The sequence below is a fragment of the Strongylocentrotus purpuratus genome, unplaced genomic scaffold (assembly GCF_000002235.5).
Source record: "Strongylocentrotus purpuratus isolate Spur 01 unplaced genomic scaffold, Spur_5.0 spur5_scaffold_16, whole genome shotgun sequence".
In the NCBI taxonomy this organism is placed as follows: Eukaryota; Metazoa; Echinodermata; class Echinoidea; order Camarodonta; family Strongylocentrotidae; genus Strongylocentrotus; species Strongylocentrotus purpuratus.
The window spans coordinates 26,559,022-26,660,811 of NW_022145601.1; the positions used below are offsets into that span (position 1 = coordinate 26,559,022).

At 36.4% G+C, this 101,790-nt stretch overlaps 3 protein-coding genes across 5 annotated transcripts; 1 reads left to right on the forward strand and 2 right to left on the reverse strand.

Annotated features, from left to right (window-relative positions):
- Nucleotides 1-1,344: 1,344 nt before the first annotated feature.
- On the reverse strand, nucleotides 1,345-26,981 carry LOC757212 (ATP-binding cassette sub-family F member 3). The gene is made up of 19 exons (XM_030987169.1): nucleotides 26,851-26,981; nucleotides 22,008-22,149; nucleotides 20,888-20,964; nucleotides 19,294-19,346; nucleotides 18,356-18,453; nucleotides 17,258-17,377; nucleotides 16,132-16,236; nucleotides 15,104-15,262; nucleotides 14,621-14,710; nucleotides 11,939-11,998; nucleotides 9,563-9,698; nucleotides 9,059-9,259; nucleotides 8,107-8,183; nucleotides 7,645-7,689; nucleotides 6,290-6,422; nucleotides 5,408-5,588; nucleotides 4,263-4,395; nucleotides 2,162-2,249; nucleotides 1,345-1,629 (listed from the first exon to the last, which is right to left on the reverse strand). Exons 1-19 carry the CDS (start codon nucleotides 26,921-26,923, stop codon nucleotides 1,474-1,476), a joined length of 2,127 nt encoding a protein of 708 aa, XP_030843029.1. The 5' UTR covers nucleotides 26,924-26,981; the 3' UTR covers nucleotides 1,345-1,473.
- Nucleotides 26,982-29,252: 2,271 nt separating this feature from the next.
- Nucleotides 29,253-48,414, forward strand: LOC100892797 (lysophospholipid acyltransferase 5). 3 transcript variants are annotated; one of them, XM_030987170.1, is made up of 13 exons: nucleotides 29,254-29,402; nucleotides 33,425-33,532; nucleotides 35,112-35,218; nucleotides 35,976-36,107; nucleotides 37,942-38,049; nucleotides 38,825-39,007; nucleotides 40,563-40,649; nucleotides 41,820-41,986; nucleotides 42,454-42,601; nucleotides 43,282-43,440; nucleotides 44,672-44,784; nucleotides 45,226-45,300; nucleotides 46,312-48,414. In XM_030987170.1, the coding sequence occupies exons 1-13, from the start codon at nucleotides 29,294-29,296 to the stop codon at nucleotides 46,334-46,336; spliced, it is 1,521 nt and encodes a 506-aa protein (XP_030843030.1). In that variant the 5' UTR covers nucleotides 29,254-29,293; the 3' UTR covers nucleotides 46,337-48,414. The 3 variants fall into 3 exon arrangements, with proteins under 3 accessions (XP_030843032.1, XP_030843030.1, XP_030843031.1); XM_030987172.1 differs by lacking the exon at nucleotides 38,825-39,007 and having other exon boundaries at nucleotides 29,253-29,402; XM_030987171.1 differs by lacking the exon at nucleotides 45,226-45,300 and having other exon boundaries at nucleotides 29,255-29,402.
- An 8,934-nt stretch (nucleotides 48,415-57,348) lies between these two features.
- LOC578630 (5'-3' exoribonuclease 1) lies at nucleotides 57,349-98,088 on the reverse strand. Its single transcript, XM_030987173.1, has 38 exons — nucleotides 97,850-98,088; nucleotides 94,507-94,638; nucleotides 94,075-94,175; nucleotides 93,312-93,519; nucleotides 92,677-92,787; nucleotides 91,064-91,231; nucleotides 90,398-90,563; nucleotides 89,932-89,999; nucleotides 89,188-89,316; nucleotides 88,705-88,783; nucleotides 87,703-87,781; nucleotides 86,969-87,058; nucleotides 85,405-85,561; nucleotides 84,176-84,295; nucleotides 82,831-83,000; nucleotides 81,923-82,049; nucleotides 80,219-80,311; nucleotides 78,917-79,020; nucleotides 77,744-77,848; nucleotides 77,144-77,218; nucleotides 76,176-76,263; nucleotides 75,707-75,820; nucleotides 75,016-75,102; nucleotides 74,341-74,456; nucleotides 73,146-73,307; nucleotides 71,973-72,180; nucleotides 71,400-71,462; nucleotides 70,821-70,953; nucleotides 69,964-70,154; nucleotides 68,860-69,033; nucleotides 67,179-67,856; nucleotides 66,063-66,228; nucleotides 65,153-65,364; nucleotides 63,228-63,656; nucleotides 62,739-62,852; nucleotides 61,413-61,701; nucleotides 60,720-60,793; nucleotides 57,349-60,010 (listed from the first exon to the last, which is right to left on the reverse strand). Exons 1-38 carry the CDS (start codon nucleotides 97,922-97,924, stop codon nucleotides 59,615-59,617), a joined length of 6,051 nt encoding a protein of 2,016 aa, XP_030843033.1. The 5' UTR covers nucleotides 97,925-98,088; the 3' UTR covers nucleotides 57,349-59,614.
- Between the last annotated feature and the right edge of the window lie 3,702 nt (nucleotides 98,089-101,790).

Here is a 101,790-nt window from a genome sequence, read left to right on the forward strand (position 1 = left end):
GATGTTCCCTGGTGCTCACTCAACCTGTTCTCTATCTTGTATTTGGCTCCTAGTCTCTATCTATATCATTTATACATTGCAAATGCTTTGTTTTGTATCGTATCGTTTTGTTTGTTTTCACTGTATACTTGAATTCTTTTTTATTGAGTGAAATAAATAAATTAGTTACAATATACTAGATGAGACTTGAGAGTAGAACTAATCAATGCACCAGTATAATTCAAAATGGTATAAGAATGTCTCTAGCAGCATAGCATAAGTTTGAGGTGACATTTAAGTAATACATATATAAGTGGTCAATTCTCCCTTTTAAAAGATAGTTACAAACATTTGCTGTCCATGACATATGCTAAATGAACCAGATATTGTATACGAATGTCAAATACAGTTGTTCAGGTAATTTGGGGTGCTTTCTGCTCTGAAATCTTTGCAAATTTAGCCAGATGTCAAGATTTGCAAAACTTTCATGCTGTTGTATGATTGCATTGCAACACTTTCAGATTTTGAACAGATTCTGGTTTCACATTAATTAGACTAGGGGTTTGCCTAAATGAGTAAGCATTTTTCTAGAGATGTGAAAAATTGCAAAAACTGAGAAATTGGAGCATTATTAAAAAAAAATCATGTCTACTAAATCCTGTGCGATTGCTTATTTCAGAATATAACACTCCCAGTGTACAGGAATTTGAGGAGGCTTCAAGGGAACCATAACCTTCATACTAGGTTACTTTTATTGTAAAGTTTAAGAGATTTGAACCAAATTAATGAAAATTTGAACAAAAATCAGGCAAGGAATAAGGAAGTGAAAGCTTTTAAAAATAACTTGTCACCAGAGGACAATATTTAATTTGATGACATTATTTATGAACAACTCTCCATGCCTTCTGACCATGACATTTCACAATTCTTTCATATTCTTCAGATTTATTTGTGTTCATGATTTGACTTCATAAAATGTCAAGCAGAATATAATTCTGCATACTATATCTTGTTTGCAGGGGAGTTCAGTATCTCAATCACAAGAAAGAAGGAAAAATATGAAATTTAAAATACGGATATGAAACCACTGCTCTACCTATGAGGCATTGCATCTTATCGGTCGGTGATCCATTTGTGGATTTGGCAGCCACAAAGATAAAATGATTGAATATTCCTAGCATTCACAACTTTGTTATTATTTGCCCAACTTCTATCAAACTTTCACCAACCCTTTTCCCTCTTTGACTGCTGTCACACAATTCAAGTTGTTTTAAAGCCCCACTGTCCTACTTGTAGCTACTTGACCTCTCAATATATAAAACTTCCCCAATCAGTGCTTGTTGGTCCCCCATGATCTTCTTTTTCTTATGTTAGTTGAGAGCTGAATTGATGAGATAGCCACCTGTCAGTGACCTGGCTGGGTGGTCTAATCCCTTCTGGCCTAGTAGTATTGACGGTCTTTAAAAGGTGAGACTGTCTGTTATGAAGGTGTTCCTATTTCTTCTGCTGCTCAAACTCCTTCTCTACCATCCTCTTGTACTCATCCAGCCCTCCTTCCATGGCCTTGACCGTCCCTCCTCCGCATACCCATAATTCCTTGCACACCATTCGAATCAAACTCTCGTCGTGAGAAACCAGAATCACTCCACCCTGTCAGCATGGCAAATAAAAGATTATTTAGTTCTACAATAATATACCACATGCACAAATGAAAACAACATACGTTTAGAGAAATTTTATCCATTCGTGTAGCAATGCATAATACTATAATAAAGTAAATACAAATTTACTCTCTTGTGTGACACTTGTGTTTAATGGATTTTGGATCGTAAAAGGATCTAAACAACGATGTGCATCTTCGAACTGACAACAAATTTGAAAAAATAGTGAACATTTCAATTTTCCATCACATACAATTTGGTAGCAAACAAAGAATAATAGTAGAGTCTTGTACAGTGCTCAGGTCTGGCACATTGGCACGCCTGGTGCTCCTTTAGCTTGAGCATAATTGCATTCTAATGTAATTCAATATCAGATAGATGTACATGATGTTTGTCTGCATAGCAGAGATAAAATATACTACTGTCTCCATTCATGTTGTTATTGAACAATTCTTGACCTTGTTTTGGATAAGCACATAAAATACACTTGGAGTAAGAAAACAGACGGATGTCTACAATACCTTGTAGCTGGCCAAAGCTTTGCCTAGGGCTTCGACTGTCTCTATATCCAGATGATTGGTAGGTTCGTCAAGAATGAAGAAGTTAGGACTGAAATTGAAATTAAAAGAACTAATTTAAAAAGCAGTACAACAATGGATTCATCATTTCACTACCTCGGTCAGTCATTAGTTTTCTGAAGTGGTAAACCCTTGTATACCTTGTATATGTCTGGTAAAGTGACAATACTGTAGTTTGTTGATATACACGGCTTGGACATTTAAACGTCTGGATTTCTAATTTTCTAAAGTATACCTACAAGATCATACAAGACAAATGCTACAGCATTTCCAATATGCCTCCCCCCTTAATTCAGTAAAGACCATGGCTTGAATTATTCTTGAAGTATCACGATGATAACAAAAATTATAATTACAAGTCAACTGATCTTTATGACCTTTGACCTGACGATCCCAAAATCTGATCGCTGTCTCCCTATGTCGTTGCATATTAACTAGAAATATCGCAATCTGTATTGCCACGCAATGCAAATGTATTCCCCAGCAGTGGCAGCGATTTTATGTCATCCTTATGTTCGAAGGAGGGACAAAGATCCCCTCTCCTCTCCCTGAAACAAAAGGATGACGTAGAGATTGCCACTAGTGGCTCAGACTTTTGTCAAGAGTAGGAGCAGCATCACCACAACAATATGTGTGTAGATTAGAGTATAATGCATCTCTGCAGAAAATTTGAAAGAAATCTGTGAAGAAATGTGGCAGTTAGAGCGCACAAAAGACAGCCACCAAAATACAACCTTTGACCCTATAACAGATGGAACACAGGTGGCAGCATCACAAAAGACTAAAGATGTGTAGATTGTACTAAGACACACCTCCATACAACATTTGAAAGAAATCTGTCAAGAAATGTGGCAGTTAGAGCACATAAAAGACATATATGACCTTTGACCATATTAAAGATGGAACAATGAGGGCAGGCAGCATTGCCCAAAAGTGTAGATTGTACCAAGATACATTTCTAATTCTCTATACAAAATTTAAAAGAAATTTGTCATGAAATATGACCTGCAGAGCGCATACTAGACACCCACCAAAATATGACCTTTCAACCATATAGAAGATGGAACACGTCATACCTGCCAACCTGAGACAAGAGAAATTAGGAGTAAATTTTTCTGGGTGGACTACGAGGTCGCGAACCACCGAAGGATTGGGGTAGTAGCCCGTAGATTGGGGGGGGGGGGGGAACTAACGATCACGTTCGAGCTGCGCTGTGTATATCTTCTATGAGCGCGAGCGCGGATGTTGTGTTATGCTTTAGTCTTATACATACATACATACATATTGGTATTTATTGAGCACCTTTACATGAACATGCTCAAGGCGCTTTACATTTCGAAATACAAACATAATAGTTATATACTCTCCAAGTGCATTACACTCTAAAAAAAAAAAAAAAAAAAAAAAAAAAAAAATGAAAAAAAAAAATGAAAAAAAAAAAATGAAAAAAAATAAAAAAATCGGAGTTTTGAGGCATGCATTCGGAATTCGGAGTTGGTATGAAAAATGCGGAGGAACTCCGCCTAAATCGGGGTGGTTGGCAGGTATGACACGTGTGCGTATAGTCTCATATACATCTTTCTGTGTACAGTGCTTGTAACTTTACGAAGACTGGTCCAAATTTCTTATCATTTTGATGATTCCAGAACTTTGCAGTACACGCCAATACTTATATGCTAGATGACCAACCTTTTCTGATCGATTCCACAACGTTTCTTTCACAATGCAATCACATGACCATAACTGGTCTTTATCTTTAAGTTCACAGCTTAAATAGCTTAGAATATTTATTGATATTGTGATAACAAGCTTTAAAAACCGTTTGATGTAATCCATACTGACACATCGACCTTTGACCTTTTTAAAATTTTGCTAAATTGATTCTCAGAATACCGATTTAAGAAAGATTTTAAGGGTATTTCATCTTACTGGAGTGAGATAAAAAATGAATCTCAGAATACTGCCCCTTGCCTTAAAAAGGCAAATAGAGAGAGACAGAGAGAGAGAGAGAGAGAGAGAAAGAGAGAGAGAGAGCTCAACTTACTTTCCAGCACACATGAGAGCAAAGACTACTCTACTCTTCTGACCTCCAGAGAGACTGGTCAATGGTCTAGTAGCCAGGTCACCCGTCACTCCAAAGGATCCTAACTGCTGCCTGTACTGCTCGGCTGTCTTTCCTATACACAAGAGCAAGGCAGAGAGAGAGAGAGAGAGAGAGAGAGAGAGGAAGGGAGAACAGAAGGAGACGAGAAGGAGTGAGATAAAGAGTGTATAAAAGAGAGAAAGATATAAAGATAGAGGAAGAGAGAGAGAGAGAGAGAGAGAGAATGAGAGGAAGGGAGCGCAAGTAAGAGATGGAACAGAAGGAGACGGGGAAGGAGTGAGATAAAGAGTGTATAAAAGAGAGAAAGATATAAAGATAGAGGAAGAGAGAGAGAGAGAGAGAGAGAGAGAATGAGAGGAAGGGAGCGCAAGTAAGAGATGGAACAGAAGGAGACGGGAAGGAGTGAGATAAAGAGTGTATAAAAGAGAGAAAGATATAAAGATAGAGGAAGAGAGAGAGAGAGAGAGAGAGAGAGAGAGAGAGAATGAGAGGAAGGGAGCACAAGTAAGAGACAGCACGGAATGAGACGGGGAAGGAGTGAGATAAAGAGTGTATACAAGATAGAGAAAGATATAAAGATGGAGGAAGAGAGAGAGAGAGAGAGATACAGAGAGGGAGGGGGATGGATATACAGGAGAAGAGTGCAAAAAGGAATGAGGGGGAAGGGAGAGAGAGAGAGAGAGAGCCAAAAAAGTGATTAATCATTGCATTGTTGTGTGAGGATATTTTTTTTTAATATTTATAATTCACATTAAAGCAGGACAAATTCAAACAAGAAAAGAGAAGCATGCTAGAAGAGACAAGATGCACAAGAACTTTCACTGACAAGATAATGGTTTGATTTAAAATCCCACTACCCCCTGATACTGTGTGATTTTACAAATGGCGAATGGACCTGTGTATGCATATTTATAAGCCCCATTTGACGTCTGTGAATTCTACGTCAAAAGGTGTATTGCCATTATTCATCTCTCAGGCATCATAAACAACAGGTTAAGACCCTTACTAGCAAAATGCGAGGGAAAATAAATGAAGAAACTAGTAAAAAAATATGTAAACAGGAAGGCAAGAAGGCTGATAAATACCTGGGAACTTGGATGCCATGACTTCTATAGCATTCTTGTCAAAGTTCATATTGTCTATATGATGCTGACTGAAGTAGCCTAACCTTAGGTTTCTATGGCAGTGCCTGAGACCTGATACAGGGTTCAAATCACCTAACAAGATCTTCAGAAGAGTCGTCTTTCCAGAACCATTCTCACCAACCTGGAGAAGGGTACAGACAGAAAGAAAGGACAAACTTAATAAAGATTTATGCATCAAATTTGATTACTTTATAAAATGGTCTATTTGGATTTGGTTCTGTCACTTGTCACTCAAAGCGAATAACCTTTGGGGATGCTGATTAATATCTAAAGCAATCTTGTGCATTATCATTCAAATTATGGGGCATTATGTTGGGAATAATCCAGCACCTTTGATTAGATAGGATCCATTAATAAGCCATATCATAAACACCATAACATTTCCTTTGGTACATAATAATTGCTGCTAATACACACACTTCTATGTTGCATACAAGTCATATCTGTTTGTGACACGTCATCCTAAGAATGGCTGACCTTTAAGGGCTTGGCACTGACATATTGCTAATTTATCCCAAGCAAATTCTTTTGGAAGGGATGAAGACATGGGGGTGTTTCACAAAGACTAAGATTGACTTTAAGTTGGACTTAACTATGGCAGGCCTTTCATGCCACTAGTTCCTCTAACCATTCCTGGCATTGGTTTCACAAAACTTCAGAATTTACCTTTTTCAAAATTTCATTGTGGAAGGAAAATATATTATCTAAAGATCATAATTGGGAGACCAATGGTGAGAGCAACCAGTGGCATAAATGGCCTGCCATAGTTAAGTCCAACTAAAAGTCGATCTTAGTCTTTGTGAAACACTCCCGTGGACTTACGATACATATCCTAGACTCCATGCAAGCCGACAAGTCTACAGCATCAAAGATATGTGCGTCAGGACCATAGCTGAAGTTGACTTCATCTAACTGTAGGATGGGCGGGGAAAGCTTCGAGATTTCGGATGGAAACCTAGCAACAAGCAACAAATGAAATACTGATGTTAGCTTGAGCTCTGATAACATTCAAAAGAATGTCACATAATTACATGTAATAAATACTTGTAATAATATAATAATAATATTAGATATTTATATAGTGCACATATCCACCCTGCAAAGTGCTCAAGGCCCTCCAATATTACCCTGGCTCTGCTAGCCTATCGATTTCGGTGCTCACAGCATTCAAGGAATTCCTTCCTACCGGTGCCCATTTAACACCTGGGTGGAGAGTGGCAAATGTAGATTAATGTCTTGCCAAAGGACATTAGTGCTGCGGCAGGACTTGAACCACTGACCCTGTTATCCACAGTCCGACGACTTATCCACTAGACAACAACACCTCTATAGTGAGTGTTCGAAGGTAAGGAGACCACAGACTCACCTCAAAAAATAATTTGTGAACAGAAGAAAGCCAGTTTCTATTGTTATTCTACCATTACAAGAAGTCACTTTTGTTTTGTATAAGGAATACTAGTAAACCATACTCTCCATGCATGGCACTGTTCTACATGTTTACCATTAATATGCTGATTTCATTTTCTTCACACAAAGCTCCTGTCAACATTCTATGGATATTAAATTATCCACTGTATTTCCGACCAACACACAATCAACTTAAATTTCACCCACAGATATACTCTGTAAATCTTATTATCCCCACACCCATTGCATACTGATTGTAGAACGCTAAGCATTACCTCGCCTGTATCTTGTGATACGTGTAAAAACGCAACACGCATATGAAAATTATTGTATTTCAGCCTTTAAGCAGCTCAAGATGAGAATTTTATGATCTGCCAGTTTACACTAAGCAATGTTGCATTGACTTTATCCCAGAAATTTAAAGAACACTGTCTCAAGAATGCTGTTAATACTATCTCAAACTTTACCCTTATCTAAGTGAGGAAATCAATACTAGTTGGAAAAAAAAATGATGCCTCCACGTCTGACGCAATATCCTTAAGTGCACTGTTTCTCATCTGACATGACTGTTGATCTGCCGTGACCCCAAATCCTCTTGTGATTGTTCATTCCTCATATCTAAGGTACATCATCAAAGCTATACAAATTTATGTACAGTGATTCTAAAGGAAAGTTCATTGACCTTTTGACATTCGACCTTGACATGTAACTGCGATTTAAATTTGGTGATCCTACCTCAAAGCTACAATACTTAGAAATTTTCCACTTACCTTAGTATAACTTCACTCTCTTTTTCGACTGGAATGAGTTTAGGCCTGAAGGGAAAAAAGGAGAATGATTAAATATGTTAATGTGCAATTGATTCACAAACAATTAAAGATGGTGTATAATAAAAAAAAGTAAATATATATTCATATTTTTACGAAAACATAGCTATTGATAATTTTGATACCTTACTCTTCCAGGATATGATAAATGAGTACAGGTCTACAAGGCCTTGTCATACACTATGAGCTCACAACACATCCACAATTTAACGCCACTGTCCAAAGCTATATGTACACAAAAGCTTTGATAAGTGACATGTCTTAAACAAATAATACAATGTCATCATTAATGCAATAAACTCCAAAGATGTGGAGTTCCTGCCACAAATATAATGATGAATACTAATTTCAAGATTTCTCTAATTAAATCATGCATCCAAACAGAGGAGAGACTTATGTACTTACAGTTTTTCTAGTTGTTTGATTTTGCTCTGTACAAGGGCAGCTCTGTTGGCATTGTACCTGAATCTATTTATAAAAGTCTGAAAGAAAAAGAAAATAGATAATTAATGAACATGCACAAACAAAATGTACTGTTTATCCTGTATCGGGTAATGGCTGTCCAAGAAACTCATTAAACAAATATCAAGAGCTGTGGGTCAAAGCTCTCAATATTTAGAAGTATTGAACAGTGTTCAATACGGTAACATTTTCATTCTTTTCATGACAAAATTAATGATCAGGATGAGTGAAAATAAGGAGATAAAAGTGTTCAAATCTTCTCAGTGCATACATGGACATGTATGTTGGATATAGCAACTCAATTTGCCCTACCGCAAGTACAATATTTGACAGTGGATGACGACCTTCCTCCCACACTGCGAAGGTCAGCACATGCACAGATACGATAAGACAAGGTTTCTTCCAACTCAAATAGAGAATGTACAGCAGTGTAACTAATTCTATATCTTATTAAAATATTGTTCAGGTTTCATGAACTCCCTCAATGATTTGATGAGATCTACACATACGTAGGCACCATCATTATATGTTACTTATAGTTTATTGGTAATATAATAAACTATAATGTCTATCAGACTTTCCAGTTCACGACCAATTGTATTTATATGGAAAAAGGAAGTGCCTTTGACAAATATACCAATTGATGGCGCTGACCTCTATGGCCAAAAAGTGTCGTTGCAGTAGCGAGAATTACAAGTTTGATGTGATTCCAAACCAAGCCCCCATTTCACAAAACTTGTCATCAGTGACAAATGACAGTTTTTGTTATAAGCTACTGAAATCCTTGCTTCTGATTGGTTACCAGCAGATTTGTCAGTGATTCTTTTGTCATTTGTCATTGAAAAAGGCTTTGTGAAAGGGGTCCCAGATGATACATTTGATGTAAAGCTCTCACCTGTACATGCTCTCTGAACTGGACCTGAGCTTCATACTCCCTCTGTTGGTTCTTGTGTTTCTCTGTCTTAGTCTTGAAGAATTGTTCATAGTTTCCTCTGTAGGCATCTAACCTCCTTGAGTGCTGATGAATCATGTCTGTGGCGACCTCGTTCAAGAACTTCTTGTCGTGAGAGACTATGAGCAGTGTTGTAGGCCAATCCTACATAGGGCCAAAGAAGATCAAAATTACTTCATAGATTGTTATTTACAGTTAAACCTGTCTTAGCAACCACATGTCTGTAACAACCACTGTCTATAATGACCACTTAACCCCCCCCCCCCCCCCCCCCCCGTGAATATTATCATGATCCTTGAGAAAATCAATTTTTGAATAAAGAGCATTAACTTGGCATCTGTAGTTTTTATACCAACTTCATAAAACATTACTGGGGTAAATATTGGTTCCTTCTTCTTTTTTCATACAGCATACCACAATATTGAATTCCATTGAATTACTACTTACTTGAAGGTAGTCTTCAAGCCAAAGAATGGCTTTGATATCCAACATGTTAGTAGGTTCATCAAGTAATAAAAGATCTGGCTTTGAGAAGAGTGCTCTGGCCAATGCTATCCTCATTCTCCAACCACCAGAAAATTCTCTGAAAAAAAAAAGAACAATGATGATTAAATCTGAATAGTTACATGTATAAGAAGTGAGGTAGATGAGTCAGGAATCGTCTGTGTAGTCCTTCAAAGGCCTGGGTATTCTTTCTTGGAGAGATATATTGGTTTGTCAAAATTATAACCACAAAAGAATTATACAACAGAAAGAAAACCCCAGTCCTTACAAGGACTACACACATGGTGTAGCCGTTTAATGTTAATAATGATAATAATATTTAATTTTTATATAGCGCTTAATACAAATGTCTCTAAGCGCTTTACAAATATACTATTACCTGACTTATTCTGAATGGTTGGTTATCTAGTAGATAGAAACAATAAAGTCTTAGAATCATCAAAGTTTTAATGATTGGACTTCATCTTCCTGAAAATCACAAGTAATTCAAAAGTTGTGGACGCAGATGTAGTACGTGGGACTACACAAGCATAAATTTGGTTCAAGTTTGTATCCAGTCATATAGCACTTTAAGAGCAATCCTTATCTTGGGACATTGCTAATATACTATTCTTCTGGTTAAGAATGAAAACAAATTGCTCGCAAAGTATTTTGCACATTAACCAAAACTCAACTGAAATGATGATTTTTAAATTTCCTAAGATAATAATAATAACATAATAATAACTATATTTATAAAGCGCAACATATCCATCTCTAGAGATGCTCAAGGCGCATACAAATAATTTAAATTAATATTCAACATACTTAAGATTAAAGAAATATTAAATGTTAACTTGCATTAGATCACACAAGTTCATGGTGCCAAGGTACATGTACAGTGTACATACAATGTGGCACAGTGTTATTGTTTGTTTTGCATGCATTGTATAAAAAGAACATTGAAATTTAACAAAATGCATTGAGCATCAGGTGAGTTTTAAGCCCAGTTTTGAAAGTACACTGTAGAGAGAGTGTTGGCCGTCTGAATAGAGAGAGGTAACTTATTCCACAAAGAAGGAGCTGCTGATGCAAATTCTCTATCCCCCCAATTTCTTTTGGTACGTATTTCTTTAAGTCTAATATTATGTGATGAACGTAAACCAGAACGACCTGCGGAGTGGGGCGATAGAAGGGATGAAATATATTCTGGAGCTAGATCATTTAGTGCATGATAGGTTAAGAGTAGAATTTTATAGATCACACGCTGTTGAACAGGGAGCCAGTGCAGAGATTTCAAGATAGGACTGATATGTGAAGATGTCCTTGTTTGAAACTGGACGCAGGTAACAGTCTGAATGCTTACAAAAAAAAAGCAAAGTATTTTTCACCTTAACCTTCTATCTAAATTGATATCACAATCTGGCTGTCCTGCTTATCAACTAGTAAGGACATTCCTATATGAAAACTAATTTAATTTGTTAATAAAGTTACAATTCACCCTCCTGAAGATGTGAGTCAAAGTTGATGTTGGATTTCTGGTATATCCATTCAATCCCGACAATCATCTTTCAAATGATGAGGTTAAAAAAGGCAGTTTTAAGCATTTGCAAATAATGTTACAATATGCAGAAATATAAGCTGACAAGAAACCCCAAAGTTTGAGGCCATTTAAGTTAAATCATGACTGACCGAGGTAAAAGAAATGATCTACTTCGTTGTTTGATTCTTTAGATCATGCATTATAATAAAACAAGAGGAATCAGTCTTCTTCTAATATGCCTCCGCCTATATATATATATATATATATATATCGTCGGTGGGGTGACAAAACCTTGTATCTCAATTTTTTGAGATTTTGATTTTTTTGCATAATTGTGTACCTAATGGCCTACGACACCACCTGATAAATCCATGGAACGCCTCCTGTCTCGTTTTTTTTCACAAATTCCACACAAAGGACGGTGTCACAGCACTAAGTCTGTTGAGACAGGAAATGTTTTTACGCTCTCCTGAAAATCCATGATTTTTGAGGTTTTGTCACCCCACCGACGATATGTTCATTGATCAATGATCCTGTGGTCTTTAACATTCCAGCACCAGCTTTGGTGGCTGAGTCATGGAAATACATTTACAGTCAAACCTGTCTATAGCGACCACCCAAAAGGTGGCCTTTGTAGACAGGTGGTATTTGTAGACAGGTTCCTTAAGTGTATGATTCCATGAAAAACCATTTTAAAGGGAAACAACAAATGTGGCCTTTGTAGACAGGTGGTCCTTGTAGACAGGTGGTCACTAAAGCAGGTTTGACTGTATAAGTAAATAAAAGAAATGTCTTACTTGGTTGTTTGAATCTGCATGCTGGGTGAGAAGCCTAAACCATTCAGGATCATGGCTGCCCTGTCAAAATCAAACAAAATTTAAGCATTAAACAGAGTGATATACGATCAGCTTTACAACTGTATTTGCTTTGTACACATTTATATCTGGAAGGAAGAAATTCCTTGAATGCTTGAGTGCCTTATGGTAGCTTGGCTTAAAGAGAAAGTTGAGTTCCCGGGAAGAGGTGAAAATAGTTTGTGAACTTTATCATTCTTATTATGCAAGTGTGGAAGAACATCAGATAAGATAATGTTCCCTGAAAAGCATGGCTCTTCAAATGCCTTCATATTCTAAATATGTCATGTAACATCGTAAAACTTGGGGGATAGGTTTTTCACTTCAAGTGTTCGTGTAGTCCCATATACATCTTTCTGTGTACAGTGTTTGTAACATTACCAAAACTTGGCCAAATTTCTTATCATTTTGATGATTCCAGAACCTGGCAATACACACAAATTCTTATATGCTAGATTATCAACCTTTTCTGGTCGATTCTACACCATTTCTTTCACAGTACAATCGCATGACCAGAACTCAACTTCATCTTTAAGCTGGGGTTATAATATGATTGAGGCTACCCTGGGTAAACAAGACATACTGTTATCATTATTATATTATTATATACAGCACTGTTCTGCTGTTCAGCTTACACAAAAAAAATGATACATTTTAAGGTCAAATTTGAAATGACATAACATCAAATACATGAACATGCTCTTTGGCATCTTGACACACAAAATATTGACTCTGAAAAAACCTGGGACGTTCAAAAGGGTATTAGGGTATTAAAGTATTTTATTGCATGGTACATTGTCAACTGCAAGATGATGTGATACATCAAACTCTTTGACACTAATAATTATGATAAACTTGGTAATCATATAGAAGTATGAGGTTGACTAGAATTGCACTGAAATCATTGAAACTATGACCATAAAGCATGAGATATGTCCATTTTTACACATCAGAGCTGCCAACATTTGATTTGGGTAATCAGGGAGATTTCTGAGAGAGCAGCATCGAACGACTTCATTGTTGGCGGGAACCAAGAATGGCCTTTTAGTGCCCCTGGTGGGGGGGGGGGGGGGGGGGGCAGGGGGCAGGCCCCCAAAAGCTCTTGGTTTTAAGCCTCTTTGAAACCCTTTTAGAACACATTTTTTCAATGATTTCTCAAAATGGAAGGCTTTGATATGGCACATTTTATTTGCATACAATTGATAACATATGAACTTCACATCATATTTCAGACTATGAACTCCTGTTACCTCTATTGTGAAATGGGGGATGTACTTGTGGAAGGCAAGGACTGGGGTGTGCTTGAGGGTTTTCCTTGAAGTGACTGGTAGGTTGCTTGCTTGAGTTTGCTAAGGAGGTCCTTGCTATACTCCCTTTGGTAGCATGGGACATCTGTGTTGGCAATTTTCTCTGTTAGGAGTGCTTGAAGTGTTTTCAAATTCATTGATCCCCTGAAATCAGTTTTGTTCTTCCTAACAATGCTAAAAACTCTTTCACATGAAGCATTGGAATGTGGTATCACAAGCAAAGATTTCATCACTTTGCTCAGAAGTGTGTATTTCTTTGTTTTCTGTGTTTGTCAGATGTGATGTGGCGAAATACATCATTTCTTCCCCCACTCTTGATGGAGATATCTGCGCCGCAAACTGTACAAAATGCGTAGTATTCGCCTTTCGTAGATTTCCCAACACAAGGCCATTCCAAGTGGTAGTCATCTTTATATTTCTGATAATATTTCGACTTCGACATTGTCCTGGATGATATTTTAATACTCAAACAGAGAGCAAAATACAGCCTTGTTTTGGACAAAGTTGACTTACGCCTTCGGAAGATGCAAGTTATATCGATGCGTTCCCAACGGCAAAGGAGATCAGAAAAAAAAAGTCGGCTTCAAAATCCACTCTGCAGTAACACTGCCATGTTGGTATCAAATGATAATCCACTTAAAAATCACATCGCAAAAGTCCCCAAATCAATCCAAAAACTGATGTTGAAATGTGCAGTTTTTTGGGCCGATCGCAGCAGACAAAGTCTGCTTGTTGTATCAGTGCAACTTCTGGCTGCTCTGACGCGACCGATCGGAAACCGGCACCAACGTACCGGGACGCTACGGGGGCCGGCGAGGAAGCCGCCCGGCAGAGCAAGCAGGCGAATTGCTATCACACAAACACCACTCACATTATCACATGTTCCCAATGGTTTGTTAGATTAGCCCGCCAGTCGTTCGGCGTAACTCTCATTTATTACGCTGTTAAATAAAGTACGATATCACGGTAAATTTATATTCGACGACTGGATAACAGGAAAATTCATATTACAGAATTGCCGTGTGTTTGTATACGTACGTACGAACTCAACATGCTAGTCTTGTGAAACAGTCGTTTATGAAAATAATACAACTTAAAATCTGGAAATCCGGGAGATTTTTGCATGGGGTCGGGAAAACGGGATATTGGGTCAAAATCCGGGAGTCTCCCGCAGGATCCGGGAGACTTGGCAGCTCTGACACATGTACATAAATTTACAGTATATTTGTACATATCTTAATATATCATAGTGACATCATGAAAAGTTTGTCAACAAACAAAATTTAGCATTATACAGAGAAAGCTAAATAATACTCACTTTGAAGGGGCTTTATCAGCTTCTATTTCCGCTAGTTTGGCATATACATCAGAGAGTTTGGCACCAAGAGTGGGGTCTCCCGGTCCAGAGCTTAAAAAAAGGTGTTAATAAAAAGCAGTCATTTCAAAATTTCTAATATATGTAATTCTTTCAAATGTCTTGCTTATATGTTAGAAGGAAATCGCAAGCATTACAGCAATGTCTCCAAGACTATCCTCCCCTCCCCCTCCTCATCTTCTTCCTCCTCCTCTCCCTCCTTCTCCCCTTTCCCCCTCCTCCTCCCCCTCCTCTCTCTCTCTCTCTCTCTCTCTCTCTCTCTCTCTCTCTCTTCTCCCTCCCTCCCTCCCTCCCTCCCTCCCTCCCTCCCTCCCTCCCTCCCTCCCTCCCTCCTCCTCCTCCTCCTCCTCCTCCTCCTCCTCCATATTTTCATCCATCATTATCATCATCATCTCCATCACTATGATCATTATAATTTCATTTTACCTGTCTTGGATTTTCACATGTAGTTCCTTTTCCTCTTTCAGTAACCTTGTCCTGAGTTCATCGCACTCTAAGACACTATCTAAAGCCAACGTGTCATCTCCTATGACCTCTTGCTCGACGTGGAGGATGGAGATGTGGGATTGAAACTGAAGCTCTCGGCTGTCGAAATTGGAGGATAAAAACAGGATCGAGATCGGGAAGGCCCATTCAAAATATCACCGTGTTTAGCCTTGATAGGTAATCTTTGAGTTCTTGACTTCAGGATAAAATGAAACTTACAATAACTACTCAACAGTCAACAACACAAATATCCGACAAATAATTTTGAGAGAAAATGTATAATCGCTGAGTAGTGAGCAAATAATTATAGAAAATCAAGCTAGAAATTAATCACCATGTAAATATCACCTGCTCTTATGGACAGTACAATGAATGTGAATTCTGGCAAGCTATCGTTAGTTTGTATATCTTTCTGGCCCAAACACCCCTCCTACTGTATGATAAACCATTCACATAATTTCTCTCAAAATGCAATATCAGTTCTAGAACTCTGCATAAACAAAAACTGTAGCCATGCATGCATACATCTTTTCAAGAACCTTGTCATGTTTCTTTATTGAAAGATATATTTCTGGAAACCTTCTTTTTTGTAGGTATTCATCTGAATCATTCTAATTTCTTACAAACACTGATTCATTGCCCCATGTAAGCATATCCATGTTTGTACTTTTCTGCAAGGCTAAATTTGGCAGTATCTCTGTAGGTCAGAACAATATAGTAAGACAAAAATCATAGGATTCCCATTCTACTTTAATCAAAGAATGAGATCTGTAAATTCTCTATGTACAATAGTTTTAAATCCAAGCTTTCAACATCAAAACTATCTTTAAAAATATTTAAATAAATAATTGAAAGGTTTTGGGATACTGTTGAACAAAAAGAAACAAACAAGCTCTCTCTTCCAGCAATGTGTGCTCTATAAAAAATACATTTCTATTATAGCAATATATATTGTTAAGTCTTCTCACCTGGCAATCATTTTCAGAAGGGTACTTTTACCAGCTCCATTTCGTCCTACTAGTCCATATCGTCTCCCAAAAGCTAAAGTGAAACTAGCTTCTTTGAGAAGTACTCTGTTCAAAATCAAATTTCATATATATAATAAAATATCTTCACATTTCATAATGTTCGCTTCCATTCCAACTTTCTTCATGATATCATTGGATGAGCATAATAACTGAATGAATCATCAACTTGCAAGAAGATTAATGATTTTAGAATGGAACATCATTTTAGATAAAGTGAATGAAAAAGAAATTATCAGATAGATTAGGATTTTATCCTTGACATTTGAGGCTCGAGAACAATGGGCACATGCACAAAATCACCCCACATAATCACATACTTTTATTTTAAAATGAAAAGATCCCGCTCCTAACATTTTAGAATAATCACTTCCAAAGTGATGACGTGGTTTCATGAGGAGCTTTTGTTTCCACTCCTTAAAAAAACAAACCTGTGTGTATCATGAAATGCATTGCTGACAATTTTGAATTTTCTCTCAGTTGTTCATTTTTTTAATTTTCATGTGCTGATGCACATATAAGCAGTTTTATATTCCACATACTAAGAATCTTGCCCCACGATTGATCAAAAGTAAATCTTTGAGTGTTAGTATGCGAACTTTGGTCACGCGCGAACTATGGTCACAACACCATAACGCATACGGTGTACGTTAATTGATGACTTGTTGCTCTAAAACGACGGAAGAAGTGAAATGTTTCCGATGTGGAATATAAAGCAAATATTCACCTTTTGGTTTCAGGCGATGGCAAACGATCACTTCCTCGGTGATCTGAATGTATACGCTATCTTTCCTCAGCTTCACTTTGGAAAGATAGCTACATCCAGATCGCCTCGGAAGTGATAGTTTGTCCCATCACCTTCACCAACGGTAATTATTTGCATATTATCAAAAGACTCATTTGCCATGATGGCAAGGGGAAACTATTTGTTTTCTCCCCAAAACATATCTGCAATGTATCTTAACACACAAACATGTATTAAAAGAGAGCGAGTAGCAAAATGTTCTGATTGCGTACAAAATCATCCTTCTTAACTTCTGACTTATTATATTATATAGTGAGAACTTACTTTTCACCAAAAGCTACATCAAAGTTCTCTATCCTAACGTCTGAACCCTTAGCTGATCCAGCTGCTTCTGCTTTGACATCTTTCCTGCTAACGGCTTGACTGGCTGAGGCACTCACCACACTGATTACATAATCAAATCAAAGCAAATGTACAATAATTATGACTGCAATGATCATTGATAACAACAACTTCTGCTTTGAAATCTTTCCTGCTATAAACGGCTTGACTAGCTGAGGCACTCACCACACTGATTATATAATAAAATCAAATCAAATGTAACATACTACAATGACAATGATCATCATCATATATCAACAATTCAACATTGATAATGATAACATACATAAAGTTGCTTCTAATGATATTAATAACATTTTTTTTACAAAGAATATTAGCAAGGAGACATGTTTACAGAAGACCTTTCCAATTTAATATACATTTACATATTGAAAATTAACTAACAAATGCATGAGGCTCGAATATGCAAGTGATAACAATCATATGGAACTCCTTTGAAATCAATCTAACTACGATTGTTAGTTTTTATGTACCACAGTATTAAAAGAATTCTTATTTAATCCTGATGCAAATTAAGACCTTTACATTGATCTTTTTTCTCTGTTAGAAATAAATAGGAAATGTCATGGACGTTTTTTTCTTCTGACATTCCAAGCCAAATTGATCAACAGTTCAAATAATTTTATATGTTAAATAGTACCTTAAATGATGATTTTTTAAAAATATTTCCTAAGATGTCTTTTTTTGATACTAGATGTCAAATTGAGCACTGAGGCTTGTATTCTTAAATGGCAGAAAAATGTTATTGTGGTTTAACTTGAATCTTAGTAAACAAGACCATGAGACACGCTCTTTATTCTGTAAAATTACTGTAATTCTGTAACAAACTGAAGAAATGAAATAAATCTAGCCATGATAAATATGAGAACTGGAGTTCAAAACGAAAAGATTTTGTGTCAGGATGGAGAGATTGACACCTGGTGCTCCATAAATGAGTGATCTAACTCTACCCATTTAGTGAGGGTTTAAACCTGGACAAAGTTAGTATGTTTTCTTATGAATAACAGTTTCCATGCTTACCCATTTCGTTTAGCTGCTTGCTCAGGCTGTAACAATTTCCTCTCTTGCTTGGCTTTCAGCTTAGCTTCAGCTTTCTCCAATTTCTTCTTGTTCACTTGCTGTAAGACGGTTTTTAAGTAGACAAAGATCAATTAGAGTTAACAACTAAATTATTCATACCCTCACTAAGTTTTGCAATTTCATAAGTATGTGAAAAATTGATATGTCCCAAATTATGTTTCTTGATTATGTGACATACAGTCATACCTGCCAACATTTGAAAATGAGAATTAAGAAGTTTTAGCATGGTATGTCTTTGAAAATAAGAAGTCTGTACCCTTAACAGGCGTTCGCACATAACTGGCAATACGCGGTAAATCTGTGCAAAAAAAGCAAAAACAAATTCGCTGCTCAATCATGCAGCCCTTCAACATACGCAATATGTGAACTCTCACATCGCGGCATATGATAAAACAAGCTTAATTTGGCTCAAGCAAAACCAAAACACACACACACAACAACAACAACAAAAATCGAAATTTTTGGAAAAAAAACAGGATTTTGGGGTCCTAAAAATCCAGATAAACAGAATATTTTGGATAATTCGGAAGGGTTGGCAGGTATGTACAGTGTATGAAAGCTTACGGCAAATATTCAACTACAGCCCTACTTCAACCAGTCCACCTTTCATTCTCGAATTACGAACAACACAAAAAAACACCAAATTTAGAAGGGGTATGAATAATTTAGTTGTTAACTTTATCTCTTCTTTTGGGGCTTTGGTCATCTAATGAAACATGTAACAGATTGTTTTGGTTGACTTTTATCACACAACATGTACAATGTTAATGGAACATTTCCAAGAAATGTTGTGCTATCTTAAAAGAACCACCTGGTATGTGTAATGTGATTAATGTTACACTAAATGTCAATTTCATAGGAACAACTATTCTACTTACTGAAACATTTTTATTAGTAGCCATCCATATTGACCTGTCATCATTAGTGGAGTCTGTGAACAAATGAAAGGTTAGATTTGAAGAAATCCAAGAGATTGCAGGTAATGATTGCTTGCCTTAGTCTGTAGTCAATTGATAAAAAAACAGCCATTTTGAAAATTCTGTGGGCATTTTTGGAAAGAGAATGCATGAACTATTAAAGAATGTGAAAATTATTCTAAAGTGGGTCTTAAAGATACTATGTCCCTTTTGCAGCCAACCTCAAATTCTGTAGAACTTTGCAGGAATTATGAATATGTCATGTATGTCCTATCTGTGTAATTTAAACATTAGCACTGTCCTACATGTAATATTCAAATTATGCAAGGAAACCATTTACTTGCTAGACTTCACTGTCAGACACTATTGAGTGACTGACTGGCTTTTCCATCTTTGGTAATAACAGTATAACATGAGCTTTAAAGGGTACATGAGCATTTGTCTACATCAATAACTCACTTCTTGTAATGGCCAAAATTAAACTAATTGAATCTTTGCGCAGCATAAAACACACAACCATTCGGTACAATGGTCTTATAATCAGACTATTACTTACTGGCTCTATAGCTCCTAATTCGATTCGACAACTAATAGTTGTTATTTTCCCACTTACAGACATTTTGAAGCCCCCCCCCCTTTTTTAGGGAAGTTCTAAATTAGTATTATCTTTCAAATGCCGTTGGAATTTAACCTTTTCATTTTTTGGCCTGCAAATGGGACATAGTACCTTTAAGTTACATTTCAGGCATTTAAATAATGGCGATTTTGGTCTATTTAATGATTTAGGAATAACTATTTAAAAAAAAAAATAGATTGAAATGCACTAGGGATATGAGTTTGCAGAACTTTGTAATATATTATACTATAAATCAATAATAGTCATTGATACGCATTTTAATCAGAGTCATACATTTCTCATACTCATCATAAAGGCTGTATTAAATATAATTTGTAAGCGTATATTAGCTATAATAACATAGATTTTTTGCATTATTTCTTCATTAAAATCATCTCCAATATTATTTTTATATAAAGATAAGGAACAAATACTTCAATTGTTGTTTAGAGTATTATATCAACTAAGAAAACTGATAACGTTTGAGGGAAATTTCATTATTTCAATTTTAAATCTTTTGTCACCTCTATCCATATCAGTAATAATAATGATACCAATCATGCTTTTAATTCATGCCATTTATGATTTAATTTATTATGTCTAGAGATTCTCACTTCACTTCATTTTTGAATTGGTTCCCTATTTGTTCAAATCATTTCTTCACATAGAGTAGGTCGCCATATATTCAACATTAACACCTTTGAACCTTTATTTGCGACCACATGTGCAGTCTACAAAAAAAAAAAATCTTCTAAAACTAGCTTAAAACTAATTCAATTTATTGAGTTATTTTAATATAAAGATAATTACAATACTCTGGGTTTACATAGCTCTGAATCAACGATGTCTCTAAGTAGACTTGATTTCTTCAAGTCTCCTTAAGATTAAGATGAGGCACTTTACAGACTTATAATTTTAATATATTTCAAATTCACCAACCATCTTGTTTTCCTTGTTCGCTCAGCTGAACTGGGGCATCCAATAAGATATCATTCTTTTGGCTCTTTCCTCCACTCCTAGAAAACAGATATAATGAAACGATTTTAAAGATAAGGTTGAGTTCTGGTTATGCGATTGCATTGTGAAAGAAAAGGTGTGGAATGGATCAGAAAAAGTGATCATGTAGCATGTAAGTATTGATGTGTACTGCGAGAGTCATCAAAATGAGAAGAAATTTGGCCCAGTCTTGGTAAAGTTACAAGCACTGTACACAGAAAGATGTATATGGTACTACACAAGCATGAAGCATAAAAATCGGGCCTCATTGTTAAGCTGTTACTTGTCATATTTAGAAAATAAAGGCATTTTAACAGCCATGCTTTTCAGGGAACATTTTTTCTCTGATGTTCTTTCACTCTTGCATAATAACAATGATAACCCTCACAAATTATTTTTCTCCTCTTCCTAGAACTCAAACTTTTCTTTAAGGTTGTTGTGAGATCTGGGAAACCAGCAATATTTACATTTTTTGTATACCGGTAACCAAATACCACCTGGTTTTTAACTACAGTTAAAGCTAATGTTGAGCTCTGGTATGGGAATCGTATTTTGATTAAAAAACTGCTTTGATTTATTCTGGATTGTTTATCCTGCAGTAGATTGGTTGGTGGAACCAGTGAAATAAACGCACAAAAAACTTACTGGGCATCATCTTCAAGAAAAACCAAAACTCCCATTTGCACATAGTGACCTGTGTTAAGCGCATGGTGTCCGGCCTACAGTACTTATCTGGATTTCTTTTTCTCCCTATACTCATTACTCAGCCAGTATACATTTTCTACCAAAATTGTTTGCCAAATGACATTTATTTGTACACATTCAGTGTAGCTCGTTGGATTCTATGAAAATTCATTTTCTATATTTACCAGAACTCAAGTTTTTCTTTAGAAGGAATTGAAAGAACCAAGATTTTTCATCATCACTACCGTAATTCAGTTCTTCTGGAATTGCAACACAGTATTGCGGTTAAAGAAAATATCAATGCTTTCCATTTGAAAGAGAAAATCCAACACATATAGCCTTACAAAATATCTTCCCACAAAAAGAATTCATAACTCACAACTTGAGAGTTTTGTAGAGTTTCTTGCAAATGTGCCTAATGCCATCTTCATCCCTGTCAAAATCCACTTCATGAAGCACGCCCCCTATGGCCTCGTAGACATCATCCACGTCATCAAAGTCTTCTCCTCCATCCAGCACTCCTGGAAAGCAATGGAACATGTTACAGGTTAGATGCTGCTTAGAAGTATCGGCTTGCATGTATTAGGCCTGAGTCGAAACGGGTCCCCGCCCGGGCCCCGACCGTCGAGCTGAAACCCGGTTTTTGGTTTTCGGGTTTCGGGTTTCGGGTTTTTCAAAATTGAATTTCACACTGATATTTTGAAATATAGAACTAAAAATATGCAATTCACAAACTTATATTTCAATATAATCAAATAAATATGCTTTAGAAATAAATGGATATTGTTTCAGTTGACGGTAGGTGTTTTTATCGCTCTAAAATTGAGGCTGCAAGAAAGGAATCACGCTTCGAGGTACCGATCGAGTGCGTTCAGAAACGGAAGTGGAAATAGATCTATGACCCACTGAAGACAGAGCAAGAAAGTGCCACACACAAGACTGATCAGACGATTGCAATTAAATCGTAATACTAAAGGTATTAATTTAATTGTCAAAATATATCCACAACATAATGGTTTACCCTTGATAGTTTGATGAAGGAAAATAAATTAAAGCTCTTGAATTAACATCGAAGTGCCTTTCGTTCGTTCTAAAAATGCGTGTATAAAATTAACGGCAAGCAGAAGTTACGAGTCAAGCTTGATATGCATGTTTACATCCCTACACCGTCATCCGACCTGATCGGAACAACAAGCATTTAACTAATTAAAAAACATCACGTAAGACTTTAAGGGACTCCAATTCAACAAAATTACCGTAAAATAATTATTTTCTTTGACAAATAATACTATAGATATTCATAATATCTTACAGAAATAATGATATTTCATGAGCTACGTACTCGATATCGAGTTCAGCTAGCCATCATTTTGAAATGAGACGTAGTTGTCATGCAGAGAATGCGGCTGCTCGCAGGGAGGAAAAAAAATCACGTAATAGGCACGTGAATATCACGTGATCTCAGTCCCGCGCTTTTTCCTCTCTCTGCTGAATTACCGCCCTCTACAGTTTACTGCATGACAACTACGTCTCATTTCATATTGGTGGCTAGCTGAACTCGATATCGAGTACGTAGCTCATGAAATATCATTATTTCTGTAAGATAATATGAATATCTATAGTATTATTTGTCAAAGCAAATAATTATTTTACGGTAATTTTGTTGAATTGGAGTCCCTTAAAGTCTTACGTGATGTTTTTAATTGGTTTAATGCTTAATGTTCCGATCAGCTCGGATGGCGGTGTAGGAATATATGTAAACAAAACTTGACTCGTAACTTCAGCTTGCCGTTTATACACGCATTTTTAGAACGAACGGAAGGCACTTCGATGCTATATTTCAAGGGCTTTAAATTATTTTCCTTTATCAAATTATCAAGGGTCGTAAACCATTATTTTGTGGACATATTTTGACAATTAAATTAATGCCTATTAGTATTACGATTTAATTGTAATAGTCTGATCAACATTTTAGTCTTGTGTGTGGGGCTTACTCAGTCTTCAGTGGGTCATATTTCCACTTCCGTTTCTGAACGCACTACTAGGTACCACGCACGAAGCGTAATTCCTTTTTTGCAGCCCCAATTTTGAGCGATAAAAACACCTACCGTCAACTGAAACGATATCCATTTATTTTTTAAAGCATCTTAATTTAATTCAATGGATTATTTTATTGTTTTGAAAGTAGTAACTGTCTTTTCCGTCGCATTATTAGAACAGCAATTTAGTCTAACTCCCGCCGTTGCATGCACACGATTTTTAGTGTCGGTGCAGTGGTGAAAATTTCGGGTACCCGGTCCCCGCCCGAAATTTTCAAGTCAAACCCGGGTTCGGCAAAACCCGTGATGACTCAGGCCTAGCATGTATACAATGGCCTGAATTCACAAAGGAGGTTCAACTTAACACGTGGTTTAAAAATTAGCGCAAAATAAGCGTACCTTGCCTTGCAGGCGTTAACAATGGACCTCTGACTGTGTTGTGCTTATTTTGCGCTACTTTTAGACCTTGGGGTTTATGTATATGAAGATTTAAAGTAGGCCTGTTTTGAAAGCCCATTTTTGGTAGTCGTCTACACGGTGATTTTTTGGGACGATTAATCGATAGTCAGTAATACAGGTGTAGGCTGATGGGCGGCGCTGGGTGAGCCCGCCCAGCACGGGGGATTTCTGCCCATCACTCCTGATGAAAAACACTGCTTTAAACGTAACTATTTGTGAAGAAAAGAACTACTTACATTCATATTTTCGTCTTTAATCGTGTTTTATTTGCAATTGTACAAGATTGCTTTTTTTAATTCGAAGATGAATTATTATTTTTAAAGATTTGCCGAGTGTTGTTTGTCTAAATATGTTACGATTCACAAAAACTATAATGAATTTACTGTACGTATCGATGTATACCGGTACGTATTATATGTATAAATGGGTAAATTCAATATGGCCGCCCAGGCTCGTTCGATTACTGTTCTTATAAATGTATATTTTTAATAAGGTAAATAAAAAAGATCGTAATTTTCCAGAAGAAATAAATTAAAATACTATAATATATATTTATTTCATCATTTATATTGTAAAATTTGTCCGATATTATCGATATTAAGGTATTCATTTTTTGATTGATTGAGTTTGAGCCGAACTTGTTTTGACCAGCGCCTAGTACCCACGTGTATTCGTGTTTATAGCTCGTGATCGCGATGTTGCAGAGGTCAGCATTTGGGATTTAAATGGCGTCGGTGAAGTTGTGCCCACCGCTAAAAAATCTCTAGTTATAACACTTGACTATTATTATCATTAATTACTACCCCTCCCCCTTCCATTAAACCCTCGCGCGACCGCAAGGTAAATATAGAAAACGCCCTAACATTTCTTATAGTGATCTTCTGCATTTTCGCAGACATTTTTTTTCATCAGCGCTCTGCAGGTTTCGAGTTCCCGAACCGCGCGCTGGCGATGCGAAAAACAGATTCTGTGTAATAAAATAACCCCAGTCAGACGAATTAACAGCCAACCATCCAAGCCCACTCCCCGATGACTCAAGCTGACACGGTCACCTATTTTTCCCTGACGTCCGCACCCCGGTGACTTAAGCTCACGCACGCCAGCTATTCTCCACTCCTGACGACGGATAGTCAACCTGTTCGAAACATCGAGCCACTCATCCTCTCCAAGCGCTATAGTTCTCCTGAGAACTATATGCTAAGAAAGATAACAAACAGTCCTTTTCAGGACTACACTCCTCCAAGAAAGATTACCGAGTCAGAGTCCTTTTCAGGACTCCTCAAACCTCTCTCTCTCTCTCTCTCACACACGGTGCACCCGCAAACCTACTGTATAAAATAACCCCAGTTCACCGTTTACTCTTATGGGTTGTCCGTCTTCCAAGAATTTATCGCTCATAACGTGACAGTCTCCATACAAAGTCAATGTAAAATGCATCAAGAAAATCATTGTAAATCCATTTTTCGCATCGCCAAATGCGTGGATCGGAAATATGAAACCTCTGCGAAAATGCGGACGTTGCCAGTTCACCATTAGACAGAAAGCTTCAGTCTGTGATATAGACGGTTGTTCCGCTGAGATTGCATCTGGCTCCTCTGAGCGCCTCTATACATAGACTGAAGTACGTCCTATGGGGACTGAGTGGAACAAATGGGATCGGTTCGGCTGGACCGCGATGAATGAGATATGCAACGAGTTTTTCACTCTTTACGAGCAAAAAGAGGTACAAAACTTGGCCAATCTATCCCCCCGGTGGAATACCGTCTGTGTATGGGGAATGTCAACAAATGTCAGTTTTTATTATAGAAATGACCCATATCAGACGGTAGTTCACCATCTACTTTTAAGGGTTGTGTGTCTTCCCTAGGCCTAGGATTTATCGCTCCTCACGAGAAAGTCTCTGTACAAAGTCAATTCGAAATGCATCAAGAAAATCATCACAGAATTTGTTTTTCGCATCGCCAACGCACGGATCGGTAATAAGCAGGGCTGTCAACTTTGGGGAAGTGCTTCGAGGGAGGTCGTATGCAAATTTTTGTTTTGCTCAACGGCAGTGGCGTACGCAGGATTTTTTCAAGGGGGTTGTTTTTTTTGTTGGTGGGAGGTTTTTTCATAAACCAGGAGATTTTACATCGAAGCAGGAGAGCCGAAGGGAAGGCATGCTGGCGGGAGTCTCCCGCTACGAGCTATTGGGACGGCGGGAGAATGAGCGTGGTGGCGTGAGACTCCCTCCAAATGCGGGAGGGTTGACAGCCCTGAATAAGAAACATCTGCACAAATGCAGACGATCCTCATTTCTGCGGAGGTGTCTGGTCGGCTGTCCGCGATTACGTAGACGATCCTCGTTTATGCAGACGATCCTTATTCATGGACCAGCGCCCATATTGTTTATCATGTGCTTTATTGCTTCCTCGTAGCTAAAACAAAACAGTGTTACTAGATCTATGTGTGATCAGTGAACACGCATTACAATCTGTATTCACATTCAACACACACACATGCACACGTCACACCACAATGTTACAGCAGTAATGCCATTGCCATGCAATGGGCCATGGCAAATGCAATGAATGAATGAATTGGTGGAGAATGGACCACTAACTTACATGTGACGAAATAAAGCACTTATATCACTTATCAGAATGAGCAGAGCGAATGGTGATTTCCTATTTCACGATAATGCCAACAGAATGTTAAACTAAAGCGAAACGGGTATATATTTACCAGATACATAATCCAGAAGTTCCAGATCAATGGCAGGAAACTCTGACTCGACGATCTTTCTGTAGGCTGCCATGTTGGAGTTTGCCGGTCGATGCAGGTAGTCTTATTCAAGTACTGTACAGGGGCCAATTTCTCGAAATCGTCATTAGCGGAGGGCCAAAGTCAGAAATTAGGGTTTTGGTTAGTCTGCAGGCACAGACCCTAATTTGACACTTTATCAAAAAATCATTGTGCCTTGAGAGAAGTCTAGCCCAGCTACCTACTGGTTGTGTCCTGTGTCAGGAGCAGCTACAGTACATGGCCTATGGTAGTCTTATAGTGCAGACTCTCTTTTACGACTGACCAGGGTTTGTGCTTGCAGACTAGGTTTTGGTTGCCATTACTTCACGAAATAAGGACAAATTGTTTAGTTTATGTGAAGATTTTGTCATAATAAGCCAGTTCACGGTTGCAGTCTGAGCATGAGCAGATAAAGGTCATTGCAGAACAAATTTTGAAATACACGGAGACGAAATACTGGATACGTGTTCATGAAAGTTATGTAACATTATTCATTCATGCACATTCAGTGCCATCCATGATACACAGGTGGAAGTATTCTTTGAAAAGGGGAAACAAAGGCTATCTATATAGCACCTCCATCGCTGTAGGAGTGATTATTTCAAAATGTAAAAAGTGGGACCTCTTCATGTTTTTAAGATCTGTGGATATTCGGGGTCATTGCAGTAATGTGCTAACCGTGAACTGGTCTATTATACACAATATTTCAAAGTTTATAAAAAATTATTTGTAGCGGTCACCCCTAAATCAGAGGGGGCATCAGAAAAAAGTGGCCGGCCTTTTGACGATAAATATTATTTTGTAAAAACCCTGAATTTGATGTCATATTTCATTAAATATCTATATTTTGATACCAATTTCAATGGATTTGAATAAAAATACACTATTTTCCATCAAAATTGAAGGTGTATTTTTCGTAACTTTCCGGAATATAAGCCCAATATGCAAGGCTCAAATTATTTTTTTGCGACTCTCGTTTCGTATTATATGACTAGCGACCCTCATTTCTTATTATGAATAATGACCCTTATGAATAGTGACCCTCATTTTGCATTATAAATAGCGACCCTCATTTCTTATTATGAATAGCGACCCTCATTTCGTATTATGAATAGCAACCCTCACCTATTATGAATAGCGACCCTCATTTCTTTTTTATGAATAACGACCCTTATTTCGTATTATGAATAGCGACCCTCTTAAAGGGAGTGGGTAGTCAGTTTCCATGTGCAGAAGGTCGTAATTCGCTGACACCAGACTTGGTGGAAATACCATTAATGGGAGTACAAATCTGCACACAGCAAACCCGTTGGCCCGTCAAGAATTACCCCTAGTCTCTCGGAGCATGCTCGGAGATTTCTCGGGCGAAGGAAAAGCAAAGCATTACATAAGGTCTAATGGTCATAAAACTCAAGGCTAACCCTGGTGATTGACAACACCTGTTATTGGGTAAACACCCGAATGGTGTCGAATTCCCCATGAGAGCTGACTTCTATGGAACTTTAATACCTACCCTCTTCTTTGATTATGAATAGCGATCCTTATGAATAATGACCCTTATGAATAATGACCCTTTTCTCCAATTATGAAAAGCGGACCTTATGAATAGCGGTCCTTATGAATAGCGGACCTTATGAATAGTGAACCTTATGAATAGCGGTCCTTATGAATAGCGGTCCTTATGAATAGCGACATTGACCCGGTTCCCTAAAGTGCCCCCTTATATCCTCACATGTCCTTTTCCCTTCTGATAATTTTTAATGGTAGGAATTCATGGTAGGATAGCATCTATATTCTTTAGAACAGCTCTCAAAATACTCACAATTTCCATGTTTCATGTCATGACTGTGTTTATAAAAGAATAATGAATACATAAAATGACAATTTCATCTAAGATCCTGAAAATGAGGGATTTTAGATCTAGAAATCATAAGGGGAAAAAAGTGTGGCGAGTTGTCCGAACCCCCCCCCCTTCATTTTTAATGTATATGTTTTGTAGGAAAACCTCCCCCCTTATTGGGTGACGTAAAAAAGGTGACCTTACCCCCCCCCCCCCCCCCCCCCCCCAACGAAACGTAATGTTGATCGGTCAAATTTTCAAGTTTCGGGACACAAAAAAAATATATATGTTGTCTTACCTCCCTCAGTATCTATATAGGTCAATATAGAAATTAGAAATGCAAATGCAGAAAGTTCAAAGACAAAGGATAAGGAGTGTTAAGTGCAATATTGGTATATAGTCATAGACTTCCCCTTTAAATCCGAAGGCAAAAGAGAAATTTATTTATTCATTCATTAAAAAAAAATGTATGCATAGGCTGACGAAAGACTAGTTCAACAGTGTTCTATTAATACGGTCATCTTGTTGAAGTTGTTGTTCACAATGGCGGCCACCGGAGCTGAAACTTGCGAAGGCGGATACATGCAGATTATAGCTCGGAAAGTTGGGACTGACGAGGCTGCTCTGCGTTTTCTCATTTCAATGTTTGCAGGTAATGCTATGTAAATGCTCTAGATCTAATTGATTAATTTTGAAAACTACGTAACTCACAACACAAGTCAAGTCAGTGAAGACTGCACTGAGCTGAGTCTGAAGTAAAGTGAAGTCAGCAGTCAACGGCCGCGGCCAGCCACAGCAGCGCTAGTCGCAAGGCCAAGATCAGCCAAATGAATCGTCCACGCGATCCTTCTAAGTTATAGGCCTAATGGTTAATTTAGATATCTTGGAACAGACTTTCATGTTAAAATTACAATAAAGTGAAACAACAAATGATTTCTTGGATCAAGCAAAATATTATAGATCTATGACTGTTTTCGCAGACGGTTTTTTTTCATCGGCGCTCTGCAGGTTTCGGATTCCTGATTTCCGCGCTGGCGTTGCGAAAAACAGATTCTGCGTAATAAAATACCCCCAGTTCACTGTATAATTTTATCGGTTGTCCGTCTTCCCAAGGATTTATCGCTCATATTTAACGTGAAAGTCTCTGTACAGAGTCAATGTGAAATACTGGCAATCTCTATTTTGGAAAGAAGTTTTTGAGGGCATGTCATTGTTACAGAATGTTAGTTATTAAAAGCATGAGAAGTTTAATTTGAAGCTTAATAAAATTTGTTTTAGTTTTTCAAGTAATGAAGGGCAGATATAGATCTATAATAAATATTATAAAACATATCAAACAAATTTCGATGAACCTTTAATACCTTTCCATATTAAAACACTTATTCATGAAAAAAAGGATGTAGATCTACATGTCGTGATGTACCGTAGATACATTTATAACATTATTTTTGGAGAAAAAAATTGTTTGTCTCTAATATTTTTAAGTTCAAAGTGTGAACGATATTTGAATTACAATTTACCATCTGTATATTGATACTAAAATATAGCGTTATGATATTTCGTTCAACACCATTCTGAAATACTTTCAGTATAAGATTTTAAATAGAATTTAGTTTTTAAATAAACAACAAGACTCTATTTAGGATGAAAGTTGTAGACAATGAAAAATGTTCATTTTGTAAAAAAGGAAGAGAAGTATATAGTACATTTCTATTATGAATGTGAGATTAGTAGAAAGATCTGGAATGAAACCTCAAACTGGATTTTAATGAAAGAACTCAAGTTAGAATTTTGTTGACTTAACAAAATATAATTTTGGCTTTGAAGATTAGAGAAACGATGCTCTAAATTGCATTTTTATATTAATTAAACAACAGATGTTTATTTGTAAATTAAATAGTATTGTTCTGCTCTTTGATATGTTGAAAAAGAATGTTGTACAATATTATAAAGATGAGAAATGTATTGCATGTCTATCTGGAATGGAAAGACATTTTGCTGTAAAGTCGACCAAAAAATTCAGCCAATTTTTTTTTTTTTTTGTTGATTTTTTTGACGAAAATTTTCAAGTTTTGGGCTATCAAATGCTCAAAAAATATTCATAGCTGGGATTATTTTGTCATTTGGAGTTGTTGTAGACCATGTTTGATGATATTTAGTGCCTTTTCATGACTTTGAAATTAATAATATTGGTCTAAGAGAAGAGGCAAAACATGTGGGCCACCATCATGGATTATAATGTAAGCATGCATTATAATCAAAGATGGCAGCCTTCATGTTTTGCCTCTGCTCTTAGACCAATATTATTAATTTCAAAGTCATGAAAAGGCACTAAATATCAACAAACATGGTCTGCAACAACTCCACATGACAAAAGAATCCCAGCTATGAATATTTTTAAAGCATTTGATAGCCAAAAACTTGAAAATTTTCAGCATTTAAAAAAAAAAAAAAATTCTGCTGATTCTGCATCATTTTTTGACTGCGCAGTCGAAGATCCATCTAGTTAAAATTTCATGCCATGTAGCCAGTGGCGTACCTGGGGTACTCCGTCAGGGGGGGCAAGCAACCGAAACAAACAAAAAAGGCGATGCTAATTTTCACTTTTGGCGAGCGAGCGAGCAAAAAAAAATCTTTAAGTAACGTTTGGTATATAAACTGGTATTGTCGCAAGTTGGGGTGGGAACATTCACTTGTTAGCGACGTTAATTTCATTTTTTTGCAAACGAGTGTAGCGAGCAAGAAAAAAATCCCTTCTTTTTTATAATTGCCACTTAAACTTGGTTCAATTGTTCCATGCAGGGCGTGGGAACAATATTGTGTTTAGGGTGATATCATACCCATTTTAGCTAGCGAGCGAAAATACATCTTTCTCTCAATGAATTGCTATATAAAATTTGTTTCATTGTTGCAGGTAGGGGGCGGGCACAATCGTGTTTAAGGCAATGCAATCCCATTTTGGCGGGCAGGCAACCCCCTACATTTCTCTTTTTAATGATATTGTAGCAGGTTAGTGGTGGGCACATAATTCCACGAGCTAGCGAAAAAAAATCACTTCTCTTTTATAGGGAAAATATGGTACATAAAACTTGGGTTCATTGTTCCATGTCAGGGACGTGATTAGTGAAAGCGGTGTTATTTCTATTTTGGCGAGCGAGCGTAGCGAGCGAGCAAAAAAAAAACACTTCTCTTTTATAGGGAAAATATGGTATATAAACTTGGGTTCATTGTTCCATGTCAGGGACGTGATTATTAAAAGCGGTGTTATTTCTATTTTGGCGAGCGAGCGTAGCGAGCGAGCAAAAAAAAAACACTTCTCTTTTATAGGGAAAATATGGTATATAAACTTGGGTTCATTGTTCCATGTCAGGGACGTGATTATTAAAAGCGGTGTTATTTCTATTTTGGCGAGCGAGCGTAGCGAGCGAGCAAAATTTTTGTAATGATAATTGGTTCATAAATTTCAGATTTTTTTGTTGCAGGGCAGGGCTTACACAATCATGTCTAAGGTGATGTTAATTCCGTTTTGGCGAGCACGAGCACACCAAAACTTCTTTGAATAACGTTTGGTACATAATTATTAACTGGTTGTTGCAGGTTGGGGCGGGCACGTTAGCGGTGTCAATTCTATTTTGGCGAGCGAGCATAGCGAGCAAGCAAAAAAAATAAATTCTCTTTTAATAGAAATTAATAAATAAACTTGTTTTTATTGGTGCAGGTCAGGATGGACGCAATCGCGTTTAACGCGATTCAATTCCTTTTTGGCGAGAGGGCGAAAAAACTCTTCCATTTTTAATGATATTGTTGCAGGTCAAGGGTGGGCACAATTGTTTCCAAAGCAATGTTTATTCATTTTATTCGCGAGCGAGTGTAGCGAGCGAGAAAAATGAATTAGTCTCTTTTAGTAACATTTGGTACATATATTGTGTGTTATTGTTGCCATGGTTGCAGTTCGGGGCAGGCACAATTGTATTCTAGGCAATACTGATCCTTTTCTTTTTTCAGGCGGACGAGCAAGTGAAAACATTTTATACAAAATAGGCTAGCAAGCAGTTCGCACCTGCGAAGAGTTTCGAATTTGTTATATCACTTATATTTTCCTTTTTTCATTTGTTTTAATTTTTCAGGGCCGTATGCGGAATATTTTTCTGGTGGGGGAGGGGGAAAGATGCGTTAAAAGTTTTCGAAGAATCTCAAAAGCAAAAGGAGTGAAGGGAGTTTGAGCGACCGAACTGGTCATGAGGGTACTTTTGCATTTTCAAAAGTAGAATTGAAGGATTTGGTATAGGCCTACACTACATTTTCAGGAAAAAAACTGTACGTTTTCAAAATATCTGGAGTCAACTGCCCCCCCCCCCCTGGTGCGTACGGCCATGGTCTTTTTTTTAAAAATTTCCCCATTTTTATTCCTTTCCTTTTCTTTTCCCTTTTTCTTCCTTTTCTCTTCTTCTTCCTTTTTTCTTTCCTTTTTTTCCTTTTTTTCTCTTTCTTTCCTTTTTTCTTTTTCTTTCCTTTCCTTTCTTTTCTTTTCTTTCCCCTTTTTCCCCTGGAGCCCGTCAGGTACGCCACTGCATGTAGCAGCTTTGTAGCTTAATGGTACAATAGGTGTTGAATTAATTAGCGTATATCACTTATGGCTTATAAATTATGTTTTTAATTGTTCTCTTTTTTTAGGATATCCCCTTGCAATCTTCTTGAGAGATAATCTCCATGACACTTCAGCTACCACAAAGCATCTCTTCATCTCTGCTGTAGGACTTGCAATCAGCTACTTCAATTATGGTAACTCAGCGGTAACATTTGTGAAACGAACCTTAGATTTTATATAGCAAAGCAACGCTTTACCTTACACTTTTTGATGTCATGTAAATATATGCACACAGTGGTGATGGACTGTATTGTGGAACTTTAATTTTCATTGTTTTTAATTTGCCTTATTTTCATGCCTTTGCCACTGCAGGTGGTACCTGAGGCATTATATTCTTGCCCGCCCGTTCCGCTTTTTGTTACTATGATAACTTAGAACCATTGAACAAGTTTTAAGCATACTTGGATAGAGGATGTATGGACAAGCAAGGATGAATTGATTAGATTCTGGGTGTAATAGGTCAAATGTGAAAGATTGTAGGGTCATAAAAGTGAACAAAATCAAATCAAATATAAGATTTCTGTAATAATTTAACAAAAATTGAAACAATGTTGACCAAACTGGGCTCAAGTATGTGAAGCTTTTTAAAAGATTAAATGAAAATTGAAAAACCTTTTAGTTTTGTGAGGTCAGATATTAAAGGTCATAGGATCACTGATCATTATAGACAGAGGCATATTAGAGACACAGTCTTATTTATTTTATTTATTTATTTATTTTGAAATACATACCGGTACTATAGAGTGTATAGGTTACTAAAGACATATATGAGATACATGGCCTAATTCATCTTATTTTTTTAATATTTTTTTTTCAATTGAAAAAAAACTAAATGAAAAGCATTTAGTTTTGTGAGGTCAGATTTTAATGGTCACAGAATCACTGATCATTGAATGTACATATAGGCGGAGCCATAGTAAAGGTACTTTGTCCCATTTACAGGCCAAACAAATGAAAAGGTTAAATTCCAACATCATTTGAAAGATAATTCCAATTTAGAACTTCCCTCAAAATGAAAGGGCTTGAAAATGTCTTTAAGCTGGAAAATAATGACCATTGGTTGTTGAATCAACTTTAGTGATTGCAATCAATCATTTTAGTAATAGTCTGATTTTCAGACCCTTTTACCAAATAATCATACATTTTGTGCTGCACAAAGATTCAATCTGTTTAATTTTTGGCTATTACAAGTACATGTTATTACCCAAGAATCAAAGAAAAAAGTCAGTCACTCAATAGTGTCTGACAGTGAAGTTAAGAAAGTAAATGGGTTTCCTTGCATAATTTGAAAAATAGGACACTGCTAACTTTTAAATTTCACAGATACATGTAGGACATACATGACATATTCATAATTCCTGCAAAGTTGTACAGAATTTGATGTTGGCTGTCTTATTTGTGTCTCTAATATGGCAGTTGTTGAAGTTCATCAGATTAAGGGGATGCTCCTTGGGCCTGCCAGAAGAGGAACAAAGACCAGTATATCACAGCAAAGTACACAGCTAAAGCAGTGGGGGGGGGGGGGGGGGGGGGGATAACTGTGACTAGTACATGTCAGGTATCGTGGTAAGTTGATGTAATGTCTTTAGGGGGAAATTTGAAAGATGATGACATAGGCAGGGCTGTATAAATGTGAATCTTAAAATGTCTATGATCATTTATATTGACATTATTTGATTGTGCACTATCTTTCCAATTATATCCTATGCATAGGAATGGATACAAAGTATCTCCTGTTCTGCTCTCTAGTCAACTACATCGTTCTCACCCTGGCCGGTGGTACTGGGGCATCAGTTATCTTTTCCTTTGTTTTTAATGTGGTATGTAAATTATTACTTTATCATTTGTTGTGAGTTTAATATGTAGACAACATGTATACTGTACTTATTAAATTTATTTCATGCCTTTTGTAAGAAATATAACTTTGAAGAAGAAAAAAGTAGAAATGCATATAAGGCCTAATAGAATTAGTAATGATAGCATCAAATTGTTTTTCTTAATTATTATTTGAGGTAATGATGATAATGAACCATATGAATGTAGGTCAAGATATGTATAATTCTCAATAAAATGGGAGGCCTACCAGTTGAAATTTGATATGGTTTATGCAAAACCAGTCTACATGTAAGTGTACTGAGTGAAACATCATTAATCTGTCAAATCAACAACATCACCATGTAGTAATTAGACATGCACTAAAAAAATAGTCAGGCTTTGCAACTGCATAAAATTAAATTTTGAGATATTCAAAACTTTTGCAAATGTTTTCTCAATGCAGGGATATATGTTGGTGTCCTATGCTATCTATGCATCTCATGACTATGATATTAATAACAATAATAATATTCCATGTTTATTTAGCACTCAATTCATCGATCAGACTAATATAGTCTTTACAGATATATTATTACCCCTGTCATCGGATTCAGGCTTACCCGCACACAATGTAGGCACATTTTACACTCCCTGGGGAGCATTCCAGCCAGTCGCCATTTTACAAGCGCACACTTGCTCGTTCAACCACATGAGCGTTCGCATCCTACATTCAAACCTTTTCCAAATGTTTTCTCAATACAGGGCTATCTGTTGGTGTCCTATGCTATCTATGCATCTAATGACTATGATATGAACTGGACTACACCCCAATGTATCCTAACTCTACGTATGATATCAGTGGCTTATGATCTCTATGATGGCCATACACCTGTGGTAAGTAGTGGCAACATCATGGTTGTGCCTTTGTCAGTGGGAAGGGATGGAGGTCACACAAATTTGTTCATCCTAAAGTTAGTGAAGGCACATGGAATAAAAACTTTTTCTGTGAAATGGCAAGATTTTTTGTGTTCTGAAATTGTTTGCTTAATTGTTATGCCTCCGCCACCGAAGGTGGTGCCGGAGGCATCATGTTTTCGGGTTGTCCGTCCGTACGTCCGTCCGTACGTCCGTCCGTACGTCCGTCCGTACGTCCGTCCCGTTTGACCGTTATCACAATATCTCAAGAACCATTTAAGATTTAAACTTAAGACTCGGGAATAGTATTTATCACCATAGGAAGACGATCTGATTAGATTTTGGAGTACGTAGGTCAAAGGTCACAGGTCACAGAGGTCAACTTATGAAATTCCTTGTATTGAGGTTGTTAGCGCGATATCTCAAGAACCATTTGAGATTTAAACTTCAAACTTAAGGATAGTATGTATCACCATAGGAAGACGATCTGATTAGATTTTGGAGCACGTATGTCAAAGGTCAAGGGTCACAGAGGTCAACTTATGAAATTCCATACATTGAGATTGTTATCATGATATCTCAAGAACCACTGGAGATTTAAACTTCAAACTTAGTGATAGTGTGTATCACTATAGGAAAACAATCTGATTACATTTTGGAGCACGTAGGTCAAAGGTCAAGGGTCGTAGAGGTCAACTTATGAAATTCCATACATTGAGATTGTTATCATGATATCTCAAGAACCACTGGAGATGTAAAAACTTCAAACTTAAGGATAGTATGTATCACCATAGGAAGACGATCTGATTAGATTTTGGAACACGTAGGTCAAAGGTCAAGGGTCACAGAGGTCAACTTATGAAATTCCATACATTGAGATTGTTATCATAATATCTCAAGAACCACTGGAGATTTAAACTTCAAACTTAATGATAGTGTGTATCACCATAGGAAGACAATCTGATTAGATTTTGGAGCACGTAGGTCAAAGGTCAAGGGTCACAGAGGTCAACTTATGAAATTCCATACATTGAGATCGTTATCGCGATATCTCAAGAACCACTGGAGAATTTTCACTTCAAACTTAATGATAGTATGTATCACCATATCATAATATCTCAAGAACCACTGGTGATTTAAACTTCAAACTTAATGATAGTGTGTATCACCATAGGAAGACAATCTGATTAGATTTTGGAGCTCATAGGTCAAAGGTCAAGGGTCACAGAGGTCAACTTATGAAATTCCATACATTGAGATTGTTATCATGATATCTCAAGAACCACTCCAAACTTGTTTAAATTGCTCTATGGCGGAGGCATCATTTTCGACTGCGCGCAGTCAAAATTCCATCTAGTTTTTAATGTTTCATATCATTGTACTCTGTTTCTTGTAATGCTGGTGGGAAGCATATTCCACATTGTGGACGAATAAATCAATATCTATATATCAATATCTAGTAATGGGAAGCCTTTAAGCTTCTAAAGCAGAGCATAATCTCTTTATCAAATTAAATTGATGAATTGAAAATTTGAGACTATGTTTTAAGGGTTAAACAAATTGATAATAGCTACAGACAGAAATATTTAACAGAAGGAAGATTTATCATTGGTACATTAGATAATTGTATGAATATTCAAAATTTTCTTGCAGTATTGGAGTGAGTGATGCACTATCAAATAATAGTTATCTGTAATTTGTTAATTATTCAATTAAAAAAAGAAGTTAGTAACAGTTTGAAATGTTGGTAATAGGATTACCCAAACTATTCTTTGGCTTTTAAAGTTTTTATGACTATTTCTTGTATGAACAGGAGAAGTTAAGTCCAGAGCAGAAGTCACTGTGCTTCAAGGAACCACCAGGTCCATTAGAGATGGTCAGCTATTCTTTCTTTTTTGGCTACCTGTTAACTGGACCACAGGTCAGTGTTGAAATCTTCATGCATGACAGTACCATATCCTTGCCGTTATACCCAACCTGTCTTTCCCATCCTGCCCTCTTTCCTTCTTCCCTCTTTCCTTCTTCCCTCCTTCCTTCTTCCCTCCTTCGTGCCCTCTTCCACGTCGTCCTTCCCATTTGCATCTCTTTATATCTGCCCCTCCCATCCATCACTGCCATTTATCTGTCTTGTTCCTGCTTTGTTTCCAACTCACTTTCTCCGTGTTTCATAGTTCTTATGAACTTTATTCATGTTTTCTGATATTGTATTAGGATGGTGGTTGTTACAGGCTTAAATCCAGTATTGTGTTTACAATTTAAAAAATGATGCATTTAGGTTTTAAGGAGAAATAAACATGAATGAGTTTCAAATAAATATTTCATAATTTGTAATCAATATAGGGGTACAGTGCTCATGGTACTCTGTTTTGTAACATGTACAGTAGCACCATGGTGGTGTTTCACAAAGATCCTAAGTTGAACTTATCTCTAAGTTGGACTTAACAATTATGGAAAGCCGTTAGCATCTATGAAAATATTTGTACTAGTTATTTTAAAAGGCATAAAATGATGATTCAAATCATTCATGTTTTCTATTATCAAAGAGGTTTCATGTTCCTGATGTGGAATTAATAAAAAGTCTAACATACTTTAATTTTCGCTCTTGAATATATAGTTGGAAAGGCTACAAATGGCTCTCCATAGTTTTCAAGTCCAACTTAGAGCTCAGTTCTCACCCATGTTTTCTTTTGTTTCAGTGTCCTTTACGTCAGTACCGTGACTACATGGATGGCAACCTGCTCGATAATGAATCTGGCAAGCCATCGGACACTCTCCAGCCTGCTATGAAGATCCTAGGAATAGGCATGATCTACTTCCTCGTAGAAATCCTCATTGTACCATCATTCACTGCCAGCTATCTACTCACCGAAGAATTTGCTGTATGTTTCATGTTTGTTTTTTAAATAGTTTTGGTACCTTAAAGGTAAAGACCAGTATTTGAAACGCCCCTATTTCAAAAAATGAAAGGGAAGCTCTCATTACCAATCATGTGAAAGAATATGTTTTGACTAATACATGATGATAAAAAATTTGCCGGGAAACCGCCTACTAATTCATATATTTGGTAAATTTGTTTCTCTCATGGTCTGTGAGAGATATAGGGTAGTCCCATATTCATCTTTCTGTGTATAGTGCTTGTAACTTTACGAAGAATGGGCCAAATTTCTTATCATTTTGATGATTCCAGAACCTTGCAGATGCTAGATGCTAGCTGATCAACCTTTTCTGATCGATTCCACAACGTTTCTTTCACAATGCAATCGCATGACCATAACTGGTCTTTACCTTTAAAGTGACTTGGTAACATTGCCTCAGATTCTGAAACAAAATCCTGGATCTAGATCATGCTGCAATCATTATTATAAACCTTTAGTTCAGTCAGGAATCCCATGACTTTTACGAACCGATCGCCTGTCTGATTATCAAGATATTTATGATTGGAAATAGAAATTTCATTTTTCGTTTTCCTAATAGCTGTTATAACACTACAGTCTATTGGGGAAAATGAGTCTGGTAAAACCGGTCACTCAAGGCACTTGAGGCACTTCATGATTATGTTGAAGCGCAATCTTTTTTAGGACTTCAACATTACACCATATCACAGACACTGGTAACACGTAGGGCCATGAATCTCAGATTTAACATTGTTAAACTATGCCTTTGGTATCAAAGTCCATGTTAAAGGCACAGCTCTCTACGTCTGGCCTCTACATGTACCAGGGTATCGTGGATTCTAGGTAGTTTGGGCAGGTGTGTCTCAAATATCATTTGGATTTAAGAGCTTGCCTGCTCTGATTTGAGGGATTCTAGAAGGGAATAGTTTTTATTGGCGTGTACCATTCATTTATGAATATTTACGCTTAATATTTATGACGCTTCCATTTATGGTAGTCTGGCATCCAGTCAACAAAATAGTGTTGAAAGTTTATGTCAGCTACAGTTTTCTAATGGTTAAAGTCCTTGAATATTCTGCATAACAATTTTGATTGATATCATAATAATATTAATAATAATACTCAGTTGCGCTTATTAGAATCACTAAGCGCTTCCAAACTTGGAGACTATTACCCCGGTGCTCTAGCATTTCAAAGAATTAATTCCTGCCAGGTACCTATTTACATCACCTGGGTTGAGTGTGGCAAATGTAGATCAATGTCTTGCCAAAGGACATTAGTGCCGTGGCGGGTCTCGAACCGCAGACCTTGTGATCGACAGTCCGATGACTTAACCACTCAACCACTCAACCACGGCACCTCTACCATGGCCTGAATCCTTTCAATTCTATTTCTTTGTGATAATTGAAGAAAGAAAGAAAGAGAGAAAAAAAGAAGGCAAGAGAATGTGATTTTTAATGTCTTTGTGTAATTTTGCTATTGTGAATGAATCTGAAAAGTTCAAACTTTTATTTGAAATTCTTCCTTTTATTACCTTCAGCAATCTTCATTCCTCTACAAGCTCTTCTACATTAGTCTTTTTGGAAGATTCACCATCAACAAATATGTCACATTCTGGTTGATTTCGGTAAGATTTGTTTTGATTTAAAGCGTATCTGCCATAGTTTACAGGAGGGATTAGACTGCCCTGCAAGGTCACTGGACAGGTGGTTATCTCATCAACTCAGCTCTCAGTTAACATAAGAAAAAGAGGATCATGGGGGACCAATGGTCACCGATTAGGCATGGTTTGTTATAAAGAGGGCGCAAGTAGCTACAAGTAGCGTAGTGGGCCTTTAACTCAATATTCAGCTTTTGACTAATTGAAAATATTGTACTCTGTTCAATTTTTCTCTTTATCTTGCTTGTCATGGCTCTTTGTATTGATTTTGTGTCATAGCCCCGTCCCCAAAGTTGTATCTTATAAAATGTACAAAGGCTCTATTGGGCATTGGTAAGAATTTTCTAGACATGGTAACTTGGTACAGTGTGACACCTAAAGCCAATAGCTGAGAGTGTTTTACACTGTTCCAACGTTTATTACTAAAGGTTTAAGACTACTTATACCTGCACTCAAAAAGTGCGGAAATTGTTTTATGAAGTGGTGGCATTTCCTTCGCTGCAAGCATATGTGTCATTGAGAATTAGGATTGAATATTAACAGACAAATGACCAACTTTTGATTTGGAATTACTTATGACTTGTCAGTATAAAAAGTTACATGTTATAAAAACAAAAAATGAAATAAATAAATCAAGCTTAGCCAGGACAATCTGAGTCAAACATTTGACTGGTATTTTTTTCACCATTTAAAGGTATAGACCAGTTTTGGAAACGCCCCTCTCTCAAAGTATAAAATGGAAGCTCTTATTACCAATCATGTGAAAGAATATGTTTTGACTAATACGTGATGATACAAATTTTGCCGAGACACCGCCTACTAATTGACATATTTGGTGAATCATATCGATTCTTGCCAGGATAGATATCGCGTAGTCCCATATACATCTTTCTGTGTACAGCGCTTTTAACTAGACCAAGACTGGGCCAAATTTCTTATCATTTTGATGATTCCAGAACCTTGCAGTACACACTAATACTTATATGCTAGATGATCAATCTTTTCTGATGGATTCCACAATGTTTCTTTCACAATGCAATCGCATAACCAGAACTGGTCTATACCTTTAATAACTTTGAGCAAATACCTAATACCGTAACATGAAATCACAGACTACAGGCCAATGTATATTTTCAGGAAGGAGTATGTATCCTGAGTGGCATTGCGTATACAGGCAAGGACAAGGCAGGAAAGGCTAAGTTCACATCATGCTCTGGGATTAAACCTCTAGCCTTTGAGACGGCTCTCAGTGTGAGGGACATGGTAGCTACATTCAACATCTCCACAAATACATGGCTGGCAAGGTAGGATATCAACCAATGCACACTTCAATAAGGCTCGTTCAGATAGGAAAGGGGGTAAATCAAGCTTCTTTTTTTTTGGGGGGGGGGGGGGTAAGGTTTTCAAATCTTCCCCATCATAAATTCTCATCCAATTAAAGGAATGGAAAACATGCAAGTCACAGTTTCGATGTCACAGTTTTGATGGAATTCAATCCTATCATCATCGTCCCTGCTCAAAATTTATTTTAGTTTGTACAGAAATCATGCTAATGGTCAGTATGGGTCAAGTGGCTAAAATGGCCACATGGCCAAAAGGGTGTAAATTAACTCAGTAAAAATGGTTTTCTCTGAAGTCCAGCATTTCTTTAATATCAAAACCCTCCCATCAATTGATTCTAAATGAAATTGTGATCTGAATTTGGATTCCACCAAATCAAAGTTGTATCTTGCTATTATTAATACCCCTATCTCTGTACTCTGCTCTTTAGATATGTCTACAAGAGGTTAAAGTTCCTAGGAAATCGATACGTCTCCCAGATAGTGTCACTCATGTTTCTAGCTGCATGGCATGGTCTGCACATTGGTTACTACAATAACTTCATTCTGGAGTTTTTCATTGTCATGTTTGATGTCCAGGTGGGTACATAGTCAAAAACAAATAACAGATCGTTATTAAATTACAAATACATGTAGTTGTCGGATCAGTGCTTTACCTCTTTTCAGAAAATCAGTTTTTGCTTTCGCCACATACATTTACTGTTAGAAGGTGTACTTTATTATATAGAAGTGTCTTGGTCGAGTGGATATGTCAGCGGACTGTTGATCGCAAGGTCAGTGGTACTAATAGACATTAATATACATTTGCTACACTCGACCCAGGTGAGGTAAATGGGTACCTGGTAGGATTATTCCTTGAAATGCACTTTGTGCTGATGATGGCTGCCGGAGCTAAAGCTAGGGTAATAATTTCCAAAATCTTGTTGGAAGTGCATAGGGACGTTATATAAAATGCGATATGCGCCATACAAGAACTGAATATTATTATTATTATATTTCAGTTGAAATGTATCATAGACAAATTTTCATTATGTGGTAGTCTACTTTAATAGTAGGTAGTCTACATGTGTAATTTTATGCATAGCTACACTGCAGTCTGCTGCAGCTGCCTGATGGCACAACCACCATACAAACGACTAACAGCTGTGTCCTCTGTGTAATATAACATCACGCAGAATATTCTGAATTAGTTGTTACATATACCGTGTTATATTGAATGCCAGAGCATGCAATGTTTGTATGATGTTTGATCTTCACAGGCTACAGAGCTTTTCACCAAGGTGCCCGTCCTCAACAAGCTTTCTCAGCATCGTCTTCTTGCTCTGGTCAAACTGCTGGTATTGAAATTCTTGATGCTTCTCTTCATGGGATATCCACTGGTCAGCTTTGTCCTACTCAGATGGTCCAAAATCCATGCGGTAAGGCTTCTACTTTTCGTCTTGTTTATCCCCCTATCGTGCTCTTAATTATTTTAATCTAATCTTGTTATACTTTGTACACCAAATTCTTTTAATAGAACTAATGCTTTATTTAAAAATTATAAAGTTGAAATCACCGATATCATAGGAAATCTTAGGTTAATCGAAGCTCAAATCATTTCTCTGAGAAGCACAACTTATATTTGCAAATACAAAATGACATATTTATGTGTTTGTCAGGATTGCTACCTCTATTTCCTATCTTTCTTATCTCATTACTGTGCCATAATTTCTTTCGAAATCAACCTGTCATTGTTTGAATTCAAGATAACATTTAAATTGACCTTACATCGCAATGTATTGTGATTGTTATAAGCTACTGAAATCATTATGTTTGATGGGCTGTGAACAGATTTGTCATAGATCTGTGGCAGTTGTTATTGACTATGAATTTTATGAAACATGACCCCAGACTAAAGTTACATGTTGAATATTTTCGATGATATTCATTTTAGTTACTTTCTTGATCTTTAAGCCTCTTATGTAGGAAAGAATTGTATCTTTCATATGATAAGGGCTCTACTCCAGCCTCCCCTTCTGACCATGCAGTTCTCCTTTCAGTATGTAGCTACACAATGCTTACTTAAGTTTTACCCAGCCCATGATGATGTACAGAAAAAAATGTAATTATATTACCACCTAGGGTATGTGAAATGTCCCAGGTTTATTCTATAATGAATGAAAATCATTGTTCCGGTCCCTGATGACATTATAGAGTGCGAGTCAAAAAAAAGTTTACACATAGAAAATTGCCAATTGTTTTAAAAATCATCTATGATCAGTAAATTAGTATACATCTTATGAAAGAGTGTTTTATCCCAAATCGTTTGATATCATTTGTGTGTGGTATATGTTCACCTTTGGATGAACAGGAGACATTGTTTAAGAGAGTGCAAAAATCGATTTGCCCCAGTAATGCTGAAGTGATGTTTGAATAAAACAATTGGGATTTTGGTATTAAATTCGGTCTTTGCAGATTGCAGCGAACACATACCACGCAAAAATGATACCAAACGATTGGGGATATAACGCTCTTTTAAAACATGTATGATAATCTTTTGATCATAGCTGACTTTTAAAATAAATGACAATTTTCTCAGTGTAATTTTTTTTGGACTCACACGGTAGTGTACTTTTGTTAATAATCCAACATGCCGTTTATCATTGTCAGGTGTACAAGGAAGTTTACTACATTGGGCATATCTTCTTTCTCCTGCTATGGCCTATTCTATCGTTTGGTGTCATCATGCCTAGGTTCAAAGCACATAGGAGGAAATCAAAGGAGTAAGTCATTTCCCTCTCCGCTCATAATTCAATCAATTTTCTTAACCGATGATGAGGTGTTTTGGTCCAGTGGATAAGTCTCCGGACTACATGTATGAACCACAAGGTAAGGGGTTCAAATCCCTGTTGCAGCATTTATGTCCTTCGGCAAGACATCTATCTTCATTTGCTACACTCCACTATGCCTGAATCATTAAAGGTTGTGTAGAACCCGGGGTTGACTTAAAAATATTGAGCTGGGATCGGGGCCCCAAACATTGAGTGTACGCAGGACAGGAATGGAGATTAATGTGCTGAACTAACAATGCAATAAAAAGATAGTTACTGCTTCCAAATCAATTTAAAGAGAATTCTTCTCTGGGATACAACATTTTTGAAAGAAAATGAAATTATTTAGAATTACAGCTACAAGTTGTTCTTGTGTTTGTTTATATTGTTAAGGAATGCAAGGGGAAAGTCAGGCTTTGTGATACCGTGCACGTGCAGAAACCCAAGTCAAGTCAACACAATGCGAGGGTACCGTACCTACCACATACAGGACCAAATTGTTGTTCAGACTATCGGACTCTTTTTTTTTGTTGGGGGGAGGGGTTAAGTTTTTTTTTTTTATTTGTTTTTTGAATTTTATCTTGTCTATGATTTTCATTGTTGATTACACAGTGATTCATAAATTGTTATACCTTACCATTTCTGTTAAGTCACATGGATTGGAAAAGAAGACCTTCGGGTTACACTTATTTACCGGTATTTTCTCTTTTTTCCCCCCTTTTCCCGGCATCCATGTGACTCTTTTCCAAGTGTACTCCTGTTTTGAATTCAATGATTTTCTTTCTTTTGCCAAATAAAAAATAATAATAATAATTCTTAAAAAATTACAATCTATGTCTACTACGCATTAATTGTCAAAATAACCACAAAATAACCACAAAATAATGGCTTAACCATGATATTATGAGGAAGGAAATAAATTTAAGCACTTCGGCTATTTTTAAATTTGCATAGCAGCATAGCTTCTAAAGCCCCCCTATGATAACAGCCGATCGCAGCGAAAATTTGCATGCATGTCAAGTGAAGTGTATAGATTGCTATGGTAAGTAATTTTTTTTTGAAAATATCACTTATTTGCATATTCATGTTAATTTATGTATAATTTCTATTTTTTTTTACCTATAAATCATATGTTCTTCATATTTAAACATTAGTTTTCACTACATATATTCTTTAGACCATTTGGGATAATAATACCAAAAAGAAAATTGGGAGAGCCAAGTTATTCTTTATGTTATCTATTGTTTTGATAATTTCTTATGTATTTCTTTGTTTTTTTAACTTATGGAGTTCATTGTTTTTGTTGTTTTATTTCATAAATAACTATAATTCAACTATTTTGAACTTTGCCAAAACAAAGTATTGTTGAATTATCAGTATAGAATTTTGTGTTTGAATACATTCAGTTGAGTTGAGTTAATAATTACATTTGTTGTTTTGTTAATTTCTATCTCCAATTTTCTACTCTTCTACTTTCAGGCAAGAAGACGCAAAAACAAAATGATGATTGATCCCCAGGGATCCTCAAGATGTACTTCCAACTTCCATTTTGATCCTTTTCAGCCAAGGCCAGAATAATTATAAACTTCAAGAATTACAACAAGGGAGCTCATTTTATGTTTTATGATTTGCAACATATCAAGTTGTGATATACATGTATATATAGGTCTTTGAAGGATAATAGAATAGACCAAGATTATTCATTATGATATATATATATAGCAACAACAGTATTCTAAAAGACACTGCGTAGTTCAAAACTCTGTTTTACTTTCATGTTGAAGCTTTTATTTCCAGAACTTGGCAGTCTTTGATTAAATACAGGCCTTTTGTTGGAACACCTTCAAATGATTACGAAAAAGTGTTGATACTCCAGAAAATGTGAGTAATTTAGCATTGGTGTAGTTGTACACTTGTCATATGTTTAGGTGTCCCAATAGTGAAAATACTTCCTTTACCCCTACACATAGATAACAGTCATTGTCAATGTAGCTGAGTACATATTGATCTTGCTGTGGGAATGCCATGATTATTCATGATGCAAATTTTCAGAATATGGTGGTAATATCTTCCCTCCAAAATGTGGTTAATTATATGCATCTTTTTCTTACATGTATATATTTCATATGCTCTTGAAATGGATATAGAAACTTGGCATGAAGTGATCTATTATCATAAAATGGTTTCAAAAATGAATGTAGACAATTTAAAAGATATTATAATATGGGTTCTGGAATGTACGCAATGCATTTGCTCAAATGACAACACATGACCATGCATCAGTCTTTCCTAGGACGCCTACCATGTAAAGAAGAGTTCACATTCAAAAGTGATAACTCACGGCTAGAAGTGATAATGCATGGTTAAGATGCTGTATGCGTATATTTTGTGCATTCAAAGTAGAATGCATGCAGTTTCAAATGCTCATTAAGAGAATGCTCATTGGTTACATTATAGCAAAGACATTGAATGAGTTCATGTTCGTATGTTGTGACCCAATTTACAAAACGTGTTTTGTAGCTAGTGCATTAGTGAAATGCACTTAGTTGAATCACTTAAGACAGAAAATGAACTCCGCAATCCTTGTAAATTTTTCCTATTGTGACCATGTGTGTTGAGTACAATTTGTACGCTCTTAAGAATCAATTATTTGGTTTGTTTATATTGTCGTTAAAAAAAGAAACATGCAGTATGTCTTTGTTTTGTTTTCCTTTCTTCCCATAATTGTTTTTTTTTAAATATTTTTATTTCATGGCATTACAATTGTTAAGAGTAGCTTTAAGACATTGTTAATGGTCTGTGTTGACTGGTTTATTCTTAAAACTGTTACAGAAATGCCATTTTATGGATATGCATTCATATGTGTACATTTATATGATATGACGATTGCCTCACAGTATACTGATGTTCAATGGACTGTTTTGAAAATGCAATATGAAGTAATGTGTGTGTTATATGTTGTATTTTAAATAGGTTATGAAAGGTGTAAAAATATTTCTCTAAGTTCATGTTGCCTTTACTTTATCTGTTGTTCTGAAGCGTGTTGACAACTTGATCTCATGTCACTTCTAGATACATGTATAGAGTGGTGAAGTGTGACGTCATTGGCTGAGATATGACCATCTGAATAAATAGTTATTTTGCTCTGGTTCATAACATTAGGATGATGTCACAGCTTCGGTACTCTATTACTCTGAAAGATGTCAGCATGTTATACTCAACGTATCTCTTCTCTCATATCTTGGTCATGGAATGATGTAAGATTTGGCATAAAAGTACAAATATAGGTACACCAAGAATTATCATTTCAGCATCCTGCTTAAATAAGGAGAATATAGCTTATTTCATCTCATGTCCGATTCATTTTAGAAAAATGTGAAACCCATGTTTCAAACTTTATGAATAGGCTATCAAGGAAAGGCATGAATGAAGCTAAAGATGGACACAACATTTTCTGTTAAATGATGGGGTTCAGGAGGTTGAGATTCCCCCAAAATGTTGATTTTCATTGACCATTTTCTCCCTATTCTCTATGTAAGTTTGCTAGCAAAAATGAAAACAAATATATGAATACATACAGTATCTCGCAAATGTTTCCAAGAGACGTACTGATTTACCATTTTCATGTATCAAAAAATTGTTCTTGTCTTCAACATTATAAAGCTGAAAATATAAGCGTGTGTTGCGGTTAATATTAACTGCTCTCAGGTTACATACATGTACGTCTTCTTTTTGTATTTAAAACAAATATTCATGCCAAAAAATACATGCCACTAGTATGATCTTTCTGTGCCTTTATTAGGGTTACCCAACATTATGATGGTAGGGGCTATATATCACTTCAATGTTTCCATGTGAAAAATGCCAGCAGTGGTTTCCAAAATTGAATGTATGATTTCAATGTTTTCCTGGAAGAAAGTCTACACATCAAATCCTTCACCTTTGCTGTGCTTTTAATGGATTGTGAGAATGTTCAATTTGTGTGAAGTGAAGGTTTTTCAAATGCACAAAGGATATTTGTTATTTTCAAAAGGATTTTTTTTGTTTAACTTTGAATTATTTTCCACTGTCATTACTTTGATAGTATAAACTTGAATGATGTAGTGTGAAAAAATCAATTTTGGAAGAATTTACAATAGCATTTAATTTGAACATTCAAATATGTAAAATGTTAATGACCAAGGATCTGAATATTAATAGTAAAACAGAATTTCATGCTTCCTTAGAAGAGAAAAAGCTAAATCTGACCTGAATCTTAAGGATGTCAGACTAGTAGTGTGACTGTCTGCAATTAAAGAGAAGGTTGAGTTCTGGGAAGAGGTGAAAAATAATTTGTGAGCATTACTCAGTCTAAATATACAAGTGTGGAAGAACATCAGTTAAGACATGTTCCCTGAAAAGCATGGCTCTTCAAATGCCTTCATATTCTAAATATGCATGTAACATCGTAAAAATCGGGGGGGGGGGGGGGGCCTGCTTTTTACGCCACGTGTTCGTGTAGTCCCATATACATCTTTCTGTGCAAGTGTTTGTAACTTTACCAAGACTTGGCCAAATTTCTTATCATTTTGATGATTCCAGAACCTTGCAATACACATTATATGCTAGATGATCAACCTTTTCTGGTCGGTTCCACACCATTTCTTTTACAATGCAATCGCATGACCAGAACTCAACTTCATCTTTAAGAGCCGATTCATTTTTATTCTGACTAGAAGGGTTAAATGCCTGCAAATTCTGGTTCTTAGTATAATTAAAATTATTTAGATCTTAAATTAGGACGCTGAAGTTTGTTCCCATATCTAATATAATTGCTGTTTATTCGAAAATGGGATCGCAGAAAAATGGTCAAACTCAGGTTCTGTAATTTGTATATATGTTGAAAAGAATTTCTTTTATATGAGATACATATACCCTTGTGATGAAATGCTGTTATTTTGTGTGTTTTTATGCACCATTGTAGTGATTTTGATGAACTAACACGAATGAGTGTGTACTTAAACTGTATTTCTGGATTTATTAACAAGATGCAATATGTAGAGCACTATGTATTAAGTTGTGCCCTTTGTTTCAACGCTTACTGCCTAGAAATCTGCATAGATGACAGTACTGTACATTGAATCTACACATTCACTTTTAATTCAACCGTTCCCTTTAAAAAAATGCTTTACAGTGCTCTGCCGCCAACTGCCTTTATACTTAATTTGGTATTCTTAGACGGCTCTTACCAAGATTTTCATGGAGATTCATCTGAGAAGCCTGATGACTGAATATTTCTGAAAGATGTCTCTTATTAAAAAGGTAGTGCTTGAGGTGAATAAAATTTCTTGTTTTAATGAACTGTACTGTATTTACCATTGACATGTGTAAAGAATTCTTGCAAAGTGCTATAAATAAGAGATTTTTTTTCCTTTAACACTGATGTTGAAATGTAGATAGCGATCTTTATCAGTATCACTCATAATCTGTCCAGAGGAAAGTATGCAACCCTCTTATCTTTGTCAAGTGATTCAACCTAAAACTGTTTCATTGCCATCTATCCATATCCTACTCATTCTGTATGAATGGCTTTAGCAAGAAATAATTTATAATGTACAAAACATCTTGGTCCAACGTTGTTGTTAACGTTGCAGTTATTCGAATTAGAATGCCGAAGAGTCCAGAATTTGTTTCCAAATTTTAAAACAAATGTCCTTGTATCTTAATCAAGCTATTTTATTATCAGAATTTTCAGATTTACAAGTTATTCGGCAATAGTCCACCAAAAGTACTATATAAACCAATTGAATTACATGTATAACTGTAATTTTAGAGTTCCATAAGGTTATTCCTAACCGTTGGCTTCGAGCATGTTGACAAAAGGCTATGAGATGAATTTTGACAATGACGATACATGTACTTCACATTGTCGCTTCCAGTGAATTGCTTGTTCTGCTGAGATGATTTTGAAATGGTGTTAATTCTGCAGTTTATGCGGAATGAATATGTGATAACTTTGTTTATATCTTGATTCACAGTTTGATGTTGAGAATAGTTTCAATTTTAAGCGTTTGAGGATTTTGTATGGATAGATTTTTTTGCGCCGATTAGAAAAGTGATACCAATGAATCCTTTTCAATTTTCGACTGAGATGAATAAAGAAGTAATAAATATAATGATGTTTAAGTTTAATTTCTTGTTCTTGGAGGTAGGTGTGTGTGTGTGTGTGAGTGCATGGGTGGTTGGGTACAGAGGACACACATAAGAACTGTTACCTTCACTTTGACGACCACTTGCATAACGAGGACGTCCTTGGTTCAGGAACCTGGTAAATTGTTCAAAATATCAGGCCTGTTATTTAGGGGTTCGTTAAATTGGGGGCTAAAAATATGATTTAAAAAAAAAAAAATCCCTAAAGAAAATTTTCAATTATACATTTACCCTAATATACTTTTTGCAAATATGTTTTTTTTTACAACCCCTGTATGAAATATATCTATTCCTTTATCAGTAACTAAGAAAACGAAAGTTTATGACATTTTTTGTGAAATAGAGCCCCCTCATCTACAAATGGTCTGGTTCAATTTACCCAACACTTCCGTTTTCGTTATGTGCAAGGTCGTGTAACGCAACCATCTGACCAGAGGCGATGGCCTCAATGATTTGAAGTACAATAGTACAAGCAGTAGTCGTAGTAGTAGAGTTTTCAGAGGGCAGCGTTTTTTCCCCATTTTTGTGCAGCTAATATTTCATTCGACACAATCCCTCCGGGAGGCAGGCAACAGGGTCTTCAATCTTCAAAATAACTGTTTAGGGTAGTGTTTCAACCACACTTTCATTGCCGTGGTCTACCATTGACTGACGTCTACTCTCCGCTGGTCGCTGACTGCGTTGATTGGTGTTCATCCACTGAATTGAACAATAGCTGCTTTTTAGACCGGTACTCACTATGAACATGACGGACAAAGATAGAGGACAAAATATACAGTTCCTCATTCTACCCTCAACAATTGCTGTGGTGGACAAAGGAACATCTCTTCACTGCTATTATGTAAAAATGTGTAGAACAGGTGTCACATTTCTTTGTCCGTCAGGTTCATAGTGACTAGATTTATACAAACATTCACCGCTCATCAAACATTACTCAACAAAATGCATGTTTAAATCATTTTTATTTTAGTGAGGGTTTATTAGAAACTAATTCAGTTCATTTCAGGTTCAATTGGATACATCTTTTTTTGCCTAGCCATAAATTAGAAAATATAATTACCCCATAGGAAAGTGAAAAGTATGCCGCAGACCTGCGGCAGACCTGCCGCAGATCTGCCGCAGACCTGCCGCAGACTAAAAGTCTGCGGCAAAGAGTATGCCGAAGTATGCGGCAGAAAGAAATTTTGCTGCAGACTTGCCGCATACCAGTATGCCACAGGAACAGTCTGCGGCAGATCTGCGGCAGAATGAAATTTTGCTGCAGACTTGCCGCATACTAGTATGCCACAGGAACAGTCTGCGGCAGATCTGCGGCAGGATGAAACTTTGCTCCAGACTTGCCGCATACTAGTATGCCACAGGAACAGTCTGCGGCAGATCTGCGGCAGGATGAAATTTTGCTGCAGACTTGCCGCATACTAGTATGCCACAGGAACAGTCTGCGGCAGATCTGCGGCAGGATGAAATTTTGCTGCAGACTTGCCGCATACTAGTATGCCACAGGAACAGTCTGCGGCAGATCTGCGGCAGGATGAAACTTTGCTCCAGACTTGCCGCATACTAGTATGCCACAGGAACAGTCTGCGGCAGATCTGCGGCAGGATGAAATTTTGCTGCAGACTTGCCGCATACTAGTATGCCACAGGAACAGTCTGCGGCAGATCTGCGGCAGGATAAACTTTGCTCCAGACTTGCCGCATACTAGTATGCCACAGGAACAGTCTGCGGCAGATCTGCGGCAGGGCGAAACTTTGCTCCAGACTTGCAGCATACCAGTACGCCACAGGAACAGTCTGCGGCAGGTCTGCCCCAGGAAATCCCATTAAAGTCTAATAGGGCCAATTGAAACCAATCATCTCATGCATATTCATTATTACTTTACACGTGTGACAGAAAAATACATTTATCATGATTTGTTAAGCAAATTAAGACAATGCACATCATTTTTGTGATTTCTATTTTCCTTTTGTCATTATTAACCAATAGATTATTTTGTCTGATCATGTTACAATTACATTCACGTTTAAGCAATAGATATATTGATTACTAACCAAGAAACTATGATTACTAACCAAGAAACAATATACATATTTAGTATATATATGTGTAAGAGCCTCTCTTTAAATGTTACTCTTGAATACACTTCAAATGATCAATGTGATGAAGTTAATACAATTGAGAATAGAATATACCTAATTGGTAATATCGATATATGTTGGTATTACCTAATTGGTAATATCGATATTGCCAATATCGATTATGAAGTATCAATCAGTTTATCACTGGTTCTTCTACATGCATACTTTATTGCCACGTACTGGATATGAAAGAGTATGCGGCAGGTCTGCAGCAGGTCTATATGAGATATGAATATTTATGACGAAGAGTCTGTGGCAGGTCTGCAGCAAGTCTGCGGCAGGTCTGCCGCAGACTCTTCATCATACTGAAAGAGTATGCGGCAAGTCTGCGGCAGACCTGCCGCAGACTCTTCATCATACTGAAAGAGTATGCGGCAAGTCTGCGGCAGACCTGCCGCAGACTCTTCATCATACTGAAAGAGTATGCGGCAGGTCTGCAGCAAGTCTGCGGCAGACCTGCGGCAGACCTGCCGCAGACTCTTCATCATACTGAAAGAGTATGCGGCAAGTCTGCGGCAGACCTGCCGCAGACTCTTCATCATACTGAAAGAGTATGCGGCAAGTCTGCGGCAAGTCTGCGGCAGACCTGCCGCAGACTCTTCATCATACTGAAAGAGTATGCGGCAAGTCTGCGGCAAGTCTGCGGCAAAACTAATTTGCATGTGAAAAAGATGACTGTCTGCGGCAGGTCTGCTGCAGATCTGCGGCAAGTCTGCCGCAGGAGTATGCGGCAGGCTCATTTCTTTCCTATGGGACTTCATAAGGACAATCTATTGATGAACAATATATGCCTACTATACTAACCTAAAAGTACTTTATAATACGGGTTCAAGAACGTAGCCAATGGCAACCTGTATTCAAGTCGCATGTTTATGCCTTCATTTTTCCATAGCGCCTTGCTTTGCAAGCTGTGTGCAGCACTATGCAAGCTCTGTGCAGCCCTCTTGATGCGTTCAAATTTCAGACGCAATGCTCAGTAAATAATTTAATATGGCACGTATCGTCTATATTAATTGTATGAAATCTAAATGTTCACCATTATATCCTTTTATGTTTTTAAATTATTTGAACATTAAAACCACACAAAGTTATTTTGTCATTACCAGAGCATTATGTTAAAGTAGGGCACACAAAACCAATGTCCAAGTCTTTGACTATTTAAAACTGTATTCACTTTTTACACATTGTTATAGACATATTAAAACAATATTACAAAGTCATCAGCCATCCAGTTACTTTTAAGAAACCACAAGATATTGACAATAAAATTAAATGGTTGTCTGTGCACTATTTTGCTTACCATGAAGATACATCGATTGTCCTATTCGCCTAAATCCCTTCATACAAGTAATGCAAAGTAATATAGTGGCACATTAAAAAAAAAAAACAGACAAAAAGTGAAAAACAAAAATCAATGACATATAAACCCATCACAAGCATGCAGTATAACAGATTTTCAAAATGTGTACAGTAAGAAGCAGTGACAATAGTGAAGGTCAAAAGAACAAGATCGATTTCATGTAACTCTCCAACAATTCTCTCACAATGTATACATCTTTCTGTGCAAGTGTTTGTAACTTTACCAAGACTTGGCCAAATTTCTTATCATTTTGATGATTCCAGAACCTTGCAATACACATTATATGCTAGATGATCAACCTTTTCTGGTCGGTTCCACACCATTTCTTTTACAATGCAATCGCATGACCAGAACTCAACTTCATCTTTAAGAGCCGATTCATTTTTATTCTGACTAGAAGGGTTAAATGCCTGCAAATTCTGGTTCTTAGTATAATTAAAATTATTTAGATCTTAAATTAGGACGCTGAAGTTTGTTCCCATATCTAATATAATTGCTGTTTATTCGAAAATGGGATCGCAGAAAAATGGTCAAACTCAGGTTCTGTAATTTGTATATATGTTGAAAAGAATTTCTTTTATATGAGATACATATACCCTTGTGATGAAATGCTGTTATTTTGTGTGTTTTTATGCACCATTGTAGTGATTTTGATGAACTAACACGAATGAGTGTGTACTTAAACTGTATTTCTGGATTTATTAACAAGATGCAATATGTAGAGCACTATGTATTAAGTTGTGCCCTTTGTTTCAACGCTTACTGCCTAGAAATCTGCATAGATGACAGTACTGTACATTGAATCTACACATTCACTTTTAATTCAACCGTTCCCTTTAAAAAAATGCTTTACAGTGCTCTGCCGCCAACTGCCTTTATACTTAATTTGGTATTCTTAGACGGCTCTTACCAAGATTTTCATGGAGATTCATCTGAGAAGCCTGATGACTGAATATTTCTGAAAGATGTCTCTTATTAAAAAGGTAGTGCTTGAGGTGAATAAAATTTCTTGTTTTAATGAACTGTACTGTATTTACCATTGACATGTGTAAAGAATTCTTGCAAAGTGCTATAAATAAGAGATTTTTTTTCCTTTAACACTGATGTTGAAATGTAGATAGCGATCTTTATCAGTATCACTCATAATCTGTCCAGAGGAAAGTATGCAACCCTCTTATCTTTGTCAAGTGATTCAACCTAAAACTGTTTCATTGCCATCTATCCATATCCTACTCATTCTGTATGAATGGCTTTAGCAAGAAATAATTTATAATGTACAAAACATCTTGGTCCAACGTTGTTGTTAACGTTGCAGTTATTCGAATTAGAATGCCGAAGAGTCCAGAATTTGTTTCCAAATTTTAAAACAAATGTCCTTGTATCTTAATCAAGCTATTTTATTATCAGAATTTTCAGATTTACAAGTTATTCGGCAATAGTCCACCAAAAGTACTATATAAACCAATTGAATTACATGTATAACTGTAATTTTAGAGTTCCATAAGGTTATTCCTAACCGTTGGCTTCGAGCATGTTGACAAAAGGCTATGAGATGAATTTTGACAATGACGATACATGTACTTCACATTGTCGCTTCCAGTGAATTGCTTGTTCTGCTGAGATGATTTTGAAATGGTGTTAATTCTGCAGTTTATGCGGAATGAATATGTGATAACTTTGTTTATATCTTGATTCACAGTTTGATGTTGAGAATAGTTTCAATTTTAAGCGTTTGAGGATTTTGTATGGATAGATTTTTTTGCGCCGATTAGAAAAGTGATACCAATGAATCCTTTTCAATTTTCGACTGAGATGAATAAAGAAGTAATAAATATAATGATGTTTAAGTTTAATTTCTTGTTCTTGGAGGTAGGTGTGTGTGTGTGTGTGAGTGCATGGGTGGTTGGGTACAGAGGACACACATAAGAACTGTTACCTTCACTTTGACGACCACTCGCATAACGAGGACGTCCTTGGTTCAGGAACCTGGTAAATTGTTCAAAATATCAGGCCTGTTATTTAGGGGTTCGTTAAATTGGGGGCTAAAAATATGATTTAAAAAAAAAAAAATCCCTAAAGAAAATTTTCAATTATACATTTACCCTAATATACTTTTTGCAAATATGTTTTTTTTTACAACCCCTGTATGAAATATATCTATTCCTTTATCAGTAACTAAGAAAACGAAAGTTTATGACATTTTTTGTGAAATAGAGCCCCCTCATCTACAAATGGTCTGGTTCAATTTACCCAACACTTCCGTTTTCGTTATGTGCAAGGTCGTGTAACGCAACCATCTGACCAGAGGCGATGGCCTCAATGATTTGAAGTACAATAGTACAAGCAGTAGTCGTAGTAGTAGAGTTTTCAGAGGGCAGCGTTTTTTCCCCATTTTTGTGCAGCTAATATTTCATTCGACACAATCCCTCCGGGAGGCAGGCAACAGGGTCTTCAATCTTCAAAATAACTGTTTAGGGTAGTGTTTCAACCACACTTTCATTGCCGTGGTCTACCATTGACTGACGTCTACTCTCCGCTGGTCGCTGACTGCGTTGATTGGTGTTCATCCACTGAATTGAACAATAGCTGCTTTTTAGACCGGTACTCACTATGAACATGACGGACAAAGATAGAGGACAAAATATACAGTTCCTCATTCTACCCTCAACAATTGCTGTGGTGGACAAAGGAACATCTCTTCACTGCTATTATGTAAAAATGTGTAGAACAGGTGTCACATTTCTTTGTCCGTCAGGTTCATAGTGACTAGATTTATACAAACATTCACCGCTCATCAAACATTACTCAACAAAATGCATGTTTAAATCATTTTTATTTTAGTGAGGGTTTATTAGAAACTAATTCAGTTCATTTCAGGTTCAATTGGATACATCTTTTTTTGCCTAGCCATAAATTAGAAAATATAATTACTTCATAAGGACAATCTATTGATGAACAATATATGCCTACTATACTAACCTAAAAGTACTTTATAATACGGGTTCAAGAACGTAGCCAATGGCAACCTGTATTCAAGTCGCATGTTTATGCCTTCATTTTTCCATAGCGCCTTGCTTTGCAAGCTGTGTGCAGCACTATGCAAGCTCTGTGCAGCCCTCTTGATGCGTTCAAATTTCAGACGCAATGCTCAGTAAATAATTTAATATGGCACGTATCGTCTATATTAATTGTATGAAATCTAAATGTTCACCATTATATCCTTTTATGTTTTTAAATTATTTGAACATTAAAACCACACAAAGTTATTTTGTCATTACCAGAGCATTATGTTAAAGTAGGGCACACAAAACCAATGTCCAAGTCTTTGACTATTTAAAACTGTATTCACTTTTTACACATTGTTATAGACATATTAAAACAATATTACAAAGTCATCAGCCATCCAGTTACTTTTAAGAAACCACAAGATATTGACAATAAAATTAAATGGTTGTCTGTGCACTATTTTGCTTACCATGAAGATACATCGATTGTCCTATTCGCCTAAATCCCTTCATACAAGTAATGCAAAGTAATATAGTGGCACATTAAAAAAAAAAAACAGACAAAAAGTGAAAAACAAAAATCAATGACATATAAACCCATCACAAGCATGCAGTATAACAGATTTTCAAAATGTGTACAGTAAGAAGCAGTGACAATAGTGAAGGTCAAAAGAACAAGATCGATTTCATGTAACTCTCCAACAATTCTCTCACAATGAAACAATAATTGATGGGAGCCTACTTTAAGAATTATTTAAAAACTGTGTGAATAAAACATAATCAAAAATCTAAATTTTTCATGTGAATTGTATACAAATGTCCATAAATCCTTATAATAGGCCTACATAATTGAAATGGCTGTAAAATATTCTGTAAAAGCTTTAACCAATGACATAAATAAAATGAAAATTATACTATTAAAGAAAAAAAAAAAAATTATTAATTAGTAATCAATTAATTTAATTATCTTTTGTTTTTCGGGGGGGGGGGGGGGGCATCAGAAATTTACCTTAACTATGATACAAAAAGAGCTAAAAATTGTGAAATTCTGTTTAAAAAAAAAAATATGTACACGAGGCCAGGTTTAGGTACATGTATACAAAATGAAACAAGAAAAATACCCCCCCCCCCCGCCCTCAATTTAATATATAGTGTGGAAGAACCATTTCTATGCAGTCAAAACTGAGTACTTGGCGTGCACTGAACTGAACTTGATTTCAGGGTGACCGCTCATTATGTATGCACACACCAATCGTATATGAATACATGTATGTACTGAATGTATAGATACCTACATGTATTAGCAGATGCTGGGGATTGACTGCATGCCGATGGTGCAGAAATTGCATTCATTATGATGCCCATAAATCAGAGCCAAATTTTGAAATTGTGTAAATAATATTTGCCCAAGGGGAAAATTTGTACCAGATGACACCAACCAGCTGGAAAGCTTTAAAATGAAATTAGTTTCATATTGATTGAGAAAACATTTGCATTAATTACATGTAAGTAATGGCATAGGAATAAAAAGTCTTTCTTCTACAAAAAATTATATTTTCAAACAAAATGTAATTGTTGTAATATTGATCTTCTTATTTTAATCCTTATTTGTAGAGCTGGCAACCTTGTGCGACCAAAAAAAGGAACCATGATGGCATAAAAAAAGAATTCATTAAAACGAAACTTGCAACCACGCGCAACACAATTTCAAAGCAGAAATGTCCATTCCTCATGCTGTTTTTTCCATACAAGCAGGTATTTTTTCCCGGTTATTTTGGTATTATCGGCATTTCATTCTTTTTGAGAATATTGTTCTCTTCAAGTATGTTTTCAAGTACTGGTATGTTTTAAACGTAGTTTTCGATTGAATTTGTGATCAAATAAACATTTTAGGGCATTTGTTTAACGTGCGGTATATTTAATTTAAAAAAAAATTATTTTTAAATTTAAAAAAAAAAAGTATTTTATGAAGAAAAAACATACTACCGTAACTTGGAGGAAAAAACAAGAGTAATTCCAGCAAAAACGGAATGGTTGGCAGCTCTGTGTTTGACATTGATATGTGATATCCAGAGCTACAGGTAATACAATTATTTTCCCGCTGAGAAGCTTATTGCTAACTTAGCCTTGCTCTTCTTTGATCCTCTTGATGGTGTCACACCCTTAGAAGCTGGGCTCTGTTGAGTATTATCAGTCCCACCTACTGCAGTATGTGTGGTGTAATCGGGCTGAGGGTAACCTTTATCAAGCTGTGAGGAACCTTGTCCTCCTGGTTGAGTAACATCCGATAGTCTGCTGCGCTCTGATGCAGTGTCCGCCTCATATCGAAGCTCATTATGAAGCGGTAGATGATGGGAGTGACTCGGTTCTGTTCTTGGTTGATCAAAGACTGGGTCGAAAGCTGGACCTTGTGGATTGCCGGATACTCCCTGGGTTCCATCAGAGCTACTAAGTCGAGGAAGGGATGTCGCAAGATGCTTGGTTACCTAATAATCATACACAATGAATAACCATGGTTTAACAAAGAAGGTATAACACACAAATATACGGTATGGAAAAGATCTTGATGGCCTTTTTCATGCATATTAATAAGGTGAATTTGCATTATGAATGAATTGAAAATTAAATCAATTTGTTTGAAAATAACTCCAAAACTAAAATATACACCATATCAAAATTGCTTTCTTTTGATTTAATATAAATCCATGTCATGTTCAAACAATATGGATCTTTCTGGGATTGTTAGGTAGTGGAAGAAATGTGTCGTCTAAATGAAAATCATCAAAAGTTGTAATCATTATAGTTATAGGCTCTCCATTTTCCCTGAATCAATGATGTCTCTGTGATGTAGTGGCGGACGACTTTCCCATTTATTCAAACACACAAGATGACTTTAAAGCTGCAACAAGGTTGTTTGAAATCTTAACAATGTTTCTGAAGCTACTGTGGTTAAAAAGAGCGGCTTAGCAAACAAGACAGATAAGGTGGATAACCCCAAACCTCTGGCCAAGACATACAGAGGTATAAAAACAACCTTTGCTGACACTTAGGCATAAATATTCTAAAATAGAATGAAACGCCGATAATACCAAACAACAACAACAACAACATTGATGTGGTCATTTTATATCAAAACACAGCCTAGCCCAATTTCTACTGCCCATTGACACAAACAAATATATATGAAAAGTTTACCTGAAGAGGAACGAAGATGCCTGGAACAGGAGGCTCTTGATGTTGAGGGTGTAACATCATTGGTGGGGGCATCCCTGCGGAACGTAACGGAGGCATAAAAAAGTCATTCTGATGATTTCCCTTTTTCATGGAACCATTTTCACTATTAGATGTTTTAAATGTGAGAAGTTCTATAGCTAAATTCCTATCCAAAATATCAGAAAATGGGTATCAATCTAAAATAAAATCCTAGGTAGAAAATTTTTTCAGGGTAGAGCTGAAAAACTGAATCCCTACGTTAGTGAAAATCATTTTTTTTAAGTTTCAGACTCAGCAAAAATTAAAGGGATTTAGGGGGGCTTTGCTAAATTTAGAAAATGAGTTTGGAGTTGACCAAATGATGTAAAATCCTATTGCTAAGAGTATAATTAATAACATTTGAAAGTAAGATAATGGAACTCATTGACAGTAAACAACTAAATTATCCATACCTCTTGTAAATTTTGACTTTTTTTCTTTCTGTATTTCTTCTTCAAAATAACCCAAGATTGATAGCTTAAACAAAGGCCTTTGTTGAATACACTTCCTTTTATAGTTGTTCAACCTAAATAGCCTTCTCTCCCCCTTTCTACATTCAATTCTTATCAGTTGAAATTGCTTTCCCTGAAGAGAATATACCACTGTTTACAGAATCCAACCAAATAGTTAGCTCACCTTGTTGGTAGCCTTGTGGTATTCCCTGTGGCATTCTTTGAGGCATACCTTGTGACATTCCTTGGGGCATTCCTTGAGATATTCCTTGTGTCATTCCTTGAGGCATTCTTTGAGGCATACCTTGTGACATTCCTTGGGGCATTCCTTGAGATATTCCTTGTGGCATTCCTTGAGGAATTCTTTGAGGCATTCCTTGTGGTCTGTAGTTGGACTGCATGTTTGGAGGGTGCATCATACCAGGGGTTCCCTGTATTGGAGCTCCCATGAACTGATGAACAGGAGCTATACGCTAAATAAACAAATGACAGCATGCATTTTTATATAGATAGTTTGCTCTACTCATATGTGTTTATTAAAGTAGACATTCATTCCAAATTACAAGTATGGCCAATCATTGATAACTATCAAAATTAGGAAGCTTGAAGTTGACAATAGTATAAGTTTTAGGTCAAATGGTGTATCAGTCAAACTAAAAATGAACACAAATAGAATCGTCTCTCAGGATCAGGGATATACGAGCACTTCACTAGAACACTCAACAATGTTTTGATAACTAAACATCAGTGACCAATCCTGAGAAAGCAGAAGAAATCCTAAAACTAATGAACTTATTTCCAGTACAATATTTCTCAATTATAATTTGTTTTAAAAGGGAAGTGATGCTGATGCTGATAATTCTGGGTATTGTCAATATATCAAAAATACATGTCTGTTATGTTCAGGCCCGTTTTCAAATGCACTCTGGGATAGTTTGGAGACAATGTCGCTTCTGGGGGGTGTTTCACAAAGATCCTAAGTTGAACTTATCTCTAAGTTGGACTTAAAAAGTATGGACAGCCATTGGAGCCTTAAAATGAAATATATTCAAAAGCAAAAATTGGAGGATTTCAGACTTTTCATCAATTCCACATCAAGAACATGAAATCTCCCATGATAATAGAAAATATGAATGATTTGAATCAACATTTTATGCCTTCTAAAAAAAAAATTACAAAATATTTTCAAGTATGCTAATGGCTTCCCATAAATTTTAAGTCCAACTTAGAGATAAGTTCAACTTAGGATCTTTGTGAAACACCCCCCTGGTCTATTTCGTGTGGGTGTGCAGTGCATGCCAGCTTTGATCGTGTGTGTGTGCAGTGCATGCCAGCTTTGATCGTGTGTGTGTGTGTACTTTATTTTCAGACCATAGTGAGTGACTTATGGTTTTCGAGAATGGATCATTACGAAAAAGGTATATGTGCAATTAGTCCCTGGACTACTACTTTGTAGTTCTAATAAACCACATTAAATTAAATTGAATCAAGTTGAGTGTGTTCAACTTACCAGCTTGTGGAGGGCTACCCCAGCAGCTCTATCTATAGCCATGGATTCAGTCCGGCAAGGTGGACCTTCGTAACTGATACCTACCCCAAGAGTACATACAGCTTTAACCATGCCCTAAAAAACAATAGGAGAAGCAAACACACTTCATTACAACATAGGTATCTAAATTGTGTTTCAAAATCTATGAAACAAATTCAGAAGTTTACATATCAAAATATAAGATGTATGCAGGACTGCATACCAACAGGAACACACTTGTATTTCGATGTCATGGGCCCTTTAAGACAGCTAGATTATTATAATGTACAAAGTACTAACAGAACATTTTCTACCACGTAATTGGCATTATATATTTCTTTCTTTTTTAGGGGGGGGGGGATTTTTATTTATTATTCACTTACAACTTTGCTAGCTTGGTGACTCCCTAAGGGATTCAGCACTTTAAAGTTACATGTAAAATGCTATTAGTTGTAATAAGTGGATCCTTGCCTGTTGAAGTGGTTGAAAGGTGAATTTTGGTGGAGCGAGATTCTTTGCCAAGCACCAGCCTTTGAGCATCTCTGCTGCAGGTGGAATGTTCATCATTGGCGGTCCCTGGTAGTAGTCCTGACCTTGTGGTGGCATAAACGGGTGCCCCTGGGCCATCATGGGTGGAACGGAGCCCCCATGGGGGGTACCTCTCTGGTACTCAGCTGGGCCACCAAGGGTACCTCTCTGGTACTCGGGTGGAGAGTACTGTGGGCCATGTTGGTGAGACTGTTGGTAGCTGACTGGAGAACCCTGTAGAATCTGTGGTGTCATGAAGGGCCTTTGGGGTGATACCGCTGTGCGATGAGTGAGGGTTGGACCAACACTGCCAGGAATTGGAATGCCTACTTGACCAACACTACCAGGAATTGGAATGCCTACTTGACCAACCTGCACAATAACCATCAGAAACATGTTTCTTCAAAGGATTTTCAAACTAATTTTTCAAATCGACTCTAAGGATGATTGTGACTTCTTGTACAGCAGCAGTATCATTTCACTTCACTTCAGCTCAGTTTGGTTCAATTCATTTCAGGCAAGTTTTGATTTAGTGCAGTTTATTTTTTCCACTTGAAGAAAACACAGGTTATTTCACTGAAAAGTGTTTTTACCTACCAAATAAATGAATACTAGTTTACTATTAGACAATGAAATACATTGCAAGTAAAACAGCTACATGTAGGAAAGGAAACTACATGTATATTTGGAATGATTTGTCTCATTGGTAGAGTGTATTGCTATGTAAAACAAACAAAAAACTGTATATTTAACAAGAAATAAACGGGAGGAAGCAGAGAAAGAGAAAAGGTATAGAAGGTAGAGCTGGATAAATAACATACCTTAAAATGGTTAGAGTGAGTGAATTGGAAAGCAGAAGAAAAAACAGTATGACAGAGAGAGAGATAACCAGCAAGATAGCATGCAGCAAAAAGTGAGTATATCATTTTTACTGGGAGACATGGAAAAATCCAATGAGCGGGGTAATAGCATATCTGTAAAGTGCTTATAATACATTGTATTAAACGCTATATAAGTGGAATATTATATATACTGTATATATTATATAAGACGTTATATACCTCATTTTAAGATTGTTTACTAATCCTGTCTTCTGATTGGTTGAAAATGCAGTCATGTTCTTAACCATGCCCGCTAATTGAAATTCATAGTCATTTTTCCCGGCTCTACCGGTTTATATCCATTTTTCATAGCACTTTTTCCATGGCTGTGAAACGTGACGTCATTTTGCTGCGATCCCCATTTTGGTTTACGTGTTACCGTATAAGTTTCTTATGTGCGATGACCGATGCGCAATACCGTTAACGGTGTTTGAGTGCAATTCAATTTTGGTCGCTGCATTCAGGCGACGAATCTACCAATCCACGCAGACAGACGACCGATCGCCATTTTGTGTACTAGTCTCGATCGCAAAATACTGGGGTTTTTTGTTTCCAATTTTTTGCGAATTTGTGAATTTATAAAGTTACTGTTCTACTGGAGCACAGCTTGTTGGTGATATCATCCTGTACAAAAGTTACTGTTCGTGTAAACGTGTTTGGTATTCCTGTTCTACTGGAGCACAGCTTGTTGGATTTCATACTGTACACAAGTTATTGTTGGTGTTAATATTCATGACTTCAAAGAGATGGAAACCTAAATGGGTGAGTCAACATTTTCCTTTTTTTCGGTATATAAAATATATATTGACTGCTTTTAATATTCGAGGCATAGTTGTTTCTATAGGGTCTCGGGAAACTCACAACCTGCTATGACCCCGCGGCGCAAGCGCCTTGGGGTCATAGCAGGTTGTGAGTTTCCCTTGACCCTATAGAAACCACTATGCCTCTCAAAGCAGTCAATATATCCTTAATATGAATGAGTCGTACCTGTCCAGATTTGGAGGGGGATAATGCCATGAAGGGTTGTTTGGGTGCGGATGAAGGCTGAAACGGCTGCTTTCCCATGAGATGGGGACTCAACAGAGGGCCAACTTGAGGATGAGGAGCCACCTGTCCCATGGGTTTAGAGTGCACTACAGGCCTTCCCTGGGGCAGACTAATAGGGCTGCGAGGGGGCGCGCCAGTGTTCTTGGCAGATTCTGCAAAATGAAAATAAAATCAATAATAATAATAATGGCTTCTTATATAGCGCACATGTCCGCCACGTCATGATGCTCCTGGCACTGCCCGATTATCACCTGGGTTGAGTGTGGCAAATGTAGATCAATGTCTTGCCAAAGGAAATTAGTGCCACAGCGGGACTAGAATCGCGAACCTTTTGATCAAAAGTCCGGTATCGTATCCACTTGACCATGACACCTCTACCTAAAACAAATAGAAGTGGCATTCGAGGCAGTTATTTAATATGTTCTCCTTAGAAGAGCGATACTGATCCATACTGCATAGAAATATATTTGCAAAGTTGTTGGGATCAAACATAAACAACAAATTGAATTAAGATACCCATAACTATATCTGATGTTAAACACAATCATCATGCAATATTGTACTCATGAGCTTACATCAATTTATTTGACAATTCGTAATAGTTTGATTGTTGCAACTCAAATTGTTATCTATGTACAATTGTATTTATGTATAAGATTCTTCAGTCTCATTTTTACCATATTATGTATCTGTTTGTATTTGAATTTTTATTTTCATTTCAAAACCAACTTTGGTTGCAATAAAGGAGTAATAACGTTCAGGAACAGGGTTTGTTTCTGTATGTCCTGAAAAAAGAAAGAAAAAGTGAAACTATTTTTTCTTGATATACAATTAAAAATGTTGATCTTACCAAAGAGTTCTGCCACAGAAACTTGCTTAGCATATCCTATTCTTGATGACGCACTTGATGACGCACTAGACTCCTGACCAGCATTCTGATTGGGTTGCTCTGCTGGCTCAGTTGGAGTGTCCACTGAACTGATATTGAGGAGGCGACATAACTCTTCTGTTTGAGACTAAGAATCAAATACAAAGATTTAAAGCAATTAAATAATAATCCTTTGCTCAACAGCATTAACACTACTTTCTCAAAGGACAATGAAGGACTGAAAGACAGAAATGGCTGTAGGCAAGCATCAGGATAAAAATGATATGACATAACGATTTTAGTTTAGGGGCCCTCGCCAAAGATTTACGTTGCCATGTGAATTTAATGTTTTTTTTTGTTTGGAACTGTTCTGGAAATTAGATCAACTTGGGCAATTGTTCAACTTAAAAGATTGACTAATACAAAGAAAAATGGTAGTGGTAGTGGTGGTGGTAGTGGTAGTATTGGTGGTGATAGTAGTAGTAGAAGAAGAAGTAAATGTAGCAGTCATGGTAGGAATACTAAAATCAGAAGTAGTAGATATACATTTTCATGAAATATCACAAGCAGCAGTATAAGTAAAAGAGCTAGCAATAGTATCAGTACGAGAAGAAGTAATGGTAATAGATGTGGGATAAGTAGGAATAATAGTGCTAGAAGCAGTATTAGTAGTAACAGCTCAGGCCTAATTAACAGTATCAGTTGTAGGAGGAGCAGCAGTAGTAGTAGAAGTAGTAGCATCAGCAGTAGTAAATGTAGCAGTGGTAGTCATAGCAGCTACAGCTGTTGTGTTGCTGCTTCTTCTACTACTACTACAGTCAAACCTGCTTTAGTGACTACCTGGCTACAAAGACCACATTTTTTGTTTCTCTTGAAAATGGTTTCTCATTAAAAGATGTACTAAAGGAACCTGTCTACAGAGACCACCTGTCTACAAAGACCACTTTTTGTGTTTCCCTTGGGCAGTTGCTATAGATAGGTTTGACTGTACTACTTCTTGTATTCTGTTCTTGTATATAGTTCATATCACATTATGAAACTACTTCCCTATATGCTACCAAAGGCATTTGGACATTACTCCAGCTACCGTTACCTTACCTTTCTATATTGGGTGTCGGGTGTCATCCTCTCCATCTCCTCCTCTCCTCTTCTCTCTCCGTCATCATCATCATCTTGAGATCCCATGCTTGTCACATACTCCTCAGAATCATCCTGACCCTCCTCATCTTCCTCAGTGGTACTGGTGGTCTTCCTTGTCCTTTTATCATCCTCCTCCTTGTTCCTTGCAGGGCTGTCTTGGACCTGCATCAGCTTCTGCCAGATGGTTGACAGCTCGTCCACATCCTCCCGCTCTCTGCCCTTGGTAAGACGCGGTAACTGAGCAGACGGTGAGCCGGTGTGCTTCGACTGCGGACTTTCCTCTTCCTTCTGTTTTACCTCTGGCTTCACAAATTGACTTTCTGTCCAAGCAGTTTGATTGCTATCCTCGCTCCATCCTCTCACATCCTGCTTTGCCACATCCTGATCTTGATTCCGTCTCAAGATTGTCACTTTTTTTTCTCCGACTGGAGAGTCCATGTGGCCCTTGTGATGTCTGTCAGCCTTTACATCGGTCTTACCTCCTGGGATCTTTCCCAAGCCTTGCATACCAGTCTTAGAGTGTTGGACAGAGGTTGTTTGCCTCACTGGGGGAACAGCTGCCTTCCCCTGAGAGGCTTTAGCATAGGAGATTGGAGATCCTCCTGCACCTTCTTTCACCTTGTTTCTGGAATAAACCTATATATCATGTGTATCAATGATAAAATATAAATAACAACTGGGAATCTATGTACGCTTCTATAATAGAAACATGATAGAACGTAAATAATGACTGGGAATCTATGTAAGCTTCTTTAAAACAAACATACAAAATACTACCAAGACATATTACATCATCCTATAGTAAGATTTTTGAATTTCAAAAGATTATTTTAGGATACAATGAAAGAATTGCCCTAAAATTTCTCCCAGAAAAGTTATACCCTTAGACTTCACAATGCGCAAAATTGCACCTGGTAATGACTTTCTCAATTACATTAAGACACTACTACTGTAAAGTGAATAGACATGAAATACACATCCATGCACACCAAAACCAAAGTGCATCCATCATGACACCGAGTAAAAGATCACAGAAATAATTTGCCTTGGAAAGGCAAACAGGAGTTATTCATGCTCCTTCAGATTTGAATGAAAGAGTTGTTCTTCCTCAAATGTAATTACAATAATAGACTGGACAACTTAATTGTGGTTTCTTTGATTTTTAGTCGGGTCAATATAGGGTTTGATACCCCAAAATTGCAACAAAAGTTTTTCAACGGTTTCTGATAGTGTTTGACATCAGGAACAACATACTAGAAATCTAGGAAAATTGGACCCCGGTTATTTTCGAAATGGTGTCCACGATTGCCATTGATACCTTAAAATAACAATAAATCATGATATATCCATCTTAGAGATGTGATTGATGGGATTTAAATGATATTTGAAAGGACTACCATAACATAAACTAAAAAAGCTGCATAAATTTGCAGCAATATGGTTCTTCCCAACCCCTTTGAAAAGGCAATTCGCCTTTTTGACAAAATTGCTGATGTGCATTCCATGGAAAAGAAACAACTCAGCCATCATACAGGTTAACAGGGGGAAAACAAGGTTCTTGAACATGACTATAACTCCCATAGTTTGACTTTAAATCGCAGGACCACCAACAGCTTATAATGAAAATGCTTGAAATGACCTGATTAGGGAAGGCCTCTTGTTGGGGTTTGTTCTGTCCTGTTCTTTTCCCTGGGCTAGAGGACTGTGATGCCCTGGCACCTACTGCCTCTGCTGAGCCTAGTGCTGCCATACGATTCCGATAGTACTCCTGACTCTGCGTGTGTCCTGCAGTGTTGTCGTTCACCTTTTTAACCTACAGACGAGCGAAGGAACAAACAGCTCAAGGTTAGAAAAAAAATTCAGATTAAAACATCACCAAAAAAAAAGAAAGCTAGAAAGTATAAAATCAACCTAAATTCTTTTTTACCTGGGGCATTCTATAGGCTAACGGTTAAGGAGTATGTAGAAAATAAAGGATAGAAAAAAAACTATGCGTACAGGACCATCTTTAGTTCAATGAGCACCCTATTCTATGTGAACACGTCTACTCAACAAGTTTTTTTTTACTGTTCACTGAGGGCATTGATTTAACTGCAATACCTCTTTGTATAAGTAATATTTATAGCTCATATTTTTTATACATTATAGCGACATGGAAAACCTTACATTAAGAGCAAAACAGGTTTTTGTGATTGGAACATTTTAAATCATTATTCACATTCTTCTGACAATATCCCTCTTTAAATTTTGCTCAGCGCTGTGTGTTACTGATGATACATTACATTATCTTTCAGTGTATATCAGTAAGGAACATCAAAACATGTTATAACACAGTATAGCTTAATACAGAACAATGATTGATCACAAATGTAACACAAGATTAATCTGGTAGGGATCACAACCTTTATACTTACTGGTCAATAAATTAATCTGGTAACAAATATGCAGGTCTAAAACATGCTTAATTTTCCATTTTGTACCTGATTTAATTTATATCAAATCTGAAAGAGAGGGAGAGAGGGGGGAGGGGGCTGGGGAATTGGTAACAAATGAACACACATTAAAATTACAAATGTGAGTCTACGTACATGTATAGTAAAATGTGGCAGTGTACCATAAGAGAGTTAACATGAATGTGGAAGAGTACCATGAGAGAGTATACTAAAATGCACAAAATGAGACCTCTCCATGTGTAAAAGATATGTGGATATTTGGGGTCATCTGTTCCAGTGATATCTCTTACCTGTGGCTTCACCACGGCCGTTGTCTTCTCATACGTCTGGTGACCTTTGAACTTGCGATGACCATAGCTGATGTTAATGAGAGACGTGGGGTTGAGACGATAGCCTCGCTTCCCAGTACAACGTAGTTCTAGAGCACCCGGAAACTCCTCATCAAAGACGACATCATATGTGGTGTCCAAAACAGTATTCCCTACAAAACATTAGAATTGATACATCAAGTGTCATTAGTGGCATGTACATGTACATAATATAAGAATCATGTTTAAAATACATGTCTTGTATAAAATGTATTGATCAGATTGTGGAGAACAATGTTGTGGTACATGCATAATGTGCGGTCAATTGCTCTTCATTGGCTACAGGAGTACACTTCCAGCGTAGTGGTTTCCACTGACTCATATCATTTTCACCGACAATTTTATTGTCATCAACAATTTTCCAGGCCTCTATTTGGTCAAATTTAGTCAGCGCTGACAGATGTCGGCGGACAAATGTTGATGAAACAACCCCCAGAACTATTTGGGGATATTTAAGACAGTTGTAAACAAAAGCATATTCTTCTAAGTGAATCAGACATATTTGACATTCAGGGAAAAAACCAGCAAATTTCACTGTATATCACAGGTAAAGAGAAAATAGATACTTTGAAAATTTTGAAAAGTCTGTCAGATTAAGTGTTCAATGAATCTAATTTAGGTATAGACAGATGCTTATATGCATATTCTAAACATAAATACACGTTGTAAAACTATGATATTTCCAGCTACGCCCCTCCTCCTCCCCGTGTATCCACCACAAGTTAAATGGTTTAAGGACCTTGGCAAAGCCATCAAAGAAACCCAGATTATTTGTTCACCTGTGTGGATCCCAGTCACAACCCCTCGCAGTCCTAGAGGCACAGTGAAACCCTCTCTAACGTTAATGACTCTATCAAAGAGCTGGTAGTCCGCATCAGGATCAGCGATCAGGTTACCTTGTCCCTCCATAGGCTGCAGCAAGATGGTGAAGAGAACAAAGAAATAATGAAGGACAGCAGAAGAAGTGAAGATAAAATATATTAACATATTCACCACAAATTCACCACAAAAAAAGAATTTCCCTCAAGCCATTAAATTCCAACCCTGGCCTGGTGCCTCCATAAAATAAAACTTCCCTCAGTGAAATTCTGAATTTGCTGGAACATATATGAAGTTGTATGCAGTCAAACCACCTGTATAGAAAATACATGTTTTTTGTTTCCCTTGAAAATGGTTCCTCATTGAAACACGTACAAAGGAACCTGTACATAAAGATCACCTGCACATAAGGCCTACTTCTCTAGTCTCCCTTGGGCGGTCTTTATAGACAGGTTTCACTGTATGTAGAAGAGTGAAGCATGCAATATTTATATAATTCCATCATCAGATACCATTTCGTGAAGAACAGTTACACTTACCCTGTACAAAAGGTGAGGCCTAACTGAAAGCTTCAGCTTCTTTCTACTAGGTGACTCCTTGGCCTGAAAGAAAAAACAAGTAAAGAATCGTTGGTATCATAGATATCCATTTAAAAAATTTAACAATTCCAGGGATTCAATAGTACATACATCTATAGACAAGGAGAATTGGAGATGACAAAAACAAAGATTATACCATCCGAAAGCAGCGGTTGAAAGCTTTTATCTTCCCTGTAAATGACGGAGGTAGAGGATTGGTAATGTCACTGTGAGATAGTGCCTGACAACTTTTCTAATTGTTGTAACATACGGAATGACATAGCCTTTGGCTCAGGTTGGCTAAAAAGAATATAGGCCACAGAAGACACAAAATTGTGTGGATAATTTTAAGATAGATGAGGAGATACAAGAAGATTGAGATGTGGACGAATCCTTATCATTATCACTTGGGTCGGTTAGCAACAAAAAAAGTGCAATCGGCCTTGTGGCAAGAATACTGCAAAGGTGACGTGGCGCCTTCATGATTTTGATACATGGTGCTTCGAGGCAAATATCCATTGTGATTTACGGTACCTTCTCAATTTCTTCCTCGATGAGTTTGATGACAGGTGCTTCCAGAGCCTTTGATCCTATCTTGCTCTTGGGAGCTTTGGTGGAATCTTGTTTCTCAATCCATGCTTTCACCTCCTCCAGACCATAGTCAGCTCCAGCGAACATCTCCTCCTCGAACAAAGAATCATTAAATCCTTTCCCACGCAAGAATGCCAACACGGCTGGGAACCTGCAAAGCAAATGATATAGAAATATTGCCACCTCCAAAGTTCAAACAAACAAAATGTATGAACCGACATATTCAGAATTTGCCTTTTCACCGAGGTTGAAATACAATGGAAGGAGGGAAAATCGGTATTAAGACGTGAATGAATGACATTTTGAATGATGATATGCATGTAGTATCTATTAAATGATTTTATGGTATTTGAGATCTTGTGCCTTGCTTCTCACAACTCATTCCAATTTCCACATTTAACAATGGGTACATGCAACCAAGCAGTGGACATGATGGATTCACCTTCATCTTATTCACTTCTGCACATGATATAAACCATGTAAAGAAAAGGGTGTTAAATTGAATGTTCTAGCATCTACAACAACTTATTAGATTGATTTTCAGCCGATAGGATACTCTCTAACAAATACCTTATTTCATATCAATATATATTTCCTAATATCATTTTTTTTTTTATACTGTGATGTCTATTAGGTCATCTTCATTTACTTAAGATCAAGTTTGAAGGGAAGTTCACCCTGATATTTAGCTGGTTTTTAATAGGAGCAAAGAAAATGAGAGAATCAGGTCACTGAAAGTGTAAGCAAAGACCTCGAAGATATGACAGAGTTTCCCATCAGTGTTTCATCGAATACAACTTCAATAATTCATAACTTTCTAATTATTACTTGGAGTTTGCTCAAATGTTCATTAATGTGTTTCTTTAACCAACTCAATGTCAGAGTGGAATTTCCCTTTGATTTATGTTGATACAATAGTGAATTGGTGTCTTTGAATGTGCTAATAAAAAATACATGTATGGTGTCTTTGAATGTGCTAATAGAAATACATGTATGGTACCATGTAAATGCTGTGTATCATCAACACCTTTCTAGCTAATACTTAACAGCATCATGATTAAAATCAGTGAATTTAAAAAGTGGATGGTCGATAAATAGAAATCCTGTTGAACTGACTGTGATATATAGGCATCCAGTATCTCCAAAAGTTGAATGGAGTATATCCATTTGCCTTCATCATTGCGTTTGGTGAACCCGGGCACCTCTTGTTCTGACTTGTTGAACTTCAGATTGAGTCCGACATTGACACCAGACCCCCTGAAGCCTTCATCACTTCTCCTATGAAAGAGAGACAAATATAGAACACAAGTTTTTTTAACGTGTAAATGAATGGCAACCGTGTGCAACAAATTAATTTAGCTCTGTGTTATAAGATAGGATATGAGTGAAGCATGTTACACTTTCCGGCAACATAAAGCAAATCTGTCGCAGTCTATATCGCTCCATACCTAAAGGAGGCCTTAGTCATGTATAGTACACATCCAAGATGGATACAGGATACTGTAAAATCTCACTTCTACGCAAGACTTCTATCATGGTTCATTATTTCCCCCATTCTGATACATCATTACACATTATTATTCCATTTCAATAAAAATTTGTCCCTGAAATTAATTTCTTTTCTCAAGCAGTGTTTTATGTTTTTATTCAGATCTGGTTCATGTATAATTGAATTAATTCCCAAAATTTGTATTTATTCTTATACAGATGAAAGTCTACTTATTGGTATGCACGTACAGTGTACGTAGTGCTACACGTATATTTACACACACATACACACTCACGTACACAGTTGTGGTGTAAATTGAGGATTTACAATACACATCAGCATGTTATTACAATTGAGGAAACACATTTTTGTGGAAATATAACATCCCGGAGGACGATCTGGAAATTTACTGCATAACTGAGGGCCTAGTTCCCTTACGGGACTCGAGTAGAGTCTATTACTCGACTCTCAGGCCTAAGCCTACAGGTAACCCCTACTACACATATATCTACACACATGTTCGCATGTCATTGTTTCTGCCCGTCAATGTTACTCATCAGACCTCAGACTCGTTAGAAAGGGTGAGTGTACACAAGATACAATCAATAAAGATCATCAGATGAAAGAAGATAATGACATAGATGCCCTTTCTTATTTATCATTACTATACTCTGAACATGATTAAAGTATCCCACAGGTAAATAGGCCAAACTTCACTCTCTCCTCATTGATAATAATATGTGTTGCACCTAGAAACAAAGTATTGGGCGCATTATAAATGTGAGCTATTATTATTGAGAAGTACAGATTGGAAATACTTACGATGGTCTAGGTCCCCTTGTCACATATATGGAACCCGATAGTCTGGATGCTTGCAATGATGAAATGCCTAATCGCTGAGCAACCACATAACTATCCAGGTATTGCACTGCGTGGGACTACACAAGATAGGAAAATTGATACATATATCATTTGTTATCAAGTTATAATCGTGTCGAGGAAACTAGAATAGGGAGAGATCTGTATTATTGTAACTTGTGATTGACCATACTAACGTTCCAAGAAAAACTCTTGTGACAAGACTGAGGATCACTGATCCTTATTACTGTAACGTGTTTATTTACAGCGTCATGAGCGTCAGAGCCTGGCGGATACCGGCTATATAAAAACTGAGTATTATAATTATTATTATTATTATTATTATTTAAAATCATGAGAGCGAATGGCATACATGTATTTTTAGGTGCATTTGCAAGTAACTTTATGTATAACTTGTGGTATAAGGAACATTACTATATTTCTACAGTAAATTTCTACACTGATATATAAATAGTGTGTCCATAATCCCACATGTATATGACTGTATAAATTTAATGTTTTTTTCTTGTCACAAGGAAACTGATAATACAAGTAATATTTCTTTGTCCTGACTAACTTGTTATATGTGGATATATCCCGTACTAAAACCCCATCCACACAAAGATACGATAAACTTACATGTTGAGTTGCTTTGATGTACTCCAGGTTTGGTTCAGTAGGAGCTGAAAACAGGACCTGGACTCTGTCCTGACTTGTGTCCTCAACCTTTCAATATAAACAAATTAAATGGTTAACATTCAAAGAATGACCTTACAGTGTATACAAAATCTTCTTTTGTTTCTGAAGGATAATCTATCAACAATAGCATGAACATAAACAATAGAAATATAGTAAATGTATGTAGATTTCTCATCACTAAATACATTTATATTGGCTAAAATTTGTGCAAACAACAAGCATTGTGGCAAATACTAGTAATAGTAATAATAATAATAATAATAGTGGGTTCTTGTTTAGCGGTCCTGTCTGTCAGACTTGACACTTCCGGCACTCCACAATTAATACTCCGGCTTTCATGGCTGCCATTCCAGCACTCTAGCATTTCAAGGAAAAAATTCCTGCCAGGTACCTGTTTACATCACCTAGGTCAAGTGTGGCAAATGTAGATAGGGAATTAGGGCCTTTGTTGAATATTTTTAGATGTAAGCTTTAACATGTCACATTCTCAAGATATATAAATTTGGACAAATCAATTTTTCACATATTAAAACAAATATAAAAATAGGTAAGTATATGATTAATTTATTTGTGAACTGTATTTATCAAATGTAAAATGCAATGTGGTTGTCATCTTGTTGGTTATACTAACCTTTCCTTGGCAGCCATAGTGAGGGTTGCCCAGCATGAAACATGGTGCATCGTTGGGGTAAAGCTCTGACAACGTCTTGAACTGGTGGAAGCTGGGATCATGGATGGCAATGTCCTGTCAGAAACAAACAAAATGTGTTTAATATGGAAGTTGATGGGAAATCTATGGGAAATTTTACCACAGCTTTAGATTAAAAGTTGTATTATACTGGTAGCCTTTAGTAAGCCTGAAAGCAAGTGAGAGTATTACAATCTTAGAAGAATGAGCTTGGAAAGTTTCTTGACCTTGTTTACTGGTGATATTGACTGTTAAAAACTTGGTCCGTCCTGTGAGGGTTACTCAGCCGATTTGGGAGTCTTCTAACAGGGACTGCATGTGTGAATAGAGCTGTAACAACAACCTCTCTATACCTAAAGTAGTTATTGTTCACAAGAGCGCAGGTTATAGCAAGAAGTGACGTTTTGCTTACCTTCAAGGTGACCTGATATGCGTAGGGAATAGGAGACAGGGTCCATTGCTTCTCAAGGGTGATATTCCCACCAAGGCCACACGCATACCTGATTAAAGATAATCAAATTTTGTTGTTGAAAGAAAGGTGATGTCAACCGATGGAAAAACATAAACTGGCAATGAACGAAATGTCCAAATGATGAAAAATTCCTTTGCGACAGCCGCACAAATTGAAAACAAAATATGGGTTCAGCTTGGAATGATATATCTAATAATAATATGATATATACAACATGATAAAATAGAGTTAGAGTTAGGGTTAGGGATATGGATAGGGATAGGTTTAGGGTATAGGGTAAGGGTTAGATTTTAGGTGGCTGTCGCAAAAGGAAATCTTTTCTCCAAATGATTATGGGTAGCAAGATTAAAATGACAAACAAACCTTATTTTCTCTCTCAAAAAAGGCATGTTCCTGCCTGACCTCTGAAATAATATACATGCATGCATTTCTTAACTAACCTTTAAAAAAAAGGTACAATGTATGTAAATTGTGTAAAACATCTGATAAATATATAACATCCACAAGAAAAAAGTTTCCAGTTGATCTGATAGCAATCGATCAGTATGTAATGAGTTTTACTAATGATATTCACACATTTCCTTTTTAATAAAGGTCTTTTTAATACAATATTCCGTTGGTGTGGCTGGAATAAAACATATCTACATTACTTCCAGTACAATGGTTCTTATGTACAGTGAAACCTGTCTATAAAGACCACCCAAGGGAGACAAGAAAAGTGGTCTTTACAGGTAGGTGGTCTCTATGTACAGGTTCCTTAATAGTACACGTTTCAATGAGAAACCATTTTCAAGGGGGAAAAAAATGTGGTCTCTGTGGACATGTGGTCTTTCTATTCAGGTAGTCGCTAAAGCAGGTTTGACTGTACATGAATTTTATTGAATGTTCATATTATGAATGAATCTTACCTTCTACCAAGTAGAGGACAGGCATAGAGAATGACTTTGGTTTCCCTGATATTGACACCTTTTCTCCTGAAGTACCTGGAGAAAAAATTGAGGACATGACAATCATTATTTATAATGTACCAGCTTTTGTTCTTGGGAAGCGATAAGAACTCTCCCAGTCTCCTTTCCTCTTATTTCTATTATTGTGTATCACTGTGTGCATGTGTGTATGCCTGTATACAATAATATGTATTCGTATATCTTCACAGGACTTGGGAAGATGGAATGAGAGTAGCAAGAGTGAATGTGCGAGGGAGAAGCGGCGGCCCGGAGGGGCTATGGTACAACATAATAGTAATAATATACAAAGTATTGTGGAACCGCCATCATTGTTCGCCCATTGCTGGTTCAATCAAATTTATTAAAACTCTCATAATTATGATGAATGTTAAAATAACTTTCACACATAGGAATTTAACAATACCTTTGCCGCTTTAGCTTTAACTACTGGCCCAAAGACTCTTTCATCAATTCAGGAGAACAAATTGTGGATATACTTTGAACAATTCTCAAATTATCCACAAAGAGACATGCAAAGTTGCATATACGATGAATACTTACTCTTCCCCGATGGTTCTCGCATCTCTCTTCCATTTATCAGCTTCTGATCCTTTGAGTTTCATCTCCTGCATGCTACCTTCCCTCGAGTCCTCTATCAATTCATACCTTGAAAAGGACAGACAAAGGTCAAAGATTGATTTAAATCTAAATATTAAAGTACAAAGTACACACTCCTGACAACGGATAGTCAACCTGTTCGAAACATCGAACCACTCCTACCACCCATCCTCTCTAACCGGCGCTATAGTAATCATTAGAACTATAAGCTAAGAAAGATATTACCAACAGTCTTTTTCAAGATTACACCATGCACCAACAGTTCTTTTCAGGACTACACACACTCAAGAAAGAAAGATTACCAATAGTTCTTTTCAAGACTCCCCAATCCTCCCCCTCTCTCACATGGTGCAACCACAAGCCTACTGTATACATAGTTTTTCTTTCATAATAATTTAGGACAGTTCATTTCATAACGCATTCTTCAAACTCACTATCACACCCATTTCGACAGTGTTTTTAACCGCAAAAGGGCTCAGTGTGGCCTCTACCCCCTGTATTTTTTTTAATGAGATGTTGCTGAGAATGATTGGGAACTTTATAAGATGTTGCCAATCAATATATTGTTACAGTTTTTAAACACCCCCAAAGAGTTCAAACAAATGCAATGCTAACACCATATTTGACAATTTTGATGTCTGAGATCACTCATGATTTTTGAAGAGATACATTTTGAGGTGAAGCATATCAAATACAATTTTCTTTGATTTGTTGATCGTACTCATCTCTATCTCTTTTATTGTTCCAACTCTGAGAGGTGTCGTGGTCGAGTGGATATGTCCGCGGTTCGAGTCCCGCCGCGGCACTAATTGGCAAGACATTGATCTACATTTGCCACACTCAACCCAGGTGATGTAAATTAAATGGGTACCTAGCAGGAATCAATTCCTAGAGCGCCGTAATGGCAGCCGTGCTAAAGCCAGGGTAATTATCAGGAGCACCAGGAGTGTCAAATCTGACAGACATGAACCCACTATCAGTATTATTATTATTATTACCTGTATTGTCCATCTGATACTGCTACTACTTTCTCTCTCTCTCTCTCTCATTGATCCTACTCCTCTCTTTCTCTCTTCCTCTCTCTCTCTCTCTCTCTTTCATTATTCCATCTCTTACCTGTATTGTCCATCTGATACTGCTACTACTTTGACTTCCTTAAGATGGGGCCACTCAGCAAACACAGTTTTTCCCAGGAGCTCTTTGGCAAGCTGTCTAGCATCCTGTTATAATTAAAACATGTTTACTCTAGTTATGATCAAAAGATACACTGCCATGGCCTCTAATTTTATTACACCATCCATCACCTTAAAGACACTATGTCCCTTTTGCAGCCAACCTCGAATTCTGTAGAACTTTGCAGGATTATAAAAATGTCATGTTTATCTTATCTGTGAAATTTAAACGTTTTCAGTGTCCTTATATTCAAATTAGGCAAGGAAACCTGTTTACTTGCTAGACTTCACTGTCAGACACTATTGTCAGTATTGAGTGACTGACTGGCTTTTTCTTCTTCTTTGGTAATAGCATACATGAAATGAGTTGTAAAGGATTTGTCTACTACAATAACCCACTTCTTGTAATGGCCTCAATTAAACTGATTGAATCTTTGCGCAGCACAAAACGTACGACCATCCGGTACATTGGTCTGAAAATCAAGACTATTACTTATTGGCTCTATAGCTCCTAAGTTGATTTGACAACTAATAGTCGTTATTTTCCAACTTAAAGACATTTTCAAGCCCCATTTTTTTAAGGGGAGTTCTAAATTAGTATTATCTTTCAAATGCCATTGGAATTTAACCTTTCCATTTTTTTGGCCTGCAAATTGGACATACATGTACATGTAGTACCTTCAAGGGTAACTCTTTGGGAGAGTACTGGGCAAAAAGAAACATCAAAGTAACATTAAAAAAAATATTAAATTAAAAGCTGTCAAGCAATGCTTGATCACTTTAAATCACTGTGCAATGTTTCACAGGTTTTAAAACTCTTCTGTTTTTAACTGAAATATTAAAGTAACATCTCTTTTTTGAAGGGGTTGGTGCAATACCCTCTCCTACCAGGGCTTGGGAAGATTATCTTTACTTTTCTCCTTGGACTCACAAGTCTTTTCCTTTCTTAGCTTGGCATTGGCCCCGGGTGCATTTATATTAGGCCTATTGTTTGACTTTGGCATTGCATTTGCCGACTTGTCCTACGACTTTGACTTTTCATCCATCATGTCCTTCCCTTTTCCCCCATTTTATTGATACTAGGCTTAGAATTAACATTATAATTTGTACCCCGAGGGCTATCTAATTGTTGGGAATCTTTTGGGAGTTTTTATCAGTGGCTATTTGAGTTGAGATAAGAATAGCAATTTGATGAGATGATATAGGTAAGTACAGCACAGTGTAGTCAATTTTTGTTTGTACTTACAGACTTCTGATCTGTAGCGTTCACACTCAAAATGCAGTTCTCTCCTCGACTCGGTTGCTGAAAGACTTTCACATCAGCATTCCGTACTTCATGCTGACAAAAATAAAACAAAACAATGAAATCATCATTACTAAGTGTTTTCTTCTGTTGGAGATGCATCTGCAGCAGCAGAAGCAAGCTAACATCCGCCATACACAGGCAACATATAGAACAGTCGCTTTCATTGAAAAAATTGGCATGAACCTTCCCCTAATTGCAACATACAATATTTCAACTGTTATAGTATCATAAAAGTTCATAATAATAGTTCAAGTTCAAGTTCATTTATTCAAAACCACACAAAACATGATATAATCTTTTACATGAAAAAGAGACTGGTAATAGTACATCATTAAGTGAATGGTTTTAGGACCCCTGTAGAAGCTAAGCTTGTGAGCGGGGCCCTATAGTCAACAAAATACATACATTAACGATATGGCAAGGTGAATAAAAAGAATATAATGTTTATACAAGGGATGGAAACAAACTAAGCTACAGAATATAGAACACAAAAAAATATTCACACACACGCGCGCGCCCACGCACACACACACAGTCCTTAGTGGTCTATAAGCATTTGAGAATGAGAAATTATTAAGATACAAAGTAGAATTATGTCAGTCTTCCAAGTAGATACGTTTTAGATAACCTTCTAAACCTAGAAAGAGTTGTACTATATTTTATATCATCAGGCAAACTGTTCCATTCTTTGATGCAAGAGATATGGAAAGAGGTCAGAGTGATATTTGTTCTTGCAAAAGGCTGATGAATAAGACCCCTTTGACGTGTATTATAATTATGAATTTGTGAGTTTGTACGGAATAAATCTTTTAACGTACATTCATGAGGCATAAACTGAAGTTTATACATAAACAATACGCAATTGATTGACACAAGTCCACTTAGTGGTAACATTCTTAATCGAAGGAACAATGGAGAACTTGGATGTCTATAATTAGAATTAGTAATAAGCCTTATTGCCTTCTTCTGCAATACTCTTAACTTATCAAGATATGACTTAAAAGTGTTTCCCCAAGCAACATTACAATATGTCAAATAAGGAAGAATAATACTATTATATAATGTTATCAGCACTCTTTCAGGTAAAATAAATTTCAATCTAAAAATGACACCTACACTTCGAGACAACTTAGTGCATACAACATCTAAATGATTCTTCCAAGATAAATGTTCATCCATAGTTAACCCTAAGAACTGAACATTTTCACTAAGCGCAACATCATGGCCTCCAACATTAAGAAAAGTAATACCATCTGGAAGCTTTTTACCCTTTGAGCGAAAAATAACACATTTGGTCTTTTGAACATTCAACAATAACTTATTACAACAATACCATGCATACAGTTTCTGAATCTCTTGATTTGCAATTAGTAATAAATCTTCAGCCTTCTTATCAACCAGCAGCAAGCTGGTATCATCAGCAAACAGGGAGTATGAGAATAATGTTGACGAGTCTATTTATAATAGGTATACATCAGTTTTAGTATGAGGATTCTCTGGATTTAAAACTAGATGGATCTTCGACTGTCCGCAGTAAAAAAAAATGATGCCTCTCCGCCATAGAGCGATTTAACAAACCAAAATAAAAGCAATTTTTTAAATTTAAGTTTTATTGTAATCCATTAACAGGTAGCAAAATCTTACCTCAAAGTCAAGATGATAGAGTGTTGGGAAACCTGGGAAGTACACTCCAAGTCTCACATCTTCCAAGAGTCCTTTCTTGAGCCTACTGATGTCAATCTGGAATGCATCTTTCCTTACTAGCTCACACCTGAACCATAAAACAATGAAAAGGTAATTACAGAGTATGCAAGTTATCCCTGTTATCAACACATGAATGGCATATTTGAGCAGATGAAATGGTATATTAGCTCAGATACCTAACAAGCTTGGCTCCTGAATTCTGTCCTTTCTTACAGGTGAAGATGGTCAATGGGTATTTACATTATCCTTACAACATTTTTTGCCTAGTTTTGAGAATGCAATACAATTGTTGGCATTTAATAACTTATTAATGAAATGAACACTTGACACCAATTGTCACTATGAACATGACTGACAAAGAAAGCGGACAAAATATACAGTTCCTCAGGTAGACAAAGGAACATCCCTTCACTGCTTTTATGTAAAAAGGTGAATATGCATGTGACACCTGTTCTACACATTTTTACATAATAGCAGTGAAGGGATGTTCCTTTGTCTACCTGAGGAACTGTATATTTTGTCTGCTTTCTTTGTCAGTCATATTCATAGTGTGTACCTCAAGAAAATTAAAGAACAAGACAAATGCGACTGTGTCCCCTATTATGCCTCTGCCCTAAATTCAGTATGGGAAATGGATGGGATTAATCGTAACATATCACGATAAAAACAAAAAGCAAGGAAGCTTGATGGCTCAGTGGTAGAGCAGTGGTCTTGTTACCGGGAGGTCCCAGGTTTGAAACCAAGTGGATGCGCTAGTGCTCTATGGTAAGGCATTAATCCGCATTACCAAGTTTTATTACCACAATAATCATCACCATATTTCCTTGGTCAACTCATCTACAGCTTACTTTGCGACACAGTGGAGTATATCAGGAAACTTTCCCTGTAAGGATGATACATAGGTGTGAGGGTTGGCAAGGTCTGTGGTGTAGAGAAGATGCTCACTGTGGCAGTTCCTCTTCTTCTCAGCCTCGGTCAGCTTATCTTCATACATCTTCATTCCTGCCCACAACCGATTCTGTACAAACCACAAAAAACATATGATGCAACATAAGTTGTAATGAAACATACAGCTGAATGCTCAACTCCAAAGCCAGGGGGGTGTCTCACAAACACTAAGATTGACTTTAAGTTGGATTTAACTATGGCAGGCCGTTCATGCCACTGATTGCTCTCATCATCCTGCCATTGGTCTCTCAAGGGACGTACAAATCATGGTCACAAATCCACATTTTTTTCTTCAACAATGAACTATCTAAAAAAGTAAATTCTGTAGATTTGTGAGGTCCCTACAAAGAGCAATGGTGAGAGAAACCAGTGGCAAGAATGGCCTGCCATAGTTAAGTCCAACTTAAATTCGATCTTAGTCTTTGTGAAACACCCCCTGGCCTGTTCGAATTTCTTCATTATGTAATAATTGTTGTAATTATCATTATCAACATTAACAACAATATATCCAGAGAAATAATGGAGGGACACGCTAGAAACAATAGTTTTCATGACCAAAAGGTTAATTCAATGAACCTTAATTTGAGAGTCACTATAATTTTGTTACAAGAATTGTTTTATATGTAATTACACTAGCAGTACATTTGTACATCACAAAAAATGGAGAGGGATAAAGAGAGAAAGAGAAAGGTAGGGAGAGGGTGAAGAAAAAAGATGGAGAGGGAGAGAGAGAGAGAGAGAGAGAGAAGATATTTATTTGTCCAAACTGCCTGCTAAACAATTTAGAATTACTATGTCCAAAATGTAATGCCAATACAAAACTCATAATCTGAGCTTCTACACCATTAAACAAATTTTCTTGGCTGATATCTTTTATAAAAAGGCTATAAAATGCTGTCTAATATGCAGTATGACAGAAGATTTTTATATTTAATGCCATGTCCATGAAAACATGATATTGAAATACAACCGGTGTTTTGTTTCAGAAAATGAAATGACAATTTAACTTTACTCCATTATTTTAATCTCCCCTTTCCTCATGGAAAAACTAAAAGGAAAATTCAAGGTTTCTTTATTTTTCCACATAATATAACATAATCAAATGAATATGCAATATATACAAAATCAATAGCATAATATCAACCAAAGATACAACAAATGATTATACAATTATTCAAATAAATCATTTAAGATTGGTACGGTGTAACATAGTGCACATAATGCACCCTGATTGATAAACCATACCTCGTCAATGAAGGGGATAAGCACAACAGCTTCCCATGCTTGGAGTTTGCCATTGAGGTCCTGCTCAAACTCTAGTGGATAGTACTCAAGGATTGGCGAATTCTCATTCAACATCAGTGGCTAGAAAAGGCAAACATAAAAGACACACTGACCAGATAACATTGTGAAATCAAAGCAAGACCTTGGGAAGGTCTGGGATCCCAGGTCTTATTAACACATACTGTGCTTTGATGATAAACAAAGATTGCTGCAGGTGTAACATATCTTTTCTTGTCTTATCCCACTCTTCTTCTATTTCAAGCTTTATCTCGTCTCTCCTTTTCATTTCCCTGTCTTTTCCATTTCCTTGATGATTTTTATTTGTGCAATGTTATTCCTACTTTGTATATTACTGTGCATATTACTGTACTTTATTTCACCAATTTTCAATGCATTGCAGTTTAATGTAATTTTTAATCTTTTGTATATTATATTTGTTTTAGCATTTGGCTGCTATTTTGAATGGATTTTTTAGTCAATAAAACCCCTTCAATCAATATAATATTCTATTCAAGGAAATTAGATCCATGTTCAAACATTTTCTATGGAGTGATCATTTTCAACGATTTCATCTCTAACTGTGAGGATTTTGTTACAAATAATAAGAAATATATTTGATCTACATTTGCCACTCACCACCCAGGTGAAGTAAATGGGTATCTGGTAAAAAAAATAATTCTTGAATGCTTTAGCGCCTTATTAGAGGTGTTGTGTAGAGTTGATGTGTTCTAGGGTGGATAAGTCACCTGACTGCAAATCACAAGGTACAGGGTTCAAGTCCCGCCACGGCATCTAATGTCCTTTGGCAAGACGTTAATTTACATTTGCCACTCTTCACCAAGGTGTAAAATGGGTACCCCGTAGGATGCGAAAGTTAATGTGGTTAGATGAGCAAGTGTGTGCTTAAATAATGCCTGGATGGAATGCTCCCCAGGAAGTGGAGAAATGTGCATACATTGTGTGCGGGCAAGCCTGAATCCGATGACCGGGGTAATAATATATCTGTAAAGCGCTTAGAGACATCATCGATGTATAAAACAGTACATAAAAGCAGAATATTATTACTATGGCATCTCAGCTACAGCCAGGGTAATAATATGATACTTTGTATCAAGCGCAGTAGAGTATATTCATATAGTAGCTGAGCTATATAAATGGACCTATTATTATTGATTTTCTGTAATACTTACATGGTATGCTTGAGGTAGATGATCCCTACTGGCCGGAGGTAGGACAGCTAACAACTGCTCAAATGGAAGGAAAGGTTGACCCTTGTCAAGGGTCACAACGAGGTCAGAGAAATCCTTCAGATCAGACATGTAGGGTGAGTAATGATGTGGGTAGTACCTGCAGCAAATTGAAGCAGTTATTCAATGAATACGATTGTTCATCTGTCTATAAATTCAAGGAAACTGTACCAATGTAGATGAAGAACGAACACAAAATATCGTAAACAAGAGGAAGAATGAAGCAAAGGGAGGGATGTGTATATGTATAGGCGACCCCAAAGCAAATTCATAGAGAAACAAAATATCAAAAAACAAGCAATCAACAAGAACAACGACCCCCACAAATACACTTCCATCTCTCACAAATCTTGTATATATGAATTCTACAGGGATTGTGGAAAGGAAATATTGATGACTTCCTCAGGCCTTTAAAGCTTATCTGCCATAGTCTACAGGAGGCATTATACCGCCCTGCAAGGTCACTGGACAGGTGGTTATCTCATCAACTCGGCTCTCAGTTAACATAAGAAAAAGAGGATCATGGGGGACCAATGGTCACCGATTAGGCATTGTTTGTTATATAGAGGGCGCAAGTAGCTACAAGTAGTGCAGTGTGCCTTTAATATTTCACAAGCTCAAATGTGAGTTCCACAGAGTATGTAAAATAGGCGCAAGCATTTGTTCCAACCATGGCTGATAATGTTCTTGATAGTTGATCTTTGAAGTTTCTTCTCAAAAGTGTGACACTTTTGCTAATATTAGCCATGGCTGGAACTTGGAAAGACGAGTTGTTGAAGCTGTCGCGGAAGCTGTCACAAGCTTGTGTCAAAAAACAGTTCATGTTGTTGCAATAACTACAGATTAAGCGAGCTACACACAAATATGGTTGTGCTTCTTTTTAATGGCAGAACTGGTAGCATACATTATACACTTGAAAGCACACCGCAGTATCCATGAATATAATATTTCTCAACAATTAAAAAACAAATGCCTGTTTAAAGCCTACGGTTGGGGTAAATTACCCAAAACATCTAGGGAAATATCCCTGTGTCAGGGATGACCTGACCGTAACTTCATTTTCAGTGATAATTTCCATTGCTTGATTAACATCAGTATATTCCCACATGGTCGACTAATTTACTCATCATAGAATCAGATTTCTTTCATATCTGACTGAATTAATAAGACCTGTTTGTTCTTTCATTATGAGACTCTGTGAATTCAATGAAGTTCTATTTTGGATTGAAATACACCAAGTCAATGAATTACATTTAAAACTGTATTTCTAGACATAGAAACATCAGGAAGAAAAAAACAGTAAAAAGAGTGTAAAAATACCATTATTTTTACATTTTCCAAAGCCTTTTGTTACTAGCCTGTGACGCTACTAACCAACATTTTAAACGTCACTTAAAATGAAATGGGTCAAATGATACACTAGGTCTCCAGAAAAGAAACATCTATCGATTGGAATATGTTTAATAAACCTGTCTTTTGAAAAGAAAAATAGTTGACATATCCTTACCAACTCCATGATTGAATACCATTGTAGTAGTAATGTAAGATCCATTGAATAGCATAAATGTAATCACTCACAATCTGTGCCGTTTGCTTCCTGCAAATAAAAATTGGGAAAGTTGCATTTTAATTGTTTTTAATTGTATTTCATGCATAAAGCTACGAGGCGATAAGAAAGCAAATTCATGGTACTATGTACATGTACTAAATTCAATCTGACATACATGAACATTTAGAGCCCATACTGTGTACATTATGAAATAAATTTGAAAACAGTGTCCTAATAGAACAGTATTATGGCAGATCTTTCAAATTATAAGTTCTTAAAGGCATCGTTTAACAATGTTTAATCTGAGATACAAGGCCCTACGTGTTATCGGTGTATGTGATATGGTGTAATATTGAAGCCCTAAAAAAGTTGTGCTTCAAAATAATCATGAAGTGCCTCAAAAAAGTAAAAATCTTTGAGTGACCAGTTTTTACTATACTCATTTTCCCCAATAGACTGTTGTGTTATAAAAACCGTTAGGAAAACAGATTTTGACATTTCGATTTCCAATCATAAATATCTTGATAATCAGACATTCGATCGGCTTGTAAAAGTCATGGGATTCCTGACTGACCTAAAGGTTTATAATTGTGATTGCAGCATGAGCTAAATCCAGGATTTTGTTTCAGAATCTGAGTCAAAGATACCCAATCCCTGTAACACTAGTAATGCATGATATATAGATATCTCACTTGGTAATGTGTTTGAATCCCATCTTGTCGTCATAGTAATCCCTTTTCTTCATTTTGAATTCCATCTCAATTGGATCAACTGAAAAGAAGAAATGAAATATGAAATAAATGTATGTTCACAGAAAATAATTGCAATACATAATTTCCTGTTGCTATAAAACTTGACAAGACATTATCATTATTCTTTCATGAAATCTTTCCATCAATCTTCTATCTTCTAATATACAGTGCAGTAAGGCCATAGAAACTTGCAATTTCAAAATATTAGTAGTACAATAACATGGTATTTATAGTTCATTTATAGTGCAAGGCAACAAGAAAATTATCCACATACTTGGGTAAAAGAAAAATAGTCTGAAAGAAGCGGTTTTCCACACATTGCTTGAAGGAAACTGCTCAATTTTATTTCAAACCTGTTGCATTATACATAGATACATTTAAATCAAGACCTGAATTTGTCAAAATCTTGAAAAACACAAATAAGGGAGAAGTAGGGCTGCAAATACAATGTACATCTAATCTGCGGGAAATTTAGGTCCATGTTTGAAATAACTTTTTGCAAAAAAGTTGACTATCAGATAAGTGTATTTCCCTCACTTTTATTAAATAAAGACTTCTACACTCTCCATGTCTATACAGCAGAAAAATATGAATCCTCATTTACACTTGCCCAACAAATATACTGTTTAACATTTCCTGCTTTACTTTCTAACATCGAGGGTTCAGTGACACAAAGACGTAACTCCATATTTTGCCAAAATGAGTATTTGACATTAAAATGTTCAGAAAAATGTGGGCTTTCCAGGAAACACAAATACTTAACTCCACCCAACACCCCATTGAAGTCAATGGCTAGTGAAACATAGACTTAACTCCTTAGCCCAAGTGGACCTCTATCTTTAAACCACTTTTTCTCAAAATGGCCCAAATGGAGTTACTTCTTTGTGTCACTGACCCTCGATATGCATGACTTATTTCATTGTAAGCTGTAGATGAACTCACAGTCTTCACCCTCCTCATCACTTGAGAGCTCATCGATATCCTTGTTCTCAATCCATTCCATGTTCATGAAACCTGGTATCTAATAACACATCAAAATAACACACCAGTTAAACATGTCAATAACAAAGGCAATCTACATTGAAAGTTGCCCACAATGAAATACAACAGCAAACTTCATATAATAATAATAATAATAATAGTATTTAGCTTTTATATAGCGCTTAATACAAATGTCTCTAGGCGCTTTACAAATATACTATTACAGATATGCAATTACAACATATATTTATTTTACAATTTGACATTAGATGTTTAGTTAATTAGAATCATTAATTAATATGAAGATTGCTAACAGTATTGATTTCTTATATTCTTGTATGTATAATTTGTAAACTGAATTGTATGAGTCTCAAGACTTTTTATTCAGCATGTTTTTATTTACAATAAACCAGAGTTGGATTGAATTGAAAAAGATATTGATACCTCTGCTTGAAGCTTCTCTCGGATAGCTTTCTTCATTTCAACCTTCTTGCTCTTCCAGGCATTCTCATCCTGCTTGCCTTCTAAGAAACTCAGATCAATGGATTGACTATCAAAGTTCTCGTAGTCAAACTGAAATAAAAGCAGACACATCACAATTCAAAATAAAAATTAAACCCACTAATATGGCTTCATGATCTAAGTATCAAAGTTCTCACATGTGAAACTACAATGTAGCCAAATATGAAGGAAACTCAAATGTGCAGATTGACTGTTCAAGATCTTAAATTGGCATCAGGCAAACCATTATTAAAGGCAGGCTTTACTACTTCAGCTAGAAGGGATTAGACCACCCAGCGAGCCAGCGAGGTCACTGTGACAGGTCACTGTGACAGGTCACTGTCTCATTAGCTCAGCTCTCATTTAACATAAGAAAAAGAGGATCATGGGGGACCAACAGGCACCAATTGTGGACGTTTTCTATATAGAGGGAGCAATTAGCTACAAGTAGGACAGTGTGCCTTTAAGAGATGTTATACAGTATATCTCGACTATGACATCAGTCAACTTCCACACATGCTTCTGATGACCTTAAGCAATATCTGGATGAAAAATGGAGACCTACAGATAACCAAATTGTATGAATTCACAATGATTTCAAAAACACATATTACGCCCACAGCGAAAAAAAAAAAAAAAAAAAACCATTAAAAAAAAAATCTGTATACTACAGAAAAATATTCTTACCTTGGAAAGTTCCTTCATGAATTTCTCAAATCTTGGCAAGTTAAGATAGCCACCCTCATTAAGGTATCCTATGACAAGAGAAAAAGAGATAGAAAGTAATGCGCTATCTGTGTTAAATGATGTTCTTTCTTAACCTTGTCTACGTCATACATCATAATGATTATCATGTCTGGGACGAATACTAATTTTACTATTTGAATATTCATGCAAAAAGGTATTCCAATAGTTTGAATATTTTGAATACCAAGTTTCAAAGTCAATTGTGCCATTAAAACGGGAAGTTTGTGCCAATGCAATGTAGAAAATATCTTAAATCGGAGATATCCAAACTGCAAGAGTATTTCATTTAAAATTCAATACCATTTTCAGAAGCAAAATAATCTTCCTTCCCTAATCCTTTGGAACTGTTCTCATTTAACATTTAAGAAGAACTTCAGACATCTGAATATTTTCATCTCAAACTTACCATCCAACGTAGGCAACACTTTGATGTAGGTCTTGTAGAGCAAGGGCAGTGCACTATGGGATATATGCAAATCAGGTAGATTGGGTACGAAATCATTGCCGACAAGGAATCCCAGCAAGACCCAGTCATCAATAATGCACTCTGCATCAAACCAATCAATTTGATCCTGCAGATGAAATTTCAAGAGACAAAGCAATTATTTGATTCTATCTTCATTTGACGCAGAAGATTACATTTTGATTGTCACACTGCCTCTATAGATCTGCAGTTTAGAATATAACTGGTTAAAGTGAACTTCAGATTTAAAATTGTCATTTTTTCTTATAAAATGTACCACTGCAACATTAAGATCATCATCTCTATGCTTCTTTTCAGTCCTTCTATCATTATTGGTAGTGTAACAAACTCAAAGATATGCTGAATCACTGATCAGTCAATCAAAGCAGAATATATAGCTGAATAGAAGTACTCAAAATAAAAGATAATGATATTGAGGCTAAAACCTGTAATTTCACAACATTGACCTTTGACCTACTTACTACAAAATATTATCAAATTAGCTTTCTATGGTGATACATACTTTCACCAAGTTTGAAGTTTATACCTCAAGTGGTTCTTGAGATAAAAACATGAGGATAAACAATAAGAGGGAGAGTGAATTTATACCTTGACGGCACTGAACTCAAGAGCAAGATATTCTCTGAAGAGGGAGAGATGCAGAAGATGAAACGTTGTCTCCTCCACTGTCGTTGGTCTCTTTGCCTGTTTGCCAAATCGAACTTCCTCTCGAAGTAATGAAAAATGTGGTTCATGGGATATGAGCCCCAGCATGATCTGAAAAAAGAAATTCATATTAGTGCTACAAACCCAGTGAACTAGACAACCAAAGGGTATACCATTAGGTTTGTACATGTACTTGACACTCTACAAATGTCTGGGGGCACTGTTGCTCACATTTTTGCAGCACCTTTGTTCTTCATGATTTCAAGTTTCCTTGAAATCAAATATTTTCTTGGGTGTCATTTAATATGTACAGTTTGTGTCTGTATGTATGCACTACTTTAATATAGTCCAGAAACATTTCATACCTTTCATTTTATATTACAAATGAAATTTAATATCATCAACAATGAGGCTTACCCATCTGGAAAAAAAAAACTGTTAAATACTATAATGAGAAGACTAATTGTATATAGATGCATTCTAGCTATATGCATGAAGTTAATTTGTTAATGGACTACAATTTGAAAAGCCTGCAAGTCTGAAGTAGCCAATGCCTTAACCCTATTTAGCCCGGGCTATTTTGAAACTGCATAGCCCAGGGGGGGGCTTCTCAGGCCCCCCCCTGTGATCTCGGCCGTGAAACGCCCGATCGCCGCGAAAATTTGCATACATGTCAAGTGAAGTGTATAGAATACTATGGTAATTTCAATTTTTTTGAAAAATTCACTCATTTGCATATTTATGGTAATTTATGCAAATAAGGTCATTAAATTCACATTTTTGCCCATAAATCAGACATTATTCATATTTAAGCATTCTTTCTCACTACATATATTTGTTAGACCATTTGGAATAATAATACAACACAAAAATTTGAAAAACCAGGGTTATTCCTTATGTTATCTATTGTTTTGATAATTTCTTATGTATTTCTTTGTTTTTTTAACTTATGTATTTTATTGTTTTTGTTGTTTTATTTCATTTCCAACTATAATTCAACTATTTTGACCCCAAAATAAACACCTAAAATCTAAACAAGACCAAATAACCAATGTTTTACCTCTTTATTTGAAAAATGAGATTTCCATATGTTTTGTACACAAATCACAAAAATGAGCGATTTTCGGGCTGACATGCGAAGACAAAAGGACACGTGACTTTGTAATGGTAGGTCCGATTTTCGAAAAATTTCTTTCAAAAGTTGCGCAAGACTCGAAAGAAAAAAGTCACAAAATTTCAGTGCAAGATTTTCTTGCGTTAAAAAATTATCGCGAAAAATGTCGAGGGGGGGGCTTCTCAAGCCCCCCCCCGGGCTAAATAGGGTTAACAGCGTTTATGTGTATAGTACACAGACAATCAAGCTCACTATAATCTTTAAAATAAGTACTATTTGTACATTTAAAGGATTTTCTTCTCAAAAAAAATTAATATTACTAGATAACTTCAAATGGATTATAAGTTATATGTTTGTAGTCCCTAGGAAGGGTTAAAAAAAACGACCGGTAGTACTGGTTACATATCTACAGTTACAAGCACAGCATCCAAGGAAAACTTACGAGATCTGCATCCAGCCCATACAGGCAATGTCTGGTGTTGGGATCATGTTCTTTTTGGGCCTTCTCAGCTCGAATGAAATCCATGATCTTATGTTCTCCTTCTCCTGGAGTCTGCACAGAGAATGACAATCAAATCATTAAATTGTCAGTTCAGAGCCAATAGGGCTTTTACTATGTGTTCAAGTATATGTGTTAACGCCTTTTTGGCTCCAAATAGATGATGAGGGGCTTCTTCGACAATCAATACATGTACATTCCTACCCAGGTTAAGTACGTTTAAAACACTGCATGAACTTACAAATGCATTTTAATTAGCCTGTTTTTTAAGGTAAAAAACATAATCTTAACCACCCGAATAAACATGCATACTTTCCCTGATTTTCATCAATTTAATTTAGAGCGTTAAAATGCATATTTGTTTGTAGGGTCAAAAATGTAAAACATTTACCGCAATTTCATTGTTTGCCCTGATTGCCATTATACCTAGATATAACACCGTCATCATTGGTGTTACTGCAAATGATTTTGAGAAAAATATTTCCAATAAAAAGAAAGTTTTAAACAACAATCAACCATGTTTAAAACAATTTAAAAAAATGTTTTTAAAACAATTTAATAAACGACCCTCTTCCTACCTCATGCCCAGACAGAAAGATGCGAATTCCCTGCCACTTGGAGTCTTCTGTGATCTTTGTGTTGACAAAGTACTTGAGTTGTCGTTGAAGTCTGACCATGAAATCTGTACCAGGTGTGATGCAGTTAGAGTCGAATCTCTTCTCGTCTGGAAGTGTTTCACCCTTGCGCACAGCCTCCTTCTCCCTCTCCTCAGCCTCAAGAGCTGACCTGTGTCACACAGAGAGATCAAAGTTCAGTCTGGGTTGTACACGATATGCTAGCTAATATTATCAACAAACATTTTTGGACTTGCCAGCACATGCCCAAACATAAAATAGAGTGACGATGCTGGAAGTCAAACCAGGCTGGGTCCTAGAAACCTTCCAGTGTAGACTTTTGGTCCACTTCTGGACCAGTTATGGTCAGAAGCTGACCGATAATCCTCATTGGCTTTGTACACAACTTTGTGGGAATACATGATTTAATGCTAATTTTCAAATTCAAAGATAACTTAAAACTGCAGTGTATTTCTTAAGTTTAAACTATATTCTGTAAGCTTCAACACTTTTGGCATTGTATTGGAGAACACAAGTAAAGAAATTGGTCATTTTCATTGGAACAATCACACAATATAATGACCCACGTTACCCGCCTATTATCTTTTACAAATAGGAGATAGTACATCTTTTTTCATTCTGAAATATCCTTGCTAGTCCATATATCAATTAGTTAATTATCAGTTAGGGTAGCAAAATACTGTGCTAGATATAAGTTTGTACTGACCTAAATCTTCTACCTCGTTGTTGATTCATCTTAGCTCTGGGTGCTACACCATCAACAGCCATGAAGAAAACCTTGCGAGGTTTGATGATGCGGAACAATACCTGACAAAGTAAATTTATTCAATAAAACTGTTCAAAATATCATTTATAAGAAAAGAAGAAAATAACTCAAATTAGCCAAGCCAAGCAAAAACCATCCTTTAGATTATTTAACTTATTCAGGAACATATTTGTATAGTAAATGTAAATTTTTCATTCCTAACAATAGAAATATGAACAAAAATTGAAAAACTTGTATGGGAATGTTAATAAACATGAACTTAGAATTACTCCCCTCAATTGAACGTCCTATTTGCCAAATATCAACTAACAATGATATGTCACACTGATTTGAATGGTTCCATTATCTATCTACAACACACACAGTACATACCTCTATGTAATGGAAGATGGATTTGAACATATCCTCTTCAGTCATGCGGAAGTGAACATCATCATCATTGGGATGTGTACATGTGTGGATTATGCCATTCATATCCAAGTACAGGTTGTCAAATTCAGGAATCTGGAATGAAAAAAAAAAAAAGTTATGCACAGATAAATTCAAAAACATTTCACTTGAAGCCCGAATAACTAAAATGATATAATAAAATTTACCAGATTTTAGTGGTGTAAAACCACCAAACATTAGCTGATAATCTTGTTCTAAGTTTGTCAGTCAGTTAAAAATCTTAAACTTTCTCTTACTTCATTACTAAGCAAGGAAACTTATCTCTTTAAAGTATGCAGTTTCCTTTTGAATAATTCTCCCATAACAGTCACCATCTTGATTGAAATAGTTGGTACAATTTTTTAATTTTTTTAATCTAGAAAATTATATCCCAACTGTGTCCGGTTTACGGCAACATAAGGAGCCCATATATGGGGCCAAAAAGACAGAACACATTGTCATCATAAATCACACAGACAAAATCATATTTAACCAGAACGTCAATGACGTAGCGCTCATTTGACATCCAGCGAAAGCAATTGTGATTTTCATTTCACCAGTATATTGTTGGGAAATGGGGATGAAGAAGCATTTTTTAAAATTTGTAATTATCATAGTTATGATTGAGGGACAATATGAAAATACTGAGTAGAAGTTTTAAGCATGCAACTTAGCCTATCACTTAAAATACAATCCTAAACAGTCAATAAATGAAGTACAAGAATTTGTTGTGGATTTGTATATTAAAATAAGCATAAATAATAACTCCATAATTAATCAGTTTCAAATAGCTGTAAAGTTCAGAATCCTGAGACCTGCGGGGAAAAGAAACACAAATTTAGTATTCCCACCCAGCCATATTTATAACCAAGACAAATGCGACTGCATCTCCTTGGGGGCTATAGTATACTCGTGAACAGAGCCCCCATCCTATACACTTTTATGACAGATAACACGGTAGAGGGGCTTATTTCAACAGGGTATTTGGAAAGTACATTGGCATCAGATGGGAAGGATCACGGGCAGATTAAGTTTGCTCCCTTCCTTTTAAGTAATTTCTTTTAGAAATTATCTGTTCCTGTGTAATTAAATTGATGCCCTCCCTTAAATATTCTATTAAACATCAAATTTGCTTATAGATGAAATAACTATTTCAGTTGCTCCCTCTATCTTAATTGATCTTTTATGTCAAATTTGCTTCAACTTTAATTTAAGTGCCCCCCTCACTTTTAATTTTAAAAAAGTCCCTTTCAACCCCCATTTAACTCTTTTTGTAGCCCCCATTTTTGGACACTGGTTCTTCACAGCAGAGAAGCTGAACTTTCCAAATACTTTCAAAGAAAGAATTTGTCTTTTATGAAAATGCATAGGACGGTGCCATGTTCAAGAGTATACTACTATAGTCGTTATCTAAGCCCATCTCTGTGTTGCAGAACATAAAATGCTGTTGCTTCGCTGTTGAGGCATAAAGAAATCCTTATTTGCCCCTCCAGGTAATGTTATATTTCTCTGGTATGGAATTTTCATGAAAGTTTGAGCAATATCCGATTAAAAGTAGGAAAGTTATGAAATTCTGAACTTGTCATCCGTGAAACACAAATTAGCAATTTACTATGACATATCTTACGAGCTGCTCTTCAATTTGCTCTGTAAAGAAATTTCCTAAACTTCCTTTCTCTTAGTTATTTAGGACAGGATAGACTTGTTTCATTAACTGGTTGTAAAAAACATATTGCCAATAATATAAATTTAGGGTGAATAGATCTATATAATTGAAAATTTTCTATTAAATTTCTGTGTTTTTTGATAGAAGAGGTGATCAACGTTCCCAGAGATTTTGAAAATATTAGAAAATGTGATACATCACAAATAAGGTAATTTCATAATTTGCAAGGAAATATACCGGTATATCATACAATCAGTTGGTACCACAAATACGTGAGGAATGCTGAAACAGCAGTCCAGCTTCCAGGTCTATCCTCTTGTACTCATTCTCATTATATACAAGTCAGGGAGGAAGAGGGACAAAAGGAAGCATCTGCTCTCAAAATGAAGATTTCCAGACCCTTATCGGTAAGTTAATAACTTTTGGGAACAGACGCAAACGACTGCAAAATGTGTCGTGTCAATATTTTCATAATTTCACTCCCAATTCCACAGAAAATTCTGTCTCTGGGTAATTTTATGTTCCTCTTTCCATTGGTGATATCAGATTTTCAAAATCTTACACATTTTTTGACATGGCGAACTTAGGTCACGCACGAACATGCACACACGAACTATGGTCACATCATCATTACCAGTAGGGGTGCTGGTCTGAGAATGAGGACCGTCCACATAAACGAGGATATCCTGGTAAACGGGGACAAATTGCGTCCTAATAAATAAGGATCTTCCGCATTTTCACAGAAGTTATTTTTGGCGTTCTGCAGGTGTAGGGTTCACAATCTGCGCGCTGGCGATGCAAAATATGGATTCGCGTGATAAAATACCCCCAGTTCACCGTCTACTTTTAAGGGTTGTCCATTTTCCCCCGAGGATTAATCGCATAACGTGAAATTCTCTGTAGACAGTCAATGTAATGCATCAAGAAAATCATTACGGAATCTGTTTTTCGCATCGCCAACGCAGGGATCAGAAATCAGAATCGTCAGTGAAAATGCGGACGAACCTTTTTTTTGCAGAGGCGTCTGTGTGTGTTTACAAAGACAATCCTCGTTAATGCGGACGATCGTTATTCTCGGACCTGCGCCCCACGTGATTACAGTGTCACTGTCAATGGCAGTGCAAATAAAAGGGAACCGTCACAGAGTTGCCAATCAATATGTTTTTGATTGATCTGATTTAAAAAATTAATAACTTTTTATCAGGTCTCTTTTTAATCAGAATTTGCTCAAACTTTCTCATTTTTCTGCCAGTGCATCATGCTACTATTTGATTTACCTTGATGTTGGGCTTCAAGTATAATTACTTATATGCCCCAAATATGTGTCAGAAAAAAAACTTAAAATTAGGGCCAGCACTGTGTGGACTTCCCCAATTTCATTTGGACACAATGCCCAAGTAACAACTAGACCTATTACACATTACAATAACACTCCCGATATTAACACACGTCACTAGCCTATGCTGATGTAACTCCGGGAAGCTCCAACACCGGCGCCGGTGTTGGAGCTTCCCGGAGTTAATGCTGATGCTATGCCTACGGCTAGGCCTAGCCACTACTCACACAGACACAGTCAGCCACACTCACTCACACTCAGTTTACGGAATACGGTAGGCCTACCTGGTTCTCTTTTACAACCTCACTGAGACATGGATAACGCTCACTCTGCCACCGATAGAACTTTGGTACCCCCATCTTGATTTCAAACTTCAAACTTTATTGATATATCTTGAAATCCTTCTTGAAAATGGCGACTAGCGTCCCCTGTCTCCTGCGCTCCTTGTCTTGGTAGTGAACGAACAGTTCAAGCAAAATATTAACTCAATCCATGCGCCATATTGCGACAGCGACTAGAAATCATAGCTCTGGTGTCTCCAAAACGGCCAATCGAAAAGGAAAAAGAAATTTGGGGCGTCTCATAACTGAGCTGAAAATATGTAGTGTAGTAGTAGAGCTAACTGGTCTCGATTTTAACGGTAGAGTAAGAGACTTTATTGTAATGACCTGAATGGTTGTCGTAGATGTCACATGCACATTTTTTGTTTTGGTCTGGGTCTTGCTGTTTCATATTGAAGTTGAGAAGTTGAGGCTTAAAGGCCCACTGCACTACTTGTAGCTACTTTCGCCCTCTATGTAACAAACAATGCCTAATCGGTGACCATTGGTCCCCCATGATCCTCTTTTTCTTATGTTAACTGAGAGCTGAGTTAATGAGATAACCACCTGTCCAGTGACCTTGCAAGGGCGGTCTAATCCCTCCTGTATACTATGGCAGATAAGCTTTAAACAAGCAAAGGGGAGCTCTAATCCTCACATTATACTTGGAAATGCACAAAATTCGTTCTTTAACTTAGTTTGAAGCAGTTAAAAATATTGTATGACTTTTTAATTCAACTGAATAATCCATTTTAGAGCTGGAAAGTGGCACATTCTTTACTCTTATAAATGCAACATGCCAAAAGTTTTTTGTGTGTGTCTTTAACTGCCAATTACAATGGAACACGCTTTTCTATTGTTTTGTGGATCCTAGATCCCTCAGTTTGCTTGAACGTTTAAAAAAAATTAAAAATCTTGTAGACTTGAAGTTCTTTCTATATATGTAGAGTTTGATTTTGAATAATATTCTTTTATAGTCTACATTTAAGCAGATTATTTACATTTGTTTAAATAACAAATTGAAGATATTGATTTAGCCAAAAAATAAAGCAGATGGTATATCAATTGTTATGTTACGATTCTTGAAATTCCTGCCAAATGTTGAAGCGAATTAAAGTGGGGGCGGCAGATCTGGACCACCTCCCCTACTCCCAGTACATGCACCGTTTCTTCCCATTCCAATCTCTCATTCCTCCTTACTGGTCACTGGTGCAGTTATTATATATCTATAGAGTCAGTTCCTATCTCCTTTGGGCCATAATTTTGTATAAGAGTGGATTATGACAATTATACCCCTTATAGTTAATGGTGTAAGCAAGCAGTAAAGAAAGAAGAAAATACGAGATAAGAAACGTTTGTGATGGTACGAGGCTTTGATAGCCAAATATTTCTCAGGTACCCAAAATCTTATTATAAGGGCCCAAAATGTAACACAAGTGATTAAAGAGAACCAAATTATAGTTAGATGATATATTTTCTTTCTTCATACCGGTATATGTACAGTTTATGTTATACTAAAGGTAATTGTTAATTCAACTAATATTACATCATTAGTGGGGCACCTGATTGGACACTGGAGCCCTAAAGCTATTCATTGCAATGTTAGCTTTCTTTGCTGTGAAGAACGTACTTGTCAATAATTAGCTACCTGTAATCAGTCTCTCAGGGGGTGTAAAAACGACTGATTCATGATTCTCTAGCTATCACTTGTAGGGAAAAAAACCTGCAACGATCACTATTGCCTATGCTCCTAATAATCCAGGAGAAACTCTACCAAAATTACGGTCTCTAGCAATCTCAATTCCTAAGGAAGAGTAAACCATCATATGGGAACTTCAATGCCGGAGTAGGCACGGATCACCAGACTTGGGAAGTCGTAATAGACAGGAATTGGGATTGAGTAATTACAGTGATTATCTTGAACAATTACTGGATCGAGGCAACACAGGAAAAAATCAATACACACTCATTATTTCTCCTTGTATTTATTGTCTGATAACATATCCATAGATAAAATGCACAGATATGAGAAGAACAAAATATTTTCTGTAGGAAAATACGTTTTTAAAATTCATTGCCATAATAATGAAGAGCTGCCTGATATAGAAACTGCTACTGCTAATTTGTGTTTGATCGACCACAAGTTTACAAATCGATAATTCCTATTGTTTATCTCTTTTCCTCAAACTGTCAACTGACCAGTTTCACTTACTTTCTGCCAATATAAGGAATCTCATCTTGGAAATAATTTCATAAATAAGCTAGTCCTAGGATTTTGTATCTTGATAGATTGTGTGTTGAATAGACACAAAACGGAATCATTACAATTACATTAAACCCTTGACTACCAAATTCTCTCATTCCTATAAGCTCAATACAGGATCCTTCTGATTCCTATAAGCAATGGGTCCAACAAAATGTATACTTTTTACATTAAGTTTTTCACTTAATACTGTCATGATGGCCATTATGCCATTAAGAACACTTTGGATTGGTTTGTATTTGAGTAAAAAATGTTTTAATGAATACAAGTTAATTATTCCCAACATTGCATTAGACAGTTTAATGTACATGTATAAATTAGATGCCGGGTCATTGTGGCTCACTAATGTAATTGCATTTAATATTTCTTGACATTCATTAGAAAAACCTGCTCTGCTTTTCTAATTGGAATTAATACCCTGAGAAAGTACATGGTATTCTGAAAGCTCAATTAGCAAATCGATATCTGGAAGGTCACTGACGCGCCCATTTCTAATTGGCAGGTGGTATGTTGCACTTTACTGTAAGCCTGGGTTGTGCGTGGAGTAGTTAAATGAGGTGTTAAAAGAGTTTGGTCTTCTAAAAGCTGTTAGCTGTCAATACAAATAATGAAAAACCTAATAGGTCTCTTATGTTTGTAGTTTTTGAATGACAGCACTTTTTTCTGTATTTTTTAAATTACATAGGCCTACTGTCTATTCAATTGCTTTCTTCCTTTCAATACGACTGAGTGGTCTCAATATTATTATTGAACATTTGGTGGATGTTTCAAGTCAAGAAAGTTAAATTATCGCAAGGCCTTTTGAAAGCAGCTCTCGAAGACTGCAATTCACTACACATTCATTTCCTATGTTAAAGTTGGAGTGTGTATAGACCATTTTGCTTTGTTACAACACATCTGATTTTTGGAAATGGACTTCTATAAATATTTTATTAGAGTGAACATTTAAAATGGCAATTTGGAGGTCTGTTAGTGCTCATTTAAGTAGAGGACTTCAGAGAAAAGTTCAAAGGAAAGTATTTTTGTTTAAAAGGTGAGCTTTCAGAATACTGCCACTGTCACAAATGTATAACATTTGTGAAGTAAGATATCATGAAGGACAGCTAGTAACAAGATTAACAATGAAAATATTTGTTACTCTGAATGTGCAAAATTCATAAGGTTTGTGATTCTGCAAATTTTGAAAAATGAAAATGAAATAGAATTGAAATAAAAATTGTATGATAAACCCTCGTACAGACTCTTACAGAGTAACAGACACTTGCGAAATTATGAATCCCTTTTAATGAACCTTTGGAAAAACAAACCTCTAGAAACATGAAATATTGGATTAAGACACCAAATCATTTTCATCAATCATCATTTGGGAATGTTGCTCCATTATAAACAGTTATTATCACTACATATATTTATGAATGATTAATAAACTTGAATTGAATTATCATCATTATTTTATTCTTCTTACTTGTGGAAATCATGCCAAAACCCAAGACTGGTGTTATCAGATATAAAGGCTACATGTCAAGAAATGAACAATAAGGTTTTGTTGGCATGAACTTTGAAATGACAACTAACCTCAAGAAAACTGATGTACAATAGTTCAAGAGAAGGTTGAGTTCTGGGAAGAGGTCAAAAATAATTT

What these genes read in the sequence shown, in the direction of transcription:
- LOC757212 (XM_030987169.1), bottom strand. Translation starts at nt 26,923, where the DNA reads ATGGCAGCCTACAGAAAGATCGTCGAGTCAGAGTTTCCTGCCATTGAT. An exon ending in ATGCAGATTCAAACAACCAA is followed by an intron (nt 9,699 to 11,938) that starts GTAAGACATTTC and finishes TTTTTTTTTCAG; the next exon opens with AGAATTTTCTGGTGGTTGGA. An exon ending in CATGGCATCCAAGTTCCCAG is followed by an intron (nt 4,396 to 5,407) that starts GTATTTATCAGC and finishes TCTTGTGTATAG; the next exon opens with GAAAGACAGCCGAGCAGTAC.
- LOC100892797 (XM_030987170.1), top strand. Translation starts at nt 29,294, where the DNA reads ATGGCGGCCACCGGAGCTGAAACTTGCGAAGGCGGATACATGCAGATT. An exon ending in TCTCATTTCAATGTTTGCAG is followed by an intron (nt 29,403 to 33,424) that starts GTAATGCTATGT and finishes CTCTTTTTTTAG; the next exon opens with GATATCCCCTTGCAATCTTC. An exon ending in TTGTCATGTTTGATGTCCAG is followed by an intron (nt 42,602 to 43,281) that starts GTGGGTACATAG and finishes TGATCTTCACAG; the next exon opens with GCTACAGAGCTTTTCACCAA.
- LOC578630 (XM_030987173.1), bottom strand. Translation starts at nt 97,924, where the DNA reads ATGGGGGTACCAAAGTTCTATCGGTGGCAGAGTGAGCGTTATCCATGT. An exon ending in AGTGTTGCCTACGTTGGATG is followed by an intron (nt 90,000 to 90,397) that starts GTAAGTTTGAGA and finishes CTCTTGTCATAG; the next exon opens with GATACCTTAATGAGGGTGGC. An exon ending in GAGAGAAGCTTCAAGCAGAG is followed by an intron (nt 88,784 to 89,187) that starts GTATCAATATCT and finishes ATGTGTTATTAG; the next exon opens with ATACCAGGTTTCATGAACAT.